The 144,179-nt window shown below is 42.3% G+C and overlaps 1 protein-coding gene across 3 annotated transcripts; it reads left to right on the forward strand.

The window, feature by feature from the left end:
* Positions 1-8,646: 8,646 nt before the first annotated feature.
* On the forward strand, positions 8,647-94,457 carry SLC1A1 (solute carrier family 1 member 1). 3 transcript variants are annotated; one of them, XM_040417129.1, is made up of 13 exons: positions 8,647-8,882; positions 59,240-59,380; positions 60,440-60,532; positions 61,414-61,528; positions 65,437-65,479; positions 70,197-70,301; positions 71,260-71,444; positions 75,299-75,406; positions 76,055-76,177; positions 76,668-76,862; positions 80,862-80,996; positions 91,485-91,648; positions 91,856-94,457. In XM_040417129.1, the coding sequence occupies exons 1-13, from the start codon at positions 8,792-8,794 to the stop codon at positions 91,861-91,863; spliced, it is 1,506 nt and encodes a 501-aa protein (XP_040273063.1). In that variant the 5' UTR covers positions 8,647-8,791; the 3' UTR covers positions 91,864-94,457. The 3 variants fall into 3 exon arrangements, with proteins under 3 accessions (XP_040273063.1, XP_040273064.1, XP_040273062.1); XM_040417130.1 differs by having other exon boundaries at positions 91,859-94,457; XM_040417128.1 differs by having other exon boundaries at positions 91,485-91,907.
* The last annotated feature ends 49,722 nt before the right edge of the window (positions 94,458-144,179 follow it).

Here is a 144,179-nt window from a genome sequence, read left to right on the forward strand (position 1 = left end):
CGCTATTATGTACAGTCAGATCCATAAATATTGGGACATCGACACAATTGTAACATTTTTAGCTCTATACACCACCACAATGGATTTGAAATAAAACTAACAAGATGTGCTTTAACTGCAGACTGTCAGCTTTAATTTGAGGGTATTTACATCCAAATCAGGTGAACGGTGTAGGAATTACAACAGTTTGCATATGTGCCTCCCACTTGTTAAGGAACCAATAGTAATGGGACAATTGGCTTCTCAGCTGTTCCATGGCCAGGTGTGTGTTATTCCCTCATTATCTCAATTACAATGAGCAGATATAGGGTCAAGAGTTCATTTCAAGTGTGCTATTTGCATTTGGAATCTGTTGCTGTCAACTCTCAAGATGAAATCCAAAGAGCTATCACTATCAGTGAATCAAGCCATCATTAGGCTGAAAAAAACAAAACAAACCCATCAGAAAGATAGCAAAAACATTAGGCGTGGCCAAAACAACTGTTTGGAACATTCTTAAAAATAAGGAACACACTGGTGAGCTCAGCAACACCAAAAGACCCGGAAGACCACGGAAAACAACTGTGGTGGATGACCGAAGAATTCTTTCCCTGGTGAAGAAAACACCCTTCACAACAGTTAGCCAGATCAAGAACACTCTCCAGTTGGTAGGTGTATGTGTGTCAAAGTCAACAATCAAGAGAAGACTTCACCAGAGTGAATACAGATGGTTCACCACAAGATGTCAACCATTGGTGAGCCTCAAAAACAGGAAGGCCAGATTAGAGTTTGCCAAACGACATCTAAAAAAGCCTTCACAGTTCTGGAACAACATCCTATGGACAGATGAGACCAAGATCAACTTGTACCAGAGTAATGGGAAGAAAAGAGTATGGAGAAGGAAAGGAACTGCTCACGATCCTAAGCATACCACCTCATCAGTGAAGCATGGTGGTGGTAGTGTCATGGCGTGGGGATGTATGGCTGCCAATGGAACTGGTTCTCTTGTATTTATTGATGATGTGACTGCTGACAAAAGCAGCAGGATGAATTCTGAAGTGTTTCGGGCAATATTATCTGCTCATATTCAGCCAAATGCTTCAGAACTCATTGGATTTTGCTTCACAGCAAAGACCCAAAGCATACTGCAAAAGCAACCAAAGAGTTTTTTAAGGGAAAGAAGAATGTTATGCAATGGCCAAGTCAATCACCTGACCTAAATCCGATTGAGAATGCATTTCACTTGCTGAAGACAAAACTGAAGGGAAAATGCCCCAAGAATAAGCAGGAACTGAAGACAGTTGCAGTAGAGGCCTGGCAGAGCATCACCAGGGATGAAATCCAGTATCTGGTGATGTCTATGCACTCCAGACTTCAGGCTGTAATTGACTGCAAAGGATTTGCAACCAAGTATTAAAAAGTGAAAGTTTGATTTATGATTTTTATTCTGTCCCATTACTTTTGGTTCCTTAACAAGTGGGAGGCACATATGCAAACTGTTGTAATTCCTACACCGTTCACCTGATTTGGATGTAAATGCCCTCAAATTAAAGCTGACAGTCTGCAGTTAAAGCACATCTTGTTTGTTTCATTTAAAATCCATTGTGGTGGTGTATAGAGCCAAAAATGCTAGAATTGTGTTGATGTCCCAATATTTATGGACCTGACTGTACATCTTCATATCCACTTTTCGGGATATTACCTGGTTTCATCATTCTACCTTGGGGATCCTCTTGTCCCACCTCCGTCCGGGAGCTAAGTATTATCAGCAGTTATCTGATTTTCTATGTTTCTTCACCCCTACATTTTTTTGTTGTCTATAAATGTTTACCACCCCCTGATGAACCTCTAGTTAAAGTGGAAACGCGTCGGGTTACTGCACCAGCTTTATTCATGTATATATATAGGAGCGTTTATTGCTCCATTATTCTGTTCTTGTAGGACTGCAAAAGGGATATATCAGCTTTAGGCCTCATGCACACGACTGTTCCGCTTTTTGCGGTCCGCAAACCACGGATCTGAAAAAAACAGAAGCCGTCCGTATGCCTTCCCCAATTTGCGGAACCGAACGGGCGGCCTATTGTAGAAATGTTACAATTTTTTTGCGGGGCCACGGAATGGAGCAATGGATGCGGACAGCACACGGAGTGCTGTCCACATCTTTTGCGGCCCCATTGAAGTGAATGGGTCCGCACCCGAGCAGCAAAAACTGCGGCTCGGATGCGGACCCGAACAACGGTCGTGTGCATAAGGGTTAAGGAACGGGGACAGGGAACCTCCACCATCAGGGGGTCCCCCTGGGCTAAGGGATATACAGGGTGACGTAGGGACGAGTCACCAAATCTCATCCCCCGATCTCCCTATTGCATATATGTTCATCGTTCACTTCATAGATTTTTCTCTGTGGGAGTTTGTTACTGGCTATATAGTAATTTTAGGAGGCGCATGCGCGAGGCTTGCCGAGAAGACATGTCTTGGTGAGCTCCGCTCGCCGGAGAAATCCCACAATAGCGCCGTCTTCACCAGCTTATAAAACCGAATGCAGGGGACACCAAAGATGACCCGCAACAAGGGGAGGAACAAAATCCTGAATACCCCTGCCCCGTCGCAGACATTACCGGAGATGTTCCGACAGTCCAGAGAGACCATCATGGCGGACCCCTCCTCACCTCCGGCCAGTCCAGCTTCATCCTCAGTGGGAGGACAGCCACCGATTGCAAGCCTCACAGATTCAGGTCAGGCTACTTTATATAAAAACATAGCCTCCCTGTTTAAAGCGGAACTTTCACAAGCGGTAGAAGAATTTTCCCGCCAAATACAGGACTTGGGGAACCGGGTCTCTGAGTTAGAGTCCCGGACTGATGACATATCAGACGCCATTAGCGCTGACCGGGAGGACATTAACTCGCACGCAGCTCAATTGGCAGCCCTGGAACTTAAATTAGAAGACCTGGAGAACAGATCCAGAAGAGGGAATCTGCGGGTCAGAGGCCTCCCTGAATTGTTCCAGGAGCTACAGGCCACCATGACTACGCTATTTGGGGCTCTCTTACCCCAGGCTGAACCGTCACAGCTGCGGATGGACAGGGTTCATAGGGCCCTGGGTAAACCCAGATCAGCATACCTGCCAAGGGACATTGTTCTTAAGTTTCACTACCCTGAGGTGAGAGATCAGGTGCTAGCAGCTGCACGCAATCGACCTGAATTGCCGGGTTTACCCTCGTCAGTTCACCTATATGTGGACTTAGCTCCATCCACTCTCCGCAAGCGCAGAGAAATGCGACCGATAGCGGCTGCTCTGCAAAATGCTCAGATTCGCTATAGGTGGGGTTTTCCTTTTAATCTGACCTTCCAGCTAAACTCCCGTTCACATACGGTTATTACCCCAGAGGAAGGAATAGATGTTCTGCAACGGGCGGGAATCTCGATTGAACGCTCTGAAGTCACAGCCGCCCCACCGAGACCACAAAGGCCAGCCAGAGTCTGGACCAAGGTGCCATCCTCTTCACCTCGTGCGACCAGGTCGGCGGTCAATTAAGATCGTGTGTCTAGGGAACGACTCCTTCATTACATGGAACTGGGCTAAAGTTCTGGACGCAAGTTCCACCCTCCATCTAGTAACCACTTGGAGACTCTTCGGGCCCAGTTTTCCTTTTTTTTTTCTCAGTTGCTCTGTACTTCACTACAGGGATTCGGCGTAACGGACTTCCATGTTGTCCACTCCTTTTAGGCTGATTGGAATCGAGCCGTCTGCCCCTCTAGGGCACCGTCTTACTTCCACTTGCCTACCTCTATTTGCTGACCACGTTAGGCTCAGCCACTCTGTTTATTATGTTGTGCTCGCAAGCACTTTATTAAGGTTCTTTGAACCAATAGTTATTCATGGGGACATTCACTGTTGCTTTTATAATCCTCAGCATTGTCAGTGCAAATGTAATCAACCATATATGATTATTTTATGTGTAAGCTACTAACCCATAATGTGCGGGGATTCAATTCCCCCAGGAAACGTAAGACAGCCTTCATCACATATTTTAAACACCTACCAGATGTTATATGTCTACAGGAATCACATTTTACCCCGTCATCGCATCCAAAATATTTCCACCGACACTACACTAGATATTTTTCTTCTACCTATCATACCAAAAGTAGGGGGGTGATCACCTTGCTTAAAAATTCCTTCCCATTTGTGCCGACCCAGACCATCACTGATCCTGATGGGAGATATGTAATATTAGTGGGCACATACAAGGGAGAAACCCTTTGCATAGTCAATGTGTACGCTCCAACAACAGACCCCATTGCCTTCTTTCAAGACATAGGACACATTATTGAATCTCTCTCCTATCATAAACTCCTATGGTGCGGAGACTTCAACTTTGTTATTAACCCTATACTAGACCGCTCCACCCCACCTAACCAACCCCGCTCTTATACCAACTCCACCGAGATTCAATAAGTTCTGGAATCTTTATCAGTGGCTGATTCTTGGAGAGAGCATAACGGTTCACAGAGAAGCTACACTTATTACTCCCCTGCTCATAGAGTGTATACCCGTATTGACATGATACTGGTGTCTACTAATTACCTCCCTCATATCTCCTACTCCAGGCACATTATTTCATCTTGGTCTGACCACGATATGGTATTGGTGGAAATTTTATCCTCAAACAAACTCAGCATTCCATATTCATGGAGACTGAACGAATCCTTACTAACACGACCAGCTGTGCATGATCAGCTCCAAGATGATCTGAGACACTTCTTTATTGAGAATGCTACGCCTGATATTGACCCCATGACGTTGTGGCTAACGCACAAAGCTTACATGCGAGGGAGACTAATAGGGATTGTCTCTCGGCTGAAAAAGGAAAGGAACTCAACACTACTTGCTTTAGAGGCTAAATTGACGAGGTTGGTTCGAGCTCATCAACAAAACCCCTCACTTTACCTTCTGAAAGCGATTAAGGATGTTAAGGCTCAAATGAATGTGCTACTCTCCAATAACACAGAGAAGGCCCCACGCTGGACAGCCTCTTACTATTACAAATACGCCAATAAACCAGATAAGATGTTGGCCAGCCAGCTTAAGGCTAGACAGAGAATTAATCAGGTTTTCCAGATTCGTACTAGCTCAGGTCAAACCACCTCAAACCCGGACCTTATTTACGATACATTTCACTCTTTTTACAAAAAACTCTATTCCAACTCTAGGGAAGCCCATGACTCCACAGGGGAAGACTTTTTATCTTCTATCCCACTCCCAAAACTCACCCCAGAAGCAGCAGCAGGGCTAGGGGTAGACGTCTCAGGGGATGAAGTAGAATATACGATCAAGAATCTGAAAATAGGTAAAGCCCCGGTTCCTGATGGATTCTCTGCTCTTTATTATAAGAAATTTGCTGCTTCATTAATCCCTCATATTACCAAGTATTGTAATGGCCTACTACAGGGCTCTAGGCCCCTGCCAGAGTTTCTATCGGCTAAAATTATGGTATTGCCCAAACCAAATAAAAAACCTCTGTCACCTTCCAATTACAGACCTATCTCCCTCTTAAATCTAGACAACAAAATATTTACCTCCATTCTAGCGCGTCGACTCAACGGGCTACTCCCCGACCTTATACATAAGGATCAAACAGGGTTTATACCTGGAAGGGAAGCCCCGGATAATATCAGGAAAGTCCTAAACTTAATACAGAAGGCCAACAAATCTAATACTCCTTTGGCGGTGCTGGCACTGGATATAGAGAAGGCCTTCGACACTGTGACATGGCAATATCTACATAGAGTGCTCTCCGCTATGGGTTTCAGAGGCCCTTTTATAGCAGCTATACAGTCCTTGTATTCTACGCCTGAAGCCAGCCTTAAACTGCCTGCTTCTAGTTACTCACCTATTCAAATCCATAGAGGTACTAGACAAGGTTGCCCCTTATCCCCGACTCTATTTGCACTTGCTATGGAACCATTGGCCTCCCACATAAGAGCACATCCTGATATCTCTGGCATCTCGGTTGGAGGGAAAGAATATAAATTGAGCCTTTTTGCAGATGATATATTGTTGTCTATTACAAACCCGGTCATATCCCTCCCCTCACTAATGAAGATGCTGGACTCCTTTTCATTAGTATCGGGACTTAAAATGAACCATGCCAAATCAAAGCTCCTATTATGTAATGTTAAACCCCACATGAAATCCCTTATTCTAGAAAACTTCCCGTTTCAACACAGGCATCACCATATCCCATACCTAGGGATACAACTACCCACCTCAATTGAATTGGTCTATAAAACCAACTTTGTCCCACTGTACCGTAAACTTAAAGCCGATCTTATGTCTTGGAATACATTACCTGTGTCTTGGGTCGGTAGGATTAATATCATAAGAATGGTGGTCCTTCCCAGACTCCTTTATCTATTTCGGTCACTGCCAGTTCCAGTTATTAGCAGGGATCTAAGAGCTCTCCAGGCTGTCATTATGAAATTCATTTGGGCTAACAAACGCTCCCGAATTGCTAGGGCGACGATGTGCCGCCACAAATCCCAAGGAGGTCTTTCAGTACCAGATCTTATAAAATATTATAAGGCAGCCAGGCTGGCTCAATTGTTCTTAACTCATTTAGACCCTAAAACACATCCGCTTTGGATCCCATTAGAACAGTCTTTGATAGCCCAATACACCTGGAGAGCTCTGACCTGGTCCAACCTTCTACTACCGGGTATCATTCGCACTAATTCCATACTAACACACTATTCCCTTATTTTATGGAGGTCAGTTAGATTTAAGTTCTCATTGCAGTCCAAAATCCCACCGCTAACATATTTAGTAGGTAATCCTGCTTTCCTCCCAGGCATCCAAACACCCTCCATGGATTGGTGGGTCTCTAACAAGCTGTGCTCCCTCTACAGGTTTCTGACTAGGGGTAAATTACTTTCTATGTCAGACTTTGAAGGCAAATACTCCCCCCCTGTTCGGGAAAGGTTTTTTAACCAGGCAGATTTTCTCCTTCCTGCAATCACTTTGTACAAATAATCAGTCTGTCGATTTTACCCAGTTTGAGCGATTTGTTACCTACTCAATGTGTAAACAGGGCTTATTATCTCAGATTTATGGAATACTTAACGCACCCCAGGAGGGAGTTAAGCTGCCTTACATGAGGGCATGGGAGGAGGATCTGCGCGAGAGTTACTCTACATCCAGATGGCACCAGCGTTCACACACACTTACTAAAGGGTCATGGCAAACAACACTAGCAGAAACCTCCATAAAAATTTTGCACAGAACCTACCTAGTCCCATCCAGACTACATCATATCTACCCTGAAGTCTCTCCCAGATGCTTTAGGGCAGTGGTGGCGAACCTATGGCACTGGTGCCAGAGGTGGCACTCAGAGCCCTCTCTGTGGGCACCCACGCCCTGGAAAAAGTCGAAGGTGTACCAATATGCCTTAGACTTTTCCTGCCATTCATCATCGCAGGGCGCACTATGAACAGCACAGGCAGCGCATTGAATGTAGGCAGGCTATTATAGCTAAATGATAAAGTACATGGAAGATATACTGTATTGGACTGTAGTATTCAGGTTAAATTGCTGTGTTGGCACTTTGCGGTAAATATGTTGGTTTTGGGTTACAGTTTGGGCACTCAGTCTGTAAAAGGTTCACCATCACTGCTTTAGGGGATGTGAAGATATTGGTACAATGCTCCACATCTGGTGGACTTGTCCAGTAGTCAGGAGATTTTGGAGTCAGATTAGCAATCTTCTATCCTCCATTCTAGGATGTACTTATACGACATCCCCTCAGCTATGCCTACTAGGTGATAAACCTACTTGGCTTCGATACTCCAACTTTAAGCTATCACAGTTTATACTATTAGCGGCTAGAATACATATAGCTTATAAATGGAGATCACCTGGACTAAGTTATCAAGCGGTATTAGATAGGGTCAACAGGATCTTATTATATGAAAGATTATCGGCCATCCGGATGGATACTTTCTTCACCTTCGAAAAATTCTGGGAACCTTGGCTTTCCTCCTCTCATTCCTCAGACATACGTTACTGTATTACTTTATGATTGGTAGTGACATGCCGAGATGTATATCATTAATTCACCTTCTGACTTTGTACCCTGTCTTTAAGGGGGGGGCCTTCAAGTTTTGCCTCAGACAGCACAAAGCCCCTGGCCACAACGCACTGAGGTAAGGGGGGTCCCAAGGTGAACTTGAGCCTTTATCTAGGCCCCTGTGTGCAAGATTTCTCCTAAAATGGTACCTTCAGCAGTGGGCAGAGTAGCTTGTAGAAGAACAGTGCTTTACATGTGTTTGGCTTTACAAGTTTTAGGTTTCATTCCATATGTGCCTCTCTTTTTCCATCCAATGTCATATTTCTTGGTCACCATTTGAATGGGATCCAAGACAAACAACAGGTGTACATAAAAGACTGACACCTTCTTCCCATTGGACCCGGTTCTCATTTTTAATATAATAGCACTCAGGCCATGTGTCTGTCAGCAGCACTTGGCCTCCATTGTCCACATCTTCCAGGAGAAGAGCTGAGCGGTGAAAGTGTCACTGACGGAGTGATGAGGAAATAACAGTGATTCACCATTAGTGAACTAAACAACGAGGCGGGACGAGGAACAATGCCCATTTATTAGGGAGGAGGGCGGCCAGGTTGGTGAGGCAGTGCCCACAGGTGCTCGTCATTACCAGCCCTTCCCGCCGCCAGCAGCAGACACCTCCGGGCTCCTGCCGCAGTCACACGGTGCAGCTCCGCATCGTCACACGCCCCCGCATCGTCTCAGCCATGGGGAAGAAGATGAAGAAAGGCTGCGACTGCAAGCGGGTCCTGAAGAACAACTGGCTGCTCATCACCACCGTGGTGGCTGTGGTGCTAGGTCAGTGTGCGGCATCCATGTCTGTGCTATGCGGGGACGGGGGCTGGTCACCAGGCATGGGGGCATCCTACACAGGGCATTGCTATGGGCTCTGTGCGGCTGCAGAGGAGCACTCAGATAATAATATGGTGGTTACCAAGGACCAGGGCACCGTCTCCATGTGGGCCTGTAGGAATGGGGGGCTTCATTCTGCACCAGCTAGTCTATAGATGGGGGGACATCGTGTAGGAGATAGAAAATAGATAGATGTCAGGTGGATGGGTGTTAGATAATATAAATGAGATAGATAGATAGATAGAGATGGATTGAGATAGATCTATTATAATAGGATATATTATAGGATGGGTATTAAAAGAGATAGATAGAAATCAGATGGATAGGTATTAGATAAATATAAATGAGACAGATGTTAGATAAATAGATGATAGACAGATAGATGATATTAGCTTGTTAGATAGACAGATATGAAATAGATTGCTAGATAGATATTAGATACATAGATAGGTAGATATTAGATAGCGGTAGATAGAAATCAGATACGGAGATAGATAGATATCAAATAGATAAAGCAATCCATCTATGTCTGATCTGGGGTCCTAGGTTGGAATCTGACCAAGGACAACATCTGCATGGAGTTGTATGTTCTCCCCGTGTTCTCGTGGGTTTCCTCCGGGTACTCCGGTTTCCTATCACACTCCAAACACATACTGATAGGGACCTTAGATTGTGAGCTCTATTGGTGACAGTGATGCTAATGTCTGTAAAGCGAGGCAGAATATAGTAGCGCTATATAAGTGAGTATACTAAATAACTAGATTTTAGCATAGAATAATGAATAAGGCAGAGATGCAAGTCCCAAGGAGCTTGACTCAAGGACCCAAGCTGAATGTGAACAGAGCCTAAGTCAGTTACCTTTACAGTCACTTAGATGCACAACTTAGGCGCTATTCACACCTCTCCATTACCTTCCGTTCCACGGTACACATCAGGAGAATACGACTCACAGCAGACTGCAACATAAGCCACTGCATCAGTATACCGTGGCATACATTGCCCATAGGACCCCATAGTAATAAAGAATATACCACGCAGTTTACGTTTTTCTCTTCTGTATAGTCTACTTTACCAGAGAAATAAAGGTCTGCCCATGTATACAGGCCTGGCATATGCCAAAAGGACCCTTTCGATTAGTTTAGCACATGGACCTGGAATTTTCCAGCTTTACAGCCATGCAGTTAGAGAGTAATACATTCTTGCTTTATTACAAAGTCCACTGTAATATAGATTACTTATGGGAGCATCCCTTTATGGTTAATGTATGATGGATTGAACAGTATGGGATGAATCTGTTTTTTAGTACATTCACTTTTATGAATGGGGAATACACCCACTGTACCATCCCCTGTGAATATCAGTTGGGTCAGAGACCCTGGGTCTCAGGTACTCCACCAATTTTTAGATCACTGTGCCCCTTTGACCTGTTTTTATGTGAACCTGGAGAGAATCCACGGCAAAGCTGCCGACCACTCACTTGTCAGTCATGCGGCGCCCCCCATCCCGTAGGTGTAACCTGCAGACTACACGTTAGAGTGCGTTCTCTCTATAATATCTATCTATCCATATCTATCTATCCATCTATCTGATTTCTACCTAATATCTATCTATCTATCTATCTATCTATCTATCTATCTATCTGATTTCTACCTAATATCTATCTATCTATCTGTCTATCCATCTATCTGATTTCTACCTAATATCTATCTATCTATCTGTCTATCCATCTATCTGATTTCTACCTTCTTTCTATCTATCCATCTGATTTCTACCTAATATCTATCTATCTATCTATCTATCTATCTATCTATCTATCTATCTATCTATCTATCTATCGCTCTGATTTCTACCTAGTATCTATCTAATATCTATCTATCTATCTATCTATTTATCTATCTATCTATTTATCTATCTATCTATTTATCTATCTATCTAATATCTATCTATCTATCGCTCTGATTTCTACCTAGTATCTATCTAATATCTATCTATCTATCTATTTATCTATCTATCTATCTATCTATCTATTATCTATCTATCTATCTAATATCTATCTATCTATCATCTATCTATCTATCTATCTATCTATCTATCTAATATCTATCTATCTATCATCTATCTATCATCTATCTATCTATCTATCTAATATCTATCTATCTAATATCTATCTATCTAATATCTATCTATCTAATATCTATCTATCTAATATCTATCTATCTATCTATCTATCTATCTATCTATCTATCTATCTATCTATCTATCTATCTATCTATCTATCTATCTATCGCTCTGATTTCTACCTAGTATCTATCTAATATCTATCTATCTATCTATCTATCTAATATCTATCTATCTATCTATCTATCTATCTATCTATCTTTCTATCTATCTATCTGATTTCTACCTAATATCTATTTTGTTGCATCAATTTCTGAAACTGAAAATCAGTTCCATATATCTGAATGGGTTTTTTTGGTAGCAAAGGGGTTTCTGCAAGCTTCATTCAGATAAGTAGGGTAATAGCAGAAGTCGTATGCAGCCTTTAAACCGGACTGTAGGCTGACAGGCTATACAGTGGGGCCACTAGTTTATCTCAGGACATATTATAGGCTGCTCTTATTAAATTCCCCCCTGTCTTAGAACAGATGCACTTTGATTTCCCATATATATATATATACCTAGCATCCCGGCTAAAGGTATATCCAGACATTACCGACGAGTTGCTGTTTATGTTATAGACCAATGGTAGTCTATGGGCTTATTCACACAGCAGTTTTTTTGACTGTCAGTGAAATACGGACTTAGGGTCCATTCACACGTCCGTTTTTTCTTTCCTGATCTGTTCCGTTTTTTCAGGAACAGATCTGGACCAGATCTGGACCCATTCATTTTCAATGGGTCCTGGAAAAAATCTGACATTGAGCTGTCCGTTTTTTTCCAGGACCCATTGAAAATGAATGGGTCCAGATCTGGTCCAGATCTGTTCCTGAAAAAACGGAACAGATCAGGAAAGAAAAAACGGACGTGTGAATAGACCCTTAAAAAAAATAGAACATGTTCTATCTTGTCCGTTTTTCACTGACAGACTGCCCCTATACAATTGAATGGGTCCATTTCTCAGAAGGGCATCAGTGAAAAAAACGTCTGTTAAAAAATGGAAAGTTTATCCGTTTTTAACAGATGTTTTTTTCACTGTCGTGTGCATGTAGCCTTAGACTTCTTTCACATAGGTCTCATGCACACGACTGTTTTTTTTGCCCTGCATCCTATCTGCATTTTTTGCGGGTCGGATGTGGACCCATTCACTTCAACGGGGCTGCAAAAGGCCGTGTGCTGTCCGCTTCCATATGTCCGTTCTGCAGCACCTGCAAAAATATAGAACATGTCCTATTCTTATCTGTATTATAGACGAGGATAGGACCTTTCTATAGAGGGCCGGACATTCAGTACCGCAAAATGCAGAACACACATGGACAGTATTCGTGTTTTGCTGATCCGCAATTTGCTGACCACAAAAACGGCTATGGCTGTGTATGGCCCTCATTGATTTCCATCAGTAATTTTGAGCCAAAACACAGAACAGGTGCAGATCTTTCCCTTATTTCTTATGTCTATGGAGGCTCCAATCCTGGTTTGGCTCACAATCACTAATGGAAATCACCGACCGAACACTGTAAAGAATAGTCATAAAACATTTCTCTTGAGCACATTGACCCCAGGAGAAGAGAGTAATGTCACTCTTCAGGTTATATCAGGATAGCCTTTCTCTTCCGACCATCTGTCCAAAAAGTGGGCAAAACCCAGGTTTGTCTTTTGTAATAATATGACATGGGTTCTGAAGAGACAATGATCGAGGAGGAGGGTCAAATCGCAAAGAACTATTTACTGTAAGACTGTAAAATGGGAAGTAAGGTGAGTATAAATGGACCGTAAATGAGAGTACACGTAGTCATAGGCAAGCCAGTTAGGGTCCATTCAAATGAATATAAGTGCTCCATGCCCGAGCACCAGCCATGTGCACCACATTTGCGGATGTGGACCTATTGACTTGAATGTGTCTGCGATCCACAAGATACGGAAACAGATAGGACATTCTTTATGTTTTGAGAATCGCCCACAGAATCGCTTGGCCCTATGTTCCGCAGTACGGGCACAGAGTCCTACGGTCTCTGAATGGACCCTAAAGCTACTTTCTCTGAAAGCTCTCCTGAACTGTCACGAGCAGGAGCAGAGAAGCACCCTTGATGGATAATCACCAGACTGTAGGAGAATGCAGGAAATTGTATGTTATCAAGCATGAGGATACGTGGTCTATAACACGTGGAATGTGATAATTTCCGCAGGAGGTGCTGCTGGTTAAATACATTCTGTTACGTTTTAAAATGCAGTGAGCAAAATAAAAATCAAGTTAAATGTGCTTGCTGGCAGTGGCAGAGCTGGACATGGTGGAGGCTAGCCTGTGCACAGACCTTCTTATTGTACAAGGGTTAATAGGCTGCCTAGTACTGGTTGTGTTGATAGGTTGTTTATGCCAGATTGTAACATTGTTACAAAGTATCCTTGGAAATAGATTCAGAGTACAAGCTATTAGCTTCACAGTAGTATATTACTCATATAAAGAGCTGTACAGGCAGCATGCTATAGAGCAGGAGGGGCTGAGCAGATTCATATATAGTTTTATGGGAAAAGATTCAGTAAAACCTGTAATTTATACGTTTATATCTCTGCTCTTTCTGATTTCATTGTTCACAGGGGAGGTGTTATCAGTGATTGATAGCATTCTTCGTGTAAGGGTACTTTCACACTAGCGTTATTCTTTTCCGCCATAGAGTTCCGTTATAGGGGCTCTATACCGGAAAAGAACTGATCAGTTTTATCCCCATGCATTCTGAATGGAGAGCAATCCGTTCAGGATGCATCAGGATGTCTTCAGTTCAGTCACTGAACGGCGTTTTGGACGGAGGAAATACTGCAGCATGCTACGGTATTATCTCGGTCCAAAATTCCGGATCAGTTGCCGGAATGCCGGATCCAGCATTAATTTGCATTGAAATGTATTAGTGCCGGATCCGGCATTAAAAATACCGGAATGCCGGACCCGGATGTGAAAAAAATATATAGAAACGGATAAACGGAGAGACAGATCAGTTTTTGCAATGCATTTGTGAGACGGATCTGCATCTACAAATGCTGTCCGTTTGCATGCAGATTGCCTGATCCGGCAGTCAGTTCCGGCAACGGAACTGCCTGCCGGATCACTCTGCCGCAAGTGTGAAAGTAGCCTAAGTGTATATACACAGATCGCTGTCAGTCACCAATAGTTGTACAGAGGGGAGGTGTTGTCAGTGATAGCATTCTCTGTGTGTGTATATATAGATCAGTGCTCCAAACTAAAACTAAAACAAATACCTAGTAGCCATTGGCTCCTGAACTGCAAAATTTTTTTAATTTTTTTACTTACTATTAGCCCCCTTAGGGGCTGGAACCCTTGTCCTATTCACCCGTAGGCCCCTTTCACACGGGCAAGATTTCCGCGCGCGTGCAATGCGTGAGGTGAACGCATTGCACCCGCACTGAATCCGGACCCATTAATTTCTATGGGGCTGTGCACATGAGCGGTGATTGTAACGCATGCTCTATATTGTGCGTTTATCACGCAACGCAGGCCCCATAGAAGTGAATGGGGCTGCGTGAAAATCGCAAGCATCAGCAAGCAAGTACAGATGCAGTGTGATTTTTACTCATGGTTGCTAAGATGAAAGTCTATTCACCGTATTATTTTCCCTTATAACATGGTTATAAGGGAAAATAATAGCATTCTTTAATACAGAATGCTTAGTACAAGGTCAATTGAGGGTTAAAATAAAAATAAAAAATGAACTCACCTCCTCCAATTGATCGTGTAGCTGCCGGTCTCATGTTCTTTCTTCAGGACCTGTCAAAGGACCTGTGGTGACATCACTGTGCTCATCCAATGATACATCACATGATCCATCACCATGGTAATGGACCATGTGATGAGCTCAGTGACGTCACCACAGGTCCTTAGACAGGTCCTGAAGAAAGAACAGGAGACCGGCAGCTACACGATCAATTGGAGAAGGTGAGTTCATTTTTTTAAATATTTTTTAACCCTCATTGGCACTGCACCACCAATGTTTATTATACTCGGGTGTTCATTGGTGGCGCAGTGGCCACAGCCCCTCCCCTCCTCCTCCCGTCTCTCTTCCTATTGGCGGCAGCAGCAGCACAGGGGGGAGGGAGAGACTCCTCCTCTTTGCTGCTGAGAAGAACATCGGCGGCGGGACAGAGAACTATCATCTCCTGTGCCCCGCCGCTGTATTCAACTGCAGAGCTGCGGCGGCGGGTCTAGTCGCAAATTTGCGACAAGACTAAAAAGTCTTGTCGCCATTTGTAAGATAAGATAAGATGCCTTTATTGTCACTGTACAATACAATGAAATGTTGTTTGGAGCAATCCTAGATGCCATGGACAGAGGTGCAAGAACTGACATTTAAACTAAAGCATTACACTAGAAAAAAACAAAACATTGCACTAGAAAGCATTACTATTCACAGTTCACAGCATATATATATATAGCAAGAGCAAGGTAGGAAGTGCTTATGAGTATATATACACACTGATCAGACACCACTGCAGACAAGAGATCATCATGGGTTCATGAATGCAGCAGTCACTTTCAGTCTGTGGTAGTTTCTATCCTAGAAATGGGCAATAATCTCCGAACATTTAGGAGACTGATTGCTTTGGGGTAAAAGCTGTTCTTCAGCCTAGTGGTGAGGGCATGTAGGGCTCTAAGACGCCTACCAGAGGGTAGGGGAATGAAAAGGCTGTGGCCGGGGTGAGTTGGATCCCCGCAGATAATTTTTGCCCTGTTGCTGCAGCGAGCAGTGAAGATGTCATCCAGTGATGGTAACTGAGTACCAGTGATTCTGCCAGCCATTCTGATGATGCGCTTAAGGGTCTTCTTGTAAATTTTAAGTCGCATTGGCGACCATTTTGGTCGCGATCTGCAGCCCTGTAGATAGGTGTCAGTCACTGATAGTTGTACACAGGGGAGGTGTTATCAGTGATTGTTAGCATTCTCTGTGTAAGTGTGTATACATAGATAGCTGTCAGTCACTAAAAGCTGTACATGGGGTAGGTGTTATTAGTGATTGTTAGCATTCTCTTTGTAAGTGTGTAGACATAGATACTAAGTTCCAGCTAAATTTACTCACAGTTATATATTGGGGTTAAAAATTCATGTAAGTTCCAGCAAAGAAACCCCCCAAATCACAATTTTATTGATATTCATTAACCCCTTAGGGACTTAGGACGTACCGGTACGCCCTGTTTCCCGAGTCCTTAAGGACTCAGGACGTACCGGTACGTACTAACTTTAAATCGCGATTGCGGCGCGGCGGGGGTTAATTGTGACAGGATGCCCGCTGAAATCATTTAGCGGGCATCCTGTCACAACGCCGGGGGGGTCATGTGACCCCCCGTATCAGCGATCGCCGCAAACCGCAGGTCAATTCAGGCCTGCGGTTTGCGACTTTACCTGCAGTTTGCAGCGGCGATCAGGCGGTGCCATCGGGTCCCCATGCAGCTGTAGGGGGGACCCGATGGCATGGAAGGCAGCGCGATGTCTAAAGAAGGCATCGCGCTGCCTTCCGGTGACGAGCCTGTGAGATCCAGCCCCCTGGATCTTATAGGCCGGAAGCTGTATGAGTAATACACACAGTATTACTCATACAGCCAATGCATTCCAATACAGAAGTATTGCAATGCATTGTAAAGGATTAGACCCCCAAAAGTTCAAGTCCCAAAGTGGGACAAAAAATAAAGTGAAAAAAAAGTTGAAAAAATAAAGTTTTCCCCCCAAAAAACTAAAAGTTTCAAGTAAAAATAAACAAAAACGTCATTTTCCCCAAATAAAGTTAAAAAAAGGGAAAAAATAGGGAAAAAAAAAAGGATACATATTAGGTATCGCCACGTCCGTATCGACCAGCTCTATAAACATATCACATGACCTAACCCCTCAGATGAACACCGTAAAAAATAAAAACTGTGCTAAATAAACTATTTTTTTGGCACCTTACATCACAAAAAGTACAACAGCAAGCGATCAAAAAGGCCTTTGCCCACCAAAATAGTACCAATCTAACCGTCACCTCATCCCGCAAAAAATGAGCCCCTACCTGAGACAATCGCCCAAAAAATAAAAAAAACTATGGCTCAGAATATGGAGACACTAAAACATCATTTTTTTTGTTTTAAAAAAGCTGTTATTGTGTAAAACTTACATAAATAAAAAAAATGTATACATATTTGGTATCGCCGCGTCCGTATCGACCGGCTCTATAAAAATATCACATGACCTAACCCCTCAGATGAACACCATAAAAAATAAAAACTGTGCTACATAAACCATTTTTTGTCACCTTACATGACAAAAAGTGTAATAGCAAGCGATCAAAAAGTCATATGCACCCCAAAATAGTGCCAATAAAACCGGCATCTCATCCCGCAGAAATCGTACCCTACCCAAGGTAATCGCCCAAAAACTGAAAAAATTATGGCTCTCAGACTATGGAAACACTAAAACATGATTTTTTCTGCTTCCAAAATTAAATCATTGTGTAAAACGTACATAAAAAAAAAACAAGTATACATATTAGGTATCGCCACATCCGTGACAACCTGGTCTATAAAAATATCACATGATCTAACCTGTCAGATGAATGTTTTAAATAACAAAAAATAAAAACGGTGCCAAAACAGCTATTTCTTGTTATCTTGCCTCACAAAAAGTGTAATATAAAGCAACCAAAAATCATATGTACCCTAAACTAGTACCAACAATACTGCCACCCTATCCCGTAGTTTCTAAAATGGGGCCACTTTTTTGGAGTTTCTACTCTAGGGGTGCATCAGGGGGGCTTCAAATGGGACATGGTGTCAAAAAAACCAGTCCAGCAAAATCTGCCTTCCAAAAACCGTATGGCATTCCTTTCCTTCTGCGCCCTGCCGTGTGCCTGTACAGTAGTTTACGATCACATATGGGGTGTTTTTGTAAACTACAGAATCAGGGCCATAAATATTGAGTTTGGTTTGGCTGTTAACCCTTGCTTTGTAACTGGAAAAAAATTATTAAAATGGAAAATCGGCCAAAAAAGTTAAATTTTCAAATTGTATCTCTATTTTCCATTAATTCTTGTGGAACACCTAAAGGGTTAACGACGTTTGTAAAATCAGTTTTGAATACCTTGAGGGGTTTAGTTTCTAGAATGGGGTCATTTTTGGGTGGTTTCTATTATGTAAGCCTCGCAAAGTGACTTCAGACCTGAACTGGTCCCTAAAAATTGGGTTTTTGAAAATTTCTGAAACATTTCAAGATTTGCTTCTAAACTTCTAAGCCTTGTAACATCCCCAAAAAATAAAATATCATTCCCAAAATGATTCAAACTTGAAGTAGACATATGGGGAATGTAAAGTAATAACTATTTTTGGAGGTATTACTATGTATTATAGAAGTAGAGAAATTGAAACTTGGAAATTTGCAATTTTTTTACACATTTTTGATAAATTTGGTATTTTTTTATAAATAAAAATGAATTTTTTTTACTTCATTTTACCAGTATCATGAAGTACAATATGTGACGAAAAAACAATCTCAGAATGGCCTGATAAGTCAAAGCGTTTTAAAGTTATCAGCACTTAAAGTGACACTGGTCAGATTTGCAAAAAATGGCCAAGTCCGTAAGGTGAAATAGGGCCGAGTCCTTAAGGGGTTAAAATAGGACCCGTAAGGGACCTTTAAGATACTCAAGAATAATGCTCAAAAAGTGGTTACTATATTAATAAATATAATTAACAGCATACAGGTGAGTGACAATGATAGTGGGGAAGGGGGAATAAGTTGTCCCTACCCTTTTCTTAAAGCCTCAGCCCAGGGAGGACCCCTGATGGTCGAGACCCCCTGTCCACGTTCCTAGGCTAATGTCAGCCCTGCGTTATCCCTAAGGGCCTCAGGTATCAATAAGGTATAATATGCCCCCGGGTTAGGGCAGGGATATATGTTCACAGATACTGGATGCTATAGACAAGGTGCATTAAATATATACACATATAGTCAGGGTTAACCAAATGGTCAACTACCAAAATAGACCTCGACGCGTTTCCCCTTAGTTAACACTATGGGATCATCAGGAGGTAAATATATCAATTCAGTATGGTATAAAATAATAATATGTCAAACACTGATGTAGCAAAATATATACTGGGGAAACACCAGGTTAGATAATCAAATAACTGCTATGCATATTATAGCAGTGGAGAGCAGTATAAACCTAATCAGCTTAAGATACAGCACCGTTGCAGGTTAACCAAAGGTATCAAAAGTGGCACTAATATCAGTGCTGAAGCCGCAGGTATCGAAGGCCAGAGAAAATGTGTTCCACATCCTGTTGGACAGAAATGATAATACACTGATATCAGAGAGGTATACCTAATTATATATCAAAAGGCAATAGTGTAGCAAACACTCACAGCTGAAGGTCTGATGCACCTGGATCAAAAACGTCAGTCATCCCAATGCAGATGGCCTTGATAAAGCCCAAACTGTGATCAAAAGAGATCACCAAAAATCAGTGACCGATAAATATCAATTCATTAGATATAGATGACCAGTTTAACTCACATTATCCAAGCCTCCTCATGTTCAGCGCTCCCCGTGCAAGCAAAATGCTTGTGTGCCCCTTCCATATTTAAACCGCTATCAATTAACGCGCCACAGATAGCGTTGGTGGACAGCGGGACTTCCGGTGTTGACGTCAGTTTCCGGGCGGTGGAACGCATAGCGTTCCAGTGCATGGTTTCCGGTGCCTAGAGACACCCGCCCAAGCGTCCCGATGTTCAGTCACGTGACCTGCCAAGCTTCCTACTGGTGAAACGCAAAGGGAGCACTTACTTCCTGCTCTCTGCGTTCCACAGACGATAAATCGCATATTCTAGTGCAGGAGGTACGCAGTCATGTACGAATCGTATGGTGGGTAATTAACATAGTAAATAAATCGTATAGCCGGCCTATCCCATACTGATATAACATTCTGCACGGCGTCGATTAGACATGTTAATCACCCATTTAGTAAAAGGTATGTTAACCAGGCAGTTATAGAATCATATAATCCTTAAATGTGGCTACTCTATTTTTTAGATAGCGGAAATACGTAAAAACCAAAATTACAGAGTTGTACAGAAAACGGTCCACAGTCAGTGGCCGTCTATAGATAGCGACATAGTATATGTCGCTCATGTCCATTCCAATACATCAAATTTAGATGCTTCACGCATCAGGCCCAATTTTAAAACACTTAAAAAATTCAATGTAAAGCTAGGCCACTAACATACAATAGGGGCATTACAGGTATGATATGTAGTACTCATAAAAAGCAGGAAAAGGTTAATCTCTCATTTATGCCCAATGGAGGCTGTGATCTAAAACGATGGATCCATGCGCATTCCTTTTGTATAATTTTTTTGTCCCAGTCCCCGCCCCTTGGTGACGGTGGAACAAGTGCCAGGACAGAAAATTTTTGGCATCTAGGGTCCCCCCCCGTGGATTTCATTAACATGTGAAGCTACTGGTGTGATGTTCTTTTTAATGACATCATTCACATGTTCACACACTCTCATCCGTACTTCTCTAATGGTCTTGCCTATATAGTCCTTAGGACAAGGACACTGACAGATATAGATGGCCCCCTTGCTGCTACAGTTGCCGAAATCCCTGACTTTAAATGTTTGTCCTGTGACCGCACATGTCAATGTCTTGGAAGTTGATATATAATTACACGCTTTGCATGATCCGCACCTAAACATGCCTGAAGGTTTACGGTCAAGCCAAGTACCCTCTCTGATAGGGAGGGTATAATGGCTATGGACAAGGCGGTCCTTAAGACTCTTACCACGTTTATAGCTCACGCTCAGTTTTTTTGTCAAGATGTCACATAAATCAGGGTCCATCTGAAGTATGGGCCAGTATCTCTTCAGTGTCATCATGACTTGTTCATTAGCTGAGTCAAAAGTAGATATAATCCGTGGGGGTTGACTTTTTTCATCACCTCTATGTTTGGGGACCAAGAGACTAGTGCGATCTTGGTGTACTGCATTTTTAAAGGCTTTCTTTAGATGTTTCTGAGGGTATCACCTCTCTCTAAATCTCGTTTGGAGCTTCCTCGCCTCATTATAGAAGGTCTGATCGTCCGAACAATTCCTTCGCACACGAAGATATTGTCCCCTCGGAATCCCTCGTTTAAGGGGTACAGGATGATGGCTATCCCAGTGTAAGAGGGAATTCGTGGCAGTCGCCTTTCTATGGATGTCAGTAGTTAATTTGTCACCGTCCTTAGTGACTCGGACATCCAGGAAGGCGATCGTCTTAGGCAGGGCCGGTACAAGGCAGGGGCCGAAGGAGCGGGTGCCCTGGGCGCTACCATTTGCGGACAGGAGGGGGGCGCAGGTGAAGTGCCAGCCACGGCCCCCCCTACATCATGCTGTGCCCCCCCAACTAAAATGACCCCCCCCCCCCCAAGTGAGCAGCCACCGCCGGGCACAGGGAGATGAGCGCTTCCATTGCGCTCATCTCCATTGTAAACTGTCTGTGCCAGCGGAGGTGCAGGGGAGGGAGAGGCGTGTCCCTTCCCTTTCCTCTGATAGGCTGCAGGCAGGCACCGAAGTGGAGGAGAGGCCCCGCCCCCTAATTACTCCTGTTTACCTTTCTAAAGCTAAAGGACCTTTGATGATGTCATCACAGGTCCTGTAAGGGAACTGCACAGTGTAAAGTGTAGTTCCCAGGTTAGAACAGTGCATCTGCCAGGACCTGTGATGACATCATCTTCAACATCACAGGTCCTGCAGAATCTAGCAAAGGAACTGCACCAAAAATGGTGTAGTTCCTAGGTTTCAAAGGTACATCTGCCAGGACCTGTGATGACATCATCACAGGTCCTTCAACCCCTAACAGCAAGTATTAAAAGTTCACAAGCAGCTCTGTATTGATCCATACAGACTGGAATGGAGAGGTAAGAGGAGGTCCTCCACTTTTCATCATTTACCCCCCCCCCCCCCTCCATGCCCTGTTTTTACTCATTGCTCACTCATGTATACTACTTCAGACAGTTACCACTACCTCATGTACCTCACAGTGACTATAATGCATAACTGACCACATATTTCTATAAACACTGCATCTACAGTATTATACCTTCTATGTGTCACATCAATACACTGCTCTGTATATATATATATATATATATATATATATACACACACATACATGCACACACACTGCATATATTACACAGTATTATACATGCAATATGTACAGATATATAGTATATACCGCAGTGCACTGATATGTGAGGTATGAGGTATAATAGATGCTGTGTGTACAGATATCAGTACACTTCTGTATATACTATATATGTGAGGTACGAGGTATAATAGATGCAGTGTGTACAGATATATAGTATATACAGCAGTGTACTGATATGTGAGGTACGAGGTGTCAATACACTGCTGTATTTACTATATACCTGTACACACTGCATCTATTATACCTCGTACCTCACATATTACACTACTGTATATACTGTATACACTGCATATATTATAACCCGTACCTCACATATCAGTACACTGCTGTATATACTATATACCTGTACACACTGCATCTATTATACCCTGTACCTCACATATCAGAACACTAGGGAATATACTATATACCTGTACACACTGCATCTATTATACCGCGTACCTCACATAACTGTACACTGCTGTATATAATATACATCTGCATCTATTATACCTCTTTTGTGTGCCAGGGCTGTTTTGTAATCCCATTCCGGCCCTGATGGCATAAATTATAAAACGCAGCAGCAAGAATAGTTCATGGAACAAAGGGAGGGGCTATAAAAGGGGAATGGGGGCCCAATTTATATTCCTGCTATGGGGCCCAGTGATTTTTATGTACGCCCCTGGCTGCAGGCACTAGGCCGGCAGCCTATCAGAGGCCGGCGCAATGACGTCATCGTGCCGCCTGAGCCTTACATTACAGCGTGGGACACAGGAAGAGGCTGCATCGCATCGCTGACACTTAGGTAAGTATAAGTGTTTTTTTTTTTGTTTTTTTTTTACAATAGTGTTACTGGCACATTGGGGGGGCTTATTACAAAACTGGCACATGATGATGGGGGGGACTTTATACTGGCACATGATGATGGGGGGGAACTTTATAGTGTCTGTGACTTTCAAAGTCCCACAGTCCTTTGTTCTATTGCTTTAAGTATATTCTTGTTTTGAAACAACATTGATTCTTTCTTAAAAACGGGGGGGGGGGGGGGGGCGCAGTTTGCCATCTTCGCCCTGGGCACCAAATGGCCTTGTCCCAGCCCTGGTCTTAGGGTCAATTTCAAATGTGAATTTGAGGCCGATATGGTTGTCATTGAACTCAGTTATAAACTTACTGAATTCATCTGACCCACCCCTCCAGACCAGAAAGATGTCATCAATATAACGTGTCCAGACAATGATCTTGTCTGACCACCATGTAGTCTGGTCTGGAAAGATGCAGGTGTCCTCCCACCAGCCCAGGAAGAGCTTAGCATATGTAGGGGCACAGGGACTCCCTATAGCCGTCCCCCTGAGCTGGTGGAAGAAACGTCCATTAAATAGAAAAAAATTATGGGTCAGTATGAATTCAAGAAGCCTCAAAATAAAAACATTATGAGTTCTGCAGTGTATTCCCCTAGTCTTGAGAAAATATTCCACTGCAGAAAGTCCCCTTTGATGTGATATAGAGCTATATAGGGATTCGACGTCAATGCTTGCTAGAAGACATCCAGGATCAAGACTAATAGTATCAATTTTATTAAGAAAGTCCATCGTGTCCCTCGTGTATGCCGGTAGGGACACGACGAACTGACTTAAGACACGATCAAGGTATATGCCACAGTTCTGGGTGAGGGAATTAACCCCCGAGATTATTGGTCGACCCTTCAATGGATTGGTCCCTTTATGGACTTTCGGCAAGCCATAAAACGTGGCAATACATGGATGGGTAGGGAGGAGAAATTCAACTGGGGTGATCACCTTTTCCAATAGGCCTACATCAAGGATTCCCTTTAGTTCCATCCTAAATTGGGTAGTGGGATTTGATGGCAATATACTATATATAAGGGTAAGTGTAGGGACAACTTATTCCCCCTTCCCCACTATCATTGTCACTCACCTGGATGCTGTTAATTATATTTATTAATATTGTATACATAGATAGCTGTCAGTAACTGATAGCTGTACATGGGGGAGGTGTTATCAGTGATTGATAGCATTCTCTGTGTAAGTGTGTATACATACATAGCTGTCAGTCACTGATAGTTGTACATGAGGGAAGTGTTATCAGTGATTGATAGCAACCTCTGTGTAAGTGTGTATACATAGATAGCTGTCAGTCACTGATAGCTGAATACAGGGAGGTGTCATAAGTGAATTATAGCATTCTCTGTGTAAGTGTGTATACATAGATAGCTGTCTGTCACTGATAATTGTACTTGAGGGAGGTGTTATCAGTGAATGATAGCATTCTCTGTGTAAGTGTGTATACAGAGATAGCTGTCAGTCCTTGATAGCTTTACATGTGGGAGGTGTTATCAGTGATTGATAGCATTCTCTGTGTAAGTGTGTATACACAGATAGCTGTAAGTCACTGATAGTTGTACATGAGGGAGGTGTTATCAGTGATTGATAGGGCCACTGATTGTCTAAGTGGGCTTATCCTGGCATTTGCTATATGGGAACCGGGAACATAAGTTGGAAAGCAGAGGAGACCAACGTAGTGTAAGAAAGGCTTCAGCAGGGGATTGGGCAGGGTGAGTATGGCTTCTTTTGCTTATAATTCCCTGTGAGCCATATAGAAAGAAAATGAATACCGCAGTACAACGCCTATAGCTTGGTGTACACCCAAGAGAATGATGTTAGCTAGGATCTTTTACAAGATGCATCAAAATAGATCTGTCTTCTGCATTATAGCTCCTGTGATAATGAAGCCTATAATGCTAGTGTGAACAGAGCCATAGCCTTTACTAGGCCTGGATATCATTCACCCCCTTTTTATATTGCTAGCACTCAATGCAACAGATCCAGGCCACCATAATTACTAAAATATAGTTCTTTCATTTTAACTGCTCCAATATTTGTAAACTCAGAAAAATGTCTAAATGTTGCTAGTTCTGCATGTAAGTGATTTATGCAGCATGCATAACCATTACATTAAAGGGGTTATCCAGGATAGGTTTTCACTATCTGATTGGAGGGGTTCTCACGCACTTCTGCAGTGCAGCTGTTCTACAGTTGTTCCTGTGAAGTGAATGGAAGCAGCACGGCAGTAATCAGCTTAGCCACTCCACAATGGACGGAACTGTGTAGTTTCCCCTCTATTCACATAGTGATGGTCCATCCTGAGAATCGGCAGTCACTTGTAAAAGGTTGGACAACCTCTTTAAATAAAACTCAGGTATGAAAGGTAAGGGAATTCTAACTGGTTCCTTTGGCACCATAAATGTTACAATTATTGTTGTCGAAGGACTAAAGCGGGGACTCGATCTACTTGTCCCTCCTGAGAATCTACTTGTCCTGATACAAAAAATAATTTAAAATCAAAACCATATTTCAATGCACCGCCACGCTTCCTTATGTAGGGAGGTGGCTGGCTTGCGTTCCAGTCTTTGTGTTGTGAAATGACTCTAAGTTTAGTCCTCGTTCACACCAGAGGATTCTGTCCAGAATGCACTACATCGCGGCCGGCTCACTATGTTGTGGGGCAGGAGGGGGTGTGACGATCCATTGAAGTGAATGGCACAGTAGCCACAGCCGCAGGCGATCGGATGCACGGGGTCGCAAGGCACAATTATGCATTAACCATTGGGCATGGTTATGGTGCCAATCACTTCAACAGACCACTACGCCTCCTCCTGCCCCACAATATAGTTAGCCGGCCACAATGCGGTGCAGTGCATTCTGGACAGAATCAGGCTGGAACACACTGCCTGGTGTGAACGAGGTCTTAATGTGATCACAGCAATTAGTTTAGTGCACACTATTGCTCTTAGCACATTACTACCCGTACCTCTAGGTGGTTTAGGGCAAATTAGCTGCTGAAAGGGGGTCCTCTGAGGCATGCTGGCAGAGTTGAGAGTTCTATCAATGCCCCTGGCTCTGTAACGGCTCTGTCACTGCTCCTCCCCCCGAGCCGGAGACGTGACAGAACCTTTCATTGCTCCACCCCTCCAGCTCCACCCCTCCACATCGCATGTAAGTATAATGCTACAGAGTAACTGACCATGACAGACAGAACTTAAGTAGCGTCCTGGCTGCCATGGTAACCGATCGGAGCCCCAGCATTACACTGCTGGGTCTCCGATCGGAACTACCGCTGCCACCAATGATAGAGGGGGGAGGGCGCACTGCCCACCAATGATTTTAATACTGGGGAGGGGGGTGCACTGCCCACCAATGATTTTAATACTGGGAAGGGGGGGGGAGTGCACTGCCCACCAATGATTTTAATACCGGGGAGGGGGGGGCGCACTGCCCACCAATGCAAACATTGTAGGAACATTCCCGGCACCCGACCTCTGACCTCAGGTGCCGTGGATGGCAGCGCCCTGTCAGAGGTGCATCCCCATCACTATGGGAACACCTCAGGTTTAGAATATACCATCGGATCTGAGTTTTCTCCAATCCGATGGTATATTTTAACTTCAAGTGTCCCCATCACCATGGGAACGCCTCTCCACGCCCAGCTCGTCGCCGATCCACTGCTCCAGTAAACAAAGCCATCTCAGCCCTGCTACCTGTCCGCAGCAGGGCTAAGCTGTCCGCAGCAGGGCTAAGCTACTGAACAAACTACCTACCCGGCACCCGGAACTGCATGTCCCGGGCGTCGGGCGATACGATTTCCACACCCCTGGGGAAGCATACTTACTTGTTCCCTGCCCTTGTTGATCCTGGCTCCTTCAACTCCCTGGCCTCGGCTGCCGCGCTCAAGTTTTCCGCAGTCAACATCCACTTTGATGCCCCTGCAACCAATGACTGGCCACAACGGTGACCTGCTCCCCTTCTGTCATGTCAATTGCTCACATGATGCAAGTGTGGGACAGGTCAACGTCGTGGCCAGTCATTGGCTGCAGAGGGTCAAATCGAATGTTGACAGTGAGAGAGCCGAGCGAGCCAACCAAGGCCAGGAAGCGAAAGAGCTGGAACCTAACGGCGGGGAGGAGGTAAAATATGCTTCCTTATGCAGGTCTGGCCAGGAGGGGCGGCTGCTAAAAATCCCCAAAAGGTGACCAACCCCTGTACATGTAATGAAAAGCATGTACACAAGTTTTCTGGTGCAAATTGCACTAGGATTAAGACACATGTTGATTAGCACATTTCCCCAATTACGTTTTTGGCCATATTGAGACACATTGGACAGGACTGTATCTGGAAAAGGCTGCCAAAACACACAAAGCAGTTTGAATGGCCTTTTGTAATTACTGGTGGTTTACATGAAAATCACTTTTGAAATATCACTTTGAAAAATAAAAAGGGCAGTTAATCTTTTTCAGTATTCACAGGGGTTTAGTCATTTATTATTCGCCACAGCAGTTTATAGTAACAACCAAAATTAAAAAAAGAAAAAAAACTCCACTTGAGTTGTACTGTATAAAAGGAAAGGCTGCTTATTATACATTGACAATACTGTGTGTGTTTGTCACGTTTTTTTACTCCATACCCAAAAATATGATGAAAAGACTATAATGTAAATCCATGTAGTTGTTTGGAAAGACAAATACATTACAACATAATAGCATATATTTCATAGAGATGTATATGGTAACTATGGCTGGGACGAGGGAGCAAATTGCCAGAGGGGTTAATGTCTTGTTGCATACTGTTGGCAAATTCACATTGCATTTATATTTCATTCAAAATATCTTTCAGGCATTGTATTTTCACATCAAATGGGTTTTTTAGATCTGTAGGTCCAGGAGTTGGCGACTTACCATAGCTACACTCCCATGTTTTCCTGACTGTGTACCTAAGGCCTTATGCACACGACCGTTTTTGTGTTCTGTTCCGCAAAATGGGGTTCCGTTGTTCCGTGATCCGTGTCCGTTTTTGTTTCCGTGTGTCTTCCCTTATTTTTGGAGGATCACCAGACATGAAGGAAAGTAAAAAAAAGTCCAAGTCAAGTTTGCCATGCAAATGATAGGAAAAAAACGGACGCGTGGATGACAATCTTGTGTGCCTCCGCGTTTTTTCACGGTCCCATTGACTTGAATGGGCCCGCGAACCGTTTTCCGTGAAAAAAATAGGACAGGTTATATTTTTTTGACAGACTGGAACCACGGATCACGAACGCGGATGACAAACGGTGCATTAGCCGAGTTTTCAACCCACCCATTGAAAGTCAATGGGTCCGCAGAAAATCCCGAAAAACGGAACAACGGACACGGAATAAAACAACGTGTGCATGAGGCCTTATGATGTTTTTGAAGTATTTTTTAAATCAGTCATTTTTTTTTTTTGTATATTGGTGCTAATAGAAGCCCTTGTTACTACTATGATTCTTTGTACAGTTTGTGCATGTAGTGCAGCATCACATACCACGTACCACGTGTCTTTTTTTTTGCTTTCTTAAAAAGCATATTTATTAAAATACAGTTCATTTTCCCCTCTCCTACATTGTCATTTGATGACCTCCTAAACTCTTAGATGTCATGCAAACACTCCTGGACCTCCTTAAACCCTCCGATAAGTTCCTACTCAAGCAATTCCGCACGTTTATATGGAAAGGGGTCTAGTCTCATAGCATTAGGACCTATAAATTACAACAATATAAGGCAGATGGTGGTGTCAACCTCCCTAATTTGAAACTATATTCACTTGCATGTCATTTAAAATGGAGTTACACCCCAGAATTGTCAAGCAGATTATAATCTGCCCATGTATTTGTGATACACATCACCCGATGAATGAGCAAAATACTCGTCCATGGGGTGAAATGATTTTTTATACACCACATTAGATCGTCATTTCTGGGCAGCAGATAGTGTGTGGACTGCAATCTGCTGCCCAGAAACAAGTAATCTGTATGGAGACCAGCGACGACAGTAGCCATTACTCGTCCCCTGACAGTGAAGTTCATTGCCGCATGTAACTGCAGCTCTTAGATAGGGAGGAAATGGTCCTTTCCCAATAATTGGTGCTCCATCACCTTTTACATTACATTTCTGATTGGTTACAGTGAGTTTCACCCTGTTCAGATGTAAGCCAGGACAGCAACGGCTTCCCTACTTATTGCTTGGAGGCGTTATCATACTTACCTTCAGATTATGTTCCACACCAAGTAAAAGATAGTTTCTGTTATGGTCTACTATCCAAGCCTGGAGGAATATAAATTACCTTCACGGTATTCTGTGGCTACCTTTTCTTGGTAACCCCCTTTTCCTAGAGGGTAAACCGCCCCCTTTATATAAACTTTTACGTGCACAAGGTTGCATCTTATTAGCTGATACTCTAGATAACAGATACAGTCTTTTTCCTTATTCTGTTGCGTATGTTAAATATCTGACCTTAGTAGGCCAGCATGTGAACATACCATATTTACAACTACTCAGCTATGTAAAGCAAGCAGAACTTTATGATCATGAGATCGAGTTATTGTTTGATAGAAGGCGGTCTCAGTTATCTTCTGAGTGCTACTTATTGGGTTCTCAGATCTTGTATTGATTGGTCTCATACTCTAATACTGGCTGCCCAGTGGCCAAGGCAGTTTACTAATTTCTCTTTCAAGCGCAGTTTGGAGGCCACTCTGACACTGAATAAATGCACCCCAGTCAGCACATATCAAGCCATGGCTCTTATAATTTTTCATCAGGCATACATTACACCTCAGCTGCAATCCAAGATGCCCTATTCTGGAGTTTATTCATGTGCAAAATGTCACCAACTTGATTGTGACACTTAGCCTGATTTCTGGGACTGCCCTCTTATGGTTCTCTCTCAAAGATTTTCTTCATCCAACTTATCAGTTGTCTTTCAATCTAACTCTAGAGTAAGCCATCTTTAATATCCTCTCTGATGGTTACAAACAACACCTCTAAATTTGACAATTATACTCTGTACATCTGGACTTGTGCCACCCATAAAAGCATTCTACAACGTATGGCTAGATCTATCCTGTTCCATTAGCTCTATTCATTGCTATTCAACCGTTGTTGTTTTTTTGTATGGACCAGTTTAACACCACTTTGCAAAAAGAGAAACTGAAAAATGGTTCCTTTTTTTACATGGTAACCCTTTATTAAAACCAGAGCATTGACTGTTCATACTTCTGTTTATGATTGTTAAAACACACGACTTGGTACACAAGCTTAATTGTGGTAGGATGCCAATTCCGTTAACATAATGCTTATTTTATTTGGCGGGTAGTGAGTGACCTGCTTGCGTATTGTGTGAGTTCTTCTTTCCCTGGACTGCACGTGGACTGCTATTTTCATCATATACAGTATATATTCCTCAGTAGAACAAAAAGAGTTTTTAAGAACGTTTGTTCCAAGATCCGTAATGTATTATTCTGCTCATTCTACTGGAATGTAACTGACCAAGGGGTTGGAGAATATAGTTTTGCCAAAGGGCTAGTGTTGCCTGAAACGCGTCACGCAAACTCAGTATTTCTTAATTGCATGTGTACACTTCAATAAAGTCTACAGTTCGGAGAAAGGCAGTGCTGGATCCTTGTTTTCCATTTTGGGAGTCTTCACTCACCGTGACACGCCGCATCCACTGACATATGATTTAATCCTGGGTTGGAGCTGGTAAGGGAGTTTTTCTTCCGTATATCTATTTACATAGTTGTTAAGGTTGGAAAAAGATAAAAGTCCATCAAGTCCAACCTGTAATCCTGTAATCCCTGGATAAATGTCCATCTTCTTTTAAAAAAAGGGGTTGGGCCAAAGGGAAAGGGTGCCTTTTCCAGTCAGACCTTTTTTCCTAAAAGAAAAACTTTGTTGTCCATAGTGACTCATCACAGAGCAGTGTTCATTTCTTATTCTGCTCTTGAGAAATGAAAGTTGTGCTGTAATTGGTTGCTATAGAGAGTTTTACATTCATAAATGTATACATTTCCTAAATCTGCCCCATTGCCCTTTAATGTGCAATGGTCTACATCACCAACCTGTATTTCATAGGTCTTTGGATTAGTCTTTATAAAATGGGCTATTGGTTCCATAAATAGCAAGAAGATTAATGGGGACACTAGGCACAACTGATGAGTCCATTTAGTGATCTCAAATCTTATGTCATTCCTTAATCTGATCCCTCTAGCCGAAGAGTTGGAATTGGGGTTGCCAGCTGGCTTTCTTTGAAGCTGGAGATCCCTGTACACATTATTATTGCAACAGTTTACAGTGAATGCTGCTAATGGCCCTAGGATATACATTACTAGAATCTATTATGGTTTCCCACTTTGTCCATAAAACATTGACTGACTATGAGTTTTGCAAATGTTGCCCAGATAAGAAAAATAATCAGGACCATAACTTATGGTCCGACGTAGCGGAATCCATAACGGAATTCTTAGATAACCCGAACTTGAAAACACAAGTTCACTCAACACTACCAAGCCATTATTGCAGAAATTATGATAGCAGAAAACTGAGCTTTATAAGTACAGCTATAATATACTTCTAGATTCTACATTGAAGGTATGAATTGCTGCTCATCAGGTGCTACTGTCAGAGAGTACTGTCTGAGGTATGGAAAAGGTAAAACCTAATATAGCCTAGTCTGTTAATTTTGCATAGATTGTAATGATAGAATTAAGTAGGTAAGACAATAATTGTCCACCAATCACTCAAAATCCCTGGGTAACCACTATGTTTTCCTCCAGCTTTCAGTCCCTTTTGAAAAAAAAACATTCTACAAATGTTTGTTGTTGCAGCATAGTCCTTTAAAGTTCAGAAGCATGAATTAAGTGGTTACATACACATACAGTAGGTGTGTACTATATTTTCTGTCAAACCCAGTTCTGCCAATTATAAACTGTATGAACAATTAGGGTTGCTCAATTTTGGAATGTCTATTCAGTCTTACAGATTGATCTCCTGGATTTACTGGGCTTTGTACCAAAATATATTGTTTTTCCTGCTAAACGTGTTGTAGAGGTTTGGTAGAGATTTTAGTTACACATCTCAATTCCCTGATATATCAGCTATTGTCAAGGTGGTATCTTGAAAAATGAGCTAGGCTAGAACATATGAGCATTTTTTTTTATGCAGGCCTAGTTAACAGTGTTTTGTTCAGTGTTTGATCAGTTATTTCCATCAGTGATTGGGAGCCAAAACCAGGTGTCGGTCAGAAACACAGAACAGGAACAGAGCTTTCCATTATACATTAGTCTGTGTAGCCTCCACTCTTGGTTTTGGCTCAAAATCACTGATGGAAATCATTGACTAAACACTGACATGTGAACTAGGCCTAAGTCCTTCCTTTAAATTTCCCGTTTCTTTTGAAGTCATTAATGGGATTGTTTCAAAGTACTGCATCAGTCTCTACGTTTGTGTTTCTAGCCTAATGCCTACAAATCATTTCTCAAAGGTGTAGCTATTGCATAATTTCCAATTGTTAACTGTAAATCCTCACAGAACAAATAAGGGTTTCTATCCATTGGCATTTTTCAGCTATAATTAGATAGATTGTTAAGAAATAGTAAATCTTACATTTTCAAAGCTTGTCACGCTAATGGAGCTCCATGTGAAAGCTTAAGAGGATTGGGGGTGTGACAGTGCATCCTTCTTACAGGGAGTCTGTCAGCACCTTTAACCATGCTAAACTACTGACTGCTCTAGGTGGGGAGAGCAGTACAAACACTCGCCATGTTTTAAAAGTCAGACAGTCCTTTTGACAATGCTAAACTACTGACAGCACTAGGTCAGGGCTGAGGAGAGAAGTACAAACATACCTTTTGCTGAGCCTTTATCATCAGGAGTAGTGAGAATGTGATGTTTTATTCTGACAGATTTGTGCCTGCAAGAGCCCTGGATGTGGTACTTATTTGTGAAGTGCTCCAGCAATGGATATAAACAGTGGCAGCTATAGTGGTCTCCTGGTTTGATGCTACAGCTGTCACTAAGAGCAGAGCGGAGGATCTGTGAAGCAGCTCAATGCAGACTCACTGTGAAGCTCTGCCATGGGCACTTGAGAGCAGAATTTGGCAGACTATAACTTCATATTCTCACTACTCCTGATAAAAGCTCCTTTACGTTTGTCCTCAGCTCATACCTTGTGCTGTCAGCAGTTTATCATGGTCAAAAGTGCTGACAGACTCCCTTGAAAAGATGGTGAATGTTTATTAAAATGTCATTGACTGCCTGTTTGTCATCCCTCTATTAAACTTTTCAAACAGGCCGTAAAAATATAGCAGTGCTGAATTTGTTGAAGAACTGTTTTTAACTCACTGAAATTTTAACAGTAGTCAATAGCTTGGTTATCATCTATGCATGGTATGGAGTAACGTTAACAAGCTGCACACAGAGTGTGTGTTCACACATTATCTTACATTTTATTGTCAAATCTTAAATAATCTTAAAATCTTAAATGATCATGAGACTATAGTTAATACTGGTCCTGTTATAGTTTGTAAAACTTCCCATGCAGAAAGTGTGTAAATAAGATGACATTTCCAGAAAGGAATTTCATGTCCAAAGGTTGATACATGCAGATCAATACAATAATGTATTTATGTCCCGCTGAGAGAAGCTAGCTCTTGAATGACAAACATTAACAAGAACACATCAGCCTCTGACACCTAGCAAGGTAAATTTTAACTTCACTGTCTGTCAGTCTATGAGTGAGCACATCAGGGATTAAAAACCTGTTCATGACATAAATTCATTGTCTCAGCTCAGTGTTTCTTGATGAGTTGACCTACATTCATTAATAAGGCTTATTTCCGCCACAATAAAACATGCTTTTGTACATCAACACTTTACACAGTGATGTGGCAATTACCAGTAATATTTCCTTGATGAATAGTTGGAGACTGCCTAAACTAATCACTGAATATATAACCGTTTAATCCAGGGGCGGACTAGTCATAGACCCTACAGGGAAGGTTCCTGGTGGACCGGTGCCAGCCAGGTACATAGCAATCTGACACGTTCAGCGTTAACGCTTGGAGTGTTGGGTACTTATGGACCCAGCTGGTGGCTGCAGGTCCCCTTTCTCAATTCACCTGGATCACATCCTCAGGATAACGATACAGTTGAATACTGCGATGGGGCACGGGATCCAATGGCTCTAAGTGCCCTATAGGGGTATTTCTGTGGGCATTTTTAATACAGGGACACAATAGGGCCATTATGCGGTCATTTTTAATACTGGGGACACAAAAGGGTGCGTCATTATTGCTGGAGGCACCCGGCCCGGCGCTATAATAAGGCAGACCAAGTGGCTGCCTTAGGGTGCAGAGACGCCAAGTCAAGGGGGGGGAGGCGGAAAAATGAAACATAGCCCGCGGCTATTCTCCTCTGTGTGGTCCTTGTATCTTCTCTCTGGGCTCCCAACAAGTTTGAGGACCTTTCCCACTCTGCCAATCAATGGCCGCAGCTGTGTCACGTGTCAGGCCAGTGATTCCCCGCTGAGCCAATCACTGGCCTGACTTGTGACACAGCTGTGGCCACTGATTGGCTGAGTGGGAAAGGTCCTCAAACTTGTCGGGAGCCCACAGAGAAGATACCAGGACCACACAGAGGAGAAGGGGAGCTGCTGCAGACGGGACCAGGGCCAGGTGAGCATAATAATTTTTTACACAACATTAATAGAGGGGGTGACATGGGAGGGGGGAAATGTGCCATGGAGGGGGAGAAATGTGACATGGGAGGGTGAATTGTGACATTGAGGGGGAGAAATGTGACATGAAGGGGGAGAAATGTGACATGAAGGGGGAGAAATGTGACATGAAGGGGGAGAAATGTGACATTGAGGGGGTGAAATGTGGCATGGAGGGGGAGAAATGTGACATAGGGGGAGAAATGTGACATGAGGGGGGTGATGTGACATGGAGGGGGAGAAATGTGACATGGGGGATGATGTGCCATGGGGGGGAAAATGTGACACATGTCACATCACCCCCCTCATGTCACATTTCTCCCCCTCCATGTCACATTTCTCCCCCTCCATGTCACATTTCTCCCCCTCCATGTCACATTTCTCCCCCCTCCATGTCACATTTCTCCCCCTCCATGTCACATTTCTCCCTCCTCCATGTCACATCACCCCCTCCGTGTCACATTTCTCATCCCACCCCATGTCACATTTCTCCCCCTCCATGTCACATTTCTCCCCCTCCATGTCACATTTCTCCCCCTCCACGTCACTTTTCTCCCCCTCCATGTCACTTTTCTCCCCTCCATGTCACATTTCTCCCCCTCCATGTCACATTTCTCCCCCCTCCATGTCACATTTCTCCCCCCTCCATGTCACATTTCTCCCCCCTCCATGTCACATCACCCCCTCCGTGTCACATTTCTCATCCCACCCCATGTCACATTTCTCCCCCTCCATGTCACATTTCTCCCCCTCCATGTCACTTTTCTCCCCCTCCATGTCACTTTTCTCCCCTCCATGTCACATTTCTCCCCCTCCATGTCACATTTCTCCCCTCCATGTCACATTTCTCCCCCTCCATGTCACATTTCTCCCCCCTCCATGTCACATTTCTCCCCCCTCCATGTCACATTTCTCCCCCCTCCATGTCACATCACCCCCTCCGTGTCACATTTCTCATCCCACCCCATGTCACATTTCTCCCCCTCCATGTCAGATTTCTCCCCCTCCATGTCACTTTTCTCCCCCTCCATGTCACTTTTCTCCCCTCCATGTCACATTTCTCCCCCTCCATGTCACATTTCTCCCCCTCCATGTCACTTTTCTCCCCCTCCATGTCACTTTTCTCCCCCTCCATGTCACATCACCCCCTCCTTTTTGCATGACCCCCACCGAGTTCTGGTGGGGGGGGGGGGGCGCCAAAATAAATCTTCGCTTGCGTTGGTAAAAATCCTTGCACCAGCCCTGGGAGGCACTATAGTGGGCATTATTATTGGGGGCGCTATGGGAACATTAATATTACTGGGGCATTTTAGGGGGCATTATTATTTCTGAAGGCACAATAGGTTGCATTATAATTGCTGGAGGCACTATAGGGGCATTATTATTTTTGTGCTGCACAGTAGTACTGCTGGCCCTATTTACCTATATTTCCCTGCCCATTTGTGTTGTCTTTGCCTACTTGTGTTGTTCCCGCCTACAACAGGGTTTTATTTTTTTTTTATTTTTTTTCCAAGGCCACTTAAAGTTCCCAGTCCATCCCTGCTGTAATCTATAAACATTCCTATACAAAGAGTCTCACAATAGTACTATAAAGAACTAGAGAAGGGATACACAGCTATAAGAGGACTATCTGTATATTTACTGATTTTAATTCTGTCTGCTCAAAAGTGTTATTTTTGAGATTTCCACCTAGAAGGGCTTGCAATATCCAAAGGAGAAAAGTGCAGCACTCCATTTCAGCTTAAAGTTCTTTAGGTTTTATGCAATGTTTCGACTTCCCACATTCTTTATCAATCAGTGCGAATGAGTATCCCCTACACATATAAATACATACCCACAGTGGCCATGTGATGTCCAATTGTGCAAATATACAGTATTTGCTCTTCAATATCCATATACAAAATAATCATACATACACCCCTATTATTGCATAATTAGTGAAATTAGTGGCTCTGCCACACGTGTACTGAAGGACAGACCATGGAGGAGGATCATATTTCATATCTCCATAATCGGTATTTCTATTTTGTTAATGCACATGCGCCATCTGCAGTTTCATAGTAAAAGCAAGGCTGGCGTCTTGATTGCTTGTGTGCATGCATCACTACGTCATTTCCTGGATGTAAGGCAACCTATCTACAAGGGCCTGCATTTACCTCTGCTTTTGTGTATTCTGAATGTTTTTGAACTAATGATTTATGCTATGTACTTATGTCTATATAAATAGTTTTGTAGAATATTTTGCCAAAATTATTTCCGAACACTATTCGTGGGCTCTGTTCTAAAATTAGGTGTGGGTCATATCCTATCAATATGTCTCCAATGTCTGAGGTGAGACAACCCCTTTAAAGGAGTTTTCCGGGAGTAGAATATTGATGACCTACCCTCAGGATAGGTCATTAATATCTGATCGGTAGGGGTCTGACACCCAGCAACGCCACTGATCAGCTGTTTGAAGGCCGCAGTGCTATTCCAGTGAGTTGGTTAAAAGTTGACCTACACAGTATTGTTAAAATACAGTCTTATCTGAAGGTGTGTGAGGTGGTTTCTCAGTTCTATAAAAGCCATCCTTCAACATCTCTAATAATGCATTTGAGCTTAGCAAAAACTTTGTAACCCCAGGATTATTTATTAATTTATTCAGTTATAGATTTTATATGTGACATGTCTTCTATTAGCAGAGATGGAGCAAAAGAAAAAACTCAAATACATTAGTTACGGTACTTACATAACATGTTAACAGTGTCATAAATTAAGCCTAAGTAAATAGACATTGCAGATATGGCACTAATATTAAAGCATTACAGTTCAGATTTGGAATTTTTGACCTCCTCGTTGTTGAGCACATTTGAAAAAGATAGCAAAGGCATCCCAATTATGCTAACTGATAAGTATTGTTATGTTTTATTCACTAAGTAGTGGGTTTCCTAAATGTAGAAATCCACAGGGATCTGCCCAGCAATGCCAAGTATCTGTTTGCTTTTAGGAGACTATTATATGTTGCAGTGAAGTACAGATAGCTATGGTACCACTTGGAACCGAACCCGAGTTCGGGAAATGTTTTTTATCTGAAGTTGATTCGCTCATCCCTAATTACATCACATACAGTATATGAAATACATTAAGAAAAACTATGAATTCCTTGTGTATATTCATATGCCTTGTTGCAACATCTGTTTGATAATCCTTAATTCCATAGTAACATAGTTTATAAGGCCGAAAAAAGACATTTGTCCATCCAGTTCGGCCTGTTATCCTGCTAGTTGATCAAGAGGAAGACAAAAAGGCCCTGTGAGGTAAAAGCCAATTTTCCCCACTTAAGTGAAAAAAAATTCCTTCCTGTAATGACCGGCGTCACGCAAAGGGAGGGAAATGGGAAGGCCCTGTCCAAGGGAGAGAGAAAGGTGGTGACCCCTGACTCACCTTGCGGCTGGCACCTGACTGCCCTGACGTCCCTAGACGGGTTCCTCACCCGTACGCCGATCACGTGCCTAAACCCTGGCTTTCCCTAAGATGAGCCCTGTGTAGTGAACAGGGCGGTGGGATCACTAGTCCGCACCACTGACACTAAGAGGAAAACACCAAGGAGAGGACAGACAATACAGACAAACATATAATCCCAGGTGGGCGACAACAGCAGACCACCAAGGCCCAACAGGGATCCGGAGGGTAACACTCTGGAACAACAACCAGGGATCTCAGCTACTCAGCTCCAGTGGGTCAGTATAGAAGTCCAGGCAGGAAGCTCTATATCTGGCAACCAGAGAAGTGGGAGATGGGAATATAAGGAGGTTGGGATTGCTGGACAAGAAACAGATGAGGAGGAGAAGCTACGGATCCCTGAGTGAGCCAAAAAGGATTGCAAGGCAAACCCAGAAAGCTACCATTACGAAACAGCACTGTCTTTGTACATCGAACGCGCAGCCACCCGCTGCAACTTCCTGACCCCGGGTATAACGGAGTCAGACGTGGCTCTTGACACCCTCGTGACACTTCCCGACTCTAATCAGGCAATCAGAAAACTCCCTAGATCAATGACCCATCATTACTAGCTATAGCCTGTAATATTAATACACTCCAGAAATACATCCAGGCCCCTCTTGAACTGTTTTAGTGAACTCACCATCACCACCTCCTCAGGCAGAGAGTTTCATAGTCTCACTGCTCTTACCGTAAAGAATCCTCTTCTATGTTTGTTCTTTCCTCCAGACGCAGAGGATGTCCCTGTCTCGATACTAGTGGAATACTGCTGGAATCCAATGGCAGGGACAAGGCCTGAACACAGGAAGCACCGGAGTCTTGAACAGGAGGTAGCAGGATTGAAGTATGAAGCAGAGCAGGGCAGGCGGAGCCGTTACCAGTAGCAACGATGCAGGATTGAAGGATGAAGCCGAGCCGAGGTCAGACGAGCAGTGGGTCAGGGCAGGCGGCACAGGAACGTAGTCAGGCAATCCGGGTCAGCAACAGGAGGTAGCAGGGTAAACCGCAAGGAGGAGTAACTAACCGGAGAGCAAGTTCCAAGCGAGAGGATTGCACAAGCAGGAGCTCCAACACAATACTCAAGCAATTAGTAACAGGCTTGAGAGGTTTAAATGTGAAACAGGAAGTAAGATGGCACCCAGCTGAGACACAATCCACCATCTTTACTGAGGGAAAACTTGAGGGCAAGACAATCTGAACTAAACAGACATAGCAGGATGATTCCTGACAGTCCCCTCGTCACAGTCCTGGGGATAAATAGATGATGGGAGAGGTCTCTGTACTGACCCCTGATGTATTTATACATAGTTATTAGATCTCCCCTCAGTCATATTTTTTCTAAAGTGAATAACCCTAATTTTGATAATCTTTCAGGGTACTGTAGTCCCCCCATTCCAGTTATTACTTTAGTTGCCCTCCTCTGAACCCTCTCCAGCTCTGCTATGTCTGACTTGTTCACAGGAGCCCAGAACTGTACACAGTACTCCATGTGTGGTCTGACTAGTGATTTGTAAAGTGGTAGGACTATGTTCTCATCACGGGCATCTATGCCCCTTTTGATGTAACCCATTATCTTATTGGCCTTGGCAGCAGCTGCCTGACACTGGTTTCTATAGCTTAGTTTTCTGTTCACCAAAATTCCTAGGTCCTTTTCCATGACAGTGTTACCCAGTGTTTTACCATTTAGTATGTACGGGTTACTTGCATTAGTCCTTCCCATGTGCATAACCTTACATTTGTCAGTGTTTAACCTCATCTGCCACTTCTCTGCCCACGCCTCCAATCTATCCAGATCCCTCTGTAGCAGTATCCTGTCATCGTCCGTGTCAATTACTTTACACAGTTTAGTGTCATCTGCAAAAATTGATATTTTACTGTGCAAGCCTTCTACAAGATCATTAATAAGTATATTGAAGAGAATATGGCCCAATACTGACCCCTGAGGTACTCAACTAGTGACAGTGACCCAATCTGAGTGTGTACAGTGACCCAATCTGAGTGTGTACCGTTAACCACCCTCTGTTTTCTATCACTAAGCCAGTTACTTACCCACATACAGACATTTTCTCCCAGTCCAAGCATTCTCATTTTATATACTAACCTTTTATTCTGTACAGTGTGAAATGCTTTGGAGAAGTCCAGATATACGACATCCATTGATTCGCCGCTGTCAAGTCTAGAACTTACCTCCTCATAGAAACTGATTAAATTAGTTTGACATGACCGATCCCTCATGAAGTCATGTTGATATGGCATTATTTGCTTATTTTCATTGAGGTACTCCAGGATAGCATCTCTTAGAAAACCTTTAAACAGGTTACCCACGACAGATGTTAAACTTACCGGCCTATAGTTTCCGGGCTCTGTTTTTGGACCCTTTTTGAATATTGGCACCACATTTGCTATGCGCCAATCCTGTGGAACACTCCCTGTCAGTATAGAGTCCTTAAATATCAGAAATAAGGGTCTGGCTATGACATTACTTAATTCTCTTAGGATACGGGGGTGTATGCCATCTGGTCCTGGCGATTTGTCTATTTTTATTTTTTTAAGACGCCGCGGTTTTTCTTCCTTGGTCAGACAGGGCACTTTTATTGGGGAATTTACTTTTACATTATACATTTCATCTGATAGTTTATTTTCCTCAGTGAATACAGTGGAGAAAAAAATATTTAATAGCTTTGCTTTCTCCTCATTGCTCTCTGCAACTTCCCCCTCATTACTCTGTAGAGGGCTGACACCTTTAGATTTATACTTTTTACTATTTATATAATTGAAGAACATTTTAGGGTTAGTTTTGCTCTCTTTGGCAATTAATCTCTCGGTCTCTAGTTTGGCTGCTTTTATTTGTTTTTCAGTGCTTCCTCGCTACCCTCCTGTCTTAGTGATTTAAATGCTTTCTTCTTGTCATTTATTGCTTTCTTTACAGTTCTATTTATCCACATCATTTTTTTTCTTGTTCTTTAACCTTTTATTCGCATAAGGTATGTACCTCTCACAATTAGATTTTAGGATGCTTTTAAAAATATTCCATTTTGTGGCTGTATTTTTATTTTATTTTTTTGAGGACTTTTTTCCCAGTTAGTTAGAACTATGGCCTCAATTAGTTGGCTAAATTTAGCCTTTTTGAAGTTTGGTATTTTTGTTCCTCCCTAAAGAAACACTGTCAGGTCTATTGGTTAATACTAAGTCCAGTATGGCTGTCCCTCTAGTCGGGTCCTGAACCAGTTGGGAAAGGTAATTGTCTTTGGTTATTACCAAGAACCTGTTTCCTTTATGGGATATATAGGTTTCAGTTTTCCAGTCTATATCTGGGTAGTTGAAGTCCCCTTCTTTCATAATTTATGAAAATCAGTAGAGGAATTATAAATATGGAGACAAGTGAATATCCATGACAATGAAAATGTTCTTTTGTTCTTTTAGTAGCTGATTTATTCAGTGTAAAGTTTGGCTGATATGGATTTGTTTAGGATATATTGCCCAAATCTATGGGAAGAATTTATCATGAGGGGAATAAAGGTAGTTTTGCTTGAGTTTGTGTTGGCAATCTTTTTTATCATATTTATTAAATGCCACATGTTGATAAATTTGTCTCATCCTTAAACCTGACTCTCTAGAAAAAAAAATCCAGTTTTTCTACTCCACTCTCCTACTGGAATGAGACTGCACCTTTTTGAAGCCAGAATTCTGGAGTCAAGGCATGTAGATCAGGGCCTATGAATTATGTACAATCAAGAAATACTTATGTCACCAGATGACTTGATGATATATATGAGAACAGAGAACTTTTATACATCCAGCAGTAATCAAACTATGAAGGTGAACCCAGAAGGGTACTGAAAAGTGAGCCAGTGTTTAGAAACTTAGCCTCTCATGTTTATAACCTATGGAAAGTTATTAAATATAATGCATTAAATATAGAGATTGAAAGGAAGAAAGCCGACTGCATGTGTGGTTTTCTGACTGTTGAGATAAATACTTGAAAAGAAACTTCAGGGTTTGTGAATTTTCCATGCTATCACCTAACAATGTTTAATTTCTTCAGACACCAAGGCTAGGCTTCCACATAGAGGCCCTGATGTGGTTGCTAACAGAATCTTAAACTCCACCCATGACAGCATACATTTGTGGGTTGATGGAGGTATAACTTTCAAAAATCATGCAACCATTGGCTGCCCTGGGTGGGTGTCTGCTATGTGTAAACCCTGCCTAAAGGAAGTGTTTAGAAATATATTTATTTTATGCACTTATATAGCACTACTATATTTTGCAGCACTTTATAGACATTAGCATCTAACTGTCCCCAATGGGGCTCACAATCTAAGTTCCCAGTATGTCTTTAGAGTGTGGGAGGAAACCCACACAGACACGGGAAGAACATACAAACTCCATGCAGATGTTGTCCTTGGTTGGATTTGAACCTAGGACCCCAGCCCTGCAAGGCACCAATGCTAACCACAGAGCCACTGTGCTGCTTAAATCATGATTATCCTTCATTAATGCTATGCCTTAGAACATTTAAAAGCTATTGAAGTGGCCTTCAGTTGAAAAGGTATAGTTTAGCTACATATCGAGTGTGTGGTATAAAAAGGTAAAAGAACGGATATGCACTCTCACTGATCTAGTGTGCATCCTATTCCAACACTAATGGAAACAAGCAGAGGGTTATGACCAGAATATATTGGGATAGATGGAACGCCATATGACTATAGGGTCATGCTACACAGAGTTAGTTTGATTACACAGCTTCAAATGATTGCTGCACTACGAATATTAGACTTAGGGGAGATTTATCATCTTTCTTGTGCCTGAAAAGTGGTTAAAAAATTGCAAACTATGTGTTTCCGACTTAAAAAAATAAATATCTAAATTGTAATAATAAATCCAACGGCCGTATGGAGCCTTGCCCCTCCTGCTAAACCCCTTCCCCTTTTCTTACCACTTTAGAAGTGGAAAATTAGAACCTCTTCTGTCTTGCTTTCTTACTCAACTGTCCACACCACCCCTTTACTGGAGTAAGATTGAGACACTTTTTATTACATTTTAAAAAGTCACAGTTGATAAATATTGAGTAAAACTAAGTAACTGCCTCGCATGGAAATAGAGCAATGGTAATAGTGTTGTTACGCAATATTTAATTGGCAGAATATATTAAAATACAACATTACAATACAATATTAAAATAACAATCGCTGCAGCGGAGACAATATCAGTCCCTAAAAATAACTAAAATCTAAAACTTCAATAAAAACTCAAAAAAAGTCCAAAAAGAAGGGGACCACACGTCCTGAATGTGCAAAAATATCGCAAGACAAAAGTGTCAGTCTATTCCTTATAATAGTATTGGCATTCCTTTCTTATGTACAATATAACATGCAAAAATCCATGCAAGGCACCTTTTCAAATATTCGGAATTGTCCGATATAAATATTCGATAAGGTATCCAATCGGACACCAAGTTGTTACTCACAGGTGAATGTCGATTATCCTGCAGTCCCAATAGTCAATCCTTTTGATTTTTACTCACGGTATTTATTCACGTGGTTCTCAGTGATTAGCGTCCCACCTGGTTCGTTCGTCTCTGGTCTCTCTCGATCGTTATCCACAAATCTCAGATCCGGTTATACGATCAGGGTATAATATCGCGAGAGGTGAACTTATACTTGTACTGACCAGTTTGAATGGCTGAAATTCCGGGTCTTTATCTTTGGAACGCTCCAATTTCTTTGTGTATCTCCGGATATTAGTAGACGAACTTCCAGTGGGGGTCACTTGTTGGGGATGTCTTTGAAAAGGCCCAAACGCGTTTCGGGGATCTCCTTCCTCAGTGGTGACATCCCAACTTACTGTGATTCCTTTTATATCCCTTTTAAGATGCATGTAAGATCAGATCTGGAGTAAGGGATCTGCTCTGGAACACCAAAATCTGGTCTGGAACCAAAAAACGCATATGCGGTTTCCATGCGTTTTTTTGGGGGACGATGCGTTTTTTGCAGTATATTGTGCCCCATGGTCTAATTAGTGAGTAAAAATCAAAAGGATTGAATATTGGGACTGCAGGATAATCGACATTCACCTGTGAGTAACAACTTGGTGTCCGATTGGATACCTTATCGAATATTTATATCGGACAATTCTGAATATTTGAAAAGGTGCCTTGCATGGATTTTGCATGTTATATTGCACATAAGAAAGTAATGCCAATACTATTATAAGGAATAGACTGACACTTTTGGCTTGCAATATTTTTGCCCATTCAGGACGTATGGTCCCCTTCTTTTTGGACTTTTTTTGAATTTTTATTGAAGTTTTAGATTTTAGGTATTTTTAGGGACTGATATTGTCTCCGCTGCAGCGATTGTTATTTTAATATTGTATTGTAATGTTGTATTTTAATATATTTTGGCAATTAATTATTGTGTAATAACACTATTACCATTGCTCTATTTCCATGCGAGGGAGTGCCAGTCTCATACTACATAATATATTCTTTTTATCACGCCTTTGTTGATTTGAGTGAATCAATTTGAGACTAGAGCACCCAATCCAGAATTGTAAGGGGAGTGAGCGGTTTGTCTATACTACTTAAAACTAAGTAACATAGCTAACTACTCCGACTTTACCACCCATTTGAAACTGGAGTTCGTGGTGTAAAATGCAATGGTACAATATTTTTGTCCTAATAAGGCAAAAGAGTTGCAGATGTCTATTTGTTTCCGACTTTTTTAAGCCACAATTCTGAAGTGCAGGACTTGATAAATATTCCATATATCAAAGACAAATTAAATGCGTGGTGGGTAGTTGTACATAGAAAGTATATCACAGGAGCCAACTACCTAAAATATAACTTTTAATATAAACGCTTAAAAAATTACACAGAGGTCCCTCACATGGGGACTAATAAACATACAACACTTACAAACAGACACTGGAGGCCAGTTGAAAGTGACAGACAGGGTTGCTGATCGTGATGGTACACCCAAAAGACAAACCATCCGGGTCCCTAGTGTGTCCCTATGGTGTCCCTGGCCTTGTCTCAGCCCAGAGATGCACCCTGATGGTAGGAACACTCCGTCCCCGTGCCTAGCCTGTCTGTCCTTAGAAGGCCCTTGTAGCAATTAGACCCATATGGATGTCCGGGTCATGCATCAACGATAATTGAAAAAACGAGCAGGAGTGACGGTTACTCCACAGCAGTCAACGAAGAAGATAATCACAGCAGTGTAAATCAATTACCAACCATGTTAGAAAGTGCTAAATCAAATCAAGGGAGGATAGTCCAGCATAATATCTGAATCCCACAGTATGACCACAATGTTTACAACACCACGGGGATGATATCCATATGCCATAAACAATGAAATGATAAAGTCAATATATCAGGATAGATAGCACTCTACCAACATCATGAAGTATTACACTCAGTTTAAAGTCTCAGTCTCGACGCGTTTCCCCTTCATTCCAAGGTTCATCAGGAGACTATATAAATCAGTATAGAAAAAATTGGTTGCTGCTATAATGAAGCGGCTACATGGCAACTTTTCAAAAAGATAAAAGAAAAGAACCAAAATTGCTGGAGCACCCCGAGGCGGTGTTCCACTGTTGTAGACCAATACAATAGTGCAGGAAGGGACAGGGTAATAGAGATGAAAAATCATATATATACTGTACTTATCCGGTCCTGAGGTCTCTCCATATAGTGGTCCGCAGTCAGGGGTACTCCAGGGGGCTGAAAAATGATGCTCCAATTTGCAGATCCACACACTGACTACTTATACCCACCAGGTGGGGGCGGTCCCCTATTGTCCTGCACCAATCACCTTACCCCCATTACACCATGTGACCTAACATACAGATAAACTAAGCAAGGTTCAGGAAATACCACTGTACTGTTGATAGTGTATTCACAAGAACACTGAATATAGGGTCTAAGACGATACCGATATCTAAATAGGGCTCTCCTACCTACTTCCCTAGTGACTGTATGTCCCAGATCGTTGTTGGAATGCACGCCGAGATTTCCAAGATGGCAGTGTGTTCCACCTCCGGCACCCAATCACCGCCCGCCTGCGTCATCAATGCGCTGCAGGCCCAGGCTCATGCGTTCCATAGCGGCTCAAAGGGGGCGTGGCTATGCGTTCCACCGTCCGAACAGCACCACCACAGCCCCAATTCGCCGGCAAGATATGTTTACTCCTGTCGGGTGGATCAGACAGGAGTGCTACACCATAATATGAGGATAAAAAATCCAATAAAGAGGAGCCATAGGGAAATAGGTGGGAATCCGTGAGCAGGCTAAAATGATGAAGTATATTAAGATGACAGGTCCAGGTAGAGGAGTGAGTGGCAAGTGTATAGGGTCACATCAAGGCAGAGAGGGGCTTATGAACAAATTCCCGGCTATATAAGTCATGTGTGGAATCGCATGCAATTTGCAAATGAAGTATAATTTATAAGGTATATTTTAAATAAATGGATACAATAAAATAGATGATATACGGGCCGTACTAATGTATATAGGTCCTAAATTCAGAATATTAACACTTCACGTGTCGATAGGCTTTTGGTCATTTATCAGAAGAGGATGAAGTAGCGGGTAGACCAGAGGCAGGAGTACCAGGAGCCGAAAATCACAGAAAGCAAGTGAAGGTAAGTTGTTCATTCAAACCCGCTGGAGATTGCGACTGGAACCGGAAGATCCACTCAGACTCCTTCTGGAGGATCCTGCGGTCCCAGTCGCCCCTCCTGGTTGAGGGTCTGACCAATTCCAATGCGGAAAAACGAAGGGAAAGGTAGGGAGGCCCCGATAAACATTAGTCAGCCAGCCATTCCAAAATCAGTAGGTTGGGCCAACAATAATTTAATGCATATGAGAGTCTTCAAATTTTCTTAACCCCTTAAGGACCGAGCTCATTTTCACCTTAAGGACCAGGCCATTTTTTGAAAATCTGACCAGTATCACTTTATGTGTGAATAACTTTAAAACGCTTTGACTTATCCAGGCCATTCTGAGATAGTTTTTTTTGTCACATATTGTACTTCATGACACTGGTAAAATGGAGTCAAAAAAATTCATTTTTATTTATAAAAAAATACCAAATTTACCAAAAATTTTGATAAATTTGCAAATTTCCAAGTTTCAATTTCTCTACTTCTATAATACATAGTAATACCTACAAAAATAGTTATTCATTTACATTCCCCATATGTCTACTTCATGTTTGGATCATTTTGTGAATGCCATTTTATTTTTTGGGGACGTTACAAGGCTTAGAAGTTTAGAAGAAAATCTTGAAATTTTTCCAAAAATTTCCAAAACCCACTTTTTAAGGACCAGTTCAGGTCTGAAGTTACTTTGTGAGGCTTACATAATAGAAACCACCCCAAAACGACCCCATGACTAATCTAAAGAATTAAAATCAGCCATCATATAGTACATGACAATCTCTTTCTAACAAAGCTAGAACCAGCCCAGTACCTCACATGGATCCAGAGATCTCCCCGTTCATTGCTCTGCTAGATTTATATCAAGCTGACAGCTCAAGGGGAGTGTCTTTTCTGCTGGAGCTCAGGGGGCGTTTCTCAGCTCTCCCTATCACAGCTCAGGAGACAGTTGAAGGATGAAACTGAGCATGTGCGGCCATCTCAGTGAGCAGGACAAAGAAATAAGAAAAAATAACAAACAGGGTCTGTGGCTCAGTATCACTGTCTCAGCATCTTCTTCTGGTCACTTGTGCAGAGTCTCTGCTACTGAGCACTGGTCCCTATCTGCAGATAACTAGGGGTACAGACTGCTCTCCTTTTATACAGTTTCCAACTGAACTAGAACCTTCTAGTGGGAGGGGTAGAGTGGAGAAGCACAGCCTAACAGAAACAATGTTGCCGTTTCTGTTTTCCATAGACATGTATTGAGCCTCAATACAGGGTAATAAGGATGACTAAATGGTTTTCAGATGTAAACAACAGTTTAGACAGAGCTAAACCAGACAGCCAAAATGTCACTTTTTTCCCCTCCAAAACTTAGCTCTGCATATTCTTTTATAGTAACTGTGGAAAATGACTAGCTTCTCAGTGTATAGGTCCTGTAGATAGGGGATAACTTGAAACAACCAGAATACCCTTTAACCCTTTCCACAGTGCAGTGCAAATACAATGCAGTAACAGTGAAAATGAACAGGATATAAAAAAGCAGTTCAACAATATAAAACAGTATAATTGTATACAACAGCATACATCATAGTGAAAGTTAACCCTTAAAAGTGTAATAAAGTAGGAAGTTGATGGCTTTGCAGTAGGGGTAAATATCCACAAATGTCCATACTCCACATTACCCCTGCTCCAGGGCTCTACATAAGTATGGGCATGTGTAGTCAGGTTCTTGCTGCAGGGAAATTAACGCGATTATAGTGAGAAACAACTTCAGTTGGTTATCCTATGTGTGATAAGTAACTGGAATATCATTCTTAGGCCTCATGCACACGGCCGTGTTCCGAGGCCGAGAGTGGTCCGTGGTAACCCGGCCGGGATTCCTTCTGACAGCAGGAGCGCATGGCGTCATTGGTTGCTATGACGCCGTGCGCTTCATACCGCCGCTGCTGTACAGTGATACACTAGTATGATCTATACCAGTGTATCTGTTAAGATATATGACATCTTTTTATATGCCCTTATACAGCTTATCCATTGATCTACAGTCATATGAATATGTTGTCTGTTTGTTAACCAAGAAGTGTTTAAATAAAGTTGCACTCAGAGAGAAAAATTAAAATAAAAAAAAGGCTGCAGTGAGCAGAGCAGTGTGTGTTCCTAAGGAAACAAAAGCATGGTGTCTGTGTGAGTTTGTCCTCCATCAGAGATCTTCTGTAATCCACAAGATAGGTTCAGAAGCAACTTAATCCGGTTATCCTATCTCTTAAGTAAAGAAATGGCAACAGGTTATGGGCCCAGGAGAGATGGAACGAGCCGATGGAACAGGCTACTTTTTGATGGAGATGAGAAGAATTATGAGCTGTGGGAGACAAAATTCCTAGGCCATCTACGCTTGATGAATCTTAAAGAAACCATCCTGCGTGAACCAGCAGATGGAGTGGATCCTATGCAAGATAGGAATAAGAATGAAGAAGCTTATGCTGAACTAATACAATTCCTAGACGATAAAAGTCTATCTCTTATAATGAGAGAAGCAACTGATAACGGAAGGAAAGCGCTGAAAATCCTGAGAGATCATTACGCTGGCCAAGGTAAGCCACGTATCATAAATTTATACACAGAACTAACATCTCTTCAGAAATCTGAATGTGAAAGTGTCACAGACTATATCATACGCACAGAAACAGCTATTACAGCACTCAGAAATGCAGGAGAGACCCTCAGTGATGGACTATTAGTTGCTATGATTTTTAAAGGCCTGCCTGAATCATTCAAACCATTTGCAATCCATATAACACAAGGTAAAGAAGATATGACTTTTACTGATTTTAAAACCAAGTTAAGGATTTTTGAGGACACTGAAAAATATGGTAGCAGCACAAGCACTGATAATGTTATGAAGGTCAGCACCCCTGCTATACCAACAAAGGAAAAAGACATCATTATCTGCTACAGTTGTAATCAGAAAGGTCACAAAGCCAATGCATGTCCAAGCAGAGTGAATAAAAGGAAGACAATGGTGTAATTATTGCAGGAGCTCCACTCACAGAGAGACATTGTGCAGACGAAAAGCACAAGACAATGTAAAGCATGTAGTTGATGATAATACAGAACAAACATTTGCTTTTAAAATAAGCGAAGACCAGTTAAGCAATCCCGTAACAAAAAGCCTGATGGTAGATACAGGAGCAACGTCGCATATTATTACAGACATTAAGAAATTTAAAAGATTTGACACCTCGTTTAAGCCAGAGAAACACTACATGGAGTTGGCAGATGGGAACAGAACTTCCGGTGTAGCGCTCAAGAGAGGCGACGCAGAAGTGTACCTAATGGACAGTAAGGGAAAACAAATGAGGACATTGCTACAAAACGCATTATTTATCCCCACATATCCACAAGACATTTTCTCAGTTGAAACAGCAACAAGGAATGGGGCGTCTGTTGAATTCCGACAAGATGACAGTATTCTGGTTCATAAGAATGGTACAAAATTTATTATAAAGAAATACAACAGGCTTTACTATTTGAACACCTATAAGGGATGTGAAGACAGTTGTTACGGTTGTTATGATATTCAGATATGGCATGAAATCCTTGGTCATTGTAATTACGATGATATCTTGAAACTACAGAATCTAGTAGATGGAATGAAGATCCAAGGTAAGGTTGATCAGTCCAACCTGAATTGTGAGATTTGTACCCAAGAGAAATTTGCTCAGAGTAGAAACAGAGAGTCTGACACCCGTGCAAAATACTCACTTGAACTAGTACACACAGATTTAGCAGGTCCTATAGAGCCAGTTGCAAAGGACGGATTCAAATACATCATAGCGTTCACTGATGATTATTCTGGTGCAGTGTTTGTATACTTTCTGAAAAACAAGAGTGACACAGTTCTAGCCACAGAGAAGTTTATCGCTGATACTGCCCCCTATGGGACCATCAAGAGAATGAGGTCAGACAATGGTACCGAATTCACATCGAATGACTTCCAGTCACTACTCATAAAGAGGAGCATAATACATGAGACTTCAGCACCTTACTCACCACATCAAAATGGAATGGCTGAAAGAAACTGGAGAACACTGATAGAGATGGCAAGATGTATGCTAATAGAGAGTAAAGTACCAAAAGAGTTATGGACATATGCAGTGATGACAGCAGCTATGATTCGAAATCGATGTTTTAACAGTCGTTTGAAGCAAACGCCGTACAACATACTGACAGGGAAGAAACCAGACTTTTCAAAAATGAAGATTTTTGGATCAGAATGTTTTGCATACAAACACAATAAGAAAAAGTTGGATCCAAAATGCACAAAAGGGATTTTTGTAGGATATGACAAAAATAGTCCCTCTTACCTGGTGTATTACCCTGAAACTGGCAAAGTCTTCAAGCACAGACTAGTAAAGTTCATTGAAAAGGACGTAATCGAGAAACAAACTCAGACTGAGCTGTTGGACAATAATGATGATGACTATGAGGAAAGGAGTGTAATTCCTGTATCAAGTCCAACGACTATAGTGACCCCAGATTCTTTAGCGGAGATTGCAGAGGACAAAGATGATGACCATGGTACAAGATACCCTACAAGAAATAGAAAAACTCCTCAGTATTTAAATGACTATGTACTAGAATCTGTTTGTGATGATCAGGTACTGATGAATATAGATTACTGCTATAGAGCACATGATGCACCCCAGACCTTCAGAGAAGCCATGGAAACACCCCAGTCACAAAGTTGGTTAGATGCAATGAAAGAAGAGATGGAATCACTAAAGGAGAATGATACCTTCACATTGACCACATTACCAGAAGGTAAAAATTCAGTGGGGGGTAGATGGGTATATGTGATAAAAAGCAATGCAAATGGAACTGAAACATACAAAGCCAGGTTTGTGGCAAAAGGTTATAATCAAGTAAAGGGAACTGACTACATGGAAACTTTTTCTCCAACCGCAAACTTTACTTCATTGCGCATTTTGATGCAAATGGCAGCACAATATGATTTAATTTTGCATCAAATGGATGTGAAGACAGCTTACTTGCATGCCCCAATTGATTGTGATATATATATAGACCAACCAGAAGGTTTTGAGATCAAAGATGACACAAATAAAAAGCTAGTTCTCAAACTAAAAAAGTCACTGTATGGTCTTAAGCAATCGGGAAGAAACTGGAACAAGATGCTACATGATTATCTATGTTCAAATGCATTTATACAAAATTCTGTAGACCATTGTGTATATGTCAAACAGAACGGTAATGAACAAGCAATATTACTAATATGGGTTGATGGTCTGATCATTGCTGCAAGCAATGAAAAACTACTCAATGATGTGAAGTTAACACTTGCGACAAAATTCAAAATGAAGGATCTTGGAAAACTGAACTATTTTTTGGGCATCGATTTTAGACAGACTAGTGAAACGGTGAAGATGAATCAGAAGAGATACATTTTGAAAATGATAGAAAGATTTGGTATGTCAGATTGTAAACCGAGATCTACTCCCTGTGAACAAAAATTAGATTTCGACGACAAAAGTGAACTTGCAGATGTTAAAAGCTATCGGGAGATAGTAGGCAGTTTGATTTATGTGGCTACGTGTACAAGACCGGATTTGAGTTGGACTATAAGTAAACTGTCACAACACTTTTCACAACCAAGTGTACAACACATGATCACTGCCAAACACGTACTGAGATACTTGAAAGGAACTGTCAATTTTGAACTATGCTACAGAAAATGTAGAGAGAAATTAAAACTAGAGGCATATAGTAATGCCAGTTGGGCCTCAGACCAGATTGATAGGAGAAGCACAACAGGATATTGTTTCAGCCTGACTGAAAATGGACCTCTGATTTCTTGGAAGTCAAGGAAACAACCAACAGTTGCACTATCTTCCTTTGAAGCTGAATATATAGCATTAGCCGCAACCACACAGGAGAGTCTATATCTTGCACAATTGCTAAGAGAATTGGACAGTGAATGTCAGTATGAGCCAGTAAAGATTTTTGAAGACAATCAGAGTGCGATAGCTCTCGCAAGGAACCCAGTTTACCATCAGAGATGCAAACATATTGACATTAAATTTCATTTCCTTAGATCTGTTCTGAGTGAAGGCAAGATAGATCTTGAGTATTGTTCTACGGATAAAATGGTAGCTGATGTTATGACTAAACCAATAACAAAGTTTAAGCTTGATAGGTTTGTGAGTTATATTTTTGGAATATAGATAGTAAAATGATGTAACTGTACCAAACTATTTCTCATAAGCAGTATAAGAGCAAGTGGGGGTGTTAAGATATATGACATCTTTTTATATGCCCTTATACAGCTTATCCATTGATCTACAGTCATATGAATATGTTGTCTGTTTGTTAACCAAGAAGTGTTTAAATAAAGTTGCACTCAGAGAGAAAAAATAAATAAAAAAGGCTGCAGTGAGCAGAGCAGTGTGTGTTCCTAAGGAAACAAAAGCATGGTGTCTGTGTGAATTTGTCCTCCATCAGAGATCTTCTGTAATCCACAAGATAGGTTCAGAAGCAACTTAATCCGGTTATCCTATCTCTTAAGTAAAGAAATGGCAACCAGTGATACACTGGTATGATCTATACCAGTGTATCACTGTACAGCAGCGGCGGCATGAAGCGCACAGCGTCATAGCAACCAATGACGCCGTGCGCTCCTGCTGTCAGCAGGAATCCCGGCCGGGTTACCACGGACCACTCTCGGCCTCGGAACACGGCCGTGTGCATGAGGCCTTATCTGAATGTAGTTGTCTTCCTGTATCTCTTACTGATATAGATCTTTGACTTTTTTCTGGTCAGTTAATCATTGTGTGTGTAGATTGCACATGCGGTTATTATTAAGGGGACAATAAAGCATTTAAGTGGGACCTGTTGTACAGTGCAATAAATCATCTACAGACTTGAGGGCCTTTTGCACAGGCCGATACACAGGCGGTCAAAAGGAATGAATGAAATGTTCCTGATAATTGTATGATAGTGAGGTGATAGCTGCATTTACATGCAACTATTATTTACTGTGACTGCTCGTCTCCCTACAAAATTTATTGCCGGCAGGAGATCCCCATTTACCCAGGATGATCTGCTGCTGAGAAACAAAAATATAATCACATTGGGTGGAGAGTGGCACATTTACACAGGCCAGTTATTGGGAACGATTGTCCGTACGAATATTCGTCTTCGGTAAATGACCCAGTAGTCTGCACTTATAAAAGGACCTTTACATCAGCAGTGAACAGAATTTTTTTAGTAAAGGGAAGGGGTGCACTCTTTTGGAAGGGGACAATGCTTTATTAATTAGCCAATTAATTAATTGTTAGGAGGAAACACATTGGCAGAGATTTATCAAAACTGGTATAAAGGAAATCTGGCCCTAGTTGCCCAAAGCAACCAGATTCATTTCCAAAGGAGCTCTGAAAAATTAAAGGAGAAATCTGATTGGTTGCTATGGGCAACTAGGCCAGGTTTCCTTTAGACCACTTTTGACAAAATTCCCCCATTATGTTTTTCCCTGCTATCCCCATATACTGATCACTGATCCATAGAATCAGGATATCGTTATAGGTGCTCTATTTTACATACTGTATATTGTACATGTTGAGAAGACACAGATTACGCCCTCACCGCATGGTTCTAAGCCTCCTCTGCACAGGCAGTCCCTGTGATATCAGTTACGTCATGGGGTGCCTTGGCAACTGCCTAAAAGCAGAAGCAGTGTTTCTGCATTCGGGAATAAAAGATTGGAATGAGCTCTGCTTTCAGGGTTAGGCCCCTTGCAGACGAGCGTGTCCGGATAAGGTCCGGATGCGTTGTGGCAAACCCGCGCGGGTAGGTACGCAATTGCAGTCAGTTTTGACTGCGATTGCGTTCCGTTGTTCAGTTTTTATTGCGTGGGTGCAATGTGTTTTGCACAAGCGTGATAAAAAACTGAATGTGGTACCCAGACCCGAACTTCTTCACAGAAGTTCAGGTTTGGGTTCAAGGTTGTGTAGATTGTATTGTTTCCCCTTATAACATGGGTATAAGGGAAAATAATAGCATTCTGAATACAGAATGCATAGTACAATAGGGCTGGAGGGGTTAAAAAAAAAAAAAAAAAATTTAACTCACCTTAATCCACTTGTTCGCGCAGCCGGTGTTCTGCCAAATCTCTAGCTGCAGCTGCACCGGAACTGACGCGGCCGCACAGGAATCAACATAGTAGCGCTGAACTGCAACTGATGATTTGTGGGCGCCTGCGCACTCAGGGGTAGGGAGATCTGATGAAACATTGTACGCTGCAAAATCTCTATACCCCTAAGTGCGCACGCGCGGTGTACAAAGTACTTCTATCACGGCGCTGCAATAATTCTTTGCTAAGCCGGGGGATGTGCGCTTTGCGCAGCGCCAAGCACACCTTCCTCCAGCTGATTCCTGTGCGGCTGCGTCACTTCCGGTATAGACTTTTCGCAAGGTATAGAGATTTGGCAGAACACGGGCATCTCTTCTTTCTTCTTCTTTGAGGAATAGGACCTTTGATGACGTCACTGCGCTCAGCACATGGTCCATCACATGATCTTTTACCATGGTGATGGATCATGTGACGGACCATGTGATGAGCACAGTGATGTCATCAAAGGTCCTTTTTCTGTGCACAGCAAAGAAGAAGACAGAAGAGAAGCCGGGCTGCGCGAGCAAGTGGATTAAGGTGAGTTATATTATATATTAAAAACATTTTAACCCCTCCAGCCCTATTGTACTATGCATTCTGTATTAAGAATGCTATTATTTTCCCTTATAACCATGTTATAAGGGAAAATAATAATGATTGGGTCTCCATCCCGATTGTCTCCTAGCAACCGTGCATGAAAATCTCACCGCATCCGCACTTGCTTGCTGATGCTTGCGATTTTCACGCAGCCCCATTCAATTCTATGGGGCCTGCGTTGCGTGAAAAACGCAGAATATAGAACATGCTGTGATTTTCACGCAACGCACAAGTGATGTGTGAAAATCACCGCTCAAGTGCACAGCCCCATAGAAATGAATGGGTCCGGACTCAGTGCGGGTGCAATGCGTTCACGTCACGCATTGCACCAACGCGGAAAACTCGCTCGTGTGAAAGGGGCCTTATTCTATTATAGGGAACTGGTTATTTCACTTCCCTGTCCCAGTACAGGATCAAGCTGTCCACCCATACCTCAGCCCTAGTGCAGGAGCGCGCAGTGCCTGTTAGCCCCACTGTGATTGGCAAGAGAAGAGGGAGTGTAAATATATCTACATGTGGCTTTATGATGTTTACATAGTACTATCTTTTTTTTCTTATGGTGTTTTTCTATACACTCAACCGATGTTGTGCAATGTTATCGTTCCATAATTATCAGATTGTAATAGCCCAGTTATTGCTTAGAGCTGTTATCAGACTATGTATGTAAAGGCTGCATAGTGCAAGGAATTGACATTACCACTGATTGTGCTGAAGTGTCGTCATTTATTTTCAGTTTTTTATCTTGAACAATTGTACTGCAGTGTATTGTAGTAATAGCGACCACTAAAACCACTAACCTACCCTAGTCACAGTGATTGTAAAGACAAAATACTACTATAAGAAGGAATGCAACACTTTGAAATCCATAGTGGTAGAGTATGGTTCCATAGAAGTGGGCTCCGAATTGTTGATCTATACGCAAAATAGTATGATGAGGTTTAGGGTACACTGACACATGTAGGTCCATGGGCTTGTGGGTTGTTTTGGCAGCAAACACATGAATTTCTTCTAGCCCTATTCAGATCACCAAGAGAGTAAGGCTACTTTCACATTAGCGTTTTAGTTTTCTGGTATTGAGATCCGTTATAAAACGCTTCAGTTTTGTCCCCATTCATTGTCAATGGGCAGAAAACTAAACTGAACGGAATGCTCCCAAATGTATTCCGTTCCGTTTAGTTGTGGTCCCATACCGGAGAGCAAACCGCAACATGTTGTAGTTTGCTTTCCGTCCTGGGATGCGGAGCAAGACGGATCCGGCATAACCCACAATGCAAGTCAATGGGCACGGATCTGTTTTCTCTGCCACAATCTGCCACAATAGAAAACGGATCTGCCCTCCATTGACTTTCAGTGGAGTTCATGACTGATCGTCTTGGCTATGTTAAAGATAATACAACTGGATCCGTTCATAACGGACGCAGACGGTTGTATTATCAGTAACGGAAGTGTTTTTGCTGAACCCTGCCGGATCCAACAAAAACGCTGGTGTGAAAGCAGCCTAAGGGCTTGTTCACACAATGTTTTTTGGTTCTGTTTTTTCTGCATGGAATCCACACCAAAAAGGCATCTAAAACGCTTCCCATTAATTTCAATGGCAGGCAGAATTAGTTTTTTTTCCACTGAAAAGAACAGCGTGGAAAAAAGAAGCAGCATGCTCTACCTTGGCGTGGAATCAGCACTGATTCTCCCATTGAAATGAATGGGAAGCTGAAAAAGATGCCAAAAACCGCACAGAAATCCGTCGCATGAACATACCTTAGAAATTTTGCAACAAGTCTGCCACATGTGAATCCACCTTTAAGACTAAATTCTGCTCTGATATGGCAATGCATTACTAGCGTTTACAATGAGACAGAACTGCTGCACACTTGGAAAATGGAAAACAATCACTGGTTTGTACAGTATGTTTTCACTGCTATTGCTGTAACATCTTCTAACCATGCAAAATGAGTCTCAGAAATCTTAGGGGTTTGCTTGAAGGAGTTTTGGAAGACAAAGAGAAGTCCTCTGGTCTCTATACTCTACTTTTATGATCCACTCCTGATTTTGATTTTCCAAACTGCATCAGAAAACTGACCATAAGGCCGGGTTCACACGAACGTGTGTGACCCGTGCCTGTGCAGCGGCCCGCAAATAGCGGGCCGTAATGCACGATCGCCGGCCGTAGGTCAGCCGCATCGGATCGCGGACCCATTCACTTTAATGGGTCCGCGATCCGGCCGTTCCGCTAAAAGATAGGACTTGTTCTATCTTTTAGCGGAACGGAAGTACGGGACGTAACCCCACGGAGGCACTCCGTAGTGCTTCCGAGGGGTCCCGTCCCGTGCGGCCGTTCCGCGATTCCGGATTAGCGGACCCATTGAAGTGAATGGGTCCGCATCCGTGATGCGGAATTCACACAGAACTGTGGCCGTGTATTGCGGCCCGCGATTTACGGGCCGCAATACGGCCACAGATCACACACGTTCGTGTGAACTTAGCCTAAGGATACCTGCGCATGTTGTGGATTACATGCATTATACGGTACCAGCATGAATGAGATGTGTGATTTATTTTTGTTTGTTTGGATTTCACCCTTTTCTCTGAAAAAGGTGAGATCTGTGGTAAATCCATAGAAAATTTCACAATAAAAAATGCAACATGCGTTTTTTTTTGTGTAGATTCGGTGCAGAAAATCCATTCTGATATTCTTTTTCGAAACCTGCACCTGTGTAGAGGTACCCTTATATTTCATATAACAGAGCAGATCTATCTGTTCACATCTAAGTCATGGTTTCCCCTATAAGCAGAAACCACGACACAGTGGCACATGATAGAACCAGAGGCACTTGAAGGGTCCGTTGTCTTTTTGGTGTAGCAGACTCTACAATGGCTTCTCCAGAAGGCACCTCCCACACCACTGTGAACATAGCTTTATTATGGATTCAGGATTCTACACATACAGTATATAATTAATCATAGACTGTTACCTGCCCTGCTTAATAAATTATACATAAGAAATGAGACTAGAAAGTTCAATTGAGCCACGGGGGCCTGTGGTCTTCACCAGCACATGATAAGTAGGAGTATAAGAAAGTAAAACAGTAGTCCAATGACTTAAATGCAGTAGACAGTGATACAAAATATACTACATGGAGTCATACATATCAGTATATTGTCTATGTTCTGTATAGCATGTCATCATTAGACACAGTGGCTTGTGAAGTCATTGACAAGTAGGTAGAGGGGGAGATCTAGCTTTTCTTTTACCGGACCTATCATATCTAAGCTATATCTTTATGAATTAAAGAATATACTGTACTTTATACTTCTAAAACTTTCCTACTCATTCATGTATTTACGGTATATAGATGTGTTTGCTGCATGCTGTAAACTTTGTATGTGTTCAGTTCACTACATATTAAATTCATATTTTTTTACATATGTTTAGTATGATTTTGTGTTTTTCCTTTTTAAGGTATTGGACTTGGGCTTTTGGTTCGTGAATATGGAAAACTTTCCAACTTGGACAAGTTTTACTTTGCATTTCCTGGAGAGATTCTGATGCGGATGCTAAAGCTCATCATTTTGCCATTGATTGTATCCAGCATGATCACAGGTACGTAATGTTTTGCTCGAGGACTCGTTTGGGCAACCAGTGGCAAGTCAAGGTGCGGCCCAGCATTTAGCAGTAACTGCAGTCCGGTACCAGCGGCTCAGGTTGCACATTTAATAGCACCCTTAAAACATAATGTGGAACTGAACCAGAAATAGTCCATGAGGGAAATTTATCAAAGACCGGTATTTTAGGCCAGTCTTTGATTTCCCCTGTGCCGCCAGAGGATGCGCTTAATTTATGTCGAGGCACACAACTCTATGTGCTCTTATAAATTAGGTGCATCTTACAGCAGTCCATGCACCTAAACTGAAATCTGTGCCAGCTCACAGTCATCATTTACACTAGAAAACTGGAGTAAATCATGATAAATATGCCAGGCCGATGGCCAACCCACATCCCACTTTCAACATGACCCTTTTTCAGAAAGCGATGAGGGCAGCATAGCACTTGTGCCTAGATTTATGTGCAATGGCATTTAAGAAGTCGCAAACTATAAAAATTCCCCCATGTCTTTTTTTATACTGTATATAGAAAACCAAGAAACGGTGTAGCCTCGTTAAACTAGACTTAAATATCACCTTGATAGAATGTCAGAATTACCAGGTGCACTGATCATTATTTTTTTATATATGGAGAAAGAGGAAATTATACAAAAAAAAAAATCATCACTTTCACCGTTGTTCTTGTCCCCAGCAAGACACAAAGTCTAAAATAAAATATCAAATTTAGCTTATCTGTCAGGCAAAGCTGGGGAGATTTCATAGGAAATCTCTTTGTGGTTATTTATCTCACCCGACCACCCAATACTATTTTATGACAATCTGGTGCAATATTCTATAGTGAACCCTATACCAAACAAACAAGTTACTAAAAAGAACACTACAGCCAATTTATGATGTAGATCATTTCTGTATATGAGCCTTAACACAGTTCTCAAAGGTTATAAATACCTCATACCTATACCTCATAAGATTTCATCTGTATGTTCTCATCCACAAGCCTCATAGTTTATCAGAATTACATTAGAGCTGTCATAATAACCATATATTATTTTCTTAGGTGTTGCTGCTTTGGATTCCAGCGTATCTGGGAAAATCGGTCTGCGAGCTATTGTGTATTATTTCAGCACTACAGTCTTAGCTGTTATTCTTGGTAATTATTTATATCTTATGGTTTAGTATATTGTAGTTTTCCTAACTCAGTGAAAGCCTTTTTAATACATGTGAAGTCATTCACAATGAGGCCTTTTCCGTAATATACTGTCTAGATGAGTCATCCGTCAAAACAGCTAAGAATAAGTGCATCTTTGCTAAGATTACGGTATTCTGTTCCAGCACAGTTGGCACTCAACAAATTCCATTAACTATAATGGGTTCTGTCGGGTGTCCGGAGCGAATACCTACATTTTGCTGGACAGAATACCTCTTCATGTACTTTGTCCTTTTTCGAATCTTTACGGAGACTCCTGCCAGGACCTCTGGCGCAGATTTGAACCTGGCGTTAGGCTGCTCATACACATCTAATATGTACTGGTTGAACCTTGCCAATTTGGGTGGCACCTGCCATCAATCTAATGTGCATGGGGGCCTCCCAACAACCTCAGTGACAGATGCTGGGTTATATAAGCCATCATAAGTTAGCGCTTTGACCATCCACTGGTTTCAGATAGGTGCTCCCAACTTTCATGTCTTTCCAAATAGATAATTGTGCAGGTCAGTTTTGCTTCGATGACTCATTGTTAGTCATTCAAATTCTGCACTGATTTACTGCACTTGTGTGTCTATATATCACCGTTAACATTGTGTGTATTTGAAATAGCGTATATTTTCCCATACAGGAGAGTTTGGTATACGACATACCTGTACTTGTTGCTTTGTAAAGTAAATGCAAAATTGAATAACGCTGTTTGTCACAAAAAAATACACACTCCAGACTTTATGAACACCATTTATCAAATAGCAAGTTTGAGGTGCGTTGGAAAGGCACTGCAATAGCACAGGAACCACAACTGAACTTTTATTGTTCATCTACAGGAATTGTTCTAGTTGTGAGCATCAAACCTGGAGTGTCTCAAAATGCAGATGAAATTGACAGAACAGGGAGTACACCAGAAGTCACTACTGTTGATGCACTGCTCGACCTGTTAAGGTAGGATAATAGTACTCATGTTCATAGGTAACTGGAAAGTTACATTCTCATTCTTTGCTCCATAGTGAAGTAGACATACCGCATATACTTTTCATGATGGCTATCTGACATACAAAAGGTGAAATGTTTTTCAGAACAACCCTGTATCAGTAAAGTAAAGCAAATATTATAGTAAATAAAACAACATAATCATAATGATTAGGGTATTTTTCGTAAATATTGGGGTGTTCTGAGATGGCGTATCTTTGGAATAGGTCATCAATATCAGATCGGTGGTGCCCTGAATCTCAGAATCCCCACCGACTAGCTATTTGTAGGGGCAGATGCTTCAGTGTTAACCTCTGTTAAGTCTACCTTTGCTCTGTATACTGTATATATCCTCAGCAGTGCAGGGTTAGGTAGGTTTGTCCCAATCGGAGAATACTTTGCACCACCAGACCAAAAGCAGACAGACACAATTAGGTAAAAAACGGAATAGGTTGTAGGGTTTGGACGAGCATTGCAGTCCCTTCTAATAGCTGATCAATGGGAGTACTGAGTAAGACCCCCACTAGTCTCATATCAATGACCTATCCTAAGGTTCCAAAAGCATCAGCTGTAAGATGAAAATAAATCTGAAGAACCTAAGGTGGCACATACAGATAGTACTTCCTAATCACAATATGTTACATACTGTATTTGGCGAAACTTTCGAAAATAACCGAACTCATAAAAAGCACAATATTTATCTAATTAATAATATACTGTATTTTCTGGGCAACAGTTTAATACTTGTATATATGTAGCCATTTCTGCTATTTTAACCATTTTTGGTGAGATTGATCTATCTAGATCAGGGGTCATCAACCTTTGGCACTCCGGCTGTTGTGAAACTGCAATTCCCAGCATGCTGTATTCATTTTTATGAGTTCTGACAAGAGCAGCGAAGGTATGCATGCTGGAAGTTGTAGCTTCACAACAGCTGGAGTGCCAGAGGTTGTCTATCCCTGATCTAGAGATGTAGATATACTGTATATATCTATTTATACAGTAAATTCAGTTGCAGTTTATATCAGAAGGCATATTTTAAGGTTCCTGTCTCTTAAACGTACCTTCTCTAATTTATATATTAAAGGGGTTTTCTGAGATTTTAATACTGATGACCTATCCTTTGGCCAAGGCCTCTCAGCTTTTCCTATCCATCAGTTCATCAGTCACATGGCCTAGGAGCAGCTCAGCCCCATTGAAGCGAATGGGGCTCAGTGCAATACCACACATAGCTGCTATACAATGTACAGCGCTGTGCTTCATAAGCTGCAAAAAAGCCTCGGTGCTCACAGGAATGCCAGTGCCTTCTCAAACAGCTGATCGGCAGCGGTGTCGGACCCCTATTGATCAGATACTGACTACCTATCCAGAGGATAGTTCATCGTTATTAAAATCTCAGAAAACCCTTTTAAAACACTGAATAGCAGCTTAGCTTTAAGCAATGTTTGGCAATATGTTAGATACGATATATACATTTTAAAAATAAATATTTGTATAGCTTTACATGCTGCTAACATACGACAGAGTCTTTCAGAGTTGTTTAATCCTTTTTGTTTCTTATACCAAATCTATTAAGACAATGGCTGAAGACTCAGGGAGAGATTTTTTTGTTCCTCCATGCCTGTTTTTTGGCATAGGTTGCAGTCCCCAGGTTTTCAACTTATTAAACACCATTGTGATCAAATTTAGATAAACTTGGCGTTTTAACGACAGTTTTGTTGGTTTCCAAAAGGGGGCGTGGTGAGGGTGGGACTTGGGGGGGGGGGGGCCATTCCGTCCACATTTATCATCATTTACAACATGACATAAATATATGCCAGCTGCACACTTTGTCATGTTATAATGGGCAATGTCCAATTTAAATGAGCTTTACTTAGAAAAAGGTACACTGTGCCATAAATTCAGTGTACTCATTTACGAAAGCTCCTCAAAGGTATTATCAATATATATGGCATTCTAGGTAATCTTAAAGATAACGGTTGCTGAATAACAGACAGAGAGAGCTGTTGTGACTAGGCAGCTAATGCACAACAACAAAATGTTGCAGTTAAGGTCATTTATGGTCACAATTAACATCAGTGCTACAGTAATACCTTCATGCAAATTCAGGAAAGACAAATGAAATAGGTTCTGCTATATATTGCACAGATATACAGAACTTAGAGCATATGTGGATGCATGCGATCCAGGAATTAAAGGACTCTTTTGGGAGTTTAATAATGAGGACCTGTCCTTAGCATAGGTTATCAATATCAGATCAGCAGGGGTTCAACTGAAGCTTCTGTGTTCCAGAACCAGGCATTGGAATAACCATAGCTTCGTTGCTGTGCCTGGTTACTGCAGTGCTTCCTCCTATATGAACAATAGGTCAGTAATATTAAACTCCCCTATACATTTTTAATTGATTGGCACTTGTCAGAGTGAAAGGTAGCGCTATTCATCATTGTCTCCTGTGGTAGTTTTGAATTTTTTGGACTTTTCTTTATTTTTTTGTGTTATTTTATGCAAAAAACGGATTTTTCAGAAGTACAAGTCCTAAAGTAGAGTAGCTACTGTTGTTACCTTTACAATTGATCAAAGTTGTTGTAAGAGTTTTTACCAAAAATAATCTGTCTTTAATTTTCATGTTTCTAAAATTATTTGTTTGATTTTATTTTCTGAAGAGCATTTAATATAGTATTAGATAATCAGCATAGAAGAGGTGTCTGTATGAAAGTGTAAAAGAAAGTTAGACAAGCACCTCCAAGCTATGTATAAAAAGAGGCGTTAAAAGTGCAAGCTACCATGGCTGCAGTGTAAAAGCAAACAAGGACTAAGAGTAGCAGCACATTGCTTTATGCGCAAAGACACATGCAAACAATGGAAACACGAATAACTGTAGACTGCACTACTGCTATACTTACTGTATGAAAATTAAAAGCTCTTTGCGCATATTTTTGATCAAAAGTGTGTTGGGCCGATCTGCTAGCGACAAGGTGGCTTCCAAAAGATGGGACCTACACTAAAAGACTTTCCTATCCTGGGAAACCAAGCTATGTGATACTCTTTATTAGAAGCACTAGGCATATGGACAGTGCACGATCTAAATAGGAGTAGCCACTCCAACAAAAATACAATTCAAAAGAAAGTAAGACCACTTACCTCCAAGCTATGTATAAAAAGAGGGGTTCATGTGTAAGCTACCATGGCTGCGATGTAAAAGCAAACATTTAAACTTCGGATTGGCACATGTGCCAGAGTGGAAGGTAGCTCTTGTTGTTATTGTCTCCCATGGTAGAATACCTTTAGTTGTTTGGAATTTTTGGACTTAGATTTTTAGATTTTTTGGTGTTATTTTATATAAATAACTGACTTTTCAAAGGTGCAGGTCTTAAAGTACAGTAGCTTTTGTTGTCACCTTCACAGTTTATCAAAGTTGTTGTAAAAGTTTATACCAAAAATCATTTGTCTTTAATTTGTATGTTTCTAAATGCTTTGTGTGGTTCTATTTTCAAGAACATTTCATTTAGAGTTAGATAATCAACATGGAAGAAGTTTCTTAACTGTATGAACCATGAGCCTATGGAACTCAGTGCCTCATGATGTTATGATAGTTGAGCAATGAAGGATTCTAAAAGAGGTCTGGATATCTTTCTAGAAATAAAAAAAACATTACAACTTATAGGCAGTAGATAGAGACTGGAGATGGGTCATTGATACAGGGAGTTATTATGACATACTTGGATTTGGGACAAAATTTGTAGATGTAACTAGATCAGTCTGCACTTTATTTTGTTACGGAAATGGAATAAGTGTGGACATATCTGTGTTGTATATCTTTTAATACGTCATTATTGTCTTTGAGAATGGCGTTCTTAACTAAACATATGCTTACCTCTTAGAAATATGTTCCCGGAAAATCTTGTCCAGGCATGCTTCCAACAGGTAAGACAACACCCTTCATTTATTGCTTTTCACATATAATTCAGTATTGTCCAGTAATTTGCTAATGACCGTAGATCACATGTTATTATTTTTGGATGATTTTGCTTATATCATATCACTACAAGTTATTAGCTTGCAGAAGACTAAAGAAATGTTGCCCAATTTGATGTTTGTGGAGAATTGCAGAATTATCCCTTAGGAATTATGCTGAGCTCCAGGATAATGTGTTAATGTGTCTTAGGGTACTTTCACACTTGCGGCAGAGTGATCTGGCAAGCAGTTCCGTCGCCGGAACTGCCTGCCAGACCCGGCAACCTGCATGCAAACGGACAGCATTTGTAGACGGATCCGGATGCGGATCTGTCTTACAAATGCATTGCAAGAAGGGATCCGTCTCTCCAGATGTCATCCGGAGAAACGGATCGGTTATATATTTTTTTCACATTTTTACCGGAAGGACGGATCCGGCATTGCTGTATTTTTAATGCCGAATCCAGCACTAATACATTTCAATGTAAATTAATTTCAGCAACTTATCTGGAATTTTGGACAGAGATAATACAGCAGCATGCTGCGGTATTTCCTCCGTACAAAACGCCATTCAGTGACTGAACCAATGACATCCTGATGCATCCTGAACGGATTTCTCTCCATTCAGAATGCATTAGGATAAAACTGATCAGTTCTTTTCCGGTATAGAGCCCCTATGACGGAACTCAGTGCCGGAAAAGAAAAACGTGCAGGACGTTTGGCATTTGCCAGAGAACACCAAGATTGGCAAATTCGCCACTGGCGCCCTGTGCTCTTCACAGATGAAAGCAGGTTCACACTGAGCACATGTGACAGACGTGACAGAGTCTGGAGACGCCGTGGAGAACGTTCTGCTGCCTGCAACATCCTCCAGCATGACCGGTTTGGCATTAGGTCAGTAATGGTGTGGGGTGGCATTTCTTTGGAGGGCTGCACAGCCCTCCATGTGCTCGCCAGAGGTAGCCTGACTGCCATTAGGTACCGAGATGAGATCCTCAGACCCCTTGTGAGACCATATGCTGGTGCGGTTGGCCCTGGGTTCCTCCTAATGCAAGACAATGCTAGACCTCATGTGGCTGGAGTGTGTCAGCAATTCCTGCAAGACAAAGGCATTGATGCTATGGACTGGCCCGCCCGTTCCCCAGACCTGAATCCAATTGAGCACATCTGGGACATCATGTCTCGCTCTATCCACCAACATCACGTTGCACCACAGACTGTCCAGGAGTTGGCAGATGCTTTAGTCCAGGTCTGGGAGGAGATCCCTCAGGAGACCGTCTGCCACCTCATCAGGAGCATGCACAGGCGTTGTAGGGAGGTCATACAGGCACGTGGAGGCCACACACACTACTGAGCCTCATTTTGACTTGTTTTAAGGACATTACATCAAAGTTGGATCAGCCTGTAGTGTGTTTTTCCACTTTAATTTTGAGTGTGACTCCATTTTTTTTTTTTTGTGTGATTTTGCAGATCATATGTGTACCGAGCAGGTCAGATCTCTCTTACCCGATATCCCGCTGTGTGTGAGTGAGCTGTTGCTGCCTGGCGTGGTCCTCTACGCACGTTTCGCGTTAGCTTCTTCAGGAGGATTGAATTGAAGAAGCTAACGCGAAACGTGCGTAGAGGACCACGCCAGGCAGCGACAGCTCACTCACACACAGCGGGATATCGGGTAAGAGAGATCTGATGCATATACCTGTATACTTGATGTACTGAGCCGGCTATATTACATATGTATCATCGGTACCCGCTAGACTCGCACCCCATATTGAGGCTAATTATCAAGATAGATATGTTCCTTGATGGATATATGTGATGCTGACTTTTAGTAATCCCGCTGCGAATATCACATGTAATTTCCTCTAGCTGTATTGTTATGGGATCTTTGTGAGCTGCTGATGTGGGCACTTTGTATTGTCTCTAATTTGTATTAGTGTATATGTTTTTATGTCCAATAAATTTTTTGATATTTTGGGTATTTTGTGGTACCTGTTCTCTTTGTTGATATATATTTAGGGGGTACACCCGTGCAAGCACTAGGTGGTGTCGATCCAGTTGATTGGTAACACTTAATAAATGTGGAAAAACAGGTACACCACTTTATGGCACAAATTGCACAAGAATCCTGATGCATTTTCATTACTATCATTTTGGGTGGGTTGGAGGTGAAATGCAGTGCAATCTATCTGCAGGCAGCATGTTATACTGAATATGCAAGTGAATCATTTCCCCCAAAAAACTGTATATCAGTCTGCTCAGCTCCTTCTCTATAACCTGCTTTCTGCAGATTGCTCTGCATTTCCATGGTGACAGGTTCCCTTTAAAGAATCATATGCTGCCATCTGACGGTTGATAACCTCTTGAAAACAAATTGCATGCGTGTCTGTTTTTCAATTCAAACTGAAATTGTCTCCTCTTTGATATCTTGTTTAATTGTGGATTTCTCAAATAGTAATTTTCTGATTGATTGTAGCTGTAGGAGTGGTCTGAAAACACTAGCCTAGTTCAAAATCTATGCTCCTTCATATACAGTTTATCCCGATGTTGAGCACCCTATAATATACAGACCACTTGAAGACTTCAGACTGATGAATTACAGATGTGATGTATAGTTCAGTCAAAATAGCTCCAGAACAGATTCAAATGTAGGTTAACTGTACCAGTATCAGATGAGTTATAGTACCTCCACTATTTTCAATACAGCAATTTCAGGCTGGGTTTCCACATTCAAGTTGTTTGGTGCCGTTTTTGAAGCAAGAACTAGGAACAATTTATAAACTGTATGAAAAACCTGAATGTGAAAGCCCATCCTTAGAAAAATACATTCTAGGACAGGGGTGCACAACCTTTTTTGGTCTGAGGGCCGCATTGTCACATTGCTCTATTTCAAGGTTGCCGCAAATAAATGTTGATCGGCGCTAATTTGCATCGGCCTATTACACAGGCATATGTAAAGGGACTGGGGATGAATGATCGCTACCACTGTCATTCCTCCTTCATTTAGTTATATTGATTATCAGTAGCACATCCCTGATTACACAGATGTGCGGCACAATTATACCAGCCAGATATCAGGAATGAGCGTTCCTATGAACACTTATTCCCAGTAATTGACCTGAATATCTCTGTGTATTAGGGGCTTAAAGGGATTTCCCAGTAAAAATTAATTTTTAATACATTCCTGCAGCAGGGCCCCTGAAACCGAAGAGTTAAACTTACCTGCTCCCTGCCGCTCCGGTCCTCTGCGCTGCCCCCACTGCCTCCATCTTCCAGTCCCTGCGCTGTTTTCACCTGGCAGTGCATGGCCATGGTCACATGCAGCTCTCAAGCCAATGACTGGCTTCAGCGGTGATGTGACCACAAGCCGATGTGACCTTGGCCATGCACTGCCAGGTGTAAACAGCGCGGGAACCAGAAGATGGAGGCAGTGGGGGAAGCGCAGAGGACCAGAGCAGCGTGGAGCAGTTAAGTATAAATCTTCTGTTTCAAGGGCCATGCTGCAAGAACTTGTTAAAAAATCTTTTTTACAGGAAAAACTCTGAAAAGTGTCGACATTTCCCTCCATCCTGCCTCTTATTCATAAATCAGTGCTTTCCTTTACTGCAGAGGACGGCGCTCATTGGTTATTACCACCTTCTGCCCCCCAGTTACAGGCGCCATGTAATAACCAGTAGGCATTTTCCCTTACTAGTGGGGAAAGCGCTTATTGGTAAACCCTTTAATAACCCGGCCTGAAGATACACTTTTTTTGTGATTTAGCGCACTTGGTGGTTCAAACCATTGTAACTTTTTTATGTTTTATGTGTTGGGACTGCCAAAATAATTTTTGCAAAAATTTTTTACTTGACACATAGGTCCTTTTTGTTAATTTTTCACTTTTTCCTTTTTATTTTTTACTTTTATTTGTATTTTATTAATATTTTATTGTATTATTTTTTTTAATTGGTTTATTACTTATTTTTTAAATATATTTTTGCCACATAATATGTTCCCCAAGAGGTCATAAAAAGACTGTGGGGGACAATGAACACTATTATTTTGCACTTTTTATTTTTTTATTTTATTTGTATTTTATTATTATTGTTATTACTTTAAATTATTTTCTTATAATTTTCAATTTATTTTTATATATATTTATGTCACATAATATGTCCCCCAAGGAATCAAAAAAAGCGTGTTGGGGGACAGTGAACACTCAATTTTAAAATTTTTACTAATTTTTACCTATTTATTTTGCCACATTATATTTTATTTATTTTTTTCTTTCATTTGTGTTTTATTATATTTTTATTTATTTTTTTCAATAATTTTTTAACTTTTTTTTTTTATATACTTTTTCCACATAATTTGTTCCAAGAGGTCACTGAAAGACCTTTGGGAGACAATATAAGATTTTTTTTTTGCACTATTTCCACTGTAACTGGGGCATCGAAAGGATCCCCAGTTACAGGGAAAACCAGCCTGCTGTGGGGGCATTGTACAGGGCACTGCATAGCATCCAGCAGGACGGGGGCCGCAAACCATGGCTATAGGGGCCGTATAGGTCCCGTAGGCCGTGGGTTGTGCACCCCTGTTCTAGGAGAACCTAGCATATATATGGTTTAAGTTTAAAATCAAGCCTTAGTAGTTCTTAACTATACAATCAAAGAATCTGGGACAATAACACATAGAATATTTTCTATTACAGTACAAAACCAAGCGTGAAGAGCTGAAACCATCAAAGGAACCTGACAAGAACAGCACCATTCAGAATAATAGTACCTTGGATCTGTTTTCGACAGGAGATCAGGAGGTAAAATGCAGTTTTGCTTAATACGTTTTATGTTGATGCCATGGATGTCCAGCTTAGTTTATTGATGCTTGGATCCAACATTCCTCATTTTGTATTCTGTACATGGTATAATGGTATAATTTTGTCTTTCCATGCATTTTTTTAAATAAGATATAGAGAGCCAATTGCTGAAATGCTATAGGTCAGTCTAAAGGACAAATCCATTGTCATTGCAAATGAAGAAACTGTAGTAGGGGCCTTTGCTGTATATTTGCAAGTTGCCTCTTGGGTGAGTATAGACGTGTGTGAAATAAAAAGGGTATACTTTTCTGTAAAGGGTGTATTAGACACCCCAATTATGCGATTATCGGGAGGGAAGCATTTTCTTCCGGCAATCGGCAGATAGCTAGCAGAGGACACTGCTGCCACTACTTGCAGCATGGGGAGGAGCGATCGCTATGCTATTGCTCATCCCCATTCAGGACAGCGGTGTGCCGGCGGCAGGTCGCTATTAGACAGTGCAATCTGCTGCCAGCAAATCCAGATCTTTCAGCATGCTGAAAGGTCTGGACTGCCCAATGAATGAGCGCTTGCTCGTTCATTGGGCATTTAGAGGCAGTATTAGACTGCGAGATGATCGCATAGGAACGCTTGTTAGCGATTATCGGCCAGAAAATCTGGCAGTCTAATATACCCTTAAGAGATGATTGGACTGGATTGTCCAGCTGGCAGCAGAAATTAAGGTGTCTCTATAGAATTCAGCTTACAAGCCAACAAAATGTAGGTAGTAGAGATAATGGAGCACAGACAGGAGGGGGTGAGTAGAATAAAACAGCATATTTGAATAGGAGAGATGTATGCGAGAGGCAGTAACTTTGGTAAAGCATCCATTTTTGTATTTGTTAAATAAGATGATAGATGTTTGTTTGATCGACCTGTCCTGTATTCTTTTAAGTTAGGATTCATTTTGCTCTTACAGAACAAAACAAAGGAATACAAAATTGTTGGCCTCTACAGCGATGGGGTCAATGTCCTAGGCCTCATTGTCTTTTGCCTTGTATTTGGAGTTGTCATCGGAAAAATGGGGGAGAAGGGACAAGTTTTGGTGGATTTTTTCAATGCACTAAATGATGCAACAATGCAAATAGTCCAGATCATCATGTGGTAAGTGATGAAGATTTATCATACCTAGCAAGCAACACATGCACATACTTAAACTGGACCTGTTACCACAAAATGCACTGCAATCGGTAAGCACCATGTTATCGGACTGTGATGGCTAACCTCCGGCACTCCAGCTGTGGTAAAACTACAACTCCAAAGATGTACACTCGCTTGGCTGTTCTCAGAACTCTATAAAAAATGGAGCATCACTGTTATACGAGAAGTTGCGCAGATTAAGATATATATATGTATATGTATATCTTTGCTTTTGTATATCTTTGTATATCTGTATACAAATGTATATCTTTGCTTTTGTATATCTTTGTATATCTGTATACAAATGTATATCTTTGCTTTTTCTAACAGCTATCGGTGTAGGGAAGAGGTGTTACCAGTGACTGACAGCTATCTCTGCCCTTATACACATAATGCTATCAATCACTGATAACACCCCCCTCCTGTACCGATAGCTGTTCACAGGAGGTGTAAAAAGCAAAGATATAAATGTATAAATTACAAGTTTTATAGATTTTTTTTTCCCCAGAAAACTATATAGTAATTCACTCAGCCCCTCCTGCTCTATAACATGGCACTTTCAGATTGTATTGCATTTTGTGGTATTCTTTAAGAAAACAGAGAAACAATGGGATATATGAATTGCTGTCTACCTACTGTCTATCGACGTAATTACAAGAATAAAGAAAAATGTAGTTAATAGCCATTTACAAGTTTAAGTGGTTTAGTAGTTTTGTCCTAATATCCGTGTATGACGGAACAAGAATCTATTCTATTCCATATTCCAGAAAGAATGAAAGGTGAACACTATCTATCTATCTATCTGTTTATCTATCTATCATGCTAATAATTGTTATATATATTCAAAGAATATATATATATATATATATATATATATATATATATACAGTGCCTTGCAAAAGTATTCACCCCCTGACTTTTTTCGTATTTTGTTACATTACAGCCTTAAGTTCAATGTTTTGTTAATCTGAATTTTATGTGATTGATCAGAACACAATAGTCTAAGTTGGTGAAGTGAAATGAGAAAAATATATAAATAAAACTATTGTTTAGAAATAGAAAACAGAAAATTGGCATATGCGTATGTATTCACCCCCTTTGTTAGGAAGCCCATAAAAAGCTCTGTGGCAACCAGTTACCTTCAGAAGTCACATAATTAGTGAAATGATGTCCACCTGTGTGCAATCTAAGTGTCACATGATCTGTCATTACATATACCCACCTTTTTTGAAAGGGCCCAGAGGCTGAAACACCTAAGCAAGAGGCATCACTAACCAAACACTGCCTTGAAGACCAAGGAACTCTCCAAACAAGTAAGGGACAATGTTGTTGAGAAGTACAAGTCAGGGTTAGGTTATAAAAAAATATCCAAATCTTTGATGATCCCCAGGAGCACCATCAAATCTATCATAACCAAATGGAAAGAACATGGCACAACAGCAAACCTGCCAAGAGACGGCCGCCCACCAAAACTCAAGGACCAGGCAAGGAGGGCATTACTCAGAGAGACAGCACAGAGACCTAAGGTAACCCTGGAGGAGCTGCAGAGTTCCACAGCAGAGACTTCAGTATATGTACATAGGACGACAATAAGCCGTACGCTCCATTGAGATGGGCTTTATGGCAGAGTGGCCAGAAGAAAGCCATTACTTTCAGCTAAAAACAAAAAGGCACGTTGTGAGTTTGCGAAAAGGCATGTGGGAGACTCTCAAAATGTATGGAGGAAGGTGATCTGGTCTGATGAGACTAAAATGAAACGTTTCGTCCATCACAGAAAACCCTATGTCTGGCGCAAACCCAACACATCACATCACCCAAAGAACACAATCCCCACGGTGAAACATGGTATGGCAGCATCAGGCTGGGGGGATGGGACTGGGAAACTGGTCAGAGATGAGGGAAAGATGGATGGTGCTAAATACAGGGATATTCTTAAGCAAAACCTGTACCACTCTGTGCATGATCTGAGGCTAGGACGGAGGTTCACCTTCCAGCAGAACAATGACCCCAAACACTCTGCTAAAGCAACACTTGAGTGGATTAAGGGGAAACATGTAAATGTGTTTGGAATGGCCTAGTCCAGCCATGCTCAACCTGTGGCCCTCCAGCTGTTTCAAAACTACAACTCCCATCATCCCTGACAGCCTACAGCTATCATCCTACAGAAGGGCATTGTGGGAGTTGTAGTTTTACAACAGCTGGAGGGCCGCAGGTTGAGCATCCCTGGCCTAGTCAAAGCCCAGATTCCAATCCAATAGAAAATCTGTGGTCAGACTTAAAGATTGCTGTTCACAAGTGCAAACCATCCAACTTAAAGGAACTGGAGCAGTTTTGCAAGGAGGAATGGGCAAAAATCCCACTGGTAAGACATGGCAAGCTCATAGAGACTTATTCAAAGCGACTTGGAGCTGTGATTGCCGCAAAAGGTGGCTCTACAAAGTATTTATATAATAATAAAAAAAGCCTCAGTACGTTGCCTAATAGCGTCGCAGGTCCCAATGGTGAAGTGGGTGCAGTTCACACAAATAAATGCGTTTCTTTTTGTTGGACCGCGCTGCCTCAGAAGTCGCAGAAATTGACTTTAGGGGGGTGAATAGTAATGCACATTGACTTTTTCTGTTATTTTGTCCTATTTGTTGTTTGCTTCACAATAAAAAAAGAAAAAACATCTTCAAAGTTGTGGGCATGTTCTGTAAATTAAAAGATGCAAATCCTCGAACAATCCAAAATATGAAAAAAGTCAAGGGGGGGTGAATACTTTTGCAAGGCACTGTATATTTATATATATATATAGGTAAGAAAACCGGACAGCACTCCAAGTAAAAAGCAAATGGTGTTTATTCATCCATGTGGAAGGCAACGTTTCAGCTCATACAAAGAGCCTTTCTCAAGCAATGAACACAAGTGCATCATGGGGTATAAATAGTCCAACCCCTGTCATATAGCAATAAACATCAATTAACATATTATACAGAAATAAAGTGCTGAAAATACCATAAAAAACATATTAATTCATACAAAGTGCATATGGTCCATGTGCGGACAAAACCATAAATAATACAGTGTATATCCAATGATAAACATACAAAATACATGATAAAGTGCCAAGTGCCAATCATTGTATACATCTGTGCATCATTAATATATAAATAAGTGGGAGGAGTGATGCGATGCTGAAATACAAAGAGAGAGTGATGACATAACCTGTACGAGCACCTGAGTCCCACATGCCCGCTGCTGCCGAATCCGGCGTTCGTTTGGGGCGTTATTAGGGGCAGTGCTGGAGCTGTGGCAGAGAAAGGAGAAGTGCATTATGAATTTGGAAGTGCTACATATAGTACATAAACAAATCAGAATAAGTTATTTACATTATGAAAATGGGTCAGGAGAGTCCAAACTGAAAAAAACATGGGAAAATGATGTAAGCAACCACATGAGTATATTTGCTAAAAACTATAGTATGTCCGGAAAATCGCTTTAAGCCTATCACTACCATTCATATGCAATATATGTATACCAAATTTACTATAAAGCCCACTGAACTTTAAATAGTGTGAAAAAATTAGTTTAGGAATAAATGGGTACACTTTTCAGCTGGTCTCTGTAATAAACAGTGAAGATATGGTAACTAGAAATGATTGAACTCTGGTGATATTTTAGAAATGTACAGTTCACAAGTTGGCTGTTTTTCTTCAAATACTTGTCTCTCTTCCTGAATTCAATAGTTTACTTACTGTCATTTACAGGCTGTCATTGTTTCTTACTAGTCATATAACTTTTCATTTAAATAACACATATACTTATTTCATGCATTTTAGGTACATGCCCATTGGCATCTTGTTTTTGATTGCAGGGAAGATAATTGAAGTTAATGACTGGGAGATCTTTCGTAAGCTTGGTCTTTATATGGCAACAGTATTAAGTGGGTACGTTTTTGTGTAACAAATAAAACATACATGTGTTTATGTGTGGATTTACTAATCCTATGGAAGGTGTAAACTTAGGGGGTAATGTATCAAAGTCACTGTGCTACAAAAATGTAGTGATTTTGCCTGTTTTGGCCGTTGTGGGCATTTGCGCCAAGGTTATGCTGTTTGTAGGGTGGAGTACAGTTTACCAGTCTCCTATTGGTTCACAAACTAATAAAACCTTTGTAACAAATAAGATCAGAGAAATCATCATGTAATTTATGTGACAAATTTAACAAGTGGCATGCAATATTTTTAAAACTTTGTCGCAAAAAATGGATTCAAACGAAGCAGGTACTAAAAAAAAAAGGTCAAAAAGTCCATAATTTATACATTACCCCCTGAAACAGGCTGTTTATATCTGCACCAGATTTATCACATTTATGATACATTTGGTGTAGGGCTAGACAACTATTGCTTGGCTTTTACTTGTGGTGCAATTATGGCACAAAACTTTGCATCCTAGGCCATGCCTTTTTCCCGAAGACCCTGCTTCTTCCTTCTAAGCCCCGTCCTTTCTTGCCTCAAGGTTTGGTGATGGCAGGAATGAGCATTATAATGTCAGGTTGACACGTTTCATAAAGGTGTGACTTTTTTTTTTTACAGACTTGCCATCCATTCCATGATAGTATTGCCACTTATTTATCTAATAATAGTACGAAAGAATCCTTTCCGGTTTGCAATGGGTATGGCACAGGCTCTTCTTACAGCTCTAATGATATCATCAAGGTAAGTATTATTTCATTGTACCATGTGTTACTACTGTAAACACTTCCAAGTTTCCACACACAATTCTACTGCGCAAAATCTTTAGAGTTTACCGATATGTGGCTGCCCACTTCTCAATAATTTTCATTGCCCTCAATAACATAAAATTGAGCAAGAAATGGATTATAAAATACAGATGTTTAGCACCCAGATCAAGGGCAGATTTACCTTTCGTGCTGAAATCCATCCAAAGTAGTCCTATAAAATGATGTTCACCTAATGCAGCATGTACATAGAATAATATATTATATACCGGTATGTTTTCTTTAGTAAATAAAAATGATAAATTCATATACTTTTGGTCTACAGAAGGAATAAGCTACATAATTCTGTGCAGTGTGAGAGGATAACTGACTATTCTGTTATTCATAATGTCACCAGAGAAAACTTCTAGTCGTAGAATATGCAGCCAGGTATATTACTTCTAATATGATGAATTAATGCTTTTCAGCTCAGCCACCTTACCAGTAACTTTCCGATGTGCTGAGGAAAAGAACAGGGTGGACAAAAGGATAACAAGATTTGTTTTACCAGTTGGAGCCACTATCAATATGGATGGCACAGCTCTCTATGAAGCAGTGGCAGCAGTATTTATTGCACAGCTAAATGACATGAACCTGGATGTTGGTCAGATTGTCACAATTAGGTATGTAGATTCAGTGTTCGCAACCAAAATGTTAAAGGATTTTTTTCTTTCAAATTGCAGTGTTATATCTAATACAATTTTCTGTTCCTGTTTTGTATGACTGTGCAATGCAATTATTATTTATTTGAAAGTACCATTAACTCCATGGTGCTGTACATCTAGCAGGAGCTACAGTATGCATACATAATATAAAACAACACAAGTACAATAAGCATGAAACGTACTAACAGACTGAGAAAGAAAAAGAGAAAAATAGTCCTTAAGATAGTCCTGACCAGCAACCCCACTGAAGCAACCAATTACCAGCCTCTGTTGCTGTAGTCAATATCCTCCATCTGTATCTCACCCTCTCACAAAGACAAATGGAGTATGCAAATAGTAAAGAACCGTCACTCAGAGGATATAAACTGCAAGATTTAATACACCTATGAAATCCAGCACATATAAACCAATAAACACCTTATATTCTCTGAGTGGCAGTGCTTCACTATATGGATACTCCATATGTCTTTCTGAGAGTGTGAGATATAGGTGGAGGACGTCACGTACAACAACAAAGACTAGTGTTTGGTTGCTTCAGTGGTGTTGGTCATAAGGAGAGTGTACTTAGGATTCTCAAGGTGGATTGGAGTGGAAGACTGTGTGTGAAAACCCCGACATGAAAGGAGCAGGGCAGATCAGATTTGTTACTTTATTAACACACCGGGACTAAGTGGTAGAGGGCCCTGTCTGTGAGCACTTACAAGGGAAAGGACACAGTAGGTGAGTGTAAAAGCTGCTCAACTGGCTCAATGCTTATTGTAGGTGGTGGGCTTTCTTAAAGAGGTGGGTTTTCTGGTTTCTTTTCAAAGTTCGGATGTTGAGGGAAAGTCTGGTTTGCTGGGGTAGTGAGTTCCAGAGTATGGGAGATGCACATGAGAAATCTTGTAGATGATTGTGTGAGAAACAGACAAGAGATGAACAAAGAAAGAGATCCTGTGAGGATTGGAGATTGAGTGTGGGGATGTATCGGGAAAGCAGGACAGAGATATGAGGGGACAGCTTGTGGACAGCTTTATATGTATTTGTTAGTATTTTGAACTGCATTCGCTGGGCAATGGGGATCCAGTCAAGGGATTGGCAGAAGGGAGAGTCAGAGATGAAAAAATGGGATACAGTTGCAAGAAAAAGTATGTGAACCCTTTGGAATGATATGGATTTCTGCACAAATTGGTCATAAAATGTGATCTGATCGTCATCTAAGTCACAACAATAGACAATCACAGTCTGCTTAAACTAATAACACACAAAGAATTAAATGGTACCATGTTTTTATTGAACACACCATGTAAACATTCACAGTGCAGGTGGAAAAAGTATGTGAACCCCTAGACTAATGACATCTCCAAGAGCTAATTGGAGTGGGGTGTCAGCCAACTGGAGTCCAATCAATGAGATGAGATTGGAGATGTTTTTTACAGCTGCCCTGCCCTATAAAAAACACACACCAGTTCTGGGTTTGCTTTTCACAAGAAGCATTGCCTGATGTGAATGATGCCTCACACAAAAGAGCTCTCAGAAGACCTACGATTAAGAATTGTTGACTTGCATAAAGCTGGAAAGGGTTATAAAAGTATCTCCAAAAGCCTTGCTGTTCATCAGTCCACGGTAAGACAAATTGTCTATAAATGGAGAAAGTTCAGCACTGCTGCTACTCTCCCTAGGAGTGGCTGTCGTGTAAAGATGACTGCAAGAGCACAACGCAGACTGCTCAATGAGGTGAAGAAGAATCCTAGAGTGTCAGCTAAAGACTTACAAAAGTCTCTGGCATATGCTGACATCCCTGTTAGTGAATCTACGATACTTAAAACACTAAGCAAGAATGGATTTCAAGGGAGGATACCACAGAAGAAGCCACTGCTGTCCAAAAAAAACATTGCTGCACATTTACAGTTTTGCACAAGAGCACCTAGATGTTCCACAGCAGTACTGGCAAAATATTCTGTGGACAGATGAAACCAAAGTTGAGTTGTTTGGAAGAAACACACAACACTATGTGTGGAGAAAAAGAGGCACAGCACACCAACATCAAAACCTCATCCCAACTGTGAAGTATGGTGGTGGGGGCATCATGGTTTGGGGCTGCTTTGCTGCGTCAGGGCCTGGACGGATTGCTATCATCGAAGGAAAAATGAATTCCCAAGTTTATCAAGACATTTTGCAGGAGAACTTAAGGCCAGCTGAAGCTCAACAGAAGATGGGTGTTGAAACAGGACAACGACCCAAAGCATCGAAGTAAACAGAAGAAAATACGCCTTCTGGAGTGGCCCAGTCAGAGTCCTGACCTCAACCCGATTGAGATGCTGTGGCATGACCTCAAGAAAGCGATTCACACCAGACATCCCAAGAATATTGCTGAACTGAAACAGTTCTGTAAAGCGGAATGGTCAAGAATTACTCCTGACCGTTGTGCACGTCTGATCTGCAACTACAGGAAACGTTTGGTTGAAGTTATTGCTGCCAAAGGAGGTTCAGCCATTTATTAAATCCAAGGGTTCACATACTTTTTCCACCAGCACTGTGAATGTTTACATGGTGTGTTCAATAAAAACATGGTAACATTTAATTCTTTGTGTGTTATTAGTTTAAGCAGACTGTGATTGTCTATTGTTGTGACTTAGATGAAGATCAGATCACATTTTATGACCAATTTGTGCAGAAATCCATATTATTCCAAAGGGTTCACATACTTTTTCTTGCAACTGTATATGAATTAACCAGGCAGCAGAGTTGAGGATAGATTGGACGGGTGCAAGAGTACTAGATGGGAGGCCACAGAGAAGGATTTTGCAGAAGTCCAGGCGGGAAATGCTCTAGCATTTTAGTTGACTCAGGGAGCGAATATGATACATGTTCTTTAGTTGACGGTGACAGGAGGTGGTAAGGATTCGGGTTTTCTGGTTTGAAGGACAGGGCAGAATCAAATGTTATCCCAAGTCAGCAGACCTGTGAGACTGGAGAAAACATGGTGCTGTTAACTGTGATGGCTATGTCTGGTAGGGGGGCTAAGTGACATGGAGAAAAGATGATGAATTCTGTTTTCTGCATGCTGAGTTTTATGACGTGAGAGGAGAAGAATGAAAATATTGCTAATGACATGGCAGGATTCTGGATAGGAGGGAAGTGACATCTGGGCCAGAGAGGTAGATTGAGGTAGATGTAATATTGGAAGCCATGAGACTCTATGAGTTGTCCCAGGCCGAATGTATAAATAGTGAATGTAGGGCTCCCAGGACAGAGTGTTGAGGGTCACCAACAGAGATAGGGAAGGAAGTGGTGTATGAATAGGAGACACTGAATGTTCTGTTGGTGAAGTACGAGGAGATTCAGAAGAGGACCAGGTCTCTGATGCCGAGGGATGAGAGGGTTTGCAACAGAAGTGAATGGTTGATTGTGTCAAAGGCAAAGGACAGGTCAAGAAGGATAAGTACAGAGTTATGACATTTAGCTTTGGCAGCTTAGCAGATCAATGCCGATTTACCCCCTTTCCAAGTGAACTACAGTATTGTATAGAACCTAAGAACCTGACATTTTGGGGTAGATTTACTAATGTCTATTAAGCAGCATAAACTTAGACCAAGGAGTCAGAAGATGTGCCAAATTTATAACAGCGATGCACACCATTAATAAATCTGTCGCATTTATTGACCTGCCCCCTTTTCTAAACACGTTTTGAAAGCATCAAGCTTGGCACAAACATCTGTGTTTTTTTTTTACGCATTTAATTGATAAATTTGTCTAAAATGATTTGCTCCAAAAAAATAATACCACTTGGACCAGAATTCTGGCGCAAAAAAAAATTGTAAACCTGCCTCTTTTTTTTCCATACAGATGTGCTCTACTCTTACAACAACCCACTTTTTGGAGCAGAATATGATGTCTTTTTATTATAAGGCCTTGTTATATATTGTTTACAGGAAAATGTGTGTTAGTATTTAACATGCATTGCACTTTTTACAGCGTGACAGCTACAGCAGCCAGCGTGGGAGCTGCCGGGGTACCTCAAGCCGGCCTGGTTACCATGGTGATCGTCTTAAGTGCTGTGGGGCTTCCAGCGGATGATGTCACTCTTATCATCGCTGTGGACTGGCTCCTGTAAGTGTATAGCCAAGCATGGCATAATATTATATGTAAGATACTGGTAAAAGGCTGTATCTTTATTTCTAATTTATTTAAAGCATAACTCAATCAAAGATTGGAACACAAAATGCACACCAAAATAGAAGACAGATTATATAAAAAAATATCTAAAAACAGAAGGAAAGCAGTTGTGTTCCCTCTGGCAACTAGTCATTTTATAACTGCACAAAAAGAACACATAATGTGGAAGGAGATACATGTGAAGACGATATATTTCTTGAGTTAATTGTTAAATGTTACATCCTTGACCTGTAGATTGCAGATAGTGTATTATCACACAGTTTATAGCCCAGCTATTACAGAATTACAGTCTCAGTTAATTGCACTCAGTATAATTACTTGAGATAAAAAAAAAAAAAGATCATTATGACGCCTCATAACCTTTCTCCGCGGTCTATAAAATTTATATTTATGATGGAGCACAGCAGAGGCCACATAAATAATAAAGGGATGTTGTGGTAATCCATTGTCAGTACAGTCTAAAACGTCACAATAGCAATAATAAGCATCTTGATATGTTTTATACAGTATATAGCAATATACAATGCATCTATGCATAAAGCAGCATGCACATACTTATACAAACTGACAAACATATGGACAGGATCTGTCTCTTGCCTGTGCGCGTGTGCTTTCTGACCATATTCATTGCTGTATAGAACAGCTCCAAGGCACATGCCCTGGAGCTGTTCTATACTAACAACCAGAGGACATAGGAGGCGGCTGGGGAGGGGGGCTACTGACAGATAATGCGGGGTGGCGATGGATGGGAGCTACTGCACATGCGCGCCAGCTACCAATACCGTGTGAATGAGCCCTAAGCCTGTAAACACTTTGAGGCAGATGTTTGAAGGGTAAGTGCACACAGTGCGTATTATGCATGGATAATTTTCATGCGGAAAATACGCAGCATAATAAAGTACCTGCAAAATTGATGATTGTAGAGATTTTAAAATCCACAGCACGTCAATTGTTTGAGGTGAGGGTGAGATATGGGACAAATCTGCATCAAAATCTGAGACAAAAATCCGCACGTATTAAGTGCAGATTTTGGTGCCTATTTTGTGTGGAAACACCGCAAAAAACACATGAAAATCTATGCAGAAAATCTTCATAGACTACACTGCCATGTGCATACACCCTTAGGGCTCATGCACACAACCGTGCCGTTTTTTGTGGATCCGCAAAAAATGGATGCCACCCGTGTGCCTTCCGCAATTTTCTGAACGGAACAGGAGACCCATTATAGAAATGCCTATTCTTGTCCGCAAAACGGACAAGAATAGGACATGCCTCATAATTTTTGCGGTGCCACGGAACGGAGCAACGGATGCGGACAGCACACAGAGTGCTGTCCGCATCTTTTGCGGACCCATTGAAGTGAATGGTTCCGTATACGGCCCGTATACGGAGCGCAAAAAACGTTTGTGTGCATGAGCCCTTAGGCCTCTTTCCCACTAGCAATACGGATTGTGTGAGGATCTGTTCTGGGAAAAACTGATGGTTTTGCACTCAAGCTCAAGCTGTTTTTTCTGCAATCTGGGTTGTATCCCGATTGCATGCGTTTTTTACATACGTGAATCAAAACTGAACAATAGAAATCTAGCAACCATCAGTAAAAAAATGCATTGCATCCAGAGGCCTTCAGTTTTTCACCCAAGCCCCATTCACTTATATGGAGCCAGAGCAACGTGAAAAACGCACAATATAGAACATGCTGCTATTTTTCCTGAACGCAGAGACGATGCGTGAAAAACAACTTTTATGTGTGCAGACCCATTGAGATGAATGGGTCAGGATTCAGTCTGAACACTATGCATTCGCTACACACATCGCATCCGGAGGGAAAACTCATTCGTGTGAAAGAGCCCTAGTATAGGTTTATTTTGCACCAGAAAATTTGCTCTTGTTTATCAAAACTATCAGTAAGGCCTCTTGCACACGAACGCTTTTTTTTTTCCGTTTACGCTCCGTTTTTTGCGTTCCGTATACGAACCGTTTACAGAACCATTCATTTCAATGGGTCCGCAAAAAAAAAACGGAATGTACTCTGTATGCATTCCATTTCCGTTCCGTTCAAAGATAGAACTTGTCCTATTATTGTCCGCATAACGGACAAGGATAGTACTGTTCTATTAGGGGCCAGATGTTCCGGTTCACAAAAAACGGAATGCACACAGATGTCATCCGTATTTTTTGCAGATCCGTTTTTTTGCAGACCGCAAAACACTGAAAAAGCCATACGGTTGTGTGCAATAGACCTAATACTGTCTTTGTAGCCTGTAGCATCCAATCACAGCACAGCTTTCATTTCTTAAACTGATCTGGAAAATGAAATCAGGGCTCAATGTACCTGCACTATTGTTATTTAGTGTCAAATTAATGACCAGTATGTATTTGGATTGTTAAGTGCATTTAAAGCTGTGATTTGTTTAAAATAAAAATAGAGTATTACTTTTTTAAGACAGTCTGAAGGAAAGATGCAAGACAATGCTCCACAAGGCTTTATTATATCAGAGTTTTACACCACCTTGGAGCTGTTATAGTTTTGGACCACAAGATGTGCTAAAATCTGTCTAGAAGTCAAAAAGTAGGACCATATAGTTGACGGAAAAGTTGACTTTCAGACAGTCATGTCTAGCATATTGTGAATTGGCACAAATTCTGCCACGTTCAATTAGTATATCATCACAAATTCTGCCGCAAATAAAGTAAGATTCTAGGCACTCATAGTGTACATTAGTATATCTCCCCTCGTGTTCTATCATCTAGGAGTCCTGCTTTTCTATTTATCTGAGCTTAGAAGTTCGGAGATCCATCACAAAGCAGAGCACGGGGAGTTTTCAGGCTTATTGTGGGGAGGGAAAGTTAGTTCACAGGTAAGAATAACATTGTTGGAATCTGTGTCTCTTCAGTTCTCCACACATTATAGTTGTTGAGGGTGCATTTTCTTTAATGACTTACATGCATTAACTCCCTGAATGCAGTCACATCGGATGTTGAATAATGCACTGTTTGTGCGTACATTCCTATACCTTACGTTTAGTTATTAACATTGAGGTGCCATAGCCGGCCGGTGACTGCTCTGTTATACAGCAATATAGCTCTGATCACTAATATTTAACTTCTCAGATGCCATGGTCATTTACAATCACGGTATCTGAAGGGTCATTTACTGGGATGCTCCCAGTGACCTCACCCCACCATCCCATGCCGGAGCAGGTCAGTTGCTTTGGTAGACTCTATGGTATAGTTGATCTAACAATCACGTGTTCAAGTCACTTAGAGATGCTAAAAATAAAGTTATTAAAAGTTTTTAAAAGTATAGAAATCTAAAGATAATTGGTATCGCTGCATCTGAAAATACCCAAACGATCAAAATATAAAAGTATTTATCCAATACAGTGAATACCATCATGGAAAAGAATCGTTACTTTGCCTCCCACCCAAAAAAAAAAAAAAAAAGTGATCAAAAAGTAATAATACATACCTAGAACTACAGCTTGCCCTTATACAGCTCTGTAAACAGAAATCTAAAACCGTTATGGGTGTCAGAATTTGACAATGCAAAGACATTTTTCCAAAGTTTTTTTTAACCACTTATGCCAGGGCGGAAGGCTGTTATCTGTGGACCTGTGGTGCTGCAGATCTCTGTGACTGCACTGTTAAGCCTCATTCACATGTCAGTGTTCCACGGACGTGTGCTGTACGTGTTCTCTATGGACAGCACAAGTCCCCATTCATTTTAGGCTACATGCACACAACAGTTGTTTTTCCCTGCGTCCGTTCCGTTTTTTTGGCTGATCGGATGGTTACCCATGCATTTCTATGGAGCCGTTAAAATTGCGGTGTAGTCAACCATTTCTTTTCCGCGTCCGCTGTCCGTGCTTCCCATCCGCAAAAAAAGTATTGCATGTCCTATTCTTGTCCGCAAAAAAATGTTTTGCGGACCCATTGAAGTCAATAGATCCGCAAAAAAATGCAGATGACCAACGGAAGCCATCCGTATATCATCCACATCCGTTTTTTTTGCGGTTGTTTGCTGGGAATCATGTATATATTAAATTATAAGAATTACAGCCTTCAGGGTTTTTTTTTTTGCGGACCGCAAAAAAAACCTGAAGTCACACGGAAACACAACCTACAAAATTTGCGGACAAACGGAATGGATGTGGATGTAAAACAAAAACGGAACACGGATCCGCTATTTGCGGACCGCAAAAAACATCTGTCGTGTGCATGTAGCCTAAATGTGTGTATTAAGACATCAGTGTTTTAGCACGGTCCGTGGGTTTTCAGCACAGATGCATGCTCTATTTAGTTTGTGTTCACGGATCCATCACGTCGATTATAGTCTATGGGTCTGTGAAAACCACAGAGGCAACACGGATGCCATCCGTGTTGCATTCGTGTTTCACGGATCATTAGGAAGAAATGCTTTGAAAATTATTTTCAGCTGTTCAGTGTCAGTGAAACACGGATGCAACACGGACCCTACAAGGGTCCTTCACGGACAGCTTCATGGATGCATCACTGACCACCTTCTCACGGATTTGAGCACAGACACGGACGTGTGAATGAGGCTTAACTTGACAGCTGCTGTCAGTGAAGAAATCAGGGACCAATCAAAGTGGTAACCGAGCTACTGATCACTGTGACAACATGTCACAATGATCGAAAGTGAAAGTTTGTAAAAAGCCAATGGGGTATCTCTCTCCTAAAATCCTGTTGCTGCTCGGTGTGAGAGGGACCGTGCCAGCTGCAAAGTACCCACAGACACACAGCAGGAACAGTGTTCCTGATGTCAAATTCAATTAACCCCTTCATGTGTGAAATAAACACACACATTTTTTCACACACTTTTTTCAGTCATAAAAAACAAAAAAATATCAATTTTCCTTTGTCTTTCGTACAAAATAAAAAAAACATAGTTATTAGTTTTAACGTTAGTACAGGCGGTCTTTTGTCTGTGTATACAAGTCAGGGATCAGCAACTTCTGGCACTCCAACTCTTCTGCAACTACAACTCCCAGAATTCCACTTTCACGTTTATGGGCATTACAAAAACAGCCAAGTAAGTGTGCATGCTGGGAGTTGTAGTTTCACAGCAGCTGGAGTGCCGAAGGTTGCCGACTCCTAGTATAAGCCTTTTGTGTGCACAATATACACGCGTATACATTTTTTCTTACATAAAAAATAAATATTCTTTAGTATTATTAGTGTATAGTGGACTTTTGCTTACATCATGTAACTGCATTTACATATTTTTGTGTGCGCTCACCGTTCTTCTTTTTATTTGAATTTTTATTTTTGTTTTTTTTAAGTGTTACTTTTAGAATTAGTAAAGCAGTCTTTTGTGCAAGACTTTTACACACAGGTATTTTCTTCCATAAAATATTGGTATGGCAGTCTTTTGCATACATTATATAACCATCTATACGTCTTTTGTGTGTATTTACACATACATTTTTTATTCTTTTTTCATTAACAAAAGTATACAAAAAGGTATTTTGAGAGCATAATATACTTTATCTGCATATATTCCTTCTTTCATAAAATATAAGAATATGGCTTTATTACTTTTGCTTATAGTTATGGGTCTTTTGTGTGTTTCATATACACACATAAGGATGTTCTTTTTCATAAAAAAGCACACAAACCTATTTTTACATATATTTGTACACATCTATGTTTGAACGAATTTTGGTCATTTGTATAAAATGATACGCAGACATTTCAGTGCTAAAGAGGCATTTGCCTTTCCTTGTTCCACCAGTGAGGAAAGTAGTGTGGAAGAGGTTGTTTTTGAGTATGAACCCTTTGAAAGCAATGACACAGTAAGGGTGGGTTCACATCACCGTTATGGATTCCGTTTTTGTTTTCCATTATAACATGGTTATAATGGAAAATAAAGGAATCCATAAGACGGAAGTCAAAATGCAAGCCTTTTTAAGAGGCATTTCGTTTTGATTCTTCATAATACAAGTCTATGGGTAGCATAACGGATCCATCCTAGTTTACATTATGCAGTCCAGTCGTATATAACAGAAACCAGGACGGATCCATTATTCTGCCCATAGACTTGTATTATGACGGAAGTCAAAATGGAAGCCTTTAAAAGGCATTCCGTTTTGCTTTCCAAACATAATAGAAGTCTATGGGAATCATAATGAATCCGTCTGGTTTCCGTTATGCAGAACGGAAAAAAAGTCCTGACGGCAGGACTTTGTTTTCCGTCTTACATAATGGGAACCAGACGGATCCGTTATGATTCCCCATAGACTTCCATTATGACGGATCAAAATGGAATGCCTCTCAAAGGCTTCCGTTTTGACTTCCGTCTTATAGATTCCGTTATTTTCCGTTATAACCATGTTATAACGGAAAACAAAAACGGAATCCATAACAGTGATGTGAACCCGCCCAAGGGCCTCATGCACACAACAGTTGTTTTTCTCAGCCTCCGTTCCGGTTTTTTTGCGGATAGGATGGGGACCCATTCATTTCAATAGGTCATAAAAAAACGCTGATAGTTCATCCGTTTGTGTTCCGCGTCCGTTGTCCGTGTTTCCCTTCAGCAAAAAAAAATTGTGCATGTCCTACTTTTTTCACATTTGCGGACAAGAATAGGCATTTATTACAAGGGATCTGTGGAAAAACGGATCCTCCAAAAAAAAGGATGCCGCATCCGTTTTTTTGGGCGGACGCACAATTTGCAGACGCAAAAAACAACTGTCGTGTGCATGAGGCCTAAGGCTGCATTCACACAACAGTGAAAAAAAAGTCTGTTAAAAACTGAAAAACGGTCCCTTTTTAACAACTGATGTTTTTCGCTGATGCCTTTCTGAAAAATAGCTGTTAAAAACAGTCCCCTTTAACTGTATGGGGGTTGTCGGTCAAAAGGACAAAATAGAACATGTTCTATTTTTTTACAGCACTTATTCACGCAACGTCAAAAAAATGGCCATGTGAATAACCCCATAGACTACGATTGTTCTTAAAATAGTCATGTGACAGCCGTTTTTCGTGTGAATGTAGCGTTACTGCAAACTCTGGTGACTCTGATGAAGCTACCATGCTGGGTTACATAGTGAACAGCAACCACAATCTCCTCCATTTGACATAAATCCAATATGTTCCCCCAAAACAACACGTCAAACATTCCACCATTTACAGCACAAGCTGGCATTAATTTGCAAATTAAAAATTTTTCCTCACTTCATACATCACAGATATGTATATGCCCAGCAGTATTTGGCAGACCATCCAAATTCTTAGGCTGGGTTCACACAGGCGTTGCGGGAAAATGTGCGGGTGCGTTGCGGGAACACCCGCAATTTTTCCGCACAAGTGCAAAACATTGTAATGCGTTTTGCACTCGCGTGAGAAAAATCGCGCATGTTTGGTACCCAAACCCGAACTTCTTCACAGAAGTTCGGGCTTGGGATCGGTGTTCTGTAGATTGTATTATTTCCCCTTATAACATAGTTATAAGGGAAAATAATAGCATTCTGAATACAGAATGCATAGTAAACTAGCGCTGGAGGGGTTAAAAAAAATAAAAAATAATTTAACTCACCTTAGTGCACTTGATAGCGTAGCCCGGCTTCTCCTTCTGTCTCCTTTGCTGAACAGGACCTGTGGTGAGCATTAATTACAGGTAAAGGACCTTTGGTGACGTCACTCCGGTCATCACATGATCCATCACCATGGTAAAAGATCATGTGATGGATCATGTGATGACCAGAGTGACATCATCAAAGGTCCTGTTCCTGTAATTAATGCTCACCACAGGTCCTATTCAACAAAGGAGACAGAAGGAGAAGCCGGGCTACGCGATCAAGTGGACTAAGGTGAGTTAAATTATTTTAATTTTTTTTTAACCCCTCCAGCGCTAGTTTACTATGCATTCTGTATTCAGAATGCTAATATTTTCCCTTATAACCATGTTATAAGGGAAAATAATAATGATCGGGTCTCCATCCCGATCGTCTCCTAGCAACTGTGTGTGAAAATCGCACCGCATCCGCACTTGCTTGCGGATGCTTGCGATTTTCACGCAACCCCATTCACTTCTATGGGGCCTGCGTTGCGTGAAAAACGCAGAATATAGAGCATGCTGCGATTTTCATGCAACGCACAAGTGATGCGTGAAAATCACCGCTCATCTGAACAGTCCCATTGAAATGAATGGGTCGGGATTCAGTGCGGGTGCAATACGTTCACCTACCGCATTGCACCCGCGCGGAAATCACGCCCGTGTGAACGCAGCCTTACTCAAAACTCAAAATTTGCAAGCCAGCTAATGTGCCAAAAATCTAAGAAAAAAAATCCATGTCCTAATGTTCAGCATGGAAATCACCAAAAAAGCTGAGCTGGCATCCTACTGGTCTACACATCCCATACACCACTTGCCAATTTCATAAGATTTTTATATTTCGGTGATAATTCCTTTTGTTGCAAAGACAATCCATCTGGGCAAGGCAGATTTTTTTAAACTGAGGCCCCTTATCTCATATCTTAATGGAAAGTTTATATAAATTTATACCACCAAGAAAAATGTTTACTGGCCAACTGTTGTTCAAACAGTACAACTCAAGTAAATATACTAGATACGGCGTCAAGATGTGTAAGTTATGCAAAAGCTATATACATTTAGGGTGTACAAAGAAAAGACAGCAAGTTGGAATCCCTTGATTGCCCATTCTATTTTGGCACAAATGGGAAAATTGTCTTGGATCTAATGAACTGCTGTACCCAACAGATGATATCCCTGTGAGTCCTGGGTCCGAGTCTGTAAGACATTTCCCTCATAAAATAACAATAACTTTTACAAATACAGGTGCACTCTGCGGTCTTACTAAACCCTCATACTGATGTAAAATTGAGAGATTAGCCAACGTATTCTAAATTCTATATATCACACTTTATTAAATTATTAGCCCAGATGTCACGTATTTTGCCAAAATAGATTTTTCTAAAACACAAAAAAATGTTTTTTTTCCTGCATTGCATTTCCTGCCAACATAATAAATATTATTATTTTCTACAAATAAGAGTTGGTGGGTGGGTTGTTGAGGAGAGGGTCTACTTTCCCCTTTTTTGAGGTGCTATTTATGTTTCGGCAGCTCACAACATTTCTTCTGGTAGTATGGTACCATAGAACCAGTAATAGAAAAACAGGCCTCAGGCCTCCAAAATGCCCTCCTGTCCTTTGAAGTCTTGCAGTGAGCCCAAACAAGATGTAAAAAGCACATATAGGATTTCATTCCAAACAGCTGAGGTATATGAATGTGTGGTAACGTGTGTTTTTTCAAGACCGCATGTTGAATGTGAAAAATAGGCCACTGCATCAAAGCATTTTAGATTTTAAAAAAAAGCTATTTTAATTTTCTCCACCTATTTCCATTCAGTTTTCCTAAAAAATACAAAAGCTTAAAATGACTAAATTTTGACTGTTTGTAATGTGCTTCAGTCCTTAGAAGTCTTGCGGTGAGCACAAAAAAAGATGTAAAAAACACATATAGGGCATGATTCCAAACAGCAGAAGTATATGTACGTGTGTTAATTTTGTTTATTCAGGGTCACATGGTGATTGTGAAAAATAGGTCACTGAATCAAAGCATTTTAGGAAAAAACACAACTTTTATTTTTCTTCACTTAATTTCATTCAGTTTTCCTTTCCTAGTTCAGCGCACACTCTTGAAGTAAAAAAAAAAGATATTCGTATTTATTCATGTATTTTTACAGCAGTTTCATTTAATCTCCAATATATTTATGCCAGCAGTGTAGAATTGTACATTCAGATGAACGACTAATTGACCTTTGTCAAGTCTCATCTGTGAGATAGAGGATGTGTGTATACTGCTTAAGAGAAATGTTTTGTCATGAAAACTTTTCTAACAGAAAAAAATATTTTTTTCATAATTTTCAGTTTTTTCTTAAATATATATTTTTTAATATTATCTGTCATCTAATGGCACATAAGAAAGATCTAATGCAGGCATGCTCAACCTGCGGACCTCCAGCTGTTGCAAAACTACAACTCCCAGCATGCCCGATCAGCTTACAGCTATGAGCCTACAGCAGGGCATGGTGGGAGTTGTAGTTTTACAACAGCTGGAGGGCCACAGTTTGAGCATCCCTGGTCTAATATGTCCTGTGAAAAAAAAAATTGGGGGGTAAAGTATTAAAACAATAACATAAACTATATATATATATATATATATATATAATTGTTCAAAAGCGGTATGGCCCTTGAAAGGCCGGAAAGGATAACGAAAACAATAAAGCGAAAATTGGGCCGATCCTTAAGGGGTTAAAAGTGTAGCATGTGACACACTTGTGCTTTGATGGGCACATTGCCATATTGCTTTCTTGTAACGGTACTCTGTTGGGTTATTGAGTTCGGTTAACAATTACTCAAATATTTCTGTTCTCTAGGGATCGATTTAGGACCATGGTAAATGTCCTTGGTGATGCTTATGGAACCGGGATAGTAGAGAAGCTCTCCAAGAAAGAATTGGAGCAAATGGATGTCACATCAGAAGTCAACATTGCCAACCCTTTTGCTATTGAACCAAGTGTACTGAAAAATGAAGACGACGGTGAGATAAAAAAATCTTATATTAATGGAGGATTTGCAGTAGATAAATCAGATAACATATCTTTCACTCAGACATCGCAGTTCTGAATGAGCAGGAGAGCTGAGCGCATATGGACTTCATGGAACATTGAGTGTACTATAGAGGCGACAAAGTGAGATTTTCCTCTTCAATATTTGGACTCATACTTTTTTTTTTTACTCTTACCAGCAGGTTAAATGAAAAAGAAAGCTGCAAAATATTTTACTTTTTTATATGGGGACATGAAGTTGCCAACATTTTGGAATGTATGACCAGTTAGCATGTTCTTTACCGGGATCTGGGATCATGACATCTGCGTCAGCAATTTGACTCTTCTGCATTAGCTCTTTTGAAGCACAGTCTCTCATCTTACGTTTGGAGTAGCTCACCACCAATGTAAAATGCAGGTTGCCTTAGATATAACCTAGTCTATAATCCAGAGGCTGTTCATGTTCAACGCAGATGTTTGTTTGTATCTCCCTATAGTTTTCTCATGGCAGTTAATCGTTGACCACATTGTACATGGTTACTTAATTGCAATATTCACAAGGTTGATTTCTGCCAATCCTCTTTTGAATAATAGCTTGTAAACGGACAGTCACAAAAAGCGCCATCGCAATATGCGGACATTTTTACATTATGCCATTTCATACCAGACCAGTTATATTTTAAACCTTGTGCTCCTTTACACAAAAATGCCTTGAAAATTGTCACACACTGCAGCGTTTTCTGTACTTTGCGCCCATATTTAATTTTTTGGTCCAAAGGTAAGAAAGATTCACTCTTACCGCGTCTTCCAGATGATTTTTTTGAACAGAAGGATGGGATTTCTGCCTGTCTATGTGAAGGGATCATGCAATAAGAGGGTATTTAACACACATAATTACTTAGAAAGCATGTAAGGACTGAGGAAACCCACTGTAGAGCATGCCATCTTGGTAGCCAGGGGGATGGGAGATGTATTCTACCAATACTGTTTGGAGTTCTCATTACAATTCAGTGTGCCATATAGCTGTATTACTACACAGAAAGTCACCACCACTGATATCTATTGTACAAGTTAATAAGACATCATGGGAAATACATTGATGGGTATAATAAATGACCCATCACAAGTTTACTGATTATGGTCAGTAGACATAATGTCAAACACGCATGTGAAACCTATTAAAAAAGAAATGATTACTTTAATACATATCTATTGAAAAACATATTAATCTGTATGCACTTTAGGGATCTCAGATGATCAAGACCAGCTGTATTATAAGCATTGTTCCTCTGGTCATGGATTGATTTGTATTGATGATTGCGCTAGAAAATCTGAAATTATTGTGATTACATAGCTGGTCTATACTTCTTTCTTTGAGCTTTTTATTAGTAAGTCGTTTGTCTTTTACACAACAGAGCTGAGAAGTTTTGGACATTTGTTAGAGGAGATGGAATAATTCAGTATTAGTGGGTTGTATACTACTTTGCCTTAGCATGGTAGACATGCCATTGAATCATATTGCCAAATAAAACTAGAATCCTTTATATTAAAAGATCTTTGAAAAGATTTCTTTCTATGCTAGTCTTATGTGAAGACCAATCGGTACAACAGTAGCACACTGTATAAGAAATTCCCTTTATAAACTTACTTTTGTCATTATTGATACTATGTTTTTATGGTTCAGACGGGTAACAAAAGATTTGCTACCTTTAAAAAGTGTTCATCACAACTCAGTCTTGTTGAGTTGCAGGAAACATCACTGTGAAGTGTAATGTGTCAGGAAAGGGGATTGAAGCCTTGAATGAAAATAAATTCAGCACTTAAACATCCAACACTGAAAAGATGAAGCACAGAGGGCAAATGCACATTGATTTACTCATGTGACTCTTACTGTGAAAATGTGCTTTTTATACTGTCATAAGAGAATTAGTAACATAGTTTATTCTATGAACAGAATATACATTTCAGTAGATTTCTATTATTTAATTCATCATCAACTTTTTTTTGTTTTGTTTAAAAACTGCCCTTTTGTATCCCACGTTGCCTCCAAAAATATGAGAGTTTTCTCTATCAAAACCCTTTAGATTGTGTCTTCTCCCGATAGTAACTTTTCACCATGACATGTTGCAATTAGATTAGTACTTACACAAAAAAAAAACTGAAAAGCACTAAGGGTACTGGCACACAGTCAGGTTTCTTGCTGCAGTTTTGAAAGCTAAAATCAGTAGTGGGTCATAAGAGAAAGTATACAGGATGGATATGACTTCTCTATTTTCTTAATTCACTTCTGGTTTTGGCTTCATGCAGAAACCTGAGTGTGTGGCCGTACCCTAAAAGTATTTATTAGGGGGTCAGAGATGCAAGAAACTGTGTGATTTGACCCCTCTTGGATCCATTGAATAGCTGAGAGGGCTTATATATGAGCTGGGCAAATCCAACATGCTATTTTTCATGTTATGGCATCTGTATTGTGGGTCCTGAACAATGAAGCCATTTATTATATATTGAAGACCTTTTCTTGAATTTGGATATAAAATACTGTATACATTGTGCCAATGGATCTTAGCTAGACTTGAATACACTCCTCAACATTGAAATTGCAACACCAAGAAGGAAAAAGTCATAGAAAGATATAAGTCACAGGATCAATAGACATGTTAATGACATGAAAATGCTAAAAAAAATGGAACTTATTTGTTATCAAGCATGAGCGCCACGCACAGAAATACATGCACTTATATGCCTTGGCATGCTATCAGTGAGGTTATTGATGGTTGTCTGAGGAATGTGCTGCCATGCTGAATCTACAGGGTGGGCCATTTATATGGATACACCTTAATAAAATGGAAATGGTTGGTGACAATAACTTCCTGTTTGTGGCACATTAGTATATGTGAGGGGGGAAACTTTTCAAGATGGGTGGTGACCATGGCGGCCATTTTTAAGTCGGACATTTTGAATCCAACTTTAGTTTTTTCAATAGGAAGAGGGTCATTTGACACATCCAACTTATTGGGAATTTCACAAGAAAAACAATGGTGTGCTTTGTTTTAACGTAACTTTATTCTTTCATGAGTTATTTACAAGTTTCTGACCACTTATAAAATGTGTTTAATGTGCTGCCCATTGTGTTGGATTGTCAATGCAACCCTCTTCTCCCACTCTTCACACACTGATAGCAACACCGCAGGAGAAATGCTAGCACAGGCTTCCAGTATCCGTAGTTTCAGGTGCTGCACATCTTGGATCTTCACAGCATAGACAATTGCCTTCAGATGACCCCAAAGATAAAAGTCTAAGGGGGTCAGATCTGGAGACCTTGGGGGCCTGCGGTGTTGCTATCAGTGTGTGAAGAGTGGGAGAAAATCCAACACAATGGGCAGCACATTGAACACATTTTATAAGTGGTCAGAAACTTGTAAATAACTCATGAAAGAATAAAGTTACGTTAAAACCACGTTTTTCTTGTGAAATTCTCAATAAGTTTGATGTGTCACATGACCCTCTTCCTATTGAAAAAACAAAAGTTGGATTCAAAATGGCCGACTTCAAAATGGCCGCCATGGTCACCACCCATCTTGAAAAGTTTCCCCCCTCACATATACTAATGTGCCACAAACAGGAAGTTAATATCACCAACCATTCCCATTTTTTATTAAGGTGTATCCATATAAATGGCCCACCCTGTACTTGGGTGCACAAATCATCAAGATCCTCTGTTGGCAGCTCCCTTTGCAATTTCTGACTAATGACATCCCAGATGTGCTTGATGAGAGACAAGTCCGGAGATGCTGCAGGCCATGGTAGCACATTTAAGCCATGCAGGCTGCTCACAGTAGCCTGGCATTGACCTGTTGAAAAATGGCTCCTGGGACACTTTGGAGAAATGGCAATACCACTGGTTCCATAACAAAACCAATTTAACTCTGAGTTGAGTACCTGAAATGAAAACTAGAGGGGTTCAACTACAGTACATTATACCGCTCCACACCATAATCCTGGTAATAGGAATGGGGTGGTGTTCCCTTGTGAAGGCCTCTTCATGGTGTGCCCACTTCATCCCCAGACCAACCTCCAGCTATCATTGCATCCGAGACAAATCGGAACTCATCACTGAAGAGACCTTCATTCCAGCCTCCATTTCCGTCTTGCTGTGCACCATGGTATCCTTTGACAGTTGTAGCGTATGGTCAATAGAACACCAGTAGCTGGACACATATCCCAATGTTGTAACTTTCTTCTAACCAGACGATTATAAGAATGTTGCAGTTCACCTCTGTGCATCTCTTGCTTTCATGCCAGTTCATTGTTGGTCACCCAACCACTAGGACACACAACAGTGAATAGTGCTGACATCATAGCCTAGGCATGCAGCAAGTGATAAACCAAGGTCTCTCAGTTCAAGGTTTTTGTCCCTTTATCAGTTTGGCAATAAAAAGCTGGCACCAGACAAACAGGTGGCATTGCACACTTAGGCCCCCTGCACACGAACGTGTGCACCCCGTGGTCGTGCTGCGGGCCACAATGCACGAACACAGTCCGTGGAGCAGTCCGCAATCCAGCCGTTCCGCAAAAAGATAGGACATGTTCTATCTTTTTGCGGAACGGAACTATGGGACTAAACCCCACGGAAGCACTGCGTAGTGCTTCCGTAGGGTTCCATTCCGCACCATTCCGCATCTCCAGATTTGCGGACCCATTCAAGTGAATGGGTCCACATCCGTGATGCGGAATGCCCACGGAACAGCATCCGTGTATTGCGGATCCGCAAATGCTGTCCACAATACGGCAACGGGAAGCACCACATAACGGGGGGTTATTCTACACCACTTTATCCAGTTTATGAGGTTTCATGTGGCAAAAAATCTTTGCTTCCAATCTGGCTTTTATGCCCCTCCCATGTGCCACAGATTTGAGCTGGGTGCTTGAAAATGTGATCATCATGCTACTGCCTCGATTTGCAGAACCTTACGGCTTGTCCTTCTTGGTGTTGCTATTTCAGTGTTGCTCACTAACAACTTTATTATGGCACTGCTATGCGAAATATGAATGGTAAGTTGAAAATATGCATAATTAATGTCAAATACATTCAGAATGCAAAACAAGTTTATATTGTTTGCATTTTTAGACATAAACCTAAAATGCCTGGGAGGTATAAATAAGATGTCTGTGGTATTGTTATAGCAGAGGATGGTTTGACCTTACATTTCATGCATTTATAAATAGATGTTTATTATTCAATCAAAATGTTGTGGCATTATCGTAACATTTTTAATTACATAAATTAATACTCATTTGCACTAATTAATTCAGTACAATACAGTCATGGGGTTCACATGTCTCTCTTTAATAGGGTGTATTCAGTTATCCATAGGCAGTTATGTTAGCCATTGGCCAGAACAGAGCACTCTGTAACCCCTACTTCCAAGCAGACCATTTATGGATCTGTCACACCATCATAGTTTTCTATTATAAAAGCCATAACACCAGTGTTAACAGAGCCTTTACAGATGTGCTTCTTATGTATTGAATGTGCAGATTTGTAAATATATACAGTATTTAAACTGGATGTCCTATCTGGACATTTATGGCATATCAATAGAATACGCCATGAATGTCTGGTAGGTGTCAGTCCTACCTATGGGACCCGCTCCTTTCTCAAGAACAGGGCCCAACTGGGAATTAAGAGGAAGCCATGCACAAGAGAAAGTCGCACATGCGCTGTTTGCTCTCCATTCACATTCCTGAGGTAGAACTGTGTTTCAGAGGTGGGACCTAAATCACACATTTATGACATATCCGAATGATAGGCCATAAATGTTCAGATGGGAATACCTCTTTAAAGGAGGAGCAGCCTTGTACTATAGAAATATATGTACTGAGCAATTATTTGCATACAGTGAAATCTTTCATTTATTCAGGAAGCATAATGAAGAAGCTTTATTGCAATAAAATATGAAATTAATGGATGTAATAAACAGAATTTGACACATTAAGGCCCTGAAACATGTCCAGCCATCACAAGAATCATATAAATGAACATGAATCATATATTAAATTGATTTTACTTGACTTGAGCTTTAAATCTTTTCAGTGTTGTGACTAACGACCAAACTGAGGTAACATTATAGCAGCTATATTATGGCGGTTAAACCAGCATTAAATATTATATTCTATAAAATACAAAACTGTGCATATATATACTTCAGCAAGTATCTTATTATCTGCACTCCCCAAATCAGCCTCTTATCTGAATAGCATATATTGGGTAGCGAATATTAGAATATTACAGCAGATTGCCTTATTCACTATTATCTATGTCAACAATTAGATGACTGGAAGCTAAAATATAGGAAATGTTAGTTCAGTTTGGTCTCAAATCTTTAAGTCATGTGCCAAAAATAAATCAATTTACTCTTTGAGTAATTATCTTTTGCATTTAAAAAATATGACAAACTGTATGGTTTAACTGTACATGTGTAAAATAAAAGCAATGTAAAACTTTGAAGTACCAACATATCCTAATAAAGAAAATAAAATGTGTGCAGTTACATAAATCAATGACTCTTGATTGGTTCCTGGTAGTATGTAGGTGGTTATCAGTGTGTGAGTTCATATTGGATTTGCATGTTGACAGAGCAAAACAATTGCTCTTTTATCAGAGCTTTTTGAAGATAACCATATACTGTATGATTTACCGTATTTTTCGCCCTATAAGACGCACCGGCCCATAAGACGCACCTAGGTTTTTGGGGAGGGAAATAAGAAAAAAAAAATTTTAACCAAAAGATGTGCTTTTGGTGGGTTTGGAACTAATGGTAGTCTGTGGATGACGGACACTGTTATGGGGGGATCTGTGGATGACGGACACTGTTATGGGGGGGATCTGTGGATGACGGACACTGTTATGGGGGGGATCTGTGGATGACGGACACTGTTATGGGGGGGATCTGTGGATGACGGACACTGTTATGGGGGGATCTGTGGATGACGGACACTTATGGGGGGATCTGTGGATGACGGACACTTATGGGGGGATCTGTGGATGACGGACACTTATGGGGGGATCTGTGGATGACGGACACTTATGGGGGGATCTGTGGATGACGGACACTTATGGGGGGATCTGTGGATGACGGACACTTATGGGGGGATCTGTGGATGACGGACACTTATGGGGGGGATCTGTGGATGACGGACACTTATGGGGGAGATCTGTGGATGACGGACACTTATGGGGGGATCTGTGGATGACGGACACTTATGGGGGGATCTGTGGATGACGGACACTTATGGGGGGATCTGTGGATGACGGACACTTATGGGGGATCTGTGGATGACGGACACTGTTACAAGGGGGGGATCTGTGGCTGGCACTGTTACAGGGGGGGGATCTGTGGATGGCACTGTTATATATGTGCCATCCACAGACCCCCCACCCCATAACAGTGCCATCCACAGTGCCCCCCCCCAGCCCATAACAGTGCCATCCACAGACCCCCACCCCTTAACTGTGCCATCCACAGATTCCGTGTGTGCCCCAGATTCCCCCCCCCCACCGCCGCATACAAATATAAAATGTATTATTGAATTAAAAGTTATTAAACATGCCCCCCTCACTCCTAATAGTACCGTATATCCGAATTTCTTCTGTATAATGCCGGCAGGCGGGCCGGGCGGCCGGCGCGTCTCTCAGTGACGTCACTTGTCTGTGCCGCCTGCTTCATTCATAAAGGAGGCCGCGCAGGCACGTGACATCAGGAAGTTACGCTGCCGCCCGCCCATCCTGCCTGCCGGCATTATACAGAAGAAATAAGGATATACGGTACTATTAGGAGTGAGGGGGGCATGTTTAATAACTTTTAATTCAATAATACATTTTATATTAGTATACCAGAGCGGTGGGGCGGGGCTATAGTACAGTGACCGCACCGCCCCACCGCTATTGCCGGCCCCCAGCTCCTCCTCCCAGTCCCTCCCCCGGCCCCCGCTCCGTACATCGCGTCCAGCGATGTTGAACTGCCAGCATTCGCCCCATAAGACGCAGGGGCATTTTCCTCCCATTTTTGGGGAGGAAAAAGTGCATCTTATGGGGCGAAAACTACGGTACATCATCCTATGTTTAGCTTATCTTCATACCATACATATGTCAATAAAAATTGGAAGTTGGAACACAACAGATATCACCATGAAGAATCTATCATTAATCAGAACACAATGACACCATTACCAAACCTCTGACTCCTCTTAGGAAAAAAATATATTTTACAGTGGGCCTTCATGTGGCCCCATTTACCAAAAGTAAACCTGCTGCATAATATCAAAGGGACTATGTTAAAGGGGTTGGTTGTCTGAGATTTTGATATTGATTAGCAATACAAAGTCAGCACCTCCACTGTGACATCACTGGCCTAGGGGTGTCGAACTCCACCTATCCTAAGGCTAGGTCATCAATATCAGAATCTTGGAACAGTGCTCCAGACAAAAAAAAATAAACAGGAGCCATTGGCTCCTAAACTGAAAAATGTAGGAGCCAAATTAAATTTTTAGTCGCCAAATTGAAAATATATATAATAATAATTAAAAAAAAAAAACACTTGGAGAAGATGAGACACAGATCACGTAGTAATTTTCTCCCACACTGCCCCCATATAGTAATTTCCCCACACATAGTAATTACACTGCCAATCCCACAGTAGAAATATGCTCCACAGTAGTAATTTCCCCCATACTGTCCTCCAGTGCCCCCCTTATGGCTAGTAATGTCTCCCAGTGCCCCCCTTCCATCAAGTAATGTCCCCCAAGTGCCCCCCTTATGGCCAGTAATGTCCCCAGTGCCCCCCTTATGGCCAGTAATGTCCTCCAGTGCACCCCTTATGGCCAGTAATGTCCCACAGTGCCATCCTTACGGCCAGTAATGTCCCCCCAGTGCCCGCCTTATAGCTAGTAATGTCCCCCCAGTGCCCCCCTTATGGCCAGTAATGTCCCCCCAGTGCCCCTCTTATGGACAGTAATGTCTCCCAGTGCCCCCCTTATAGCCAGGCATGTCCCCCCAGTGCCCCCCTTATGACCAGTAATGTCCCCCCAGTGCCCCCCTTATGGCCAGTAATGTCCCCCCAGTGCCTCCCTTATGGCCAGTAATGTCCCTCCAGTGCCCCCCTTATGACCACTAATGTTGGCACTTTAAATAAAAAAAAGCTAAAATCTTATACTCACCTGTGTCCTTTTGCTGACGCTCACTAGCTGCTAGTATGGCCCGGGATGGTGCGACGCAGACGCGCACACCTCACTGCTGTGCTTCCCGGCACAGGCGGGCGTGATGATGTCCTCACGCCCGCCTGCCCTGGGATTTCACTACCAAGGAATCATTGGCTCCCATGCCCCGCCTCAATATTCAGCTACTTCAAAGATTATAGATAAGACAGCACTACTCACTGCATCATTCCAGTTTTTCCCTTTCGTGGCGGTGCCCACAGCATTGAATTCTGGCCTCCCGAACTCCTTAATGACTTGCAATACTATGGAAAACTGCGGCACTCCAATATCATAGAAATTATCACGTTTATTTCACCGAGAACAGCGACGTTTCGACCTGTTAGGTCTTTATCAAGCTCAGAAATACATACTAATAGTGAACATATATAATTACCAAACTCCAACAATTGGTCGATCTTAACTCCACCTAAATTGAATAATACTGCCCCCTTTGAGTTAAAAAAAAACATATCCTTTGTTATCCACATCACTCAACAGACATCTCCTGTCTCCAAATTAATTTCTCACTCCATTTCTTACCCCCTATCTCAGGCTGTGGGATCCGTCCATAGAGGATATACTGCGCGTATTACTCTTACACCTCACATGGTGCGTTTGGCGCCTTCTTCCTCAAACTGCGCATGCGCCGCTACGTCATCATTGACGTCTACCTTCTCAGCTGACCCGCGTCATCGTATGCGGTCCTTCTCTGGTTCCGCCCTCTCTGGTCACGTGAATCACATGACCGGAAGAGACCTCACTGCATAGAGGCTCCTTAGTTACTGTACATCATATCCTGACAACGGACATTCTTCAATTTAATTATTATATTTTCACAGTATTGATATCCTAATTAAGAGGTATTCCTGTACAGATTTTCTCTTTTGCTAATTGTAAGAGTTTAGTGTTGGTATTGTATGATCCCCTCGGACCAATTGTTGGAGTTTGGTGATTATATATGTTCACTATTAGTATGTATTTCTGAGCTTGATAAAGACCTAACAGGTCGAAACGTCGCTGTTCTCGGTGAAATAAAGGTGATAATTTCTATGATATTGGAGTGCCGCAGTTTTCCATAGTATTGCAAGGCAATATTCAGCTACAGCGCGGAAGTCCTGTCGCAAATGGCGACAAGGCTAAAAAGTCTTGTCGCCATCTGCAAATTTTAAGACGCATTGGAGACCATTTTGGTTGCCATCTGGAGCGCTGAGAGCGCTCTCTATACACCCCCCTCTACACAAAGCGCTTTCCATACATCCCCCCCCTCTACACAAAGCGCTCTCCACACATCCCAATCTACACAGAGCGCTCTCCATACATCCCCATCTACACAGAGTGTTCTCCATACATCCCCATCTACACAGAGCACTCTCCATACATCCCCCTCTACACAGACCTCTTTCTATGAATCACCCTCTATACAGACCGCTCTCCATACACCCCCCCCTCTACACAGACCGTTCTCCGTCCATCCCTCTCTATACAGACTGCTCTCCCTCCATACATCCCCCTCTACACAGACCGCACTCCATACATCCCCCTCTACACAGACCGCTCTACATACATCCCCCCCTCTACACAGACCGCTCCCAGTACATCCTCCTCTACACAGACTGCTCTCTATACAACCCCCCTCTACACAGACCATTCTCCATGCATCCCCCTCTGTACACAAACCGCTCTCCATACATCCCCCTCTGTACACAAACCGCTCTCCATACATCCCCCTCTAGACAGACCGCTCTCCGTGCACCACCCCTCACAATCTGCTTCCTCCGTTACCTCTTCGGTGAACGGGATTTACACACCACCAGACCTGCAGCCACAGATTTCTTCTTCCCCCATTGGGCCACATCAGGAATAAGCCCCTCCCAGGCCAGTCATGTGGCCTCTCCATTCTCTCTCTCCTACCATTTCCTGTGTCCGGAGGATATTCTTCCCCCACAGCAGAGGCAGACCAAATAGACCTCAGGCCTGTAGCGTAGGTGATTGGCGGCGGTGCAAGGAATTATTGGCTCGCATGCTCCGCCGCAGTAGTCAGCTACAGCGCAGCAACCCTGTCGCAAATGGCGAATAGGCTAAAAAGTCTTGTCGCCATCTGCAAATTGTAAGGCGCATTGGCGACCATTTTGGTCGCCATCTGGAGCGCTTTCGAAGCTTGATACATAGGACCAAGCATATAGTTGTCCAGGGAAAGACTGCTGTGAAGCTTATAAATAATTTACATTTGGACCTAATTCCACCTTTAAAAGAATTTCACAGCCTATATATACGGTATGACATTCATATACTATTTTTGTAGCAAAATACTAAATCAAGTCACATTATTATGACCGATTTCTACTTTTGAGGTCGGCAGTGCATCGCTCATGTAGGAAGTCATGTGTCGTGAGCTAGCTTGGTGGGTATATTAGTTGTGCAATAGGGTGTCGCACACATAACCCTGTGGTGGAAGTGTATGGTGAGTATATAAATGGCACCATTGTGAATAAGTGACATGGAAACTGCAGAGCACCACGTGCCATTGATGTGAGAGGTGAACGTCGGTTCCAAAGGTGCAGAAGGGCAGACCGAAATGCTACCGCCAAAATGGACTAGGGGTCTATCAGACTTGTGTCTAAAACAATAGTTCAGAGAACACTACTGTGTATGGGGCGCCGATGGCCACTGCACCTCTGCTAACGAAATTGCATCAGAAAAAAAAGGCTTCAATTTTTGCAGCAGTATTAGAATTGCATCTCCACTGATTGGCAAAGAGTTTTCTTCTCCAATGAGTCATGTTTTCTACTTCATCAAACAGATAGACATTGACATGTCAGGCTAGAAACCTCAAAGAATAAACACCCTGCAACCATTGCTGGAAAAACACACACTGGTGGTGGCAGAGTTATGGTCCAGGGCAGGGCCGGCTCCAGGTTCATGTGGGCCCTTGGGCGATAAATCTCAGTGGGCCCCCTTGTGAAATTGTTTTACATTTACATGTACCTCTGTGGCACCCACACCGTATAATGACCCCCAGTGGCCCCCATACAGTATAATGACCACTAGTGGCCCTTCACACAGTATAATGACCCCCCCTATGCCCCCATACACAGTATAATAACCACCAGTGGCCCCCCCACACAGTATAATAACCCCACAGTGGCCCTCTATTCAGAATAATGACCCTCAGCCGCCCCCCCATTCAGAATAATGACCCCCAGTGGCCCCAACACTGGGGGTTATACTGTATGGAGGGGGCACTGGGGTCATTATACTGTGTAAGAGGCCCTCACTAGCTAGAACTGACTGGGCCCCACAGCAAATTATTGTATGAGCCCCCCTCCCCCTTGGTGGGTTTACATCACATCACGCCTATAGGCGTATCTCTGACAAATGTCCTTTCCGCCGTAATCTGCAACTTTTCTCCACTCATGCCAGGTCTAAAAAAGGTGGCGTGGGCAGGGAAGGGGATACAGTTATGGCCATACAGTTATTGGATAACACCTCCATACAGTGACTGGATACTTCCATACAGTGACCAGATAAAACCACCATACAGTAACTGGATAACACTGCTATGCAGTGACTGGATAAAAGGGTATAAGAAGGCACAGTACATAGAATGACGAGGGGCACTGTACAGGGTATGGTAAGAGGGCAGAATGAGGGGTATAAGGGGGCACAGTACGGGGTGAAGGGCACAGTCATGTGACCCTGTGACATTAGAAGGTTCTTATGGTGCATGCAGTTTACACACTACAATAATGAGAGGCAGAGGAGTGAGACAAATGACACTGTATGGACAGGAGAGGTGGGCACAGCAAGTAGGTGGAAGGGGCTCTGAGGGGGATTCATACAATAAATAGTGGCAGGAGGTCTGTTCAGGGCAGCAATAAGAGATAGGAGGGTAGAACAGAAGCTCTGGATACATGAGGGGGGAAAGGAGACAGAAGGGGCTCCATGAGGATGAGATAGGACAGGATATGGGGGGCAGGGGCGGGTGTCATGGAGGCAAACTGCTTAATTAGGCAATAAAACAACTAAATAGCCTGAAGCTGCTGGTCTACTACAGCATCCAACTGCAGCTTGAAGAGTTCCCTGACACCCCCTTCCTCCTCCTGTCCCACAGAGAAGAGACAGTCACATTGCAGACTCACTCACAGACTGTCGTCACACTGCTGTTACAGCCGCTAGGGTCTTTCTCCTCCTCAGGCTGCAGTAAGGAGGTCAGCAGCAGCTGGCCTCCAGAGGGCCCACCAGATGCTCCCTTGCTCCAGTCTGAAGCTGCGTAAGTGAAAGGACTGGAATGTTTGTTGTGGCATGCTATGGGCCCATTTATCCATGTTGAAGACATTCTTAGCCAATTTGGGTATGAATCCATTCTCACAAATCACGTATACCCATACATACTGATTGTCTTGGAATGGAATCTTCCAGCAAGACAATGCAACATGTCACACGGCTAGAAATGGTTGACATTAACTAGAAGAGCATGACCAAGACTTCTAAGTACTACTCTGGTCCCCTCATTCCCCAGACTTCACCCCAATTGGGCACTTGTGGGACCACTTCAATCATCGTGTTCGCACTATGGATCTTTCCCTATGCACCCTTCAGTAGATGTGGGATGTACTGTGGTCAGCATGGCTCCAGATACATGTGACAACCTACCAGGGCCTTATTGAGTCACTCTCACCCATCTAGCTGTGGTCCATGCTGAACATGGTGGTTATTCTGGATATTAGCTGGTGGTCTTAATAACATCAATCGACTATGTACTTATGTAAAGTAATTTGATACAGAAAAGGCGTGGCACTCTCATCAGTTATTTTGGTGGCGCTTGTTGTGCTGACTTCCCAGCCAGAATAACATAATTAAGGAGAAACAACAGCACTCTGTAGATAACTTCTTTTTAGAATTTTTATTATGCAAGGCGACTTCACCAGAAAAAGTGACGTTTCGGTCGTAAGACCTTTATCAAACACAAGTTGCCGGAGAAAGGATGAATGAACAGAATATAGGACAGTCAAAGCTGTGCTGAGCTAATGATGGTGTATCCACACCCATATGATACACCATCATTAGCTCAGCACAGCTTTGACTGTCTTATATTCTGTTCATTCATCCTTTCTCCGGCAACTTGTGTTTGATAAAGGTCTTACGACCGAAACGTCACTTTTTCTGGTGAAGTTGCCTTGCATAATAAAAATTCTAAAAATAAGTTATCTACAGAGTGCTGTTGTTTCTCCTTACTTATGTAAAGTAAACCAGCCCAAGAGTAAAGTAAAATGCACAAATGTATCATACAACTTACACCACTGTGGTATGTTGGGTATATTTTCTAACTGTCTGATCAATTTTTATCATGTCTAACTTTAGGACAGACGTAAACAATACATGGTATATATGAGAAAATTAGGCTCTGTTCATACCATTTTTGGCGTGTGCAATAAGTATGGCGCTTATATTGAACATAACTAATTACCATAAATTAGCACAAAGGTATATATGATTAACGATAGCCCCCAAGATACAAATCAACTAAACTAGAAAATCATTGTATTAAATTATAAATAGTAATATAGATATAAGAAACCAAACAGCTTCCGATCACATGGACTCCCTATATCCATATATGGTGCAGGAATGACTAAGGAAACACCAACAGGAATCCCAACATCACATGACTAAATCAGCCAATCAACAGACTCCCTTACTAAACTACCTATACGCTATACAGATATATTCCCCATTAACCCATTGTCTAAAACCTTACCCAAATGCACAATTCATTTAAGATGACGTTTCATCTCAAAATTAATATTAAGCCACCAGGTATAGGTGTACCCATTGTGTAAATCCAAAAACCTGCTAACCCCCTGCCTTCCTGTGTTTGTCATGCTGTTGTGAGTCAGTATTGCATACTCTGTCTCATTTTTTCTAAATGTGGCCGCTCTGGAGTACATATGCTTTTTATACTAATGTGAATTGAGACTTTGTAGGCTTGGTCTTTTTAACTCCAGATTAGCTCCATTTGTGGACAAAGTTATTTTGTTTGCATATATTGAACAGGACTCCTGTGGGTTCAAGAGAAAAGTTTCATTTTGAAACCGACGGGGCAGCTATTGTTTTTTTTTACTGTATAGGAAAGCACTGAAAGGTATAGTATAAACGTTTAAATCTAGTGGCTACAATAATTAGATCTGAGAAACAAGATAAATAATTACTCCTCCATCTTATCCCGAAGCGCAGGAGACTGGGGGCCCACCGAGGAATTGTCACCGCCAGCTCTCTGAGAAGCTCTGGCAGACGTTCTTCTGTACCTCTTGCATGATGTTCTTTGTTTTGGTTTCACTTTGTCATCTCTTTTCCTTTTCCCAGCTGTCACCTATTTACACTGATTGCCTCCCTTTATATTCCCTCCCATACTGCCTCACTTTGCGGTTTATACTACTTCCTGGATTGTGTTCACTGCTAGAGGCTTCAACTGCTGGTTCCTCAGATAAGTCTTTTTCCTTTATTTGTGTTTCCGTGCTGGCTTGATTCTAGGTGACCCTGACTCCCTCTGTATTAAGTGCAGGGAGCCGGTGGTCGTGTCCCCTCACTATTATAGGGTTTTCAGGTGTCACACAGTCTAGGTACGAGGGCATGCAATCCTCTATCATAAAGATCTTTGCATGGGCATAGTAGTCAGGGAGAGCTCTAGGGGTTTTATAGGGCTCACCCATATGTTCCTTAGTTTGGGATCAAGTCAGTCGGATGTTTATTTATAACTTCCAGTTTTCTGCAACACCATCCGTGACAGGAATCCCACGCCTCCCCGATGGGCCAGTCCAAGCCTGATCACTTGCTATCCTTCATCAAGCAGCAAATTTCCCACTGAATATTTTCTCTCCAACTACAACTGGGGAACATAGTCAGCAACAATGACAGGAACATTGCTGCTAAGCTGCATTTGTGGAAAAAAAACATGATCCCTGCATGGTGCACATCATAATTGATTTAAATTTGGTGGTGCATCCTTTTTTGTTTATTTATCATGGCTTTCAAAAGGTATAAGCCATATTTCCAAGAGTATGTGTCCATTTCAACCATTATGTGGCTAAGGGCTCTTTCACACTTGCGTTGTCCGGATCCGTCGTGCACTCCATTTGCCGGAGGTGCCCGCCGGATCCGTAACAACGCAAGTGAACTGAAAGCATTTGAAGACGGATCCGTCTTCAAAATGCGTTCAGTGTTACTATGGCACCCAGGACGCTATTAAAGTCCTGGCTGCCATAGTTGTAGTGGGGAGCGGGGGAGCAGTATACTTACAGTCCGTGAGGCTCCCAGGGCGCTCCAGAATGACGTCAGAGCGCCCCATGCGCATGGATGACGTGATCCATGTGATCACATCATCCATGCACGTGGGGCGCCCTGACGTCACTCTGAAGCGCCCTGGGAGCCGCACGGACGGTAAGTATACTGCTCCCCACTACACTTTACCATGGCAAACAGGACTTTATTGTCCTGGGAGCCATGGTAACCATTCAAAAAAAGCTAAACGTCGGATCCGGTAATGCGCCGAAACGACGTTTAGCTTAAGGCCGATCCGGATTAATGCCTTTCAATGGGCATCAATTCCGGATCCGGCCTTGCGGCAAGTGTTCAGGATTTTTGACCGGAGCAAAAAGCGCAGCATGCTGCGGTATTTTCTCCGGCCAAAAAACGTTCCGTTCCGGAACTGAAGACATCCTGATGCATCCTGAACGGATTTCTCTCCATTCAGAATGCATGGGGATAATCCTGATCAGGATTCTTCCGGCATAGAGCCCCGACGACGGAACTCTATGCCGGAAAAGAACAACGCAAGTGTGAAAGAGCCCTAAGAACCCCCTCCTAGACTTGCAGCAACAGAATGGTCTGCCTTTGCACCTCTTGATCTGTGGCATTCCAAATTGCTGGAACGCAGTCAATGATTACATCATGCACCAGACCACCACAGCATATGTTAATTTGCTTTTAGGCAGCTCATCAGTGACGAGTATTGCATATTCAGACTCTTCAAAGAAACCACTAGATTTGTGACTAGAGACAACAGCAGCATTAACAATGTCATCTCCAAGATATTTATGTTGAAGCAAATTCTCACACTCAGTCAACAAGGAGTAGTGGAAGAAGAACAGTTTCCACATCTTGCTTGTCGCCGTGTGGTTGTTGTGGAACTGCACGTGCAGGAGACAGTGGAGGAGGATAAGAAGATATAACTCATGGAGGAGTTGCTGATGGAGGGGGACATGGAGTTTTCACAGGCATAGGCCTCTTGCACACGACCGGATGGCTTTTTCAGTATTTTGCGGTCCGCAAAAAACGGATCCAGATGAAAATACGGATGACGTCCGTGTGCATTCCGTTTTTTGCGGAACAGAACAGCTGGCTCCTGATAGAACAGTACTATGCTTGTCCGTTATGCGGACAATAATAGGACATGTTCTATCTTTGAACGGAACTGAAAAATGGATATACGGAAAGGGATGGCATACGCAGTACCTTCCGTTTTTTTTTGCAGATCCATTGAAATTAATGGTTCTGTATACGGTCCATATACGGAACGCATTGTTTATGGTTTCCCCAAAAAGTGATAACTTTTGGATTCATTGTTAAAAACAAGCCATTGATTCTTCCCATAACAAGTATGAACACCTGCAGCCTTCTACGACCATAAAGAGATAATCTTTGGGGGGTTTCTTTTCATTTTAAAAGCAAAAAACAACACAACACTGCAGTACGCTTTTAAACAGGTTGTTTGTTAGCACCTGCTAGCCCAATATTTAAACCCACCCTAAATTAGTTGAGGTCCTTCTGTCCTGAATGTCACATTAAGTAAATTGACCTTTTGGATATGCTGCTGCCTGGGAGCCAGCCCTGATTGAATCCTGAGAGGAGCAGGTGAACTGAACTATCATGTATTGTTCTCTGTACGTGGGTGTACATTGAAAAGGATAGCCCATTAGTGTCTTTACCTGCAAAAACAATTTGACCACTTCCCAAAATCTGCCTGAATGGAGATGGACACTAGTGTGTGGAGAGGGCCCGGGTTGTGAGCTGCTTCATATGGAGAGGATGCAGTTTTTTCCTGGGTTTCAGAATATAGAATATTTTTCAGATTATAAGACGCAAAAAGTGGGGGAACATGGCAGTGCGTCTTATAGTCTGAATGCTATAGTTATAGTTATGGAAGCGGTCATTGGTATGTGGGAGGCGTGGAGAGCGGTGAGGGAAGCAATGTGCCGTAAGTACCCGCCTTCCCTCATTTTCTGGGCACAGCTCTGCACCTAGAAGCGTAGTATGACCTGACGGCTGTGTGACGTCAGGTCACAGTGCAGCGCAGGCCAGAAGAAGACCAGAGAGCATCGAGAGCTGGATCTGCAGGGTGGTAGGGCCATCCAAAACAAGCAAGGTAAGTTTATTTTTTTTTATGTCCGTTCTGAGGCTGATGGGGGTCCGATCTGGGACTAATGAGGGTCTGATCTGAGGATTATGAAGGCTGGGGGATCTGATCTGAGGCTAATGGAGGTTGGTGGTCAGATGAAGGTGTGATCTGAGGTCTCATGGAACGTGGGGGTCTAATCTGAGGAAGAATGAGGGTCTGATTTTGGGGTGTGTTTTTTTTTTTTCTTTTCCTCCTCTAAATCCTGGGTGTATATTATAGTATGAAAAATATGGTATATTTGGTGTTACTGTAATGTAATCCCACTGATCCACAGATTAAAGTTAGCATGCCATTTTCAACTCACAGTGAACACTTTAGAAATAGGGATGAGCGAACCCGAACTGTATAGTTCGGGTTCGTACCGAATTTTGGGGTGTCCGTGACACGGACCCGAACCCGAACATTTTCGTAAAAGTCCGGGTTCGGGTTCGGTGTTCGGCGCTTTCTTGCCGCTTTTTGAAAGGCTGCAAAGCAGCCAATCAACAAGCGTCATACTACTTGCCCCAAGAGGCCATCAAAGCCATGCCTACTATTGGCATGGCTGTGATTGGCCAGTGCAGCATGTGACCCAGCCTCTATATAAGCTTGGGTCACGTAGCGCTGCACGTCACTCTGCTGTTACAAGTGTAGGGAGAGGTTGCAGCTGAGAAGTTAGGGCGAGATTAGGCAGTGATTAACTCCTCCAAAACACTTAAGACAGTGATCGATCTACAGCTGTGGATCATTGAACTGCTGCTATTCAATTGCTCACTGTTTTTAGGCTGCCCAGAGCGTTTTTCAGTCACTTTTTTCTGGGGTGATCAGCGGCCATTTTGTGGCTTGTGGTGCGCCAGCACAAGCTGCCACCAAGTCCATTTAACCATCAATAGTGTGGTTATTTTTTGCTATATCCTACATCAGGGGCAAGCTGTCACCAAGTCTATTTAACCATCAATAGTGTGGTTATTTTTTGGCTATATCCTACATCAGGGGCAAGCTGCCACCAAGTCCATTTAACCATCAATAGCGTGGTTATTTTTTGGCTATATCCTACATCAGGGGCAAGCTGCCACCAAGTCCATTTAACCATAAATAGTGTGGTTATTTTTTTGCTATATCCTACATCAGGGGCAAGCTGCCACCAAGTCCATTTAACCATCAATAGTGTGGTTATTTAAATCTATCCATAAAAAGGTATATTAGATTCAAGGTGCTGATAGGGTCATTCTCAATAACTTCACACACACACTACTGTGCATATCCAAGTCTAATTCTGTCCGTAAACGTATACCTGTCACCCAGCGCCTAAATAATAGGCCTCAAATTTATATTCAGCTAAATCTGTGGCTATTGCTGTAGCTGGTCAAGTTATTTTGTGTCCGTAAAAGCACAGTTTTTGTTCTGGTTTGAAATACAATTCCCAACCTAGCAATTTCCTAAATTAGTGGTTTCTGCTGTATCAGGCCTACTTTAAATCTATCCCTAAAAGGGTATATTAGATTCAAGGTGCTGATAGGGTCATTCTCAATAACTTCACACACACGCTACTGTGCATATCCAAGTCTAATTCTGTCCGTAAACGTATACCTGTCACCCAGCGCCTAAATAATAGGCCTCAAATTTATATTCAGCTAAATCTGTGGCTATTGCTGTAGCTGGTCAAGTTATTTTGTGTCCGTCAAAGCACAGTTTTTGTTCTGGTTTGAAATACAATTCCCAACCTAGCAATTTCCTAAATTAGTGGTTTCTGCTGTATCAGGCCTACTTTAAATCTATCCCTAAAAGGGTATATTAGATTCAAGGTGCTGATAGGGTCATTCTCAATAACTTCACATACACGCTACTGTGCATATCCAAGTCTAATTCTGTCCGTAAACGTATACCTGTCACCTAGCGCCTAAATAATAGGCCTCAAATTTATATTCAGCTAAATCTGTCATTACTGCTGTGCCTGTATTAGTGTAATACGGTACCTAAATAGATAGCCAGATAGTGTTAGGTGTCTGTAATAAAAGGCCTGAATTTGAATTCAAAACATTAAGCCAAATAATATTTTTCTTATTGTGGTGAACGGTAACAATGAGGAAAACATCTAGTAAGGGACGCGGACGCGGACATGGTCGTGGTGGTGTTAGTGGACCCTCTGGTGCTGGGAGAGGACGTGGCCGTTCTGCCACAGCCACACGTCCTAGTGTACCAACTACCTCAGGTCCCAGTAGCCAGAATTTACAGGGATATTTGGTGGGGCCCAATGCCGTTCTAAGGATGGTAAGGCCTGAGCAGGTACAGGCATTAGTCAATTGGGTGGCCGACAGTGGATCCAGCACGTTCACATTATTTCCCACCCAGTCTTCTGCAGAAAGCGCACAGATGGCGCATGAAAACCAAGCCCATCAGTCTGTCACATCACCCCCATGCATACCAGGGAAACTGTCTGAGCCTCAAGTTATGCAGCAGTCTCTTATGCTGTTTGAAGACTCTGCTGGCAGGGTTTCCCAAAGGCATCCACCTAGCCCTTCCCCAGCGGTGGAAGACATAGAATGCACTTAGAACGCACAACCACTTATGTTTCCTGATGATGAGGACATGGGAATACCACCTCAGCACGTCTCTGATGATGACGAAACACAGGTGCGTCTTTCTGCAGTGTGCAGACTGAACAGGAGGTCAGGGATGAAGACGATGCAGGGGACGATGAGGTCCTAGACCCCACATGGAATGAAGGTCGTGCCACTGACTTTCACAGTTCGGAGGAAGAGGCAATGGTGAGACCGAGCCAACAGCGTAGCAAAAGACCAAGAGGGAGCAGTGGGCAAAAGCAGAACACCCGCCGCCAAGAGACTCCGCCTGCTACTGACCGCCGCCATCTGGGACCAAGCACCCCAAAGGCAGCTTCAAGGAGTTCCCTGGCATGGCACTTCTTCAAACAATGTGCTGACGACAAGACCCGAGTGGTTTGCACGCTGTGCCATCAGAGCCTGAAGCGAGGCATTAACGTTCTGAACCTTAGCACAACCTGCGTGACCAGGCACCTGCATGCAAAGCATGAACTGCAGTGGAGTAAACACCTTAAAAACAAGGAAGTCACTCAGGCTCCCCCTGCTACCTCTTCTGCTGCTGCCGCCTCGGCCTCTTCTGCTGCTGCCGCCTCGGCCTCTTCCTCCGCCTCTGGAGGAACGTTGGCACCTGCCGCCCAGCAAACATGGGATGTACCACCAACACCACCACCTGCGTCACCAAGCATCTCAACCATGTCACACAGCAGCGTTCAGCTCTCCATCTCACAAACATTTGAGAGAAAGCGTAAATTCCCACCTAGCCACCCTCGATCCCTGGCCCTGAATGCCAGCATTTCTAAACTACTGGCCTATGAAATGCTGTCATTTAGGCTGGTGGACACAGACAGCTTCAAACAGCTCATGTCGCTTGCTGTCCCACAGTATGTTGTTCCCAGCCGGCACTACTTCTCCAAGAGAGCCGTGCCTTCCCTGCACAACCAAGTATCCGATAAAATCAAGTGTGCACTGCACAACGCCATCTGTGGCAAGGTCCACCTAACCACAGATACGTGGACCAGTAAGCACGGCCAGGGACGCTATATCTCCCTAACTGCACACTGGGTAAATGTAGTGGCGGCTGGGCCCCAGACGGAGAGCTGTTTGGCGCACGTCCTTCCACCGCCAAGGATCGCAGGGCAACATTCTTTGCCTCCTGTCTCCTCCTCCTCCTTCTCAGCTTCCTCCTCCTCTTCTTCCACCTGCTCATCCAGTCAGCCACACACCTTCACCACCAACTTCAGCACAGCCCAGGGTAAACGTCAGCAGGCCATTCTGAAATTCATATGTTTGGGGGACAGGCCCCACACCGCACAGGAGTTGTGGCGGGGTATAGAACAACAGACCGACGAGTGGTTGCTGCCGGTGAGCCTCAAGCCCGGCCTGGTGGTGTGGGATAATGGGCGAAATCTCGTTGCAGCTCTGGGACTAGCCGGTTTGACGCACATCCCTTGCCTGGCGCATGTGCTGAATTTGGTGGTGCAGAAGTTCATTCACAACTACCCCGACATGTCAGAGCTGCTGCATAAAGTGCGGGCCGTCTGTTCGCGCTTCCGCCGTTCACATCCTGCCGCTGCTCGCCTGTCTGCGCTACAGCATAACTTCGGCCTTCCCGCTCACCGCCTCATATGCGACGTGCCCACCAGGTGGAACTCCACCTTGCACATGCTGGACAGACTGTGCAAGCAGCAGCAGGCCATAGTGGAGTTTCAGCTGCAGCACGCACGGGTCAGTCGCACTGCGGAACAGCACCACTTCACCACCAATGACTGGGCCTCCATGCGAGACCTGTGTGCCCTGTTGCGCTGTTTCGAGTACTCCACCAACATGGCCAGTGGCGATGACGCCATTATCAGCGTTACAATACCACTTCTATGTCTCCTTGAGAAAACACTTAGGGCGATGATGGAAGAGGAGGTGGCCCAGGAGGAGGAGGAGGAGGAGGAAGAGGGGTCATTTTTAGCACTTTCAGGCCAGTCTCTTAGAAGTGACTCAGAGGGAGGTTTTTTGCAACAGCAGAGGCCAGGTACAAATGTGGCCAGACAGGGCCCACTACTGGAGGACGAGGATGAGGAGGAGGTGGAGGAGGATGAGGATGAAGCATGTTCACAGCGGGGAGGCACCCAACGCAGCTCGGGCCCATCACTGGTGCGTGGCTGGGGGGAAACGCAGGACGATGACGATACGCCTCCCACAGAGGACAGCTTGTCCTTACCTCTGGGCAGCCTGGCACACATGAGCGACTACATGCTGCAGTGCCTGCGCAACGACAGCAGAGTTGCCCACATTTTAACGTGTGCGGACTACTGGGTTGCCACCCTGCTGGATCCCCGGTACAAAGACAATGTGCCCACCTTACTTCTTGCACTGGAGCGTGATAGTAAGATGCGCGAGTACAAGCGCACGTTGGTAGACGCGCTACTGAGAGCATTCCCAAATGTCACAGGGGAACAAGTGGAAGCCCAAGGCGAAGGCAGAGGAGGAGCAAGAGGTCGCCAACGCAGCTGTGTCACGGCCAGCTCCTCTGAGGGCAGGGTTAGCATGGCAGAGATGTGGAAAAGTTTTGTCACGACGCCACAGCTAACTGCACCACCACCTGATACGGAACGTGTTAGCAGGAGGCAACATTTCACTAACATGGTGGAACAGTACATGTGCACACCCCTCCACGTACTGACTGATGGTTCGGTCCCATTCAACTTCTGGGTCTCCAAATTGTCCACGTGGCCAGAGCTAGCCTTTTATGCCTTGGAGGTGCTGGCCTGCCCGGCGGCCAGCGTTTTGTCTGAACGTGTATTCAGCACGGCAGGGGGCGTCATTACAGACAAACGCAGCCGCCTGTCTACAGCCAATGTGGACAAGCTGACGTTCATAAAAAAGTAACCAGGCATGGATCCCACAGGACCTGTCCATCCCTTGTGCAGATTAGACATTAACTACTTCCCCTTAACCATATATTATTGTACTCCAGGGCACTTCCTCATTCAATCCTATTTTTATTTTCATTTTACCATTATTTTGCGGGGCAACCCAAAGTTGAATGAACCTCTCCTCTGTCTGGGTGCCGGGGCCTAAAAATATCTGACAGTGGCCTGTTCTAGTGGTGGGTGACATGAAGCATGATTCTCTGCTATGACATGAAGACTGATTCTCTGCTGAGTCGCTGACATGAAGCCTGAATCTCTGTTATGGGACCTCTCTCCTCTGTCTGGGTGCCGGGGCCTAAATTATATGACAATGGACTGTTCCAATGTTGGGTGACGTGAAGCATGATTCTCTGCTATGACATGAAGACTGATTCTCTGCTATGGGACCTCTCTCCTCTGCCTGGGTGCCTGGGCCTAAATATCTGACAATGGACTGTTCCAGTGGTGGGTGACATGAAGCATGATTCTCTGCTATGACATGAAGACTGATTCTCTGCTGACCTGAAGCCAGATTCTCTGCTATGGGACCTCTCTCCTCTGCCTGGGTGCCTGGGCCTAAATATCTGACAATGGACTGTTCCAGTGGTGGGTGACGTGAAGCATGATTCTCTGCTATGACATGAAGACTGATTCTCTGCTGACATGAAGCCAGATTCTATGTTATGGGACCTCTCTCCTCTGTCTGGGTGCCGGGGCCTAAATTATATGACAATGGACTTTTCCAATGTTGGGTGACGTGAAGCATGATTCTCTGCTATGACATGAAGACTGATTCTCTGCTGACATGAAGCCTTAATCTCTGTTATGGGACCTCTCTCCTCTGCCTGGGTGCCGGGGCCTAAATATCTGACAATGGACTGTTCCATTGGTGGGTGACGTGAAGCCTGATTCTCTGCTATGACATGAAGACTGATTCTCTGCTGACATGAAGCCAGATTCTCTGCTATGGGACCTCTCTCCTCTGCCTGGGTGCCTGGGCCTAAATATAGGACAATGGACTGTTCCAGTGGTGGGTGACGTGAAGCATGATTCTCTGCTATGACATGAAGACTGATTCTCTGATGACATGAAGCCAGATTCTATGTTATGGGACCTCTCTCCTCTGCCTGGGTGCCGGGGCCTAAATATCTGACAATGGACTGTTACAGTGGTGGGTGACGTGAAGCCTGATTCTCTGCTATGACATGAAGACTGATTCTCTGCTGACATGAAGCCAGATTCTCTGCTATGGGACCTCTCTCCTCTGCCTGGGTGCCTGGGCCTAAATATCTGACAATGGACTGTTCCAGTGGTGGGTGACGTGAAGCATGATTCTCTGCTATGACATGAAGACTGATTCTCTGCTGACATGAAGCCAGATTCTATGTTATGGGACCTCTCTCCTCTGCCTGGGTGCCGGGGCCTAAATATCTGACAATGGACTGTTCCAGTGTTGGGTGACGTGAAGCCTGATTCTCTGCTATGACATGAAGACTGATTCTCTGCTGACATGAAGCCAGATTCTATTTTATGGGACCTCCCTCCTCTGCCTGGGTGCCGGGGCCTAAATATCTGACAATGGACTGTTACAGTGGTGGGTGACATGAAGCCTGATTCTCTGCTATGAAATGAAGACTGATTCTCTGCTGACATGAAGCCAGATTCTCTGCTATGGGACCTCTCTCCAATTGATATTGGTTAATTTTTATTTATTTTATTTTTATTCATTTCCCTATCCACATTTGTTTGCAGGGGATTTAACTACATTTTGCTGCCTTTTGCAGCCCTCTAGCCCTTTCCTGGGCAGCCTTTTTAGTGCCGAAAAGTTCGGGTCCCCATTGACTTCAATAGGGTTCGGGTTCGGGACGAAGTTCGGGTCGGGTTCGGATCCCGAACCCGAACATTTCCGGGAAGTTCGGCCGAACTTCTCGAACCCGAACATCCAGGTGTTCGCTCAACTCTATTTAGAAACTAAACCCAAAAACAATTGCTGAATTGTGTGTTTCTTTACATTTCAACAAAATTTTCTTAAAATGTTTTTCAATACATTGGCCCAGATTTACTAGTATGCCTGCGTATAGAATCTGTCTAAAAAGTCGAGTGATTTGGCTTCATTTAGCGCAAATTAGGGTTTCTACACATTTCCCGACTTGCTTGAGAGGGGGTTAGGCTCATCAAGAGGTAATGAGGCTTTGTGGGAAATGGGTGTAGCCTAATATGCACTGTTTTGTGCCATAATATTCTGTCTCAAAGTAAGCAAAACAATTGTTTTTACAGAGTTAGACAAAAGTTTCTAGCCCTGCACCAGATTTATCATCCAGCCTGAGCCACTGCAATAAATCCGGTGCAGTTATTCCCATCTACAGGCTAAGTAAATCAGGGACATTATATTGTACATTGAATGGTACCATTAAGAAATAAAACTTGGTAAACCAAAAAAATTGCTTCCTCTAGGAATTACCCATAGGAATTACAGTAGGGCAGAATGGTGTAACAGTCAGACAGTCGCAGTAATATAATAATGTGTTCAAAACAATAGCAGTCAGACATCACTAACCTGATCAATCACTGTTTTTGGTAGAAATGATATTTCTACATGGCAAATAATTTACTAGCAGGTGTAGTAGAGTAATAGAAACCCAACAGACCCAACAGTCATGACATGCATGCTGCTGATTCTCTGTAATGCAATCACTTATTAAAAGGGGCATGTTCAAAATAATAGCAGTGTGGAGTTCTTTGAAAAACAGGTGGCAATTATTGCCCTTATTTAAGGAAGGAAGGCAGCAAATATTGTAAATGCTGGTTACAGTGCATTTCTCTCTGAAATTCTGATGAAAATGGGTCGTTACAGACATTGTTCAGAAGAACAGCGTACCTTGATTAAAAAGTTGATTGGAGAGGGGAAAACACATTAAAGAAGTGCAGAAAATGATAGGCTGCTCAGCTAAAATGATTGCAAATGCTTTAAAATGGCAACCAAAACCTGAAAGACGTGGAAGAAAGCGAAAAACTACCATTCGAATGGATAGAATAGCCAAAATGTCAAGGACTCAGCCAACAATGAGCTCCAGGAAGATGGAAGAAGGTCTAAAGTTAACTGTGAGTACTGTTACAATTAGAAGACGCCTATGTGAAGCCAAGCTATCTGCAAGAAGCCCCCGCAAAGTCCCACTGTTGAAAAAAAGACATGTGCTGAAGAGGTTACAATTTGCAAAAGAGCACACTGACAGAGACATTTTGTGGACTGATGAAAATAAGATTGTTCTTTTTGGGTCTAGTGGCCGGAGACAGTTTGTCAGACGACCCCCAAACACTGAATTCAAGCCACAGTACACTGTAAAGTGAAGCATGGTGGCGCAAGCATCATGATATGGGGATGTTTCTGATACTACGGTGTTGGGCCTATTTATCGCATACCAGGGATCATGGATCAGTTTGAATACATCAGAATACTTGAAGAGGTCATTCTGCCTTATGCTGAAGAGGAAATGGGTGTTCCAACAAGACGACCCCAAACACACCAGTAAACGTGCAACATCTTGGTTCCAGACCAACAAGATTGACGTTATGGAGTGGCCAGCCCAATCCCCGGATCTTAATCCAATAGAAAACTTGTGGGGTGACATTAAAAATGCAGTTTCTGAGGCAAAACCAAGAAATAGAGAAGAACTGTGGAATGTAGTCCAATCATCCTTGGCTGGAATACCTGTTCACAGGTGCCAGAAGTTGGTTGACTCCTTGCAACACAGATGTACAGCAGTTCTCAGAAACAGTGGCTATACAACTAAATATTAGTGAAGTGATTCAAACTAATATTCAAATCTTCAAACATTTTTCAGTTTATATAGTGAATGTTTGAGTTTGTAAAGAAGAATACAAACACTGCTATTTTTTTGAACAGTCTAATATTCACATTTCTTCAATTTTTTTAGAACAACACAAATTTGATATATTTTTCTTCATGTTTTGATTTGGAATAGAATGTGTAGTGTTCCCAATGCATTTGTGTGTATGGAAATAAAAGCTATTAGAAGGATTTTGAGCTTTATTCACTTTTTTAAACACACTGCTATTATTTTGAACACAACTGTATATTATATAATAATATATCTAATAATATGAAGCACATTGCAACACTAGCAGGTAACAGAAATGTAACAAAATTGGAACTCACCAGTAGATGACATGAACCATATGGTGATGGTAAATGGATGATGGTGATGGCAATCAGATAATGCAGTAGATGGATGATGATGAACAGACAGACAACAACTGACCCTAGTTAACTCTCCCTGAATCTGTCCCTATACGTACTGTACCTATCCCTGTACACTGACCCTAATACCAAACACCACTGACCCTTACTGTCTCTAAGGATATATCTACTAAAAACGCTAATCTGCAATACTGACCCTAACACAACAGCAGGAGGGAACTAGAACCCAAACACAAGAAACCCAAACTGAGCAGAGCTGAACTAGGTGCAAGGTAGAATATTCAAAAAAAGGGAGAAAACTAACCACAAACTGCAAGACACAGAAACAAGGACTGGACTAGATTAGCTACAAGAATTCAAATAAACTGACATGAGGTGTCAGTTTATAATGATTTAAAGGTGCATAGCTTATGCTATAAGCAGCAAACCACTGCAGAAGCCAGAACTATTTAACGGGCCTACTCTGCATCAGAAGGATCAGCTGACCCACATTAGTGGCATTCCAAACCCACCAGCATCTCCCTACCAGAATGCTCACCAGACTCCTTGCTTGGGTGACTCTATGGTCCAGGCCAGCCAGGGTCTCTCAGCTCCTTCCCAGCAGGCACAGCCGCCAGAGTAGCACTACTCTATCCACTCCATACTAGAATGAGGCCTTTTCCTGGTCTGCAGTGCCCCTGGCTGTCCCAAGGAAGCTCCCTCTTGCTCTTAAAGAACCAGCACTCATTTCCTAGTCTATCAGCCTAAGGCTAGTCTCCCCAGGATAATTTAACCACTCTACCTTGTAGGAGGGTGCCTGAGCAGTAGTTACTCTAGCTTGCCAGTTCCTGCAAGGCTGCCAAGGTGTACTATTGTCTGTTCTGATTTTCATGCCAAACCTCTACCTTTTTCCTAGATTTGACCATCTGCTGCCTCGCTTGACCTCTGCCTGACTCTCCTACTCACCCTGTGCTTTCTGTTTGACCTTTGGCCTGTTAACCAGATTGAATAAACTCTGTCTTCCCTGAACACAATTTTGTCTGTCCCCTTTGATGCCACGCACCAGTGTCTCTTGACCTGCTTGTGTTAGCAGTCACTGAACTGAGACTACTCCAAAAAGTAGCAATTTGATGGTTGCCTTGCAGAGGATTCTTAATCCCTGTATAGAGATGAAAGGGTGAAGACCAGGGGGCTACTTATATAACACCCGCTGCATAACACTGTGTCTGTCATTTAGGGGTATGGAGAGGATGGACTGAAGGGGGAGGATTTAGAGGAAGGGGTTCTAAGGAGTAGGTGGCAGTCGGCTAACTGCCTTTTTGAGTTAACCCCTAAGATAAACTGTCTTTTATAGGACAGTACCATTGATATCTGACTTCCTGTACTTTGTGGGAATACCTGAAGCTGGAGTGACATGCTCACAGCAGCCAGGTCGGACTCCTGCGAGGTTGAGTTCCTTGACATCAGTTGGCTAACCCTTCTTCAGTTAAAGTGAAAGTGGGTAAATGTTGACGCCATCTTGTGTACCCATATTATACAAAGATATCCAGAGATTCTTAGCATTCCCAGTACTAGGTGGAATACAAATTACTTAGCATACATAAAGATATCATAGATTGAGAACAGTATCTTGGTACTCTGGTACCATAAAATGTATGTTAAAACACAATTTAGGACATGTCAGAAAGCCCAGAAAGATGGTTATAACAAAAAATATGAATATAATGCCATATGTCACCAGTAATCAAGACATGGTCTGGTTAGGAGATTTACATTTGGCATGAATACCTGGTAATAAAAGCAACATTTTTGTAATAATTAGTTCAGTTTAAATAATCTGGCAAAAAATTTGATGATAAAATGACACAGACTGAACAGCAATGTAACATATTTTTAGTAGATCAGGTTCTTCCTGAGCAAGGAAAGCTGACCTTGAAGCATCCACATGACAAATATATGTTAGCAAAGTGATCAGCATTAGCAATTCCTCAGACTTTCTCTAAATTGTTGCAGAGGACAGGATTCTAGAACCTTAATCTGACAAATGATCTCTATTCCTTTTGGTGACAATGCTATTCTGGCTCAGTAAACCATGACAGAGTAATTCTCTCGAATATAAATATCGTAAAATGTATAGTCTCTATCTACTGGAAGCTTCTACAACATTATCTGTGAGTTATTACTGTTATCTGGGGTGTTACATAGGACTGCAGGTGACATCTACATTATCTGTACTCGGATATCACAGTGTTACCTGTGATGTTACATAGGACTGCAAGTGACATATACATTATCTATACATTATCTGTACTCAGAGAGATATTACAGTGTTATCTGTGGTGTTACAAAGGACTGCAAGTGATATCTACTACATTATCTGTACTCAGTTATCACTGTGTTATCTGTGGTGTTACTTAAGGTAACTGCAGGTAACATCTGTAACATGGCTAATAGAAAAGATCCAGCACCAAGGAAATGTAAAGCTGTGCGTTCCTTTTTACAGTGGTAAAATGCATGCAGCAAATCAACGACATCCAGTGACATCCGTCTGTTAAGTCAACGCGTTTCAAACAAAACTATTCTTAATCATGAACAGTTTTGTTTGAAACGCGTTGACTTAACAGATGGATGTCACTGGATGTCGTTGATTTGCTGAATTAATTTTACCACTGTAATAAAGGAACGCACTGCTTTACATTTCCTTGGTCTGTATTTTTTCTATTAACCAAGTTTCCCAAGGTCTTACCTTTTCCGCGCACCAGGAGTTCATTGTGACAGAATGCTCTGAGCAGGTGAGCTGGACTCTACTATTTTGTTCAACATCTGTAACACCCTGGAGTGGTGTTACTATTCTTTCACTCCGCTACTGTCTTTTATTTCTAACACCAATGTCATCGTGTGCATTTATTTCCAGGTCCTCCTACACTGTGCATTCCTATTATTGCTATGAAACTGTTATGTATTGTGCCTGGTTTAAAATCAGGTGGCAGTGTATATGGCAGATAGATCCTTGGATAGAATTGTACTCACCATTCCATTCTCCCCCCTTTGGGCAGAAGTGGGCCAGTCCTGCTTCCTACCAGAAGGGAGGGGCAGCAGTGCTAGTTAGTTCTGGGCTAAACAGTGAAGTCTAAGCCTGGGCACTGTGACAGCCAGACATGCCTATAATAGCCAGTGCAGGCTAAGCTATGCTTGCCATGGAAGCAGACGTATGGAAGCAGTAGCAACCAGAGGAAAGTGTTCTTCAGTCGCCAGAAGATATAGCCGCCAGAGGAAATAGTTCCTTGGCAGGAGCAGGAGCCACCAAAGGGAAGTAGCTTGTAGAGAACCAGGACTCTATGCTGATTTACTTTACCGAGTGTCAGGAGGTGGATACCAATCAAAGGAACCCGAATCCAAGGATACCAGAACGAAATAAAAGAAAGCAGAGTTATTAAGCAAGATTGTCAGCCCAGTAGAGAAAGAGAGAAAGCACAGTTACCAAGTTTGCCTGCCAGTTTATGCCAAAGCATGCTGGAAACAAAAGAAAGCCTGAATGTAAGAAAAGCCTGAATATTGTCTGGAATCGATTTTACCCAAGTAAAGCTGCTGTTAAAGTTTATCAAGGTTTGGACTTAAGTTTTTCTTCATCCCCTAACTCAACTATTCCTCTTTATTTGCTTCGGCGCCTAAGCCTGGGGTCCCGCTGTATCCAGGTAGGAGCCCCGTGACACATATAGGCCGCACTACACCACTTGGCACTCGGCCCACTAAACCTTGGACGTGATAGTTGCACATGTCTCACTTTTCCTGCTTCCTTTACATTGGTGGGTCCCTCGATTTATCATCTTGCTGCTTCCATATCAATTCTTGTTGGAATTTAGGCCATAAAAGTCTGGTTAGGGAGGTCCCAGTGCCCCGCCAATCATCTTACTGAAGTGGCCATGGTGGTTCTGTGAGTTCTGCATCCCCTTCATACATGTACATATGGCTGTATTTGTTCCTTTTCACTTAAACAGGACAAGATGCAGTGTTCAGCACAGCTGTCATATGGATGAGCCATGGGGTGCATAATTCGCAGAAGCGCAGGAGCTCCTTTCACTGTGATGATGGGTGGAGGGCCTGGAGTTCAGACCCGTATGATCAGTATTGATGGCCTACAATATTAATGCATGGCAGTGCATTATACAGTTTGGTGCAATATTGACGTGCATTAAGCCCTGAAAAAACAGGTGAGGGTATGTCCACATGTAAATCTGAAGCAGCAAAATTTCCATGTAGCTATAGTGTGGGTCCCCAGAATCAGTTCCTCTGGTGGACCCTAGCTATGCCAGTCTGACACAGCTTGGATGCATGCATCATAAAACCATTACCACACAACCATTACATTTATCAGAAACTTCAAAGGATAAGAACATCCCTGAAATTAGTCAACTATAGTTAAGTTGGCAGGAGAGACACAAACTGCAAATGGGCTAAAAGTGATAGTGTTTTACCTCTTTGATGTGTGATTTGGATACATGTAAGATCAAACAATTATCACACAAAGATTACATAAACTTAATTGCTGATAAAGTGGTTCTTTGTTTGACCTTGAACCTCTATTAGTTAACTCTAGATAAAATTACAACCTTTTAATTCATGCAAACAGCGTTGTTAGGAACAACCAATGAGCATGTTTCCTACATAATTTTTTAAAGAAAGGTGGAACCGGCACTCAAAACAGTGGGCAATGACGTGGGAATAAGGTCTCTATATTTTATTACACTCCATAGACACGTGTACATGTGAATAAATAAAATCTATTTAAAATGCATACATAAAAAGCAACGGTAAAAAACAACGATAAAAAACAATGTGTAGAATCGCATATACAGTATGTCTCTACATTCACATAGGTATGGATATATCACATTCAGAGTTCGCTATATCAGACGAACTGCATCCGTATCCTCCCCGTGGGGATGACTGGTTGGATCGCAGTAATTCTGGCAGAGCGATTTCTCCTATTTAGCCTATACAATTACCGCCATCATAGACTATATCATCAATGCATATATTCCTATGCGTCATATATTGTTTCTTGTACAGAATGTCTAGAGAGGATGGTATCTAAACGTTGTACTTATTTCCCTTAGGCCTCCTGCACACGACCGTTGTGTGCACCCGTGGCCGTTGTGCCGCTTTCCGTTTTTTTTCGCGGACCCATTGACTTTCAATGGGTCCGTGGAAAAAACGGGAAATGCACCGTTTTGCAGCCGCATCCGTGATCCGTGTTTCCTGGCCGTGAAAAAAATATGACCTGTCCTATTTTTTTCACGGCCAACGCTTCACGGACCCATTCAAGTCAATGGGTCCGTGAAAGAACACGGATGCACACAAGATTGGCATCCGTGTCCGTGATCCGTGGCCGTAGGTTAGTTTTTATACAGACGGATCCGAAGATCCGTCTGTATAAAAGCTTTTTCAAAGCTGAGTTTTCACTTCGTGAAAACTCAGAACCGACAGTATATTCTAACACAGAAGCGTTCCCATGGTGATGGGGACGCTTCTAGTTAGAATACACTACAAACTGTGTACAAGACTGCCCCCTGCTGCCTGGCAGCACCCGATCTCTTACAGGGGGCCGTGATCAGCACAATTAACCCCTTTAGGTGCGGCACCTGAAGGGGTTAATTGTGCTGATCACGGCCCCCTGTAAGAGATCAGGGCTGCCAGGCAGCAGGGGGCAGACCCTCCCCCCCCTCCCCAGTTTGAATATCATTGGTGGCCAGTGCGGCCCCCCCCCCCCCCTCTATTGTAATAATAGGTTGGTGGCCAGTGCGGCCCCCCCTCTCCCTCTATTGTAAAAATTTGTTGGTGGCACAGTGTGCGCCCCCCCCTCCCTCCCTCTATTGTAATAATTCATTGGTGGCACAGTGTGCGCCCCCCCATCGGCCCCCCCTCCCTCTATAGCATTAACAACATTGGTGGCCAGTGTGCGGCCTCCCATCTCCCCCCCCCCCATCATTGGTGGCAGCGGAGTTCCGATCGGAGTCCCAGTTTAATCGCTGGGGCTCCGATCGGTAACCATGGCAACCAGGACGCTACTACAGTCCTGGTTGCCATGGTTACTTAGCAATAGTACAATAGTAGAAGATTCATACTTACCGGCTGCTGCGATGTTCGTGTCCGGCCGGGAGCTCCACCTACTGGTAAGTGACAGGTCTGTGCGGCGCATTGCTAAATGAACTGTCACTTCCCAGTAGGAGGAGCTCCCGGCCGGACATGAAGATCGCAGCTCCCAGGTAAGTATGAATCTTTTAATATTGTACTATTGCTAGTAACCCGCTGCCACCAATGATCGGGGGGGGGGGGGGGTAGATGGGAGGCCGCACACTGGCCACCAATGTTGTTAATGCTATAGAGGGAGGGGGGGGCAATGGGGGTCGCACACTGTGCCTCCAACGATTTATTACAATAGAGGGAGGAAGGGGGGGGGGCGCACACTGTGCCACCAACAAATTATTACAATAGAGGGAGGAAGGGGGGGCGGGGGGGGCACACTGTGCCACCAACAAATTATTACAATAGAGGGAGGAAGGGGGGGGGCGGGGGGGGCACACTGTGCCACCAACGAATTATTACAATAGAGGGAGGAAGGGGGGGGGGCCGCACTGGCCACCAATGATATTCAAACTGGGGAGGGGGGGGTCTGCCCCCTGCTGCCTGGCAGCCCTGATCTCTTACAGGGGGATATGATAGTACAATTAACCCCTTCAGGTGCGGCACCTGAGGGGTTAATTGTGCTGATCACGGCCCCCTGTAAGAGATCGGATGCTGCTAGGCAGCAGGGGGCAGTCATGTACACAGTTTGTAGTATATTCTAACTAGAAGCGTCCCCATCACCATGGGAACGCCTCTGTGTTAGAATATACTGTCGGAAATGAGGTTTCACGATCTAACTCATATCCGACAGTATATTCTAACATAGAGGCGTTCCCATGGTGATGGGGACGCTTCAAGTTAAAATATACCATCGGATTTGAGAAAACTCCGATCCGATGGTATAAAAGGGACTCCAGACTTTACATTGAAAGTCAATGGGGACGGATCCGTTTGAGATGGCACCATATTGTGTCAACGTCAAACGGATCCGTCCCCATTGACTTGCATTGTAATTCAGGACGGATCCGTTTGGCTCCGCACGGCTAGGCGGACACCAAAACGACTTTTTTTTCATGTCCGTGGATCCTCCAAAAATCAAGGAAGACCCACGGACGAAAAAACGGTCACGGATCACGGAAAAACGGGACCCGTTTTTGCGGACCGCAAAAAAATACGTTCGTGTGCAGGAGGCCTTAGGGCAGTGTTCGGTTTGTCCATCCAGTTTACCTTACTCAGGTGTCTAGGTACGTCATATATGATTCCAGCCGTACTCCGGCTATCTTTATCCCACGTATAAAAGGCTTTATATCCTTATACAGTTCCAATGTAATTATGTCCAAATTGTCTCACTACTCACTATGTACCCAAATGGTTCACTTTATTCGGCACGCGGGAGTTTCTGCTGTGGTGTCCCACAGATCAGCTGTTCTCCGCTCCGGCGATGTCAGTTCCCGTTTGGCTGAGGTCTCGCCTTGCTTCTCTCGAGAGTCCTGTTACGAATATTTGCTTACGTGAGTAGGATATCGCTTCTTCAATAAAAAGTTTTTGTGTATTAATACATGGCCATGTACACTCGAGACTGCTTGTCACACAGGTATTCCGTCCAGACGCGTTTCGAGAACACTCGTCTCTTCCTCAGTGGGTAACCTGTGTGTTGTGTGGTCTCGACTTTATATCCTCCTCATTATTGTTTAATTGCTTACACTTGTTGTGCAAAGCTTGGGGATTATGACGTGATGCTCTGACCCTATTTCCTATTGGTCTCTTCATTTCTCATGCAAGTTCTCCATGAGACTTTTCGTCATGTGATTTTTCGTCATATAGTACTTCATCATGCGGTTTTATAATTTTTGCCTCATGCTATTTTTTATCATCATGCGGTTTTACATCGTAATGCCATATGTCCTTCTATAGATGTGTATGGACAGGCCTCTCTCTAACATAATATAATAAAATGTGTCCGCCACCATCTTAATAGATATAGGTTTCGAACATAACAATTTCAATAAAATTTTACATAAGAATCTTTCTCAACAAAGTTTTCTCGAAAGAGCCTTCTCGAAAAACTCCTTCGAAAAAAAAAAATATCGAAAAAATTCCTCAAAACAATCTCGAAGAATTCCCCCGAAAAAACCTTGAATATCCTTCAAACATTAAAAAATCGATAGCTCATTTTTCTGAATGTAATTGATATGGTTTTACAGATCGCTCTATGCTCATATATTGTGGGAATTTTTCAATTACTTATATACATCCTAGATCAGTTTGCACATTCCTCCCCCTTTCCAAAGGGTGTGTCCAAATAGTCGCTTGGTGTTTTTATTCAGTTCTCTTGCATGCGTTTTTCGTGCATTTTATTTCTATAGTTGCGTTTTTTTTAAGGAATGTGCAAAATGACCTTATATGTCTTCTATATGAGGGGTTTCCTACCAGCTCTTTGCCATTTCCAGTTATGTAGAACTTTCCCATTTTTCTATTTATGTAGATTCCTTTCCTAATAGGAATATAATTTTCATATCAAATGGATACATTACTACAAAATTTATAGATATTATTAAATGTTAAACTCTTTTAGTTCTTTTAGTTCATGTGGCATTTTTCGACATATAAACTGTGCAGGTACTTTTGGAATTTTATGATGCACTCTAATACTACCTCTATCTCATCTATCCCACCTATCAGTGATATTTGTGTGGATCATCATAATATTATAATCAGTACTTCAATTGAAACCGAAAATCTCTAGGTCTGAATTCAGACCTGCAGGGAGAAGACTCCCAAAATCATAAATTCTTCTCGATTCTGCTCGGGACATCCTCATAATGTGATTACCTCCTCTCCAGTGTGCGTCCACCTTCTCCAGGGCCACGAACGAGATGCCCCTGAAATCACTATTGTGTGCCATCTTAAAGTGTTTCGATAAGGAGTGATTTTCATATCCTTTTTTGATGTTATTTAGGTGTTCCGTTATTCTTACTTTCAGGGGCCTCTTGGTTCTGCCAATGTACTGTTTCTGGCAAGGGCACTGGACAAGGTAGACCACACTGGAGGAATCACATGTTAGGCAGTCTTTGATGTCTAAAGCGAACTGATTCTGGGTGGATTTTTGAAGTGTGAATACCTCTTTTTTCTTGTGATTTTTAATTGACGGTGCAATTTTTATACCTAAATTTGGTGATTTAGTGAATGTGATAAGGGGAAAGGTGTGAAGTATAGGTCCGATGACCTTATCTCTTAATAAAAAGTGCCAGTGTTGATTTATAAGGTGACGTACCTGTTTAAATTGTGCACTATATGGTAAGATTAACCTAAGTTCACCTTCCTTTGTTTTATCTTTGTGTGTGCGCGGCTGAAAAAAGGTTCTTCTATCTATTTTTCTCTTTTTTTCTAGGCCGTCTTGTAAGATTTTCTCAGGGTAGTTTTTGCATTCAAATTGTTGTTTCATTTTTAGGGCCTCAGATTCAAAGTTTGCCTCATCTGTACAATTACGCCTGATTCGACGGAACTGGCCTGAAGGAATATTTAGGAGCCATTGGGGTAAATGACAGCTTGAGAATGGTATAAAGCTGTTTTTAGCCGTCGATTTGTAATGGGTGTTACAAATGTATTTATTCTCCCGTCGTGTAATCTGAATATCCAAGAATTCTGTGAATTCCTCTCCCATATTCGATAGGAAGACCAGATTCACAGCATTGTGATTCAGATTTTCCAGAAACAGATGTAGCTGATGAGCATCCCCTCCCCAAAGAAAAAGAACATCATTCATGTAGCGAAGCCAGAGGACCAGGTCTGTCCCCAGCTTGGGAGCAATATTTTCGTACTCCCATTGTGCCAAAAATAAATTAGCATAGCTTGGGGCGAACCTGGTCCCCATGGCCTTCCCACAAAGCTGTAAAAAATGGTCGCCCTCGAAATAGAAATAATTATGATGGAGTATAAATTTAATGCCTTCCATCAAAAATTCTATCTGTTTTGGGCACATAGTACCATCCATTTCTAATTGTGATCTCACTGCAGCAATGCCCTGATCATGTTTAATGCTAGTATAGAGGGACTGGGCGTCCAGCGTGCCGAGGATCCAGCCAGGCTGGGCATCCAGGCCCTCCACTGTGCCGATGATATCAGGGGTGTCCCTAATGTATGACTGGGTCTTCCTCACCACAGGCTGCAACAAAACATCGATATACTGGGAAAGATTCAATGTTATTGACCCTATTCCAGATATTATAGGGCTTCCTGGTGGATTCTCTAAGCTTTTGTGAATCTTGGGCAGACAGTAGAAGACAGGTAGTCTCCCCTGTGTGCCCAAGATGAAGTTCCGCTCTTGATCGGACAAGATCTTGTCTTTCAAGCCCCTATCACAATACCTGGTCAGGACTTTATTAAAGTCCTGTCCCGGATCACCTTTTAATTTTTTATATGTAGTTGTATTTCCCAATTGTCTTAGGCATTCTTCATTATACTGTGTGGTGTTCAAGACCACTATAGCCCCCCCTTTGTCTGCAGGGCGTATTGTGATGTTCTCCTGTTTCTGTAGATCTTTAATCGCTCAAATTTCTCTTCCTGTCAAGTTGTTTCTCTGGTTCTGCTTGATCTTAATTTTTCTCAGATCATTTTCGACTGATCTCTGGAATGTGGCCATATCGTGGCCAATTTCACTCCTTGGGAATTTTTTTCGACTTGTTTTTTAAACCTGTATGTTGTATTATCTCACCTTTTTCATCACCATTTTTCACTTGGGGCTCTACTATTATGGGGTTCTTCTGGTAGTATTTTTTCAAACATAACTTTCTCATGAATTTTTGTAATCCAATATAGGTGTCAAATTTATTAAGTTTGGACGTTGGTGCAAATTTTAAACCCCCTGTCGAGGAGTTTCCTCTGTGTGTCGATGAGTATTACAGAACTCAAATTTACTATTGAGTCTGGTGCACTAGTTAGTGTCTCCTTCTGTCCCTCCCCCTTCTTTCTCTGTCCTCTCCTTGTTTTTCTACAACTAGATCCATGGGTTGGTGATATTGTCCCCTGTATGGTCGTTTGTATGGTTGTTGATGGTATATTGGGACAGATTCCGCTGTCTCAGGTTGTATGGGTGTATTGGAGGAGTTTGTCGTGTGTATTTCCTTGATGGTGTCTGTATGTGTTGGATTGGTCTTGGTGAAGGTGATGGTCTGTGTCTTATTCGTGATTTGTGATGTGGTGGAGTCCTGTCTAAAAAATACTGATCCTGTAGGGTTTCATATCTATTTTGTATAGGTATATTATACCCACCCTGATCATGATTGCTATTCTCCCCTCTTTCTAACTGTCTTTCTTGGGAGCGTATCCTTCGTTCTGTGTGTGGTGCAGATTGTTTTATCTGTGGTGGATTAGATCCAGTTTTGGGGTGGTTCTTATATTTCTTTGTTTTTTTATTCATAATCTCGAATTCTATCTTGTCCAGCCCTTTACATAGTCTTTCTTCCCATTCCTCAAATTCCTTGTCTTTGGGGAGTTTCTCAATTGTTTTCTTATACTTATCTATCTCAGTATTCAGATTTTCTAATATTTCATATAATAATATGTAGTAATGCGATGGACTGTGAGAGTAACAGGGTTTCCCATTCCTTATTGAAAGATTCACAGCACAAATCTTGTGCTGGTGTTTTAGGAAGCATCAGACCCTTCGGGATTTTGCCTTGTTCTATAGATTGTCTAAGTGCTCTTATCTCCCAATCTTGTCTTAGCTGTGTGTTGTGTGGTCTCGACTTTATATCCTCCTCATTATTGTTTAATTGATTACACTTGTTGTGCAAAGCTTATGGATTATGACGTGATGCTCTGACCCTATTTCCTATTGGTCTCTTCATTTCTCATGCAAGTTCTCCATGCAACTTTTCTTCATGTGATTTTTCGTCATATAGTACTTCATCATGCGGTTTTATAATTTTTGCCTCATGCCATTTTTCATCATCATGCGGTTTTACATCGTAATGCCATATGTCCTTTTATAAATGTGTATGGACCGGCCTCTCTCTAACATAATATAATAAAATGTGTCCGCCACCATTGTGCCCGCCACTGGTTACCCACTGAGGAAGAGACGAGTGTTCTCGAAACGCGTCTGGACGGAATACCTGTGTGACAAGCAGCTCGAGTGTACATGGCCATGTATTAATACACGAAAACTTTTTATCGAAGAAGCGCTATCCTACTCACTAAGCAAATATTCGTAACAGGACTCTCGCGAGAAGCAAGACGAGACCTCGGCCAAACCGGAACTGACATCGCCGGAGCGGAGAACAGCTGATCTGTGGGACGCCAGAGCAGGAACTCCCGCGTGCCGAATAAAGTGAACCATTTGGGTACACAGTGAGTAGTGAGACAATTTGGACATAATTACATTGGAACTGTATAAGGATATAAAGCCTTTTATACGTGGGATAAAGATAGCCGGAGTACGGCTAGAATCATATATGACGTACCTAGACACCTGAGTAAGGTAAACTGGATGGACAATCCGAACACTGCCCTAAGGGAAATACGTACAACGTTTAGATACCATCCTCTCTAGACATTCTATACAAGAAACAATATATGACGCATAGTAATATATGCATTGATGATATAGTCTATGATGGCGGTAATTGTATAGGCTAAATAGGAGAAATCGCTCTGCCAGAATTACTGCGATCCAACCAGTCATCCCCACGGGGAGGATACGGATGCAGTTCGTCTGATATAGCGAACTCTGAATGTGATATATCCATACCTATGTGAATGTAGAGACATATATGCGATTCTACACATTGTTTTTTATCGTTGTTTTTTACCGTTGCTTTTTATGTATGCATTTTAAATAGATTTTATTTATTCACATGTACACGTCTATGGAGTGTAATAAAATATAGAGACCTTATTCCCACGCCAGTGCCAACTGTTTTGAGTGCCGGTTCCACCTTTCTTTAAAAAACTTTTTTACTCAGAACTAGGGGTGTTTCTTTTGAACCTGAGCACCAGGCGTGGTTAAACCAAAGTGAGCCAGCTGTCCACCATTTGTAAAGCATGTTTCCTACATACCTATTCATCAACATGAAGGCCAATGCATGCTTGTATTATAAACTACCTGACGAGAAGTTTACCAGCAAGGACCTGAGCATAGCGGTGGTGACAGGGAACCGAAGAAGCCCGGAAACCAGCAGCGAACCCAAAGGTGACTTGGGAAAAGTTGGCGGAAAGGCCCCCGCAGGCTGTATAATCCATTTAAAGAGGTTTTCCAGTAGTTCAGTAATGATGGCCTGGGTCATCAATATTTGATTGGTAGGGGTTCAACAACTGCTGGCACCCCCAATAATCAACAGTTTGAAAAGGCTGAAGTGAGTGCTGTGGCCTCTTCCTAGAGCAGTGACATCTCATTCATCAGTCACATAGTCTATTTGCAGCTCTGTCCAATTCAAGTGAATGGGTCTGGGCTCCGATACCAAGTACAGCCACTATCAAATGTTTGGTACGTGCTTGGTATCCTGTCCTCATTGGAGCACCACGCCCTTTTCAACCAGCTGATCAGTGGATTGCAGAGATTTAGACCCCCACCAATCAGATATTAATGACATATCCTGAGGATAGGATATCAGTACTGAACTCCCGTTAAACCCCTTTTATTAAAAATAACATACTCTATAACCTGACTCTCTGCTCAGACCCCTCTCCTGACCTTACAGGTTACATTTCCTCTCTATTTAAACTTTTTTTCAGTTATATTGCATGTCATGCCACCAGAAATTTTGTTTTTCAAAATTTGAGATTTAGACTTTTTAAATTACATAAGTAATTTTCTATATGTTCTGTCATGCACTTGGTAAGTTGCAGTAACCAGATATTCCTAGAATAAGGGCATATCTATTCTTATTGATTTCAGCAACAAAAGTGGTTGAACTGTCCAGCTCCAAGGTTAATTAAGATCTTATTTTAGAATTTCCTGACATACACAGTCCAGTGAATGTTCACTGTGGTGCAATGAAGTGAAGAGAATAAGAAGCAGCATTTTCCAAATTCATCATCTGCAGCGCAGAGCTGATTGCACAGTATCTTTCATACTAGCAGCACATTTTCACACAAAAGACTTCATTTTCATTTTCCAAATAACTGATCAAAATTTTCTCATGGAAACAAAATATTAACATATCGAATGGATAGTTACCAACTGAAGAAGATTTGATACAGGACAAAGATTCCCAAATCAAAGATACCTCAGTTTAAGCCTTAATGTAATAAAGTATATTAGAATACTTAAAAGAGTTGTCCCATCAGGACATTTATGGTATATCCACCTCTTGTAGCCTTGTACCGTCACTGGACACATGAGGAGGGATTCTTTAACACCAGTTTGCCTTGCAGGAACCCATTGGACTTGTCCAACTGTTTCATGCTCCATGCTCATCAACATCCAATACTAGACACATGCAACTTTATTTCATTGTGTCATAGATCCCAATTAAATCATAACAATTATGTTAACAAATAACTAATTACACAATTTAAGAATCAATAAGCTTTTATTAGTGGATTATAGATGGCCATGGTGCTTAATGTTACCTGAAATATTATATAATAACTCAATTAATTAAACCAATAACAAATTATATATGAATAAACCAACACAACTAGTCTGCCCCTAGGCGACTTTAACCCACATCGCCATATAGCGAAGCTGAATGGCTAAAAAGCACCGCAACCACCTATAATCACATTTTGGAATTCAACATTAAGAATATCCAAACCAATATCAGATAGTCTCTCTTTAGATTCATCATATAACCCACTGACAATATGCCTATAAGATTTTCCATTTATCGATTCCATTAATTTTTCCATACTCTTGTTAATACGTATTCATATCTTTTCTATAAAAAACTTTTTTTCTCTCCAAGCCCAACAGGGCATTATTTCTGAAAAAAGAATCTTGGTTTGTGGGAATTGTAAAATATTTTTTTCCGTTGTGTATTTTAACTCTTTTAACAATTCATGAGTTTTTTGTCTACCCATGTCAAAATACCCAGCATGTATAATCAACATATTAGGTAAAGGCCAATTTCTTCCTACTGATTTGCAATCTGCGTAAATGTTTTTGATTCATAGTCCTGATGTACTTTTCCCAAAAATCTTAATCTTGGTGTTGAGGCCTAAATCTACAGATTTAACAGATTTACATTTTTTAGAAGAATGTTTTTTAGCTGCCGAAATGAGTTTGTTTCCTATAATCCAGATGATCCTCTTAGAATCTGAAAAAGAGATTGTAACGATATCTCAGGTGTAACATACAATTTATATCTGTTAGAGGTCCATCTCCCAATTTTCTTTATTGTTTTTTCTTTTAGACCCATCTTGGATGCTAACGTAGCTGCTCCAATTCTGAATGAAAGAGATGACATTTTTTCATTTTGTAAACCTGCTTTATTTTTACATTTACGTAGAATAAAATTAAATTGAAATTTTGTTAATGGTGAGTTATTGGCGTGTAATAATAGGAAACCACTGGACCTCGCTTTTAGCCATTCTTTCAAGGCATGAACTGGACAAAGCGTAGAGGAAGTAAACTCATTTAGTCTTAACTAGTTTCCATTTCTGTATTTATCAGTTTTTTACTTTTTTTATGAACAGTTTGATGTAGTGTGTATGGATTGTCAGGTCATTAATTAGTAATTGGCTTCTGTATTTCTGTTCACAGCTGCAATTTCATTGATACGGAGTGCTCCGAAAAAAGAAAGCGATAAGGCAGCTTTGAACAGATGAACTTTATATTGAGAGAAACATATGGCGGGTGTTGAGGAAGGGTTAAGACGTATGCATATATATCCATATATGCATGCAAACACGTGCATGCATGTATGACATATATGCATACATTGACTGCCACATCATAGGATGATGTGCGCAGATGTGCCCAGCATCTGTGCACATCTGCCCTTGGTGGCCCACAGGGGCTCATTGTGGCCCCTGTGGGAAATATGTGGCCCCTGTGGGGAATATGTGCCCCCTTTATATATATATGTGCCCCCTTATATGTGTCCCCTTATAGTTAGTATATATTTCCTGTATGGCCGTGTATATATTCCCTCTCATGTAGATATATATATATATATGGGGATGTGTGTATGCAGTGCATACATCTTTATATGTGTATCTGCCATGGCTCTCCCCCAGGTATATATATATATATATATATATATATATGGGCCTATAACTGCCCATGTATGCCCCAGGTTTATAATGAGTATATATGTGTATATAGATGCGCCCCAAGTATCTGTATACATATATATATTTTAATGCCCCCCATAGGGACAGCGTTTAGAGCCAGGAGGTGGGTGGTTTTTGTTCATAACCAACCCCCTCCTAAATGCCAGTCCCTGCAGTGGGGTGGATATGTCTCCAGGTGGCTGGTGACTTCAAAGGCTAAGGGATTAGTTTATCAGCCTAGTTACTATGCTCTGCCCCACCTTGTGTTTGTGACATGGCTGGGCGTGTGGTGCTACTAGCCTTAGGGGGCCAATTGGCTGTCCTGAGTGCAGGCATACGTCACAGTCACGCTATAATGTCACATCCCTGAGGAGGGGGGAGGTGGGCGGTTTCTGAGGCTGATATATAAGCCCGAAGCCAGGAACAGGGTCTTTTGGAACTGGACTTTTTCCCTGCCCAGCAGACCTTGCCTATACCCCTGCAACAGCCTTCAGCCTGGTGTATCTGTGGCCTCCATTAACCCTTGCAGGTCCCAGTCTTATTTCCCCGAGGGATAGACCAGTAATAGTAAGGGTGGGCTGTTATTGTGTGTGTGTGTGTGTGTGCGTGTAATAGTTAGTTTGTGGGTGGAACTTGGGATTGTGTAGTGTAGTTTAGTACTGTATATTTAGTGCTGTATTGTTAGTACTGTATTATAGTACTGTATTGTTAGTGTATTGCGTGTATTGTGCATTGTAGGTTGATAATAAATATATTGTATTATTTGTATTATACCTACTGTGTAACGTGTTGTTATTAGCGGTAGCTAGTTCAGTAAGGCGCATGCAGCTAGTTTAGTGATTAGCGTAAGGCAAAGTATAGTGAAAATATTAAAGTGTTATTAATATTAAGGTATAAATAGGCGGAGTCATCAATAGACGGCTCCTCCTATTAATGAATATTAATTATTGATATTTGCATAAATATTGGTGATTAATATTCCCCCTTTACAGCGGGTATATATTCTAGGAATTTCTTTAATAGCTCTAGAGAAATAGGCCTAGTTTTATTATTATTAAAATTATTTCTTTTCAGCCCTTTAATTATTTGTTTGAGTAAAAAACTGTCATGCCCTGCTCAGACTATGTACGGAGGTCTGCCATATTAGCAGCACGTGTCTAGTCATTTGTTTTGTTTTGGACTCGTGCTAGATCCGCCTCCCTTCAGGTTTACTGGGTGGGGTCGTTGGTTTAAATTACTCCCCTTCCAGTGTTCCGTGCGGGTTATAGCTTCTGTCAGGCTGTGGAAGCAAGGAGTGAAGGATTGGCTATTCCTGCTCAGATAAGATAAGTTGGTTTCTGATTTCTTTGGTTTGCTGTCTAGGCTGTTTGAGTGTCGTCTGTCCCCTCCTGGTTCTGAGGGAGCAGGCTGCCCCTTTTTCCCCTTTCACCATCTCAGGGATTCTAGGGTATTCTCAGGCCAGGCAAGAGGACACATTATTCCCACCTGTAAAGGTCGCGTACACACACACACAGGGGGGAGGGAAGTGACCACTGCGCTCCACCCTTACCCCTGGCCCTGCCTACTTGCCTCGCGAGTCCTAATGACAGGGGACAACTGGACGGCAATCCCTAACTTGGAGTAAGTGCAGGGATGACAGACAGACAAACAACAGGACGTGAACGGACCGAGTCAATACCAGGAAAGCTGCAAAGTACAAATGGAGCAAGCAGAGAATTGTCAGGAGAAGCCGGGGTCATAAATACCAGGAGAGCAGAGAAGTACAAGAGGAGTCCTAAGAGAGTAGTCAGGTGGGAGCCGAGGTCACAATACCAGGACGGAAGCGCAGTACAGGAGGAGCAGACAAAAGGATGGTCAGGGAACAGGATCAGGTAAGTATTCAGCAGTCCAACAAATAGCCAGGAACCTAGAAATTAACAGGCAACCTGTAGCCAGCAGGCTGCCTGTATTTATAGTGGGGAGTGAGGGTCATGTGACGTGGCCAGCGTCACATGACCGACAGACCAACCAGTCGAGCACCGAGTGATCAGCTCGGCGCTCAAGGCAGACTAGGAGCAGGGAGCCACCCAGCTAGTAAAGCCGCCCTGGGAATGAGGTCAAACACAGAACCTCATTCCAAAAGCTAAGCAACAGTTCTGCGGGCAATGGGGGACCGAGTGCACCTTCGGAACCCCGTGACAGTACCCCCCCTTTTACGAGGGGCCACCGGACCCAAGACTTCAGGCGATGGCTTTTCAGGGTGTTCTAAATGAAATTTACGAACAAGTCTAGGAGCATGAACCTCCCTGGCAGGTACCCAAGATCTCTCTTCAGGTCCATACCCCTTCCAGTGAATCAGGTACTGCAAGGACTTACGCACCTTCCTGACATCCACTATTTTAGACACCACATACTCGACAGCATCATTAACAAGAACCGGCGGAGGAGAGGCTTTTGATGGTACTACCGGTTCAAAATATTTTTTAAGCAGAGATTTATGGAACACATTATGAATGTGGAATGACTCAGGCAGCTCCAACCTAAAAGATACCGGGTTAATCACTTCCGTGATCTAATATGGTCCAATAAAACGAGGAGCAAATTTTTTAGAAGTTACCTTGAGAGATAGATTCTTGGAGGACAACCATACTTTATCCCCAACCTGAAAGTTTACCCCCCTTGAACGTCTCCTATCGGCCTTGAGTTTTTGAGAGCATTGAGCCTTTTCTAGGTTCGATTGAACCCGGGCCCAAACTGTGCACAGTTCGGAGGAGAGTTTATCCGCTTCAGGGTTAGAGGAGGAGACGGACGACCCAGAATGAAAACGGGGATGAAAACCATGGTTACAAAAGAAAGGGGAGACCCCAGCAGAAGAATTGACACGGTTATTCAAAGCAAATTCAGCCAACGGAAGGAATTTGACCCATAATTGCTGGTCGTCAGCAACATACAACCTCAAGAATTGTTCCACAGACTGATTAAGGCGTTCAGTCTGCCCATTACTCTCAGGATGGTAGGCGGAAGAAAAAGACAATGAAATTTTACATCTTTGACAGAAGGCCCTCCAGAATTTGGACACAAACTGCACACCCCTGTCAGAAACAATATTTTCCGGGATGCCATGTAAACGAACAATCTCTCTCACAAAAATAGACGCCAGGGTTTTAGCATTCGGAAGTTTAGACAGGGGAATGAAATGAACCATCTTGCTAAACCTATCGACCACTACCCAAACCACAGTCTTACCTTCCGCCAGCGGTAGGTCAGTTATAAAGTCCATCGAGATATGGGACCAGGGTCTACTGGGAATGGGTAGGGGTCGTAGGTTACCAGCAGGGCGAGTCCTAGGTGTCTTGGACCTGGCACAAACTTCACAGGCTGACACGTAGGACTTGACATCCCTAGTTAGAGTGGGCCACCAATAAGATCTAGAAACCAGATCCTTAGTGCCCTCAACACCCGGATGTCCACAAAAGGCAGAATCGTGACACTCACCCAACAGCTGGAGACAAAATTGTATGGGAACAAACAACTTATCTGTTGGGGTGGATACCGGTGCCAGATGTTGTTCAGACCTAATGCGAGCCGAGATATCCTGGGTAAGAGCTGCTAAGAAGATTTTTGCTGGTAGGATGGATTCAGGTGGTACCTCAGTAGGTTGAAAAGCCTGGAAGCTCCGAGATAATGCGTCCGCCTTCACATTTTTACTTCCCGGCCTGAACGTGATGGAAAAATCAAAACGAGTAAAAAACAGAGCCCATCTGGCTTGACGGGGATTCAACCTCTTAGCAGACTCGAGAAACATAAGGTTTTTATGGTCTGTGACAACAGTTACACAATGTCTTGCCCCCTCCAGGAAATGCCTCCACTCCTCAAATGCCCATTTAATGGCCAGCAGCTCCCTATTCCCTATGTCGTAGTTTCTCTCCGTGGGAGAGAATTTCCTGGAGAAGAAGGCACATGGTATCAGATTAGTGAGGCTAGCAGGACCTTGTGAAAGGACTGCTCCTACGCCGTCCTCGGACGCATCCACCTCCACAATAAAAGGTTTCTCCTGATCAGGCTGGATCAGAATGGGAGCGCTACTGAATGCCTTTTTTAATTTTTCAAATGAAGAAATGGCTTCAGTTGACCAATTCTCCAAATCCGCCCCTTTCTTAGTAAGGTCGGTCAACGGTTTAGCAATTACGGAAAAATTCATAATAAATTTACGATAGTAATTGGCGAAACCTAAGAACCGTTGTAAGGCCTTTAAGGATGAAGGTCTTACCCATTCCTTAATTGCTAGTACCTTACCAGGATCCATCTTGAAGGCGTGAGGAGTCAGAACATGCCCTAGAAACAGAATCTCCTGTACACTAAAGACACATTTCTCTTGTTTAGCGGATAGCTGATTCTCCCTCAACACCTCTAATACTTGTTTAACATGAGACACATGGGATTCGAAGTCAGGAGAGAATATCAAAATGTCGTCAAGATAGACAATAACAAATTTACCTAAGTACTCCCTAAGAATGTCATTCATGAAGTTTTGGAACACAGCTGGGGCATTGCTGAGTCCAAAAGGCATCACTTGATATTCAAAGTGTCCTACCGGAGTATTGAACGCCGTCTTCCATTCGTCTCCCTCCTTGATTCGGATTAGATTGTATGCCCCTTTCAGGTCAATTTTGGAAAACCAGGTTGCCCCCAGAACCTGGTTAAATAAATCCGGAATCAATGGGAGGGAGTATCTATTCTGGACAGTGATTTTATTTAATCTCCGGTAATCGATACATGGCCTAAGACCACCATCTTTTTTCTTAACGAAGAAAAACCCCGCCCCCATAGGAGAGACAGAAGGTCTAATATGCCCTTTACCAAGGCTCTCCTTAATATAATCTTTCATGGCCTTGCGTTCGGGCATAGAAAGATTATAAATTCGTCCTTTAGGAAACTTGGCCCCCTCTACTAGCTCTATGGTACAATCATAAGGTCTATGGGGGGGTAGAACCTCCGGGGTTGGTGATGAGAATACATCAGAATATTCTCTAACAACAGAGGGTAAAGTATCAGACTTTACTGAGACCCCAGCCTGTACCACGGACAAGCACGAGTCACACTTAGGCCCCCATCTCACCAACTCCCCATTGGACCAATCTATAGTGGGGTTATGTAGTCGGAGCCAAGGCAACCCTAGTACCACCTCAGCAGGTAGGTTCTCCAGGACTAGAAGCGAACATCTCTCTGAGTGGCACACACCCACGGTTAGAGAAATCTCAGAGGTACATAAGCTCACCGTACCACCAATAAGAGGAGTAGCATCAATAGCCATGACATGGATAGGAGTTGGTAAGGCAAACATAGGAATACCCAATCTTACAGCATACTCAGAGTCAATAAAGCTAGCCGCTGAGCCAGAATCAATAAAGGCCTTACCCGGCCATTTATCTACTCCCAGAGAAATCGTAATGGGTACCGAAAGCTTACATTTAGAAAATTCAGGGTGTACCTGGTCTTTAGGTTGCCTTGTCTTAGTAGACTTGACAGAGAGGACCTTCTTAGGACACTGGTTGATCCAATGGTCAGGATCTCCACAGTAAAAGCATTCTCCACGTCTGCGGCGAAGATTCCCTCGGGTCATGCCAACCTGCATGGGTTCCTCGGTGGAGACCTCAGCATTGTCTCTGGGATAGGCCTCTGGCTGGACCACCATCTGGGAAGAGAACTGTTGTTCCTGTCGTCTCTCTCTAACCCGTCGGTCAAGTCGGACAACAAGGGTCATCATCTCCTCTAAGGTCTCTGGAAGTTGATAACTGACCAGAAGATCCTTTAATTTATCAGACAGACCTGACCTGAACTGACTCTTCAGGGCTGGTTCGTTCCATCCTGAGGGGACACACCACCTTCTGAATTGGGTGCAATAATCCTCCGCTGGTAAATTGCCCTGAACCAGTGCCTTTAGAGCTGTCTCGGCTACTAGAGCCCTGTCTGGTTCATCATAGAGGGTACCCAAGGCCTGAAAGAACCCCTCCACAGAATATAAACAACTGGTGCCAGCAGGTAAAGAGAACGCCCAGTCCTGGGGATCACCCTGTAATCGGGAAATGATAATGCCCACGCGTTGACTCTCGGGGCCAGAGGACACGGGGCGCAAAAGGAAGTAAAGTTTGCAACTCTCCTTAAAAGAGAGAAACTTCCTCCGGTCTCCAGAAAAGGGTTCTGGGAGCTTAATCTGGGGCTCAAAATGCGGACTGGAGGCCTGAGGAGTGGAAAAACCTTTCCCTAACTCAAAAGAACTGAGTTTTTCCCCTAACTCCTGCACCCTCTGCGTCAGATTAGAGACATGGTCAGTCAGGGTCACCAGAGGATTCATAATACAGTGGTTATTGGGCCTGTTAATCTGTAACGGTCGCGTACACACACACACAGGGGGGAGGGAAGTGAGGGTCATGTGACGTGGCCAGCGTCACATGACCGACAGACCAACCAGTCGAGCACCGAGTGATCAGCTCGGCGCTCAAGGCAGACTAGGAGCAGGGAGCCACCCAGCTAGTAAAGCCGCCCTGGGAATGAGGTCAAACACAGAACCTCATTCCAAAAGCTAAGCAACAGTTCTGCGGGCAATGGGGGACCGAGTGCACCTTCGGAACCCCGTGACACCACCTTCAGGGTCTGAATGTGGGCAAAGCAGAATAGGGAGAGCTGTTAGGGATTTGCTAGGAGGTGACCTTATCCCCAGCTTCTCACCTAGAAATATTGTTTGTTTAGTTATCTGTGTATCTTATATCCTGTCCACCGTGACATTATAACCCGCGCTACTTTGACTGCCATTACTCAGCGGTTTTGTGATGGCGTCAATTGATGCGCTAGTTGACCGCATGCAGGGATTATCTCTAGAGGTTGCGGATCTGCGGAGTTCGGTCACACTGTGTCAGAATGCTCTGGCATCAGATGCAGGTCAAATTTGTGGGGAGCCTAAAGTCGCTCTTTCTGAGAGATTTGCAGGGGGTGCGGATGACTTCATCCGCTTTAAAGAGTCATGCAAATTGTATTTTCGGCTGCGTCCATCTTCGTCAGGTGATGAAAGTCAGAGGGTTGGTATAATCATTTCTCTGCTTAAAGGGGACGCGCAATCCTGGGCCTTTTCTCTGCCACCCGGTTCTCTGGCCCTCCGGTCGGTGGAAGAATTTTTCAAAGCCCTGGGATTAATTTACGATGACCCAGATCGGGTCTCGATGGCGGAATCTAAATTGCATAATTTATTACAGGGTGAACATACTGCAGAGGTTTACAGCGTTGAGTTTAGGAGATGGGCCACAGAGTCAGAGTGGAATCACCCCGTGTTACGTAGTCAGTTTTGTCAGGGGTTATCTGAGAGATTGAAAGATGCCCTTGCTTTTCATGAGTACCCAGATTCTTTGGAGAATGCTATGTCTTTGGCAGTACGGTTAGATAGACGTATTAGAGAGAGGTGTAAAGCTCCCTCCGTGCAAGGGATCACTTCTGTGAGTGGTTTCGTCTCTACTGCTTCCCAGGGTGATGTTACAAGTAACTCTGGGGTAGGGGAGGGACCCATGCAGCTGGGTCAGGTATCTTTCCGTTCTGGTAGTAGAGCCTTTAGGAAATTGCATAAACTATGTTACTACTGTGGGAAAAGTGATCATTTTGTTTTTGCTTGTCCTGACTCTTGGTAGCGTGAATGGAGTGGTGGAGCAAGCAGGTATGCAAGCTCCCTGTAATACTCGTTTTCTCCTTCCAGCTATGGTGGCGCTAGACTAAAAAAAAAATTTTAGTTGAAGTATTCATTGACTGTGGTCCTGGTGGTAAGTCCACCTGTGACCTTGTGTCTGGTGGCCCGGGTTACGTAAGAGC

The sequence above is a fragment of the Bufo bufo genome, chromosome 2 (assembly GCF_905171765.1).
Source record: "Bufo bufo chromosome 2, aBufBuf1.1, whole genome shotgun sequence".
In the NCBI taxonomy this organism is placed as follows: domain Eukaryota; kingdom Metazoa; phylum Chordata; class Amphibia; order Anura; family Bufonidae; genus Bufo; species Bufo bufo.

What these genes read in the sequence shown, in the direction of transcription:
- SLC1A1 (XM_040417128.1), top strand. Translation starts at nt 8,792, where the DNA reads ATGGGGAAGAAGATGAAGAAAGGCTGCGACTGCAAGCGGGTCCTGAAG. An exon ending in TGTATCCAGCATGATCACAG is followed by an intron (nt 59,381 to 60,439) that starts GTACGTAATGTT and finishes TTATTTTCTTAG; the next exon opens with GTGTTGCTGCTTTGGATTCC. An exon ending in TTTCGACAGGAGATCAGGAG is followed by an intron (nt 70,302 to 71,259) that starts GTAAAATGCAGT and finishes TTGCTCTTACAG; the next exon opens with AACAAAACAAAGGAATACAA.